Consider the following 142,238-nt stretch of genomic DNA (forward strand, 5'->3'; position numbering starts at 1 on the left):
GTGCTCGGTCTCTAGCAGCAGCAGAGAGTCTTATCAGCTCTTAAAGATCCACTATATCAGCATATTAAAGGGGATGTGAATATTATTCAAGCCAACCCTTGACTAAATCCTTCTTTCAATACGGCACGTATGTTAAGGATAAACTGCATTCAAGCTTATCGCCTTGACAGCAGTGTGTTACAATAGAGAACTTGACAGTAGGGATTTAGTGGGGCATTTACTACGTCTGGACCTTTAGGAAAGTTTTTAGAGGCTTTTATTCAGGTGGTATTTGTTGAAGGAGAGAGATGCCGCGGTAGTTGTTGCAGTCACCCCTGTCACCTTTGTTCTTGTACAGCGTGATGATGTTTGCATCCCTCATGTCTTGAGGTACTCCACCTTCTCTCCAGCAGAGACAGAGGATTTCATGCAGCTCAGTGACGATGATCTCTTTGCAGCATTTTAGGACTTCAGCAGGGATGCTGTCTTTTCCAGGTGCCTTGCCAAAGGCAAGGGAGTCCAGGGCCACGTGAAGTTCTTCTAGGGTTGGTTCACTGTCAAGCTCTTCCAGCACAGGCAGGCACTCAATGTTGTTCAGTGCTTCTTCGGTGACTACATTTTCTCTGGAATATAGCTCAGAGTAGTGCTGCACCCAGCGTTCCATCTGCTGCGCCCGATCCTGGATGACCTCGCCTGTGGCAGACTTCAGAGGGGCAATTTTCTTCTGTGTTGGACCTAGGGCCTGCTTGATACCATCATACATCCCCTTGATGTTGCCCGTGTCAGCTGCTATCTGTATCTCGGAACAGAGCTGGAGCCAGTAGTCGTTAGCACATCTCCTGGCAGTCTGTTGGACTTTGCTGCGAGCAGTTCGGAGGACCTGCAGGTTGCGCTCACTGGGACAGGCCTTGTATGCTGCTTGAGCTCTCCTCTTTTCCTCAATGACTGGTGTCAACTCCTCAGAGTGGGCTTCAAACCAGTCTGCCGCCTTGTTGGTCTTCTTGCCGAATACGGACAAGGCGGTGTTGTAAACGGTATTCTTGAAATGTTCCCATCTGTTGGATGCGTTTGCGTCAGCCGGGCCTGGAAGAGATTCCTCAAGCGCTTGTGCAAATTCCTCCACTTTTCTCTGATCCCGGGTCTTGCTGGTATCAATGCGAGGTCTTCCTTCCTTTTTTGTGTGATATAGTCGCTTTGTTTGCAGTTTCACTCTGCTGCACACCAGGGAGTGGTCAGTGTCGCAGGCAGCACCATGATAACTGCGTGTGATCTTGATGCTGGGAAGGCTGGAGCGTCTGGTGAGGATCAGGTCGAGCTGGTGCCAGTGCTTTGATCTTGGATGTCTCCAAGAGACTCTATGTTGGGGCTTTGTGTTGAAAGCGCATCGTGTTTACAGGCGCATCGGTAAAGCAGCTACCACGTTTTCCAGACTCACAAAGAGAGTCTGGTCCAACAAGAAGCTGACGGAACATACCAAGATCCAGGTCTACAGAGCTTGCGTCCTGAGTACACTTCTGTACTGCAGCGAGTCATGGACTCTTCGCCCACAACAGGAGAGGAAACTGAGCGCTTTCCACATGCGCTGCCTCCGACGCATCCTCGGCATCACCTGGCAGGACAAAGTTCCAAACAACACAGTCCTGGAACGTGCTGGAATCCCTAGCATGTATTCACTGCTGAAACAGAGACGCCTGCGTTGGCTTGGTCATGTCGTGAGAATGGATGATGGCCGGATCCCAAAGGATCTCCTCTATGGAGAACTCGTGCAAGGAAAGCGCCCTACAGGTAGACCACAGCTGCGATACAAGGACATCTGCAAGAGGGATCTGAAGGCCTTAGGGATGGACCTCAACAAGTGGGAAACCCTGGCCTCTGAGCGGCCCGCTTGGAGGCAGGCTGTGCAGCATGGCCTTTCCCAGTTTGAAGAGACACTTGGCCAACAGTCTGAGGCTAAGAGGCAAAGAAGGAAGGCCCATAGCCAGGGAGACAGACCAGGGACAGACTGCACTTGCTCCCGGTGTGGAAGGGATTGTCACTCCCGGATTGGCCTTTTCAGCCACACTAGACGCTGTGCCAGAACCACCTTTCAGAGCGCGATACCAGAGTCTTTCGAGACTGAAGGTTGCCAATATTTGTTGAAATCTAGCCTGAGATGAATTATAAAGGAGCTAATGATGGTTGCTGGAAATGTGGGCAGATATAGATCCCCGAGCAGATGTATACCACGTTTTCTGGATTTAAGTTCATTCTTGATCTGATTAAGGACATAGGTGGCTATTTTTTTTAACTACTCGACCTCATTGGTTGTACTGTTTTTGTTTTTGTTTTTTACAGTCTAGGCTGTAACCCAAGCCCCTGCAGCCCCCCTGAGCTGCGCAATCCTGGGGATCGCGCCACTGCCTGCCTTCCCCCCACCTCCGCAAGAATGTGGCTCCAACTCTCCCTAAGAGTTTGAAAACCGCTGCCCTAAGGCATTGCAATTACATTGCAATTCCTGTTCCAGGAAATGTTGTGGACCATAAAAACATGTGGATCCACTAGACACTCCCCCTGGAAGGAATCTGGGGGAAGCCCTTCACAAGGTCTCTCTCCCCAAGGGCAGCACAGGTGCCCACCGGATCTGAAGCCCCACCTTGGGCCTTCCCAACTGACACGGGACTGCTTTACTCTGCGCCGCCGGCTAAATAACCAGCCCAGAGTTGAGCAGCCCCATTGTGGGGCTTCTGACCTGAAGAAAGGGGGCAAAGGTGCCCTTCCCCGAAGGCAGCATCGGGGGCCGCCCCCCACTGCCCAATGTCCATAGGCTGCAGCGGTAGCTATTTCAGTGCCACTACAGCCTGGGGTGCCAGGCAACTCAGGATTGGGTTGCCATCCCCAGGCATCTGACACAAAGCAGAAGACAGGAAGATCACTGTTTGCTTGCAAATTGGAGCTTGTTTATGTTTTGGGAATAATTAATTTCATTAATTAATTAATTAATTAAATGCCGCCCAATTTATTATTATTTTTAATTCAGAGCAATATAGAATAGTGTCAAAAGGCAGGCTGCATTTTATGAGGGGTTGAACACTATCCTTTTATTTGTACATTTTTTTTTCTTTACTTTTAATTTTTTTTTTCTGTTTCAAATTGTAAAATTAACTTGAACTACTAAAAAGTGTTGAATTGAGTATCTGGAGAACAGGCCTCTTGCACAATGCTGCTTCCTTGCTATGTAGTGTTCCTAGAATAAAAAAAATTCCACCCATCAGCTACCTCAGCAACGCCTACAGGAGCCTACAGTTTGGGGTCACAAACTGCTAAATGGAATGACCAAGTCTCCTGGCAAGCACAGCGCTTCTCTCTTTTTTTGTTTAATTTTTTTTATTATTTTCCAAAATAAAAACTAACAAATATAAACAAACACATAACAAACACAAACTCAATACACAACACAAAGAAGAAGAAAAAAACACAGAGACACACCGTTGGAGGGTGCAAGCAATCATATATCAATATATCTAATCAACCAATACATATCTTCTAGTCTTGTTCCTCTTCTAGATTAACCTCTTAATATCATTTATCTATCATATCATATCCTGTATAATATATCATGTATGCAATATATTCATCTAAATGCCCTGTCTCATACATCTACAACTTCATTTTCAACCAAGCATAAAATAGTCTCCATTGCTCTGTGTAGGTTTGCGCTATTGATCCAAAATCTCTGTAAGCCTATCCATTTCTGCCACATTCATTATTTTCTCTATTAATTCATCTTTCATTGGAATTTTAATATCTTTCCAGTATCTAACATATAAAATCCTTGCAGCAGTTAATATCATAATAACTAAATACACATCATTTTCTTTATCTATAATATCTAAGGTAATATTAAGCAAAATTAACTCTGGTTTCAGCGATATCGTAAATCCAGCGATCTCTTGTATTGGATTCCTTACCATTTTCCAATATACTTGCATTTTTTTACATGTCCACCACATATGATAAAACGTCCCTTCTACACATTTATTGATATGTTCTGATTCATTTTTACCAGTTTTACTGGTGTCATGTACCTTCTATAAAACATTTTATATAAATTTTCTTTAAAATTTGTTGCTCTAGTAAATTTTATATTATATTTCCAAATCTGTTCCCATCATTCTAATATAATATTATGACCTATCCATATTCAACTTTTGCAATTGAAGGAAGACTTTTGTTTTTGAGGTGAATTTAAGCCATTTATGTAGACAGAGTAAATACTCCATCCTCCCTTAACCATCATGTTTCTTTTTACTATTCACCTTCTCTTTTCTTCTTCTTCTTGTTGCTATGGGTGAATGCATCCTTGCCCCTCTAGTTTCTTCCTTCTCTGATTCCTCAGTTGTCTCTGAATCATCTGATTTCTTTTCTTCCAGCTCCATTTCTACACTTTCTAGTTCTTTTCTTCTCAGTTCCACTTCCTCAGTTTCTTCATTTCTCATCTCTTCTTTCATCACTGTACTCAAAAAATTTTCTGCTTTCATTGTTGAATTGATATGATACCTCTGTGACTGGAATTGAAAAAACATACCTTCTGGGAGAAGCCATCTATATGGTATTTGCTTTCCTCTTAATAATAATAATAATAATAATAAATAATAAACTTTATTTTTATCCCGCCCTTCTCCCCAAAGGGACCCAGGCCTTTAATTTAATAATTTTGCTAACTCTTCATATTCTTTTCTCTTCTCTCTCACTCTCCATGGGACAAGTCTCAGAATTTTCACTTTGCTACCCTCCACCATCCATTCCTTTTCCTGTGAGATCTTCAATATTTTATCTCTGTAAAAGGTTCTGATGAATTTCACATGGATTTCTCTCGGTAGTTCATGTTTTCTTAGATAAAAAGTGCTCACTCTTCTTGCTGAATCCAGATCCATGAGTATCTCCTCTGTTGGCGTGTCGATCCACTCTAATATTAAATCACCCATCAGACGTCATGTATCTTCCCCTTTATGTTCTGGTACATTTTGTATTCTCACCACTTGAGCTGCACTCTCCATCTGAATTTCCATTAAAGTTGCCTCTCCATCATATTGGTTCTGTTCTGTCTCCAGTAGTCTAGATTGATCTTTTGTTGTCTTTTCTTCTAATTTTCTAATCTTTTGTGTATTCTCATCTGCTTGGCCTTTAACAGCTTTTAGTTGCACACTGAGATTATTTGGTTATGTAGTTAAAACATCCAGCCTAGCTTGAACCTGCAGAAATTGATTTGTGTGCTGCTGTCCCATCGCCACTAATTTTTCTATATTGTATTGTCTGCTTCCAATCTTTCCCTTTCGGTTCCTCTTGCGTTAGTTTTCCCAAGCTTGACTCCAGCCCCTAACGTTCACTTCTTTTCCTATCATCCTTTTTCTTCCTTCTTATGTCTTCTTTCCTGTAAAACTCAAATATCTGTTATCACATATATCACTATCAGTTACCCTTATATCGCATCACATCATCAAGAAATAAACTGTTCACCCATAAAAACCAACACAAGGAAATTTTAAGTCAAATAAACCTTTGCCTTGCAATATTTTTAATGCCACTAAATGTCCTCAGCGTATCGTCCTCCTTACTTCACTTGTCAAATCCTCTTCTTATCCTTGCAATGTCTTTTTAACTCCACTAGATGTCCCCGATGTTCTATTACATAAGAACATAAGAACAGCCCCACTGGATCAGGCCATAGGCCCATCTAGTCCAGCTTCCTGTATCTCACAGCGGTCCACCAAATGCCCCAGGGAGCACACCAGATAACAAGAGACCTCATCCTGGTGCTCTCCCCTACATCTGGCATTCTGACTTAACCCATTCCTAAAATCAGGAGGTTGCGCATACACATCATGACTTGTACCCCATAATGGATTTTTCCTCCAGAAACTTGTTCAATCCCCTTTTAAAGGCGTCTAGGCTAGATGCCATCACCACATCCTGTGGCAAGGAGTTCCACAGACCTACCACACACTGAGTAAAGAAATATTTTCTTTTGTCTGTCCTAACCCGCCCAACACTCAATTTTAGTGGATGTCCCCTGGTTCTGGTATTATGTGAGAGTGTAAAGAGCATCTCCCTATCCACTCTGTCCATCCCCTGCATAATTTTGTATGTCTCAATCATGTCCCCCCTCAGACGTCTCTTTTCTAGGCTGAAGAGGCCCAAACACCGCAGCCTTTCCTCATAAGGAAGGTGCCCCAGCCCCGTAATCATCTTAGTCGCTCTCTTTTGCACCTTTTCCATTTCCACTATGTCTTTTTTGAGATGCGGCGACCAGAACTGGACACAATACTCCAGGTGTGGCCTTACCATAGATTTGTACAACAGCATTATAATACTAGCCGTTTTGTTCTCAATACCCTTCTTAATGATCCCAAGCATAGAATTGGCCTTCTTCACTGCCGCCGCACATTGGGTCGACACTTTCATCGACCTGTCCACCACCACCCCAAGATCTCTCTCCTGATCTGTCACAGACAGCTCAGAACCCATCAGCCTATATCTAAAGTTTTGATTTTTTGCCTATATCTAAAGTTTTGATATTCTTCTTATTCTATTGTTTTGATTCTATTGCTTAAGTTTGTTGCTATATCAACCACATTCCCTTCCAAGAGATAGTGAGAGGAATTCAAAACAATACACCACTTTTGCAAAACAAAAAAATGCAGATCTCCAGCCCTCTCCACAGGTACTGCAAGATCTCCACAGGAAAACGAAACTGAGCGTTCCAAAGCAGAGTTTATATTCCAAAATGATTAATTTGTAATCCAATGAGTTTTAGATTTGTAAAGTTAGAGTTATGGTCTCATATTTCCATAACAAGCTCAGCAAATCTCCTCCAAAATTTCTTCTCATACAAGCAAACAAGTGAACGGAGAAAGCCTCCCCCCTCTTTCCTCTTCCCAGAGGGGGAAAATCTACCCCTCCTTCTTCTTCCCTTGGGCAAAAGCTTAATCAGGCAGTCAATTAATCAATCAATGCCAGACACACACAGCAAAATAACACTCACTTAGTTCTTCCAACTTCTATCCTTGCCTGGGACCTTCAACTTGGTTTCAAGTTGAATCCTCACCACCACATTGATGTGCGAACCAATGAGCCAAGACATTGATGGCTGGGTTCCCTTGGAGAAAAACAGCCCCTGGCTGGACCCTTCTTCGCCGAAACCATACACCATCTGTAGGATTGAATCTCTCCTGATCACAGATCCTCGGATCTCCTCAGACCTGTGGTTTTTTGGGAGGAAATAGCATGCTTTCCCAAGAGCTTTCAAGAGCTCAGAAAAACAGCCATTCAGTTGCCTCTGGCGCTGCCCCAGGCACAGCGCTTCTCAACAGAGGCGGAAACAGGAAGGATTTGGCCCTCAGGTTTGAAGGACTGCCTATTTCTGGGCAAGGCACAGGAGCAAGGTGGATGAGATTGGCTCTCGAAGAACATTTTGCAGACCTGAAACAGTCATAAAATGCTCAACTCAGTGTGTTTGCAGAGCCACCCGCTGGTTGATTGGGTGCAATTATTTTCAAGGAACTTTTTTCAAAATGGTGGTGATAGATCGGTAGATTAGATTATTTTGTGATAGGCATATGAATGTGTGGACAGTTGCTGCCACTATTACTTATTTTATTTATTTATTTACTTATTTATTCATGTTTATATACCACCCTTCCTCCAAGGAGCTCAGCGTGGTGTACATGGGTTCCTCCCCTCCGTTTGTTCTCACAACCCCTGTGAAGTAGGTGAGGCTGACAGACCGTGACTGGCCCAAGGTCACCCAGGAGGCTTTGTGGCTGAGTGTGGACTTGAACCTGGATCTTTCAGGTCCAATACCAGAACCACACATTTGGACAGAATATGTGAGAAGTTGGAAGTCAGGACAGAAGTGCTAAATCACTGAATTGTATAGCTGCTGGATCACATTATTGAACCAATTGAGATCGTCCTTGCAAATGAACTGAGTTTTGTTTGAAGGGCTTCTTGGATTCTTCTTAATGTACTGCCAGGTTACCAAAGGGCAAGCTGAAATCAGAAGAAAAGCATCTGAACTTGTAATGAGCCGATTACCTTCTTGCACCCCTTTGGTCTTCATCAGTGGCGTAGCTAGAGGGGATTGAAAGCCCTACGTTTTGCAGGGAGCCTCACTGAATCGTGCAAGCAGCTCCTCCGCATCCCTTTGAAGCCTCCTTTTGGGGGGGGGGTGCAAAGCAGAAGCATTCACCTACCTGCCTCCTTGTATTCACCTCCTTTTTTCTCCATCTGCCAGAATGGCTCTGAGGGGGAGGGGCTGTTTGCATGCTATGGTGAGGATCCCTGCAAAATTTAGTGCTTTGCACCCCCTCTAGCCAGGCCACTGATCTTTATGCTCCCCTTCTCCAGTAGCCACGCCCCACCATGTTGTACAGTAGAGCTATGATGTGGATCTATCCCTGTGGGACAAAGTGGTGGGGCAGGACCTGTAACAGGGCCCAACAGAGCGAAAAGGAATTCTGGTGTATCACATTTGGTCTTCAAATTGCTCCTCTCAGCCTAATTCATATGTTCTTGAACACAGGAAGAGCCCTGCTGGATCTGGCCAAAGACTCCTGTTGTCCAGCTTCCTGAATCTCACAGCAGCCCACCAGATGCCTCAGGGAACACACAAGACATCAAGAGACCTGCGTCCTGTTGCCACTCCCTGGCACCTGGCATTCAGAGGTCGCCTGCTTCTAAAACCTGGAGGTGGCACGCGCCCATCGTGGCTTGTAACCTGCAATGAACTTCTCCTCCACAAATCTGTCCAATCCCCCCTTTAAAGGCATCTAGACCAGCTGCCTGTGGCACCACATCCTGTGGTTGATTACACAATTGGGAAAGGAATTTTCTTTTATCTAACTCTCCGGACACTCAGGTTTTAGTGGCTCTCCTGGTGTTGGGTGAGAGGGAAAAGAACATCCCTCTTTCCACTCTGTCCATCTCCTGAATAATTTTATATTGCAGCAGTTCTGTGTTTAAGCAGGTGGGTCTACTGCTGTCACATTTAGCTGAACTTCATCTCAGGCTTATTCCTTTTCCCAGCAGAACCTCCCTTTCTCGATTTACAAGGCCTCATGGCTTCGCTGGATAGAACTATAGCCCTTTCACCTTATGTGATGCTGTCTCTGTTATTCTTACTGCATTCTATAGATTTACGATGCCTGTTAAACTGGGCAGGCCTTGATGAAATATGGTGTTTAAAGGGGGGGGGAACCCCAAAGAGTGAAGGACATTGATTTGGTGGGAGCTCACTTATGCGGTGATCCAGAATTTTCTTTTCACTACAGGTTTTAATTTCTAGTGGCTTCTGCTGTTTTCTTTTGGGGGGGGGGGAGTGCAACTTTAATCAATATGTCAAGGCACAGCGATATCCCCTTGATTCTAACTGAAAGGGGGCTTTTAAATTGTATAGTGACCAATGTTCCATTAAAAGTGTTAAAGACAGTGTTAAAAAAAATTAAAACAAACATAATTTGCTGAAAGGGGGCAGAAAGTAGCATAGAAAGCAAACTCTGTATAGCCCAAGGGTCTCCTCTGCCCTATGCAACATGCCTTCCAACCATACTCAGCACAGTGTCAGAGTACTTCATGTGCATTCTATATGGCATAACATTGACATTGGACAGTGCGGACATAGAGGATCTCCTCTATGGAGAACTCGTGCAAGGAAAGTGCCCTACAGGTAGACCACAGCTGCGATACAAGGACATCTGCAAGAGGGATCTGAAGGCCTTAGGAGTGGACCTCAACAGGTGGGAAGCCCTGGCCTCTGAGCGGCCCGCATGGCCTTTCCCAGTTTGAAGAGACACTTGGCCAACAGTCTGAGGCAAAGAGGCAAAGAAGGAAGGCCCATAGCCAGGGAGACAGGCCAGGGACAGACTGCACTTGCTCCCGGTGTGGAAGGGATTGTCACTCCCGAATCGGCCTTTTCACCCACACTAGATGCTGTTCCAGAACCACCTTTCAGAGCCTGATACCAGAGTCTTTCAAGACTGAAGGTTGCCAACAGGTCTGGACAGTGCGACTGATGGCAGACAGAAGCTCTTTTCCTGAGATGAGTGAATGAAGATGACGCAAAGCCAGCCACCAATGCAGGATGCCCTTATCCAATATACTAAATCAAAGCACCTCTCAAGCCAGCATCTGGTTAACAAGTCGTCCTCAGCAGAACGTCCTCAACACCTGAAGGTGTCAGCTGGACGAAAACTGAGGATTCCTGGCAGCCAAGGTGGATGAAACTGCCAGAAGCACAAAGACATTGGCAGCAACTAATCAAGCATGGCTGTAAGAAGGAGCACCTGTGTGCCAGGAAATGCTTCTGCAAAAACACTCAGCATGAGTGGCCAGGCCTTTGCACCGCACTGGGAATAGTGAATGTAGAACATCATGAGCATCTGTTGTGTATTGGCCAAGAAGAAAAACCAACGAACATGAAATTACAAGAACCTGATGTCCTGATAATTAAATTCTCACATCTTTGTACTTACTGTATCACTGGTGTGTCATATTGAACTGTGATGGCATCTATTTCTCTCACCTTTGAAATATTCATGATGAAAGTTTTTCTCTAATACACTCTCTCTCTCTCTCTCTCTCTCTCTCTCTCTCTCTCTCTCTCTCTCTCTCTCTCTCTCGCCTGGAATTCATAGAAGGGCAGGAGGACAGATTCCAGCACAAAACAAGATGAAACCACCTGTGAATGTTATTTTTAGCATGATTCTATTGAGCTCCATTTCAGCAGTTTTCACACTCCCCACTGCACACCTGAAGTGCTTCAAACTCCCCACTGCACACCTGCAGACCTTTCATGGCACACCAATGTACAAATGGCACACCGGTTGAAAATTGCTGCATTAAGTGCATTAAGGTCACTATGAGCGCTGAGCACCCTGATCTCTTCGAGAAACTCATGAACAGAGAAGTTGCAGACTGAACCTGGGGAGACAAGCAGTCCCTGGGTTTATCTACCATTCCAAATCACATCCTGAGGCCAGCTGAGAATGAGTGGGGCAGAGGTAGGGTCACGCTGGTCACAGCTGATACTTCTGCTGTAAGTCTCATGGCCTGCATGATGCTGGGGGTGGAGAATGTCCTTTCCTCTGCTTCTGATGGAGAGCTGCCTCTGAAAAGCCCAGCATCTGTGGCCACCACCCCTCTTCTGTACTGTGCATGCTGTAATGCCAAGAAATATACCCCACCATATCCATTCTGGTTCCCTGACAGGGAGGGGCTCATATATTGCTGTAATTGGTTACAGCCTGAATAGATGGTGACAGCGTGGGAAGAGTTTTAACGTATACCAAATCAACAGTTAACTCCAGCAGAGAGTAAGTGGGTTGCTCTCAGATGTCTTGCAACAACATGGACGTCCCAAAATAAGTTCTTCTGAGTTTTCAGTCTTGTCAGTGTTTAAACTGCTCAAAAGATCCGGGGGGGGGGGGGACTTTCTCTGGTCAAAAGGGGAATATTCAAAAAGTCAATATTTAAATCAAGGGGCTTAGCTAACAATAAAACCTTTCCTACAGTAACTTTGTGATACATGAAGAACAACCCTCAAAATAAGATATTCCTTAATTTATCTTCAGTTGTCTTTCCCAAGCGGTTAAAACTCCATTAAAAAACAAACGAAAAACTCTTGAGCGCTCTCTTCCCCACATTTCTTAAATTTTTCCTTGCATGTGTGATCATTTTCACGCAAAAACTGCACATAATAAAATCAGATACTTTCCCTCTTGGCTGTTGTAAATATTCTGCTTTAACTTTAGTCTTCTTTCCCCTTAAGATTTGGGTTGCAGAGCTAATCATTTTCGTGTCAGTCCCTTCTGGAGTCCTACTTGTCTCTGCTTTGATGTCAGTTTCAAGCTTTGTGGTTTATTCTTAACTTTGCAAGGAGAGTTTCCCTTCATAAATAAAGTGCAGCATGAAGTCTTTAAAAGCTGTCATTGGCTAATACACTGGGACAAAATGCCTAATTATAGTTTCTCATGGAAAGAAACAAGTACAAACTCAACATGTGTTACTATCTTCTTCTTTTTTTAACCCTTTTTGGGTAGGGAGGAGGCTAACCAAGAACAGATACTTTGAATTGGCCAAAAATCACACAGAGGGCGCAATCCTAACCCCTTATGTCATTGCTTTCCAGCACTGACATAAGGGCAATGCAGCTCAGAGGTAAGGGAACAAACATTCCCTTACTTTGAGGAGGCCTTCTCACCTCAGTTGAGGACACCCAGCTGCAGGACGCAGCACATGTCCCAGTGGCACCGCTATGCCAGGACTGGAAAGCACTGACATAAGGGGTTAGGATTGCGCCCACAGTTTGCTTTGTGTCCCCTCAAGGAATGGAAGGTGGACATTGACCCTGAGACTGGAATACTGCTACTAAGTGGTAAAAGTCTCTAGTTGGCAACCTTCAGTCTCGAAAGACTATGGTATCGCGCTCTGAAAGGTGGTTCTGGAACAGCATCTAGTGTGGCTGAAAAGGCCGATTAGGGAGTGACAATCCCTTCCACACCGGGAGCAAGTGCAGTCTGTCCCTGGTCTGTCTCCCTGGCTATGGGCCTTCCTTCTTTGCCTCTTTGCCTCAGACTGTTGGCCAAGTGTCTCTTTAAACTGGGAAAGGCCATGTTGCACAGCTTGCCTCCAAGCGGGCTGCTCAGAGGCCAGGGTTTCCCACTTGTTGAGGTCCACTCCTAAGGCCTTCAGATCCCTCTTGCAGATGTCCTTGTATCGCAGCTGTGGTCTACCTGTAGGGCGCTTTCCTTGCACGAGTTCTCCATAGAGGAGATCCTTTGGGATCCGGCCATCATCCATTCTCACAACATGACCGAGCCAATGCAGGCGTCTCTGTTTCAGCAGTGCATACATGCTAGGGATTCCAGCACGTTCCAGGACTGTGTTGTTTGGAACTTTGTCCTGCCAGGTGATGCCGAGAATGCGTTGGAGGCAGCGCATGTGGAAAGCATTCAGTTTCCTCTCCTGTTGTGAGCGAAGAGTCCATGACTCGCTTTAGTACAGAAGTGTACTCAGGACGCAAGCTCTGTAGACCTGGATCTTGGTATATTCCGTCAGCTTCTTGTTGGACCAGACTCTCTTTGTGAGTCTGGAAAACGTGGTAGCTGCTTTACCGATGCGCTTGTTTAGCTCAGTATCGAGAGAAAGAGTGTCGGAGATCGTTGAGCCAAGGTACACAAAGTCATGGACAACCTCCAGTTCATGTGCAGAGATTGTAATGCAGGGAGGTGAGTCCACATCCTGAACCATGACCTGTGTTTTCTTCAGGCTGATTGTCAGTCCAAAATCTTGGCAGGCCTTGCTAAAACGATCCATGAACTGCTGGAGATCTTTGGCAGAGTGGGTAGTAATAGCTGCATCGTCGGCAAAGAGGAAGTCACGAAGACATTTCAGCTGGACTTTGGACTTTGCTCTCAGTCTGGAGAGGTTGAAGAGCTTTCCATCTGATCTGGTCCGGAGATAGATGCCTTCTGTTGTAGTTCCAAAGGCCTGCTTCAGCAGGACAGCGAAGAAGATCCCAAACAAGGTTGGTGCAAGAACACAGCCCTGTTTCACTCCGCTTCGGATATCAAAGGGGTCTGATGTGGAGCCATCAAAGACAACAGTGCCCTTCATGTCCTTGTGGAAGGATCTGATGATGCTGAGGAGCCTGGGTGGACATCCAATCTTGGGGAGAATCTTGAAGAGACCATCCCTGCTGACCAGGTCGAAAGCCTTCGTGAGATCTATGAAGGCTATAAAGAGTGGCTGTCGTTGTTCCCTGCATTTCTCCTGCAGTTGTCTAAGGGAGAATACCATATCAGTGGTGGACCTGTTGGCTCGGAATCCACACTGTGATTCTGGATAAACGCTCTCTGCAAGTATCTGGAGCCTCTTTAGTGCAACTCGGGCAAACAACTTTCCTACAACGCTAAGGAGAGAGATGCCACGGTAGTTGTTGCAGTCACCCCTGTCGCCTTTGTTCTTGTACAGCGTGATGATGTTTGCATCCCTCATGTCTTGAGGTACTCCACCTTCTCTCCAGCAGAGACAAAGGATCTCATGCAGCTCAGTGATGATGATCTCTTTGCAGCACTTTAGGACTTCAGCAGGGATGCTGTCTTTTCCAGGTGCCTTGCCAAAGGCAAGGGAGTCCAGGGCCACGTGAAGTTCTTCTAGGGTTGGTTCACTGTCAAGCTCCTCCAGCACAGGCAGGCACTCAATGTTGTTCAGTGCTTCTTCGGTGACTACATTTTCTCTGGAATATAGCTCAGAGTAGTGCTGCACCCAGCGTTCCATCTGCTGCACCCGATCCTGGATGACCTCGCCTGCGGCAGACTTCAGAGGGGCAATTTTCTTCTGTGTTGGACCTAGGGCCTGCTTGATACCGTCATACATCCCCTTGATGTTGCCCGTGTCAGCTGCTATCTGTATCTCGGAACAGAGCTGGAGCCAGTAGTCGTTAGCACATCTCCTGGCAGTCTGCTAGACTTTGCTGCGAGCACCTCGGAGGACCTGCAGGTTTCACTCACTGGGACAGGCCTTGTATGCTGCTTGAGCTCTCCTCTTTTCCTCAATGACTGGTGTCAACTCCTCAGAGTGGGCTTCAAACCAGTCTGCCGTCTTGTTGGTCTTCTTGCCGAATATGGACAAGGCGTTGTTGTAAACGGCATTCTTGAAATGTTCCCATCTGTTGGATGCGTTTGCATCGACTGAGCCTAGAAGAGATTCCTCAAGCGCTCGTGCAAATTCCTCCACTTTTCTCTGATCCCGGGTCTTGCTCATATCAATGTGAGGTCTTCCTTCCTTTTTCGTGTGGTACAGTCGCTTTGTTTGCAGTTTCACTCTGCTGCACACCAGCGAGTGGTCGGTGTCACAGGCAGCACCCTGATAGCTGCGTGTGATCTTGATGCTGGGAAGGCTGGAGCGTCTGGTGAGAATCAGGTCAAGCTGGTGCCAGTGCTTTGATCTTGGGTGTCTCCAAGAGACTCTATGTTGGGGCTTCGTGTTGAAGAACGTGTTGCTGACACAGAGACCGTGATGACAGCAAAACTCTAGCAGGCGTTGGCCATTTTCGTTCATCTTCCCAGTGCCGAACTGACCTAAGCAAGTGGGCCACGAACTGTTATCAGCACCAACTCTAGCATTGAAGTCGCCGAGGATGAACAATGGCTCTTTTACGGGGATCTTCTTGATAGTGGTGGCCAGGTCATCATAAAATTTGTCTTTGGCTTCTGCTGGAGACGACAGAGTCGGTGCATAAGCACTGATGAGAGTGACAGGTCCTGCTGATGACTGGAGCTGCAGGGACAAAATTCTTTCACTTCCCACAGTAGGTGGGATGATGGATTTCAGCAGGGTATTTCTGACCGCGAAGCCAACACCATGTTCCCTGGTTTCGTTTGGTGGTTTTCCCTGCCAGAAAAATGAGAAATTTCACTCCTTGACAGATCCGGAATCTGACAGCCTAGTCTCTTGAAGGGCGAAGATGTCCATCTGCAGTCTGCTCAGCTCCATGTCGATGACAGCTGTTTTGCGTGCATCGTCTATTGCTTGCAGGTCATCAGAGAAGCCAGATGTCATTGTCCTTACGTTCCAGGTGCCCAGCTTTAGGGCAGGAGTTTTCTGTTTTCTATTGCATGGTGCAGAGTTGTGGTAAAAGTTGTGGTAAAAGTGGTGATCATTGAAAAGAAAGCTTATTGGTATCCAGAGTTCTCCTGGGAAGGTTTGGATAGTTTCAAAAAAGATTCCACAGATCAATAGATCACTAGGATCACTCAGTGGGACATCCATGTACAGAGTCAATAAGACTTCCACCTGCCATATGAAGGGGCAAACATACTCTTGCCCTGCTTCTCCACTTTCTGAGCTGACCTATCCAACTTTCCAGCACTGAGGCAGCCATGTCAATGGGGCATGCACTGCATCCTACAGTGGGGGCAAAGTCATGGAGGCCTCCTCAAAGTAAGAGAATGTTTGTTCCCATCCCTTGGAGCTGCAGTACGGCTACATCGGCGCTGAAAAGTTGGATGGGATTGGGCCCTGAACTGCAAATCAGAATGTTCTCAGTTGGGATCTAGTCTGCACTATGAACTCTGCAGGTCAAGTCACTCCCGCTCACCCTCAGTTCCTCAACTGCAATATGAGGGATAATAATATTTACCTTACAGGATTGTTGTTGTAAAGACAATGTCAAGAGAGCACCTGTGACACACTTTGCAGATTCACATAGAACGTGTTCAATATTATGATGGTAAGATAGCAAGGTGCCATGAATTGATTAATTATTAAATCTGGCAAGGTGCACATATACGCATCCAGTGTGTGCTCCTGCTTGTGGCCCCTCAAGGCGGCTGAAGAATTCTGCTACTGTGTCTAAAAAGGGCCATTGCTTAGTGGTATGGCACGTGCTTCACATGATGTATGAACTTCAGGGCCCAGTCCTTGGCATCTGTGATCTGTCAGGGAGGGTGCTGAGTGAAACAGGCAAGTCAGACAGAATTCACCACCTTGCCTGAGTGTTAATCGTCTCATATACTTCTTTGGAACCATGAAAAGATTCTCATATTGCACCTGCTTTCATCATGTACAAGGAAATGCTTTTCTAACGGTCATCAGCTTGTCCCATCTCTTGTGCTGCCAGTAATCTCTCGGCAGACTTCCGGGGTCTGCAGAAATCCCAGCAGCAACTGGGGCTGAAGATTACCTCTGGGGCTTTGCCCTTTTCAGGGTAGGATGCCTCCTGGTTCTGAACATATACAACTTTCTAATGGAACTTTCTCTCCATGCTTTCCCCCCATGATTTCTGCACTTCAGCCAAGGAAATGGGGGTTCCACTTAAGAGACACTTGCTCCCCTCCATGCTTCCAAGTAAGAAGGTTCCCCCAGAATCCATCGCAGTTCCTTTTGTTTTGGAACTCATTGGAAGGTTTCCCAGGGCAACCTTTTATTACAGTATTAATATACTGCCTTTCTCATAAACTCAAGGCAGTTTACGTGGACAGGCTGACCATAAACCCCATTTTTCAAATGGGTTTTTTTTTTACAAGTGTTATTCTATGAGAGAACTTCATAGAACTCTCCATTTCTCTAGATGTGCCCCTTCCTAGTATAGTCGTCCTTCTGACTGCATCTCAGTCTCAATTCAAACTGTAGTTTTGCATGGCTGCTGTATGGTAGGACCCAAACTGAAGCGTCACAAGGATGATGGGCTCTGGGCTATGCTCCTGTATTGGCAACCTTCAGTCTCGAAAGACTATGGTATCGCGCTCTGAAAGGTGGTTCTGGCACAGCGTCTAGTGTGGCTGAAAAGGCCAATCCGGGAGTGACAATCCCTTCCACACCGGGAGCAAGTGCAGTCTGTCCCTGGTCTGTCTCCCTGGCTATGGGCCTTCCTTCTTTGCCTCTTAGCCTCAGACTGTTGGCAAAGTGTCTCTTCAAACTGGGAAAGGCCATGCTGCACAGCCTGCCTCCAAGCGGGCCGCTCAGAGGCCAGGGTTTCCCACTTGTTGAGGTCCATCCCTAAGGCCTTCAGATCCCTCTTGCAGATGTCCTTGTATCGCAGCTGTGCTCAGGCCCCTAGAAACTGTACATGAAATTGTTGGGGGACCCCCCCACACACACACACACACAAAGAAGAAACCCACCTTGTGTCACTTGATTTGAATGCATGGCCCTGTTTTGAACTTCACTAGACTTACTGAAACTCTTTTTCATTTTCTTGGACTTTCTTAGAATGTTCCATTTAAGCAGGAACATCTCACATTCTCTTTGAAATGTCTCTTTTGCTGAAATTCTGTGGCAGGTCTGACTTTAGAATGGATTCGATTACAAATATTTCTATACCCCTTTCAGTCAAAAAAAAAAAAGTTATCAAAGGATTTTAAGTAAGCCAGTGTTTCTCAAGCTTTTAGCACCGGGACCCACTTTTGAATGAGAATCTGTCAGGACCCACCAGAAGTGATGTCAGGACCGGAAGTGACATCATCAAGCAGGAAAAGTTTTAACAGTTCTAGGCTGCAATCCTACTCACACTTACCCAGGAGCAAGTCCCATTTACTATCATTGTTAAAAGCATATACATTGTTGTTGGCACCCTTCAGTCTCGGAAGACTATGGTACTGTGTGCTGAATGGTGATTCTGGAAGAGAGTGCTCTCCAGTGCTCAAAGCCTGGGTAAAGTAGGTTTGGAGGATAGGCTGTTACCCATGCAGCAAATCCCCCCTCTCCACGTTGCTGAAATGGTCCAATGGAAAGGCAGAAGCCAATACGGTTAGTTCCAGCGGCGTCGCAGGAGTTGCCAGAACGTGACTGTGTTCAGCCATGAACTGCCTCCGGGACTCCGGCTCCGGATTTTGCCTCGAGGTTGACTCCTGAAGCCTCTTCCATAACTGGATGTAGCCACAAGGCAGTGGAGGTTTGGGATCAGAGTTTTCCTTCTCTCAGATGAGCTGCCTTCCCAGGCATCTACCCGGTGGTCATATATATATGGCTATATACACACACAAAAGCATATACATAATAGCCTGTTAAAAGTACAGATCTGTAACATTTCCCCAAATGCCGTCACATTCATGGTAGCATCAAGTCTAATATATTAAAAATAAAATATTGAAATGAATGGGAACCCAGCTGAAATTGGCTCATGACCCACCTAGTGGGTCCTGACCCATAGTTTGAGAAACACTGACGCAAGCAAAATAAAGAAGTTGACCAAAGCAATCTGCATATACTGAAAGAAAAGTAGAAATAAATATTTTCTGCCACAAGCTTGCCAAATTGACCTTTAGACCACTAGGTGGCCTCAGTAACATGCCTTTCTTTGTTGTCCCAAGGAAAGACCTTACAGCAGGGCTTTTCAAACTGGGGCTTTGCTACGCCCCAGCCTGCAGGCCCTGGCCCCTGCCGCCTTAAGGGGGTGGGGGCAGCCTGGAGGCAGGGAGGAGGGTACACATACCCAAGTGGATGCAGAGTGATCATGGAGGCACTTTCACTTTCACTTTCACTGCTGCGGGGAGCCCTGCTGCAGGTTGCACCGGGCTCCCCGCACCCCTGGGAGGCTGCAGGGGCTTGGGTATGTGTACCCAAGCCCCTGCAGCCCCCCTGAGCAGCGCGATCCTGGGGATCATGCGGCTGCCTTCCCCAGCCCTTGCTGCCTCCCCCCTCCCGCCCACGCAAGAACTTAGTGGCTCTAGGAGTTCTGGCAGATGCTGCCACTGCTGAACCTGTCCCCTTGCTTGGCCTAAGCCACACTCCTCCTCATCCCCATTGCCTCCTCATTCCACCCGCCTGCCACTCTGTTCTGCTCCCTCACCACCTCCCTCCAACCCCCTACACAGCCTTCCCTGAGGCAGCGGGCATCTGCAGCCTGTCACCACACAGACCCAGCCACTCGCTGCTTTTGGTATTATTGCATTTACAATGGCCAGAAAACACGGCGTGCCGGCAAAACACACATTCCATCAGTGTAACACACAATCTGGTTTGGGCCCCATCCATTATAGTCCCTTAGCACTGATGCAAAGCTGTCTTGAAGCTGCAGAATAAATTGAATTAACTTCTCATAGGAAACTGCAGTAAAGTTCTTAATAGCCAAAAACTTGCAGAAGCAGCATAACATCATCAATAGCTAGCCAAAGAAAAGGATCACAAATGGCACAACCTATGCTTGACTTGCGCCAGCAGAGCACGTTGCAACAGCACACCTTCAGGAAGCACCAGAAAGAAAGGCAGAGGAGTATTTGTATATCTGTAGAATGAGGAGGCCAAGGCTGCAATGAAATAATGTATTTCATATACAAAGGCTTTAGTAGACACACCAGCAACCAGCATTTATTTGCCATGCAGCTTTAGAACTCAATAGCTACATAGACTATTGAGAGCTGAAAACAGTTTATTATGAGCACCTATTGCAAGTTCTCTTCTGTTCTATCCCAATAAGTCAGGCAGGGTAGCTTATATCATTGCCTCTTCTTCATTTCCAATGACTCCTGTGATGTAGGTGAAACTCAAATTGAAGGACAATGACTTGCTCACAGTAAACTGCAAACGCTTGAATGGAAGCTTTGAGTGGAATTTGTTTTGCACCTCAAAATGCTATCTCCACTGGCTCCCCAAAGACCCCGAGCATCAAATTGTTCTCCAGTTCTCATGATGTCAGCCTTAAGCCCCTCCATAGTTACTGTGAATGAAGAAACAAAATGTAGCTTGAGCTCAAACAGAAGAATCCACTAACACAGTAGAGGCTTTTTGAATCCCAGGTTGGTTTAAGCAGATGTAAGAAGCTTACTTGGCTAATTCCCCTCTTCATGAGATGGATCAGTCAAGACCATGTTTTCTTCTCCTTCTAGAGGTGTTAAATTAGCAAAGGAAAGCAGGGAAGATTATGTTACGCTATGATTATGTTATCACCTTCAGCTGCTTTTGTATAGGTAGACCAGCCATTTTCAACTACTGTGCTGGTGTGCCGCGACTGGTCTGCAGGTGTGCCGTGGGAGTTTGGGGGAAGATCATTTATTAGTAGGGTCATTAGGGATGTGAGTCCCCACCAGCAGCATTGTATGCCTTACCAGTTGTCAAAAAACCAATGGTGTGCCTTGACAATTTTAGTACCTTGTTAGTGCGCCGTGAGATGAGAAAGCTTGAAAATCACTGCTGTAGACTATAAAATGTTATGCTGAACCAAATGTGCTGTCTATAAAGTGCCACAGGACTCTTTGTCACTTTTGCTGATACAGATTGATGTGTTGGCATCCTTCAGTCTCGGAAGACTATGGTGTCGCGCTCTGAATGGTGGTTCTGGAACAGTGTCCTCTCCAGTGCGCGAAGCCTGGGTAAAGTAGGTATGTAGGATAGGCTGTTACCCATGCAGCAAATCCCCTCTCTCCACGTCGCTGAAATGGCCAATGGAAAGGCAAAGGCCAATACGGTTGGTTCCAGCAGCATCGCAGGATTTGCCAGAACGTGACTGTGTTCAGCCATGAACTGCCTCAGGGACTCTGGCTCCAGATTCTGCCGCGAGGTTGACTCCTGAAGCCTTTTCCATAGCTGGATGTAGCCACAAGGCAGTGGAGGTTTGGGATCAGAGTTTTCCTTCTCTCAGATGAGCTGCCTTCCCAGGCTATCGAGTCCCATCTACCCGGTGGCTGTTTAGTCGCCTCTTACGACACGTACAGCCAAACTGAGGGCCTATTCTTATCCCCAGCCCCCAGGGGAATAAGAAGAACCATGTTTCAGCCATGAGAACAGCTGTACGGTGGCCCGGTGACGGCGGCAAACCCGTAGTAGTTACTGGCCGCCATCTTGGCGTCCTCACAGGACAGATTGCTACAACTACCCATCTACTTCACTTGTGTCAAATTAACCTTTGTAGAGAACTGTCACAGCTGGCCCAGAGATGAGGAGTGTTTAACCCTTCCAAGCAGTTTTCCCAACAAAACTTCACAGCCACACCCTTGAAACAGCTATCTAGCCATTTGGCACCATCACATTTTTGGGGTTAGACAAGTTGGAAAGGGTTTTCATTGGGAAAGCAGTGCGGAAGTGAAGGAGTTAAGGACTCCTACCTCTGCACCACAATCCAAATTCAAAACAGCAGCCCTGCAAAGCTGCTTCCTTTTGGATCCTAAACTTGCGTGCACCACCCACTGATGGCACATCTCCAGAGCTGTCAACAAAAGACAGTCTGATCACACTCCAGTTGGTGCGCTGCCAGGAAGGCCTGCCTTCCTGCTGCTTCATCGCTTCTCTCACCGCTCACCAGAGCAGGTAAATCAGCAGGGGAGGTGGGGGAGGAAGGGCGGAATGGGAGCAGGAAGAGCTGGCAGTTGAGTGGATCAGGCCTGGAATATGGCATCGTGGCACCAGCACCACCAATATCCTATCCTCCTTCCTGGACCCGATCCCGCACGGGGGGGGGGGTAATGGATGGATTGGACTGGCAGGCTATAATCCTAGAAACACTTTCTTAGGAGTAAGCCTCCCTGAGCTCAATGGGACTTCTAGACATACATAGAATTGCATTGTTAAGCCTACCTCCCTACCACTAAAACTGTTTAATGGAATGTGCACAAAAAAATTTACTCCATAATAAGTCTGGAATTACACAAAATGATTATGTTTATTCTGAATTCAGAGCAATGGCAAACATGAGCATTAACTACCTTCGTACTATAGTGTAGTACCTGTTGTACAAATTTTGAAAGTGGAAACCTCACCTGAACAGGGCAAACACTTCCACACTGATGCTCTCACTCACATTCAAGTTACAGTTTGGAAAATTAAAAATATGCATGTTCTTTGGAGGGCCTGCATTCACATTTTTCTGTGCGAGTCCAAAAAACTGTTATAAAAGAAACTGATTAGAAAAGGGACGGCAGCAAAGCCCACAGGGACTGAGCTCCTGCTTGTGACTGTAGTTAAAGCTAAACTAAAGTATCAGGATCAAGATAATTATTCAGGTTGAGAAACTGCTTGCAGCAGCCTGGATTTTGCAAATGCTTCTCAAGTTACTGAGCTGTGCTGACTGCCAACCACAAATCCAATATTAGGTGCTTAGGCTTGCAAGCACATTTTGAATTGTGTTGCAGCATCATGGCTTACAGATTAAGGCCATATTATTTATTTATTTATACACCCCATCCTTCTATCATCGCTGAGGTTCAAGGCTTACAACAGTTAAAAGAACAATACCACACCAGTGGGGTGGTGGTGGATAGGAATGAAATTTTGTTGTCTTAAGAACATAAGAAGAGTCCTGCTGGATCAGGCAAAAGGCCCATCTAGTCCAGCTTCCTGTATCTCACAGTGGCCCACCAAATGACCAAGGAAGCACACAAGACAACAGACCCCACCTGCATTCTGGTGCCCTCCCCTACATCTGGTAATCAGAGCAGGCTGCCTCTAAAACCAAGAGCTTGCACATACCTACCATGACTTGTAACCGGTCTTATTTTCTCCTCCCATCTCATTCTGGGAGTGTACAGACTTCTAATTAAGTCACACTGGTGTAAGTGGTGACCACTTACTTACCAGTATACTGGAACCATAGGCCTAGTTTATAAGATTATCAAATTCAACCATTTAAAAGCTTTTCTGAAAACCATTGATGCAGGACTGACCGCATCCAAGCCAGCAACCTGTACTCAAGAGGCCTGTACCATTTGCCCTGAAATTTATTTATTTTATTCAATCATATGGCAAAATGCAGCATCATTATATAAAATTCACAATATACAAAATATGCATATAAAATATAAACAACAAGCAATACATTAATTCATGTTCATGCTGGCAACCTTCAGTCTCGAAAGACTCTGGTATCGCGTTCTGGATGGTGGTTTTGGAACAGCGACTAGTGTGGCTGAAAAGGCCGATTCGGGAGTGACAATCCCTTCCACACTGGGAGCAAGTGCAGTCTGTCCCTGGTCTGTCTCCCTGGCTATGGGCCTTCCTTCTTTGCCTCTTTGCCTTAGCCTGTTGGCCAAGTGTCTCTTCAAACTGGGAAAGGCCATGCTGCACAGCCTGCCTCCAAGCGGGCCGCTCAGAGGCCAGGGTTTCCCACCTGTTGAGGTCCACTCCTAAGGCCTTCAGATCCCTCTTGCAGATGTCCTTGTATCGCAGCTGTGGTCTACCTGTAGGGCGCTTTCCTTGCACGAGTTCTCCATAGAGGAGATCCTTTGGGATCCGGCAATCATCCATTCTCACGACATGACCGAGCCAACGCAGGCGTCTCTGTTTCAGCAGTGCATACATGCTAGGGATTCCAGCACGTTCCAGGACTGTGTTGTTTGGAACTTTGTCCTGCCAGGAGATGCCGAGAATGCGTCGGAGGCAGCATAATAATGTACCATGCAAAAATATGCACCAAAATCTAGAAACAATAGAGAAAATGCAAATAACCTTAATTGGACTTGTTCATGTTGTCAAAGTTATTCTGTCTCTCCCCATGCCATCAGCTTATATGAATAGAAGTTTTGATAAACAAGAGCTAATAAGGATTGCTTTTCAGGTTATATTTTCATAAATTACAGGCCCAGTTTCCTTCGTAAGGATGCCTGTGTGACTGTTTTGTAACTGGGGGATTGACATGCACTTTTTGTTTTCTTGCTGTTTTGTTTTTGCTTTAAAACAGATGAAATGCAATGCCTGAAAGTGGATGCAGGTCAACTTCTGGGGCGATAGGTCTCAGCTTTGTGGGTAATGGTGCAGCTTGAGGTGCCATTTTAGATTTCTGTCTAGGGGGAGAAAATTTTCAAAAACCTCTTTTTTTTTTCCCCCAAACAGAAAGGGCAGGGGGGGATAAAATCCAAAGGTCATTAAACTGGAAAAAAGCTATCTATTTTAATGGCATTTCTTGTGATTTTCTTTTATATTTCCTTAGGGTGATAGTAATTTTATCAACATTTTGTGGTTTGAAGCAAACAGATTTGTACTTTGACATGTGTATCCACATCGGCCTAATGCAGTGGTTCCTATACATACCTGCGTCATGACGCCCACACAGCTTCTTCTTCCCAGCTCAGATGGGCACTGTCATTTTGAATCTTGTAGAATCTCATGAAATCCAAGATGGTGGCATCCATATCACACAATATTTGGCCACTGCCATCTTGGATCTTGCAAGATGTCATGAGACCCAAGATGCTGGCACCCAGGGAAATGTATAGGAGAAGCCACAGGGGACATCCAGTGATACCCGTGAGTGTGTCACAATGCCCTAAGGCAAGGGTGACAGACTTAGGGCACCATCCTAACCAGGTCTACTCAGAACCCATTGTGTTCAATGGGACTTATTCCCAGGAAAGTGAGGTTAGGATTGCAGCCTTAGACTGAGAGCTGGAAGTGATGTCATCAAGCAGGAAGTGATGTTGTTAAGCAGACCATGACTAGAAATAAGCACTTTTTTCTCACTTAGGGACTCAGCTGCAATTGACAGAAGAGAAAATATGCACATTTTGATCATATTTTCAGGATATGGGAGAGCCCAATTATCATGTGCACTGCCCTTTAAGCAGTGACACTCAGCCCAGCAGCTGATGGTGGTCCTGGGAGAGCCTGAGAACAGGATAAAGAGCTTCTGAGGGCCACCTCCAGCCAGCGGGCCTTGATGCCCCTGTCCTAAGGTGTCACGATGCACACTTTGGGAGACCCTGGTCTAATGAATGGCTGGGTAGACTTTGTGTACAGAATCAGTGACTGGGCCTGAGATACAGGTGTTCTTGCCCTTGTTAAATGGAACTCCTGGCTGCACTCACATCTGCAATGTAAAATGCATGCATGCTTGTTCACAGACATACATAGACTCATGAAGACTATGAAAACGTAATATGAAAAAGAGTCAAATAAATACAATGAGATGTGACCCAGAACGTGCAACTTGCACATACGTGCATTTGTTAAATATGCCGAGGCAGTGACAAAACCATGGCAATTGTGTAGGCTGGCAATTTTAAACCAGCATGCCATGGTACATTGGCGTGCCGCAAAAGATCCACAGGTGTGCAGGGGGAATTCGGAGCACAGCGATTGAAAAACTGCTGAAAAGCTCTTCCAGGTTTTGGGGCCCTCTTTCTAGGGCAACGTCTGTCATAACAAATTGCCTTTCTCTCTTCCTCTGCCAACATTGCTGTGAACTCACCATGCGGCTTTGGGCAAGCCACATTCTCCCAGGCTCCGATCCTTGGCTGCAATGCTCTTATTAATATTAACATTCATATGTAAGGATCATAAGATTTACTTGCATCAGGTTAAGTCTTGTGAAACACTTATAATGCTCTGAAAGTGCTACACTAATTCTGTGCATTACATCTGAACACAATTGGCCATACTTGAGTAAACATGCATAGGATAGCATTGTTCTGCATTGATAATGGGAAATGTCTCCTCTTGAAGTTCTATCACACAGCTCCTAACCAAGTTTATGCAGAAGCTTAGTTAGTTAGTTAGTTGGCAACCTTCAGTCTTGAAAGACTATGGTATTGCGCTCTGAATGGTGGTTCTGGAACAACGTCTAGTGTGGCTGAAAAGGCCAATTCGGGAGTGACAATCCCTTCCACACCAGGAGCAAGTGCAGTCTCTCCCTGGTCTGTCTCCCTGGCTATGGGCCTTCCTTCATAATAATAATAATAATAATAATAATAATAATAATAATAATAATAATAATAATACTTTATTTTTATCCCGCCCTTCTCCCTAACGGGACCCAGGGCGGCTAACAACATATTAAAAAAACAATAGATTTTAAAAACATTAATACAAGCAGATAAAAACATTTAAAAAACACACTACAGGGCCATAAAAACAGTAGTCAGATTAAAAGAGTAAAAGAGCAGATCACCGAGGAATCAAGCCTGTAAAACTAAAAGATGTATAAAAAAGTTAAGAAGTTCTTCACCTCTTTGCCTCAGTCTGTTGGCCAAGTGTCTCTTCAAACTGGGAAAGGCCATGCTGCACAGCCTGCCTCCAAGCGGGCCGCTCAGAGGCCAGGGTTTCCCACCTGTTGAGGTCCATCCCTAAGGCCTTCAGATCCCTCTTGCAGATGTCCTTGTATCGCAGCTGTGGTCTACCTGTAGGGCGCTTTCCTTGCACGAGTTCTCCATAGAGGAGATCCTTTGGGATCCGGCAATTATCCATTCTCACGACAACGCAGAAATCTCTGTTTCAGCAGTGCATACATGCTAGGGATTCCAGCTCGTTCCAGGACTGTGTTGTTTGGAACTTTGTCCTGCCAGGTGATGCCGAGGATGCGTCCGAAGCAGCGCATGTGGAAAGCGTTCATTTCCTCTCCTGTTGTGAGCGAAGCAGAAGCAAGCCTGAATGAATTGGGGGAGGGGCTTATTATTTATTTATTTAAAGCAGTGCTTCTCAAACCTTTTAGCACTGAGAATCACTTTTTAGAATGACAGTCTGTCTGGGACCCACTGGAAGTGATGTCATTAACTTCAAAATGATGTCATGACCAGAAGTGACATCATCAATTTAGGCTTCAAACCTAAGCCACAATCAGCCAAAGGTCCCGTGACACAGTGCGCTCATGCTGTCATTTGGCATTGCTCAGTATTCAAGCATTCCAGCTGGGAAGTCAAAGCAAAGGCAGACTCAGACCCTCCTCCAACCACACAGCCCCCCCTTTCCAGCACCCCATCTTCTCACCTGTTCAGGGCAAAGCACCAGGCCTCTCTCCCACCAGAGCCTCCCCTGGCCAGCAGCTCCGCACCTTGTATGTTCAGCTCTGTATTTTCAGTGCTGGCTGGGCCAGGTGTTGCTATGCGACCCACCTGGTGGGTCCCGACCCATCATTTGAGAAACACTGATTTAAAGTTTTTCTCTCTTGCCTTTGCCCTCCAACAGGAGGCAGCTTACAGCAAACTCACAATCCTCTGCTTGTCTACTCAGAAGGAGGTCCTATTTTATTTGATGGGGTTTACTCTCAAAGTAATAGGATTCAATAGGATACCCCATAAGTGGATAGGATTTTGTACCCAAGTACCAATCTTATACACGCTTTCCTGGGAGAGCAAGCCCCATGGAACATAATGGGACTTTCTTTTGAGTAGACCTGCTAAGGATCGGGCTGTTACTCTCAGGAAAGAAGTGTCCCTGGCCTTACTGACCATGGAGTGAGCCCCCCCCAGCCACCTCCTGAGCCTTTACTCCCGAGGAGGCGTGCGCTTTCCTCGCCCCGGGTTCGGGGAGCGGGGCGGCGGCGGCGGCTGCGGGGGCGCCTCTTCCCGGCCGTCCTGCGGCGCTGCTGCTGCGCGGAGTCGCCGGGCGGCCTTGGAGAAGGTCCCTGCAGCTCTGCCAGCCCCGAGCCAGGTGACCACCTGCCGCCTCCCGCCTGCAGGGGACCTTCGCCCCGCCCCGCCCCGCGCAGGCTGGGCTGCAGTGGCGTAGCCGGGGGGGACAAAGCACTCAGTTGAGCAGGGAGCCTCACTCAGGCTGGGCTGCAGTGGCGTAGCCAGAGGGGGGCAAAGCACTCAGCGGGGCAGGGAGCCTCACTCAGGCTGGGCTGCAGTGGCGTAGCCAGAGGGGGGGCAAAGCACTCAGCGGGGCAGGGAGCCTCACTCAGGCTGGGAGGCAGTGGCGTAGCTGGAGGGGGCAAAGCAGTCTGGCAGGGAGCCTCCCCCCGCCCAGAATGGCTCCGAGGGGGAGTGGCCGCTTGCACGCCGCGGGGAGGCTCCCTGCCAGCCTGAGTGCCTCGCCCCCCCCCCCGGCCACGCCACCGGCCGGCCTGCCCTTCTGGCTGGCTGGCCGTGCGGGTGCGCGCGGCGGGCGCGCGTCCCGGGCGGCTGCCAACGCCCCCCGCGCTTCCCTCCCCCTGCCCGCCCCCCGCCCAATGGCAGCGCGCCTGGAGGGAGGTGTGTGTCTGCGGGGGCTGCGCCTCGCCCCCGGGTGGCACCTCATTTCCGGTACCTGCCAGCCGGTGGGAGGGCAGGAGGCGAGCCCGGGCGGTCCGCGACGCCTGCTGCGCACAAGCGGAGGGCTCCCTGCCCGGCCAGCCTCCTCTTCCTCCCTCCACCAGGTGCGCGCCCGCCTGTGACCTTCTCCTCCCCTCTGTGGGCCAAGGAACGTGTGTACGCGCCTACCCGTGTCAAGCAGTGGTGCCACGCGGGGCTCTGGGCTGCTTCCCAGGTGGACGTGTCCTGAGCAGGGGAAGCTCGACTGGTGAGTTGCTGCCTGCCTGCCTGCCTGCCTGGGGCTCGCAGGGACGCGCCTTCCATTTCTGCCGCCCAGTTCAGCCTCGCTGGCGTCCAGGTGGGCAGCGGGCGGGTGCCCTGCTCCCGGGGCATTGGGGGTCACAGGGGGACCAGATGGCTTCTTTTTCCAGGACACACCTGCCTTTTCCCCCCTATGCATGTCTACTCAGTAGTAAGTCCTATTATAGTCAGTGGGGCTTCCTCCCAGGAAAGTGTGGATAGGATTGCAACCTTAGAGCACAAGCTTATGTTTGTCTACTCACAAGTAAGTCCCTTATTGTCAGTGGGGCCTACTGCCAGGAAAAGTGTGGATAGAAGTGTAACCTGAGAGCCCCATCCTATGCACTTCTGCTCAGAAGACAGTCACATTATAGTCAGTGGGGCTTCCTCCCAGGAAAGTGTGGATAGGATTGTAAATGTTGTCCTTTTCCCTGAGAGCTGACAGTAGTCAGCCTTCTTATCATTCATAAATTAGATGTAATATAGTTTATATTTAATAATAAGTGATATAGTGTTTAAATCAGCCACATGAAATCCATGTCTGAGTGTTTTTAGCTTTTATTTTGTCATGACCTATATATTTCTTGGCTGTCCTACATTTTGGGGTACCAGGTTCTCTTCTAAGGTTCTGACAGCAACTGTTACCCTGCACGTGCCCAGTCTTGTCTGATCTCAGAAGCTAAGCAGGGTCAGGCCTGGTTAGTACTTGGATGGGAGACCCCTTGGGAATACTGGGTGCTGTAGGCTTATACCATGATCTCGGAAGCTAAGCAGGGTCGGGCCTGGTTAGTACTTGGATGGGAGACCGCCTGAGAATACCGGGTGCTGTAGGCTTCTACCATAGTCTTTCGAGACTGAAGGTTGCTAACCAACCATCTAAGGTTCTGACATCTGGTCACCCTGGTCTTGAGCAGCCAGTGAAAAGGTGAGCTCCAGCCAGAGACGTAGCTGCATCTTTGGGTTGGAGGGGATCTTGGGCCAGCTGAACTCATCCAGGTCAGATCTGTGGCAGAGGCCTGGGCTGCTTGGCTCAGCACAGCTGTGTGGGTGACCTTCCTGCCCACTGCTTATTTTTTCATGGGGGTGGGGTAGGATGTGTGTGTGTGTGAGGGGGGGGTGTGGCTACAGGGAGGGGTTTGGACTAGGTGACCTTGTGGGCCCCTTTCAACCCCCTGGTTCCAAGGGGCACAGTCATGAGGTGTGTGGGCCTCATTTTTCCTTAACCAGGTTCAAATCCTGTGCCTTTTAAGAGCTTGCTTTCAGGATGAAGGTAAACAGGTTCAGAGTCACTCCATCCACAGGGTGAGGTAGCTTCTTTGGTTGAATTGCTGCCTGCAGTAGGAAGCAACAGGAGCCTTGCCAAGAAGAAAAAGAATCAACCCTAACATGTGGGGGTGAGGAGTTTCTGTGTTTTGGTTTAACCCTTTCATCCTCCTTCCCAATTGAAATGAAAAACAAAGGGGTGTGTGCATGTAATTGTATTTTCTCTCTTGTTATCCCTGCCTCACCTTCTCTTAGGTGTCTAATTTTTTTTAAATGCCTGAAGTTCTCTGACGTCTAAATGTTGATTGTAAACTGATTGGAGCCTAACTATCCCTTTTTGCTTGTAACATACTATCTACTCCAACTACACTGTGTAAACAATAGCACCGTAGTTTAGTGGCGGCAATGTTCCAAAGTTATTTTTGCTGAAGGTTACACTGTCTAGATCTCTTAACTCCACTTCATATTTATGTAACTTCTTTATTTTTTTCACAGTCCTTTGGGCTACAGTGAGTAGTTATTCCTCAGCACCTTCTAATGTCTCCCTCCTACTCATCCTCAGCATGATTCAGCAGTGGTAAAAAGGGTGAATTCCACCCTCACCTCATGCTTATGTGGAAGAACTGAGAGGCAGTGTGGTACAGTGGTTAGAGGACTGGATTTTGGTTTGAGAGCTCAGAGTTCAAATCTTGCTTGACCCTGAAGCGCACTGGATCACCTTGGCCCGGCCCAATCTCTCTCTCTCTCTCTCTCTCTCTCTCTCTCTCTCTCTCTCTCTCTCAAGATTATTAGGATGGAGAGGGGTAACACACATTTATGTATGCCCTCTTGAGCTCAATGGTGGAGTAAGAATTGTTGTTAATAGGCTTATAAAATAAGTGGATAGTATTTATTTATCTGACCAGATTAGGTGCAGGCTTATGTCAGAGAATTCCTCATCAAGGAAATAGGGAATTCTGCCTTATTACTCATGGGTCAAAGCTCAGGTGGTGATGAATTTGTTACATATTATAATGCCCTTGGTCATCTTGTTGGATCAATTCCCCCAGAGTTCATAATGAGAGTTTAGTGTGTGAAAAAAAATCACTGATTCTTCACAATTATAAGAAAAATTATAAAAAAAATTATAAGGCAAGAAAAATCACTGGAAAAAAATATGGGATACAGGGATTTAAATTTGCTAGAATGAGCCTGCTTCTGCCAAGACACAGAGGTCAGAGCAAAAGAATAATCTTTACCAGGTGGAAAGGAGTTTGTTGTTGTTTCAAGATTCCAAGTAGCAACTTTTTTCTGTTGTGTATATGAGAGTGATATTTTTAGTTGTTGATGTTGGTGATGCGCACCTGAAGAAGCTGAGTGGCTCTGATTGTTTCTGATTGATGACTGTGGTGGTTTTCTCCTTAATGTGCTAGTTGGTGGCATGAAAGTTGTATCTTTTGGTGTGAATGGCTGGAACTCTCCCATGCCCACAAAGCACAGAGGCCTTGCTGCTGCCAAAACTGGGATTTATTTCAGTGGTTTGACAAGAAAAACATGTTTGTTCTCGCCTGCAGAGCTATCTGATTCTCTCCCCCTGTTCCCCTCCCCAAGCGTTCTTAGGAATATAGTCCTAAAAAGTATCTAGGGGCATTGGAAGGACATGAAAGTAACATGGGTGGGTGTACCTGTATTTTGAAAAGCAATTTATTTTGTTCTTGTGAAACTCCTTGATTGACAGTAGCAGGGTGCTCCTGAAACAATACCTGAGCAACTTGACTATTCAAAAGTGGTACATGTTGCTTTTCTCCCCAATGTTAAGTCTTTGGAAATCTATACGACTTTTGTGACTTATTAGTTGTGTGCTCACCCAGTGCGTACACCTTGCCAATTAAATTGGAATTTAGCATTTAATTGAATTTAGCACTGCCTGGCAAGTTATAACTGCACATTACAGGTATAAATTGATATCTTGCAATGGAAATCTTGGGCCCACAAGAACAAGCAAATTCAGTTTTGCTGTTCAGCTTCCAGTTGCGACAGGATTTTGAGAGGTGGTTCTTTCCTGGAAATGGGCCTAAGCCTTTGATCCTAGCCATATTTAATTAGAAGTTTGCACCTTCAGGGTCAGTGGTGCTTTTTCCCAAATCCTGGGTTGAAATCCCCACTCAGTCCTGTCCTGTGCGGTTAACAGGTTTGTGGTGGAGATAAAAGGGAAAGGAAGAGGGTTTGTTGCTCTGAGCTTTTTGGATGAAGAGTTGGGGTGTAAATTGGTAAAGAATCTGCTTATTGATTTGTACAGGTGGCAGCAGTTCTTAGCTGTTAATACAGTATTTCCTCCCCCCCCCCACTCAGTGGCCTGTTAGAGGTGGGAGAAAACCGTTTTATTTTTTTCATGGATTTTTATGGATGTTTTCCAAAAGTTAGAAGTGCAGAAAGCAGTGCTATGTGTTTTTATTCCAAATTTACACAATAATTATAAATTATAATTGCTTTATAAGTGCACTAGGTTGGTGGTTTAGTGTCGGCAGATACAGTCACAGTCATTACCCCATTAAATAAATAAAAAGGGTTTTGGGGCGGGCAGGTTTGGGGCTTCTTACTTTTTAACAAAAATGAGAAGTGCAGAAAGGGGTGTTGTATGGTTTTTATTTCGTTCTCACTGTCTCCTCCCACTTCTACCTATTATTCAACTCCTAATGGCAAAATGTGTGTTGTAAGTCTGGTATTGACCTTGGTGTGTCTCCTGTTTTCCATGATTCAAGTACAGTGTATACACTTTCTTCCCTGCCCTCCTCCTTCCATATTGGGAACGTGTGTTATAGTTACATGGAAAACATAAGCTTGCCAGGCTACTTGTGCTGTGCAGTGCATCTCATTTATTGAATGAGATGGAGTTGGGGATTTTGCATTGAGGATTTGAAGGAATAGAGTACATCAAGCATTTTTTCTATGCCTATAAACATTAACTGTTGGTGTGTCTCCTGTTTTCCATGATTCAAGTACAGTGTATACACTTTCTTCCCTGCCCTCCTCCTTCCATATTGGGAACGTGTGTTATAGTTACATGGAAAACATAAGCTTGCCAGGCTACTTGTGCTGTGCAGTGCATCTCATTTATTGAATGAGATGGAGTTGGGGATTTTGCATTGAGGATTTGAAGGAATAGAGTACATCAAGCATTTTTTCTATGCCTATAAACATTAACTGTTTGCCATCCTTTCTGTCTGACTGATTTGGGTTTCAGAGTTCTGAATTGGAAAGGTTATGCTTGTGGAGATTTTGTGGATAATGAGTGATTTCATTGTAAAATCAAATGCACAATGTCATAATTTAATGTTTGTTGTGAGCCTGGGCCCATAAATAAGTTTCGTTTTTGCAGTCATGTGTCAATCATTGTCGGCTGTTTGGGGACAAGATTTCATTAGCCCAAAGATTATGCATGTGTTGGGTGTGGGTGTTGGTATAATTTCAGAAACTAAACAGAAAACATGCACCTTATTGATTTTTTTTTCTTAATTCACTGATATTTAAATCCTGTGTGAGAAAGAAATGTTAGTTGCAGGAATTAGTGCAATCTTCGGAAATTTCATATCAAGTAAGCAATTAAAGAAATGGACTGGAAACTTTAGTATGGTCCTGAATTAACTGAAATGCAAATTAGGATCTATTCCTTATAGCTTTGGAACCCTCATATCTTAAACCTGAGTTTCCATTTTGTTTCCTTTTGGGATGGGTGTGTAAGGATGTAGGTTGAGCAAGGTATTTATTTACTTTAATATACTCTCTTAGTGGGCAAGGTCTTGAGATGGGCATTTCCATACATTAAAATGCTCATCTTGGGGGTGTGACTGATACTGCAGAGATCATTATGAGATTGTTCTGTTTAGACATGACGCCCAGCATGCTTAACCACATTTATGAGACACACTTTTTAGACTTGCGGAGTGCTGCTAGTATTTCATAAAGGAGGGTATGAGGTTGAAAGCAGCACAATAGGCCTTCCACCATCATTTACTATTTTCCTCTGTCTAAAATGATTCAGCAGAAATTCCAAGTTTGTATTCTATTTGTCATATCTTCTAGGAAGTTTAGAACAAAATATTGTAATTAAAAGGAAGTGGTATGTTTTTCTAAAATATTTATCCTTTAAGTAGGGCCCTCAGGGTGGCTATCAGTAACTTAAAATTCAAGAACCCAGCAAAATATTGTGAAAAAAGAACCATAAAAGTAGGACAGAGATGTTAAAAATGAGGAAAAGCAGCAGTGCGATAAAACAGTAAAAATAGAAACTGGTGATGATCCTGTTTCCAGTGGTGAAATGACAACTAAAAGCAGTCTGGAAAATGCCATGCAAAAAAAGCATGTCTTTAGTCTCTGCTGATAGGGAGGGTACAGATCTTAACGCAAAAGGGGCAGTTCCAAAGTTGAGGTGCCAAAATGTCCTGCCCCTTATGGCCATCCGCCTGACCTCAAGGGTAGCACATACAGTGGGTCCCCCCCCCCCGACCTTAGAAGGCAAGCTAGTTAATGTAGAAGAAGACTGTCCTTTAGATACCTCAGTCCTAAGCTGTAAAGGGCTTTAAAGGTCAAAAACCAGCAACCTGAATTACACTCAGAAATGAACTAGTGTGGCTCAGCAGAATCAAGCTGCTGAGTCATGACCACCAGATGGGTCACCACGTTCTGTACCAATTACAGCCCCATGTAGAGCTGTGTTATAGTTGAGTCTCAAGGATTTCTTAAGTCTTCTTGGGTTAACTGAAGGAGAGGAGGTTTTTGTCTGCATACTGATGACACTCTGCTCCAGAACTCTGTCGTGTAGGTGTTACGCAGCGGACAGACTAGAATCCTGTGGCATCCTGCAAGTCTAAGACCAGGTTTCACCCAGTATCACTTTCTGGAATCTGTCAGCCAGGAAGAACTAGAACCGCTGCAAAACTGTGTTTCCAAGCCAGCCACTATGGTCGATGGTATTGAAAGTCAACAGGGAAAAATCTAATCCTGGGTGCAGATCATCCATCATGGTTACCACCAAGCTGTTTCCATCATGAAGCATGGTCTGAAGTCCAGACCAGGTACTCTAGGAGTCCAGAAAATTATTTTCATCCAGGACCCTCTGAAGCTGAGACATAACTAGCTGTTCCATCACTTTGCCCAGAAACAGAAGATTTGAGACTGCCTGGAAATTTCCAATACGGTTAATTCCAGGGAAATTTCAGGAGAGGGGAAACTACTGCAAGCCTTAATGCTGCAGACAGAACTCTGTTCATCAACACTAATGAATATCCCTCTCTGTCCATGTGGCCACCCCCGCTCCCCTAGGCAGTTCTAACAAGCCAAGCTGGGCAAGGAGCAAGAGGGCAGGTGGTTGGCCTTGCACCATAGAGGATCCTGTTCATATCCTCAGGACAGGAGGATCCTTTCTGTCCAATCAGAAAAGGATCCCAAGTAACAGGCCCAACAGATGCCTGGGGACTTCAACTGGACCACCCAATGTGGAATCCAAGTTATGGCAGACATGAGTAGTTTTATCTCCAGAAATGCATATCGAATTTGTCAAAGTGAGCAACCAGGTTGCTGGTCCTACTCGCTTGGTCAGCCTGAAGAAGCAAGGTATGGACATCTTGGAACAGCAGCCTAACAGCCACCATCACTGCCACTGAGTGGGCTCCAATATTGGGCTCTCATCTGAGTTCAGTTGGACTCCTTTCAAGTCATCCACCACTATTGCTCAAGGAGTCAGCGTTCTTCAACATTTTTTTTCTCTCAGCACACTGACCTTTGTGATCCTTTCTATGGTTTTTGCCATTTGTGATGTCACTTCCAGCTTCCGAGGGACTCTGCCAGTGTAGGAAGAGGGGCAGACAATTGCCCTAGAAACAGTTACAGAACCCAGAAGGGTTTTCTAGCTATTTTCATCTGCTATGCTCCAAACTATTGCAGCACACCTTCAGACCTTTTGCAACGTAAATCTCTGGCCTTGCTGCTTCCATATATGAAGCTCCCCTGTAAACCAGGGAACCGCTTTGGCTTGGCAAGGAGGCAGAGGCCTTTTGGAAGCAATGTGATCGAGAGTCCCAGTCAGCTCCCTATTCCAGAGGTTGATCAATGCTTCAAATGAGCCCTGGCATTAGAAAATTCCATAGAGCCATTGGGACTCTATCTGGATCCATAAGGGTGAATCATGCAATTTGTCCTCATTAAGCCTAAATCTCACCGGAAAGCAACATTTGCACAGAGCTGTGCTGTCTCTAATAATAGCTAACGCTAGATTCAATTTTGTTTAAAAATAATGTAATTAGTGTGTTGTGGATAAATGAAATTGAAACATTTGGGACACTTGTAAATAAAATGCAATCGTGGAAATGGCATTCATGGATTTGATGCACCATGGGTACGAGGGTGAACCGGTTTGCTCGTCAAACCAGAAGTGGCTTTCTGGGGCCTCCAGCAGGCCTTCTGAAGATTGTGGATACCGAGGCCTCAGAGAGCCATTTCTGGTTTGCTTGTCAAACCAGAAATGGCACACATTTGTGTATCAGCGTATCTGGGAGATCCTGAAATGCATCGCCCTGAATAAAGAGGTTGCACTGTATAGCAGTAAATGGGTGTATTTGCATTAAGTTTTTAAGCAAGCAGACTCCTAAGCTCTGGGGCAAGCAATAGCACAGTAAAAACACAACACAGTAATTAGGTATTTTTTAATATTTGTCTGAGGCTGCATCCTTTTTTTCCTGGCCCTGCTCCTGTGCCTTCAGCAACAGCCTGAACAGTCACAATTAAGTATGTGGTGCTTTCCTCGCCTCTCTGCCTTCCTTCCAAGGAAGGTTTCATTTGCTTTCTCTCATGACCCAAGTACTGTTAAGACGCATAGGAGCAAAGCCAGGGTGTCACACCTTCTGTAAGAAAAAGCTTTCCCAATTTCTTGTGCAAGAGAACTCATGGAGGAAAGAACAGTGAGCCCGTCTCCTGGATGTAAATGCTCATGGTATTTTCATGCATTTAAAATGAGTTGATTTAAAATGACTGGCTTTAACAGTGTTACTGGAAGACTTTATAATGCACTATTTACGTTAAGGGTACTTAAAAGTGCCAGGATCCACTACTCTTCTCTCGTATTCTGTCCACATGTGTGGTTCAGGTGTTGGACTTAGACCTGGGAGAGCCAGGTTCAAATCTCCCCTCAGCCATGAAGTTTCCTGGGTGACCTTGGTGACTCAGTATCACCTGCCTCATAGGGTTGTTGTCAGAACAAAAGGAACCATGTACACCACCCCGAGCTACTTGGAGGAAGGGCAAGATAAAAATGTGAAAAATAAATAGCTAGTTAAATGCTGTATAAAATGTGTAACTACAGTCTGGTGTAAAGAACTTTGAAGTTTGCACTTTGCACTGATATCAGGCACAAAGATGGAGAAAATCTATAAGTAGCCTTCTACAAATGAATAACAATGGGCTTGCTCGTGTACACTGTATCTAGTATCAATCTGCTGTATAGATCAAAATAAAAAGGACAAGTCATTTGCCTACATGAAACTGTCAGCTGCCCAGTGTTGCTCAAATGAGCCATGCTAATCATCATGGTTAAATTTTGGGAAAGGTGCAGCAGACTTCTGAAAGTTCTCAAGTGGGCAGTGCTTGAAAGTTTCCTCTGCAAACTCTGCCATCCTGAGTCTTTTATTTTTATGTACTTATTTTTCAGTGAAAATACCATCAGCTCAGAATTCATGGTGGCTCCAACAGCAGCAGGCGAATGGGCCTCCGCGATGGAAGGAAAACGCATTATGGATCTGCGTGTCTCTTTCAGCGTGGCAGGGGTTTATCGTAAATGGTAAGTAAAACTTTGCCTTTGGTAAATTGAGAGCCAGTTTGGAAAAGTCTTGGAAATGTTTGGGAAGGAAACTTTTTTGGGAGGGATAAAAATCCCGCATGTATGCAACGGAAGTAAACAACAAAACTCATGGCTGCCATTGATCTGTTTGCTCACCAGCCTGAGAGTTTGATTTTTATTTTTTTCTCTCCATACATGGTTAAAGCAGGTAATTGTGGCACATGGAGAATACAGCTGACAGAGCAAAGTTAGGCTTAAATTTTTGACTTTTAAAGTCAACCACAAAGTACAGATCTTAGACTCGGCATCTTGTGTCTGGAGGAAATGTCTGTTCCGGGAACTTGAGACCTTTGTCATGTCATTTTTCCCCACCGAAATGGCAAGTTTGCATACACAGTTGGGATTAAAACTGTGGAAGGACAGATTATTGAAATTATGTGGTTTCATGCCCCCCCCCCACACTTGCTATTTATAATTTAAACCTAGCATTGCGTCGCGTGAAGTTGTACGATTAGGCTTAGAAGCACTAATGTGATGTGCACATCTGATTAGACCCTATGATTTTTAGGATTCATTTTCAGATATTGCCTTTTCCCATGTAAGGGGAAAGTGGTATATTTTTTCTCTCTCTGTTCTTGTAAATTTAACTTGAAAACTTTATTGTGGAATGCACAAGATATCCAGCCTTATAATAGCACGTAAACATCTTTTTTTTTTTTGCACATGGTACATTTATGCTCAATATATTTTTCCACCCCATTTTGTGGTCGGGAAGAAATTTTTCTCCAGTTTTGTTTGGCCCTGAAACCAGTGAGTTTTGCTTTCCCTTGCAGCATAGCATATAGGTTGGCTAGACTAGTACAAGCCAGCCAGTCGCATGTTTCAGGAGACGGGACCTGACTCACTCTTTCTGTAGTGTGCCTTAAGGAAAGCAACAGGGACATTTGGGATCTAGATTGATTTACACCAGTAATTTTCAACAATTTTGTTTTCACACCATACTGTTCTTCACCTCTTGTGATGTCACTTCTGCCTTTCAGGAGATTTTTCTGAGTTCAGTGGTTCTGTTTCTAGGGCAACTGCCTGTAGTAACAAGTTGCAGAACCCTAAATTGTTTTCAGTGATTTTCAACTGTGCTCCAAACTCCTGTTTCACACCTGCGAACCTTCCATGGCACCCCAAAATGCCGCAGCACACCACTTGAAAATTGATCTACACAGTCTGGGAGCAGATGTGTAGATGGATGACATTGGCATGGGAATTGCAATAGATTGCCTACTGGTTCTCTCTAATTCTGATTCTATGCTAGATGGCATAAGAAAATGGGCAGTGCCCATTTCTGGTTATGAGGTATATGTACTTGTGATATTTTGCGTGTCTAAAATTCAGCGATGAATGTAGCTATCTTATAGGATTTGGCCTAAGAGCGAGAGACTGTGCTTTTCTTAACATAGATGAAAGATAGAGCTGTGGGGTGTTCTTCACTGTTGGGAGTGAAGCTTGCGTTCTGAAAAAAAAAAAGATTACCCATATTTTCTTAGATCGATAATTTCTAAATAGCACAGTAGCAACACACTTTTCAGTGGATAGTGCATTGTAAAACAGTTTTCCATGTTGGATTTAATCTTAATATGGTTTGTACTGGTTTGTCTGTCAGCTGTGTTACATGTATCGTTAAGCAAACAAAAAAGCTGGCTATTGAAGACCTAAAACTGGGTTTGTGACAGTCCACTGGATATCCAAGGAGAACCACACTTGGGGAGACAATGTTCAAATGGCCAGTCTCTTCTGAAGGCATCTTCTGTTTCTCTGGAAGTTGCAGTCAGGAGGTTTAGCAGGCAGTAATGCCAGGGAATAGGGGTGGAAGTTAGACCATTCATGTAACTTTTGTAGGTGGGAGTCCTTAATGTATTTTGTGAATTGTTAGATAAAGCAAAGTGAGTGACTATTTTCATTTATTTTTAATGGCAAATGACTTTGAGAGATGTCAAACCGAATTCTGTTATTGGTCATGGATGATTATATTGGCAAATCAGAATGCATCACATGAAACATTTGTGTACTTAAAAATACTTTTTAAATTTCCTACTCTTTTATGATGATCATGCATATTGATTTTTGAGAAATCGTCTGCTTTATGCTCTGACTCAACTTTCTACAATTCAGTTCTTCATATTTTTTTTGTTGCTGTTGTTGAAAATGTCAGTAGAATTGTTTGTTGAAATAAGTACATGAAGTTACTTTGAAGCTACTTTTAACTGCCACCAAATCAAATACTGTGACGTAGTATTAGTATTTGTAAAATACTAGTAAAATACGTAGTACAAATCAACTTTGTAAATAAAGGTGAATGGAGGGAATGGTATTGGTCAGACCTTTACTTCCCTTTTTCTGTTCACTGCAGTGTGCTAGTATCCACCCATTCTACCTAGATAGAGAGAGGAAGGAAGGGAGAGAGGAAGGAAGGAAGAGTTCAGACAATGGAATAATTCATTCTAATAGGCTAGAGCCTACTTTGGCTGAATGAAGTGATCTGAAGGTTATCGGGCACATATTTTAATCGATTTGTGTACTTGTGAACATTGCTCTTTATTTTAAAGCAGTGATTCTCAAATATTTTAGCACTGGTACCCACTTATTATACTGACAATCTATCAGGACCCACTGGGAATGATGTCATTAACCTAGAAGTGATGTCATTGCTGGAAGTGGCATCATCAGGCAGGAATATTTTTAGCAATCCTAGGCTACAGTCCTATCCACAGTTACTCAGGAGTAAACCACATTGACTATCATTGTTCAAAGCATATACATAGTAATCTGTACAGATCTGTAACATTTCCCCAAATGCAGTCACATACCATCGCAGCGTCAAGTCTAATATATAAGAAATAAAAGACTGAAATGAATGGGGACCCAACTGAAAGTGGCTCGCGACCCACCTAGTGGGTCCCAACCCACAGTCTGAGAAAAATTCTCAATCCTTAAAATTTTACAATCCTTTAAAATTTAAAGGATTTCTATACCACTTTACTAAAAACCCAAAGCAGTGTACAATAAGACATAAACACAGAGATCAAAACATAAGGATAAAATATTAAAATAAAAACCATTAAAACAATTAAAAAAATTAACGTGCTGATCAGCTTGTAAAATGTAATCAAAATGTTGTAAAGAAAATAGATGTGCTTATACCCCCAGTTGGAGTTGAATAGAGGTGGCTGCATCCTTCAAGCAGGAAGGACCCATGCAGTTGGTGCAGAAAGTGGAAGGGAGGCAAGTCTGGTGCTGCCTCCCTCCCAAATACTGGTGCTGCTCAAGTAGTTTGTTGTTCCCTCTCCCAGAAAGAGACAACCAGCTCTGTTTGCGGGTTCTGCAATTGCCACAACACTCCACTCTGTTTCTCTGACAGAAACTATAGTGTGGTACTGTGGCAGCTGCAGTGCACGTAGGAGTGCGAGCCACAGCGCTGTTCTTTGCTCTGAGCGTGGTTTCGTGGTGACGTGGTATATAAAGTGAATGCGTAAACAAGGAGAGCTTCTCTCCTGCGCTCTTGTCTGAAATATGTGATTTCCCAATGTGGCTTTTTATTTAACGTTTCATTAACCCTCCAGGGCTGTGAGCGCCTTGGCAGCAAAAGCAGTCAAGACTACCAGTCAAAGGACACGCGCGGCCATTTTATCTCTTTCGCCAAGAAGAAGAGTTTGTTCTCCTCCGCTCTCTTCCAGAAACAGATGTCGATTCCACGATGGCTTTTCAGTTTGTAAATAATTGTGGTCTGTTTGTATTTTGCAATGAATTGCACCGGAGGCTGCAGCTGTGCAGAGTCAGGAAGAGCTGGGAGATGTTTGGAGTGCTGTGGGGGAGGCATTGGCATTCCAAGAGGGCCCGTGAGAACACAGCTGAGAGAGGGTCACGTGAATGATATTGAAGAGCTGCTGTTAGTGGTATTAACCCACGTTGGCAGTTCTGTGTATTGAGGAGGCAGGACAATGCCGAGAGCTGGAAAGACTGGCTACACCACCTGCTTATCTGTTCTCGAGGCCCTGCATTTCTTCCCAGTGTGTGGCTCCATGGCTTACCGGTTAGCTCTGAGCAAGCTGCCAGTCCCCTATAGAGCACACTCCACCATAACGGCTTCATTCTCCACTGCAAGCCTAGATAGTGTTCTCTTCCTGGAGCTTTGCAGAACAGCAAGCAGTAGTCTGTGCCATCAACTGGCATTCAACTAAAAGTGGGCATCCGAATCCACAGGGGATCCATTCCATTCCTGTGGATATCAAAACCTGCAGATAAACGAATCCATGGGTTGCTCCAATATTACTTCTGGATGCAACCAGAGATGTTTTCCAGTCATATCTGGGAAGTGTTCTGAGGCTCACAGAGGCTGTGTGTGACCTCTGAGGCCTCAGAAAGTCTTCCGGACATGACCAGAGAACATCTCTGGTTGCATCCAGGAGCTCAGGTTCAGCCCTTCATCACAGGTTTGGAACCCATGGTGACTTAATCCATGGTTCCAAATCTATAGTTAAGGAGGATGGACCTGTGTGCTGTAGACATGAGGGAGCTGATGTCTTGTTTTGGTGTCTGTTCTGCAGAACATCTTCTCCTAATCAACCTGCAACCCACCTCCTATTTAAGGAAGGTTAGCACGTCTCTGCTATGTATCTTTGCACAGAAACCACGGAGGATCAGCAGTTGCTTACCTGTAATTATAGCTCTTCAAGTGGTCATCAGTGCAGACACAGGTTCCACCTAACTGCTCTGCAGGTCTGGCTCCAACTTTTGGATCTCTTTGGGATCAGTCCTCAAAGGAACTGAGGAATTGGGTGTCCTCCCCTTCCCAGTGCACCACCTGTGCATGGGGTTTCCCCACATGAATGCAAGGACAGAACACTTGAAGCTTTCAAGATTGGCAGAACTCTACCACGTGTGTTGGCATAGATGGCCTCTCCACATTGCAAGGAAGCAACCTGTCCTTATCTTTAAATAGAGAATCTGGGGAAAAGTGATACTTAGCATAGCTTAAGGGTTAAAGCTTAGATTTTTACACAAATACCCTAATGCAGTTTTAAAAATAACAAATATAGCAGAGGTTGGGGGGAAACCCTTGCCTCTTTATTTGATGTCACACAGAATGTTGTACTTGACTCTTTGCTGAAGCTCGTGTTTTTGTCTTGAGGTCAAAAGTCCTAAATGAGAAGTGAATATTTAACTAGTCTTCCAAGGACAGCCGGCAGTCTTTCTTTATTGGAACATGAGATTAGATGAGTAAAATCAACCATTTGGGGAACGAGGACTGCAATCCTGTGCGCACTTGCCCAGGAGTAAATCCCATTCAAGTCAGACCGACTTCTGAATAGTCACATGCGATTGTGCTGTAAAACTCCTTTTTTTCAGGTTGCTTTCTCAAAGCTCCTAGCATGCTTGTACCCCTTTCAGTATCATTTATTACAACTAAAGACCTTTGCATTGCAAGACCGGTGTCAAGCTCCACATGGCATTTAATACTGTGTGGATGTGTGTTTTCAATAGTCATTAACAATCCCACTCTGGATTGATACTGCTTCAGAGGAAGCACTTTCTTACTTCTCCCTGATTTACTGACGAACATCACTTTCCCCCCTGCCTTATAAGAACATAAGAACAGCCCCACTGGATCAGGCCATAGGCCCATCTAGTCCAGCTTCCTGTATCTCACAGCAGCCCACCAAATGCCCCAGGGAGCACACCTGATAACAAGAGACCTCATCCTGGTGTCCTCCCTTGTATCTGGCATTCTGACATAACCCATTTCTGAAATCAGAAGGTTGCACATACACATCATGGCCTGCAACCTGTAATGGATTTTTCCTCCAGAAACTTGTCCAATCCCCTTTTAAAGGCGTCCAGGCCAGACGTTATCACCACATCATGTGGCAAGGAGTTCCACAGACCAACCACATGCTGAGTAAAGAAATATTTTCTTTTGTCTGTTCTAACTCTCCCAACACTCAATTTTAGTGAATGTCCCCTGGTTCTGGTGTTATGTGAGAGTGTAAAGAGCATCTTTCTATCCACTTTGTCCATCCCCTGCATAGTTTTGTATGTCTCAATCATGTCCCCCCTCAGGTGCCTCTTTTCTAGGCTGAAGAGGCCCAAACGCCGTAGCCTTTCCTCATAAGGAAGGTGCCCCAGCCCAGTAATCATCTTAGTTGCTCTCTTTTGCACCTTTTCCATTTCCACTATGTCTTTTTTGAGATGCGGCGACCAGAACTGGATACAATACTCCAGGTGTGGCCTTACCATCGATTTGTACAACAGCATTATAATATTAGGTGTTTTGTTCTCAATACCCTTCCTAATGATCCCAAGCATAGAACTGGCCTTCTTCACTGCCGCCGCACATTGGGTCGACACTTTCATCGACCTGTCCACCACCACCCCAAGATCTCTCTCCTGATCTGTCACAGACAGCTCAGAACCCATCAGCCTATATCTAAAGTTTTGATTTTTTGCCCCAATGTGCATGACTTTACACTTATTGACATTGAAGCGCATCTGCCATTCTGCCAGTCTGGAGAGATCCTTCTGGAGCTCCTCACAATCACTTCTAGCCTTCACCATTCGGAAAAGTTTGGTGTTGTCTGCAAATTTAGCCACCTCACTGCTCACCCCTGTCTCCAGGTCATTTATGAAGAGGTTGAAGAGCACCAGTCCCAGGACAGATCCTTGGGGCACACCGCTTTAACTGCAATTTAAAGTGGATATGTAGGCCATGCCTTTTGAAATATCAGTATTGGGATTAGGGTATGTGTTAAGCTGCAAACTAGACATGACGTTCATGGCATCTTTTGGAACTCTGTTGTGAGTTTAATGTCAAGCAACCCTAGTGACCACTATTTGAATTGGGACTGTGGTGGGGGGGGGGGTTGGAGAGCTTTAATCTGTTGCCCCCACTATGGCAACCCATGACTGCTGTTTGATCTGATGTGGAGGCTTCCATTGATGTCAACAAGAACATCCTCTTCTGAGATAAATAGCTGTGGAAGGCCTTAATCCAGGCCGGGACCCCAGCTGGGTTAAAGGATTAAAGCCCCTTGCCTCAATCCAGGCCAGTTCATACACACCTTGAAGTGCTTATCAAAGGATTTAACTTAAAGCGTCTGGACATGTAAAGTGTGGATACAACAACTGTGTTTTCAAGCACATGCTTTTTTACATGTATCAGGAAGTCAAGTTGGCTGAAGTTCTCTGCTGAGCATACCCAGTGACAAATGGCTTACGAACGAGGCATTTGAGTAACTAATACTGCAATCCTAACCATACTTTCCTGAGAGTAAGCCCCATTGAACAAAATAGGACTTACTCCTGAGTAGACCTGGTTAAGATTGTGCCCTAAAGCTGTTCAAGATATGACAAGATGTAGTGTGCTATCTCTAAAAATGTGTAACTTTATCAAAGATCCAATTGAGGCTTTATGGCAAGGCCATCCTTACCCAAGAGAAGGATGTTCTTAACTGGAAAGGTGGGATAGAAATATTTCTCATTAAATAAAATGAGAGAGCATAGTTGGTGTATTGCTTGAAGGTGCAGAGTCTCTTGGAGCTACAGGTGCCACCTGGGCATCTTTAGACAGTCCAAAAGCATCCCCAAGTGGCCTGGCTGGAATGGCTCAGGCTGGTGGGGGAGCCATACAGCTCCGTTCCCCCCCCTGCCAGGAATGGCTCCAAAGGGAGGGGCTGCTTGCCCACCTCCCTGCCTGGCCGAGTGTTCCGCCCCCTTCCAGCTACGCCACTGCATCTCGGTCAGGTGAACTTCTCCTGATCCAATCCTCTGCTGGATTAAGCTTCTGTTGGTTAGTTTATTGGTCTTTTCCAACCCTTGTGGACGCCACTCGATCAGACTCTAGATCAGGACATCTGTTAAACCTGTTGCATTAGGATGAAACTGAATGTTACAGTTTTTGTTACTTACTTAGCACTTCCATGGCTGGTTTTTACAGTGCCCAGTTTGGGTCCTTGCAGGTTGGGACTGGACAGGAGAAGGCGGCTTTAATTCTATCCTCCTGGAACTAAGGAGAACTTTCTTTGGCACACAGCGGCCATTGGGGAGCAGCAGGATCACTGTCTCTACCTCCCCCACCAGCCTGAGTGTGTGGGGAGTTCAGTCGCGCTTTTATTTTCTCAGAAAACAAAGCAGGGAAGCGTAAGCATTTGCTTCCTGTACAAAGTAGTTCTATCTGAAATGTACTTCGATTAATGTGCACGCCAATCTTAAGCACAAACCCTGCAGTCCTGATCTGAGTTGCATGTCTTTGATTCTGTTGCTTCAGTGAGAATAAGTGCCTGTGATGTCATGGAGCCCTGGCTCTTGCGCAGACAGGAGTCTTGCATTCTCTTCTCAGAACTGTCGAATCGGCCTTTTCAGCCACACTAGACGCTGTTCCAGAAACACCATTCAGAGCGCAATACCATAGTCTTTCGAGACTGAAGGTTGCCAACATGACAACTAGGGTGAAGCCTGAAGGGTGCCAGCCTCGAGCACTATGCCAAAGGGGGGCACATGACTGCCCCCAGGCTCCACTCTAGTTACGGCGGAGGTGCTGGCAACTTCACACCCTTTTCTTCTCCTGTAGATGTTCTGTTACCTCTGCCCCTTATTAGTAGGGATGATTATCTTAATGATAGCCTTGTGATTCAGAGAGCCATGCTTACAGCCAAGTGCTTTTCACTCTCCTGTTAGATCATTTATGATATTTCTAAAGGGACATGTGATGTGCATGTGTGTGAGGGTTGTCTTTTCATCAGAGGGGACTGCTGATCTGGAAATATAAAGTAAAAACAGCCCTGTGAATTAGGGCACATGTAATGCCATTAGATATTTGATTTTCTCTGTAAACCGCTTTGTGAACTTTTTGTTGAAAAGCCGTATATAAATACTGTTGTTGTTGTTGGCATATACATGTCCGTGCCAGAGGTCCAGTATGTTTTATTCAAAATTGCCAGGCTCATATTTTGTACAAACCTGCAGCATCCCTGCACCAGGATGGTGGCTTCTTAATTGTTTTTTAAACATCTACCAAGATTGCCTGCAGCACAAGATTTTGTCAAGTTCTGTGAAGATGGACAAGGCAATAGTAGCATTGAATGGGGTTATGAAAATACCCCTTTAGAATCTAATATAAGGAGCAGCAGCTCATCACAAGAAAATTGTTAACTGAAAAATCACTCTGGGGATGCTTTTTTAAACAGAGGTACTGAACACATCCCAATTGTTTTGCTGTTGGAAATTGTTCCTCTGTACCCTGCAGAATTCCAGGTGTATCTGTACATTTGCCCTGTGAATATTGAATCATAACACTGCACAACGTTGCAGCCTACCTTGGCTGCTTTCCAGTTTGAAAAGAAACAAGGGCCTTATTACAGGCATTTGCAGGTACTCTGGTGGTATTTGGTTCCTGATGTGTGAACTGCCCTGGGCAGAGATACAGATTTGTTTTTCAGCGGAAAAAGCTTTTATCCTCCTAATGAGTTTTGCTGTTATGGTGTCTGCATAGCTAGTTTGTCCACAAAACTTGGACTTTGTGTTGTGTACCCATGGAACTGAGTGGGATTAATCTTTAGCCCCAGCTGGTATAGTTTTCATACTGGGAAAAACCAATAATACAAGGGATTTGTTTTGGTGTCTTTGGTACAGCGAAAGTTTTAACTGTGTGAATCCATAGTTTCCATGCCAATCAATAAAGAAACCATATTAGTTTTGGTGATAAATGCTGCAATGACAACACAATCAATCCTTCTGCCTTTTTGTGAGTATGTGTCTAAATGCTTGTGTTGATGTGATCTGTACACTTTTGTGAGTTGCTGTGAAGTAGTAACTGACATGCTGAGGCTTCAGTCCTATACACCTTCCTGGGGATAAACCCCATTGAAGCCAATTCTGAGTAGGTATCCATAGGATTGTAAATATGAGCTCCTCTGAAAATCTTTGATATTTGTGTATCTTTCTATACAGAGAGATGTTTCTTTCTGAACAGAGGCATGTATATTCATCTTTGTTATGACTCTTTTAATGAGGAAAATTCACAAGCATGGGTGTATTTCACTTTTCTGTCAGAAATGTCCCTGCAACATGGTTTACGGAGTAAATAAAACAGTTTTTAGTGTCCCTTTTGTGCTACAAGGTTTACAAGTGGCTTTAGGAATGTGCTGATGCAATTTTACTATGCAAAACCTACTGTAGGGTAATACAACCTTCTGAAAAGAGTATTTAATGTTCAGATCCTCCCTATGTGTAACTGAGATACTGCATAGTCCTTGCCCTTGCTTCCATTTCTGTCCTTTTACTCTGTCTGCTTTCTAGAGCAAGGGTTGTCAATATTTTCCTTTTCATAGCTCACTGACCTCCACGGTCTTCGTGTCTTGTGATGTCACTTCCGGTTTCCAAGAGACTCTTCTGGGTTCTCTGGCCCTGCTTCTCGGTGGTGGTGTAGCTGGAGGGGGGGTGGAGCAGCCAGTCCAGCGGGGAGGCTCAGTGGGGCGTATGGCTCTGTTTTGCTCCCCCGCCAGGAATGGCTCCAAAGGGAGGGGCCGCTTGCCCACCCCACTGAGCCTCCCCACCGGACTGGCTGTTCCACCCTCCCTCCAGCTACGCCACCGCCTTTCTTAGTTAAATAACAGAAATGAATGAGGGGAAAAAACTTCCCTGTGGAAACTGGAGTAGTAAATTGCACCATATGTCTGACTCCGTAAGTTTTCTGTTCTCAGAGGGGCAAGTCATCGGGGATAAACTCTTTTCAGTGAGCAAGTGCTGCTGGAATATATGCAGACATAAGAAGTCTACTAAAAGATGATTGACAGCACCGACGGAGGAAATAGCATGACTTTTTCCACAAACAAACCCCCAGATTGAAGAGAACATGTGGTTGCAAATTTCATGTGCACAGACACTCATGAATACAATTTGTGGGCGCATTGTGCCAGGGACAAAGAGCACATCTTGGTGCTTTAGTAGTCTGAATGTGCTGGCTGTGATTGAGTGCTGCATGTGGCTTATATCAGGGGTGTCAAACATAAGGCCCGGGGGCCGGATGCAGCATGCGGAAGTTTTTTATCTGGCCCTCAAGCTCTTGACTGCTGAGCAGTGCCGAGGTGTTACATGAAAATTGGTCTCTCCCATATGATCAAGACTTGCATATTTTCTCTTGTGCTATTTGCCACTAATGAGTTCCTAAGTGAGAAGAAGTGCTTATTTTTGACCTGTTTAATGACATCACCTGTTCATGACATGTTTAATGACATCACTTCCAGCCCTAAGCAGGCATGATGAATGCTATTCGGCCCCCTATATGAAATGAGTTTGACACCCCTGGCTTTTATCTTTCAGTAAAGTTGGAATGAAAGATTCAAAGTCTAAGACACAAGTTTGATAAAACAAAACACTTTAATACGGAAAAGAATTAAGCATGATAGCAAGGGCTGTGGCTGCTGAACTTGGGCTCCCCTGAAGCTTGCCCTGGAAAGGGTTGGAGTCTGTATTTAAGGTGCTTGGATTTCATCATGTCAGAAAAGCCTGTGTTGTCCTTGCTAGGAGAGAAGGGGGTAAAATCCGTGAGAACAGACATTAGAGTTATTAAACAGTTGTGAACTTTCTTGGCTCTGGTGCCAGGGAGTAAACAAACCCTTGGAAGGATGTCATGAGAAGCACCTGTGTTATCGGGTATTTTGACTTTTGCAAGGCCAAGATGCTGGTATTGTTAATTAAGAATTGGCTTTAGCTGTGGTGGGGGGAGAGCGTGTTGTGTCAGCCTTCAAGACCCTTCTGTGACTTTAGGCCCTCTGACTTTTGAGAAGGTGAGTGAATGGTAGAAAAAAATCACTCTGGGAGTGTGTGAGTTGCCTCTAACTTGCTGTCAGCCATGCTTAAGGATGATGGTTCAAGCACTCTGTGTATTCTCTGAAGCAGTACTTCTGAAGGTGAGCTTAGCTAGTTTTAGGTAGGAAAAGTAGCTTTGTTTTTCCAGTCTGCCTGATGTATTCCTTAACTGTACTCTAAAATTGGCTGCTATCCTTTTTTCCTTTTAATAAATTTATATTTATTACCTTGTTGCAGTATACGTGCTTTTAGGGGAAATCTTGGTCTAGTCTTAATCCAGACTTGAACCACAGAAGTGCATTTTGGCCAGTGCTGGGGAAGGAGGAGGCTTGGTGACTTGCCCACCCTTGATTAGTAACTGGGAGGCCCAAAGGTCCTTGGCTTCCCCTGGCTCTGGAACTGGTAGAAAGGGGTGGTGGCTGGTTGACACAGCAGGGCTGGCGTTAGCCCCAGAGTGTGATCAACTTCGAGTTAACAGACAGCTGAGGGACACTGCATAGCACAGATGGAAATGGAAGCAGCAATTAGGTTTTTAATTTAGGATATGGCTTGAGTGCTCATATTAGCTGCATGGTTCAGGAGTACATAGACCTTAAAATAATGTTTGGCTGTTCAGAAATCCTTGAATGGGCAGCTGTGCTGAATGTGCATTTAAACAGGTTAAGTATCTTGTGCATTCACTGGATAGAAAATCTGGATATAAGCATTGCTAATTTGTTGCCAACTGATTCAGTTGTGTGCTAGATACAGCAGATCTACTTTTTCACGTTGCCATTGTATACACGTTGTTTACTTCTTGACCATTCAACCAGTCACACCGATGTCATTCCTCTTTCTTCCAAAACATCTTTTTGCTGTTTTCTGCACAGGTATAGGTAAATTATAGAATTTGAGCTTTATGACCTGTGAGAAAAGATACAGTAGTTGCTCAAAAATGTCCAGTCTTAAAAGGAGAGTATAATTACAGTGATATCAATCTTTTGGGAAGGAATTTTTCTCCCTTCTGCACCGTAAGGATGCCATAGTATTTTCAGTAGCAATTTTAAAAATCGAAGCAATGTATTTGCACAGACTTTAAGGCTGAGAAATGCATGAAACTTTTAGAAGTCTGGAAAGAACAGAGTTCTGTGAATTTCAGTGTACAGTATAAAGCTACTGAATACAGAGTCAGAGCATTTTCCTGTCTAAATCAGTGCTGCTCCCTGGATCTTTGGAATGAGAGTGGAAACCAGAGATTAAGTGGAATCTTTCACAGTGTGTTGCCTTCCACTGAGCTATTTCAATCTCTCTCTCAGTACTCAGTACAGTGGACCCTGCATATCAGCAGGGCTTTGGTTCTGCGACCCCGAACAGATTCCACAGTCTGTTCGTTTTCAATTCTACAGGTTTCACACTGACAAAATTGCATAAATGTGTGCAAATTGTATACACTGCCTAAACTTGCATAAATGGGTGGGTGTGAGGCGAGGTATGTGGATTTTTTAAAATACATTTTCAGTCTGTGGTTGATTAAGTCCACAGATGTGGAACCTGTGAATGTGGCGGGCCCACTGTATTAATGGAAGCATAGGCTTCCCAGGGTAAAGGTTTTGAAAGAGCGTGAGTGGACCAAGGTCTTGGATCCTCAGTAACAAAGAGAAAAGTCATGGCTGAATGAGTTGCATAGCAAGGCAAGCTACCGAAGAAGGCAAGATGCTTGCATTAGACGCGATTGGTGCAAAGATTTCCACCAGATACCTTGAGCATTCTGGTAGTATTAATATGGAGAATGGCAACTTCTAATTTTCTCTTTATTTAAGCACCATAAGGCAACTTTCAGTGTTCAATATGGATAGCACAGTTGCATTATATGAATCAAATTCACTTCAGTAGCGTAGCTGGAGGGGGTGCAAAGCACTAAGTTTTACAGAGAGCCTCATTGAGGCGTGCACGCGGCCCCTCCCCTTTGGAGCTATTCAAGGCCGTGAAAGCAAAACGGAGGTGTTGCCTTCCTTTTGCTCTTGTGACCTGGAATGGCTCTGAAGGGGGCACTACATGCACACCAGGTTGAGGCTCCCTGCAAAACTTGGTGCTTTGCACCCTCTCTAGCTATGGCACTAAAATGAATTTGCTTCATGCCGTGGATTCCTAATTTTACATCTTTCCATATACTATGGAGTAGTGATTACAGTTTAGTCTGGTTTCCCCACATGCAAACCAAACAGCATCACCTTGGGTGTGTCACTGTCTCCCTCAGTGCAATCTATGGCAAAGGCTTATTTTGAACCCTTTTTTGTGGGGTTGGGGAATGAAATAACCATAAGTATGCAATGTTGAGCTACTTGAAGCAAGTCCTACCAAGATGATAGGTGGTTTGTTTTTCTTTTGCTTTCAGACATCTAATTAATCCCTAAGTGACCATCCTCTGCCCGGCTGAAATGGCAGACACGGAGAGCCAGCTCTGTTCCCTCATTCACTTGGAGGAAGAGGATCTTGATAGTCCTTTATCTGGAGGGTTTTTGCAAGACATGGAGAGCATAAAGGAACTGTCCCAGTCAATAAGCGGGGATAGCTCAGGAGCGTTCAGCGTCACAGATTTCCAGCTGCTGGGAAGTGGACCTGGATCTGATGGCTCAATCATTACAGGTAGGAATTGTGTATTATGCAGAATGGGTTGGTTTGGATTTCTGTTGACCTCCTGTAACAATCTTTTATGTGGTTTTATATTGGGAGTGGTTAATACAGTTTTGGAGTCCTAATTTGACTCATGGCAAAGACATTGGATGCCTCTGCTGTGTTTCAGCTGGACTTGCACCCTCCGTTCTGCCCTAGGGCTACCCAACACCAACTACCCTGTGAGGGAGAAGGTGCAGCAAAAAGGAGAGGCAGGCAACAACTTCAAAAGCCTGTTCTACTTCAGTGTTGTGTTCTTTTTAATGTTCATGCTGTTAGCCACCTTGAGCATCTTCTAAGCGGGAGAGGGAAAGTGCCAGATATACAGTGGGGCTGCCATATCCGCGGCTCCACATTCTCAGATTTAATCAACCGCAGACTTAAAAATGTATTAAGAAAACAATTCACATATCCTGCTGCAGCTTTGTTCACCTTGCACCCTGCCATTTCACAGAGTTCTATAATTCCTGCAGGTATGGAGGGTCCACTGTACATTTTTAAAGTAGGAATAAAAACAGTTGAAGACTATTGCTTTAGTTTTAAACGGCACACCAGAGAAGAATAGCATTAAGGCCAAAAATCAGCACATCCCCATAATGTATAATGGTTTAAAAACCTGAACTATAAATTAGGGCGCCCCCATATGAATCACATTGCTAGCATGAATTCATCAAGGGACCTTAGACAATCCTCTCTGGATTTCTCAGCTTTAATATGGGGTGATGATACTTCCTTTCCATACAGGTTTATTAAGGTTCTATAATAAGATAATCCATGCATAGTACACTCAAAGCACTTCACAAATGCTTAGTTTTAAATAAAAGTAATTAACATTCAAACATCTTTTTTTTCAACTTTATACTTAAAAGGCTTTGGGAATACAGCTAACGAGCAGAAGCGTTTGCTGATGTTTTCTGTCTTTCAGACTCTCTCTCACCAGCATCAAGTCCATCGTCTGTGAGTCTTGCCACAGTTCCAGGCAGCAAAGATGAACCACCAAACACAGCATTAAACATTGAATGTAGAATATGTGGAGATAAAGCTTCAGGCTACCATTATGGCGTGCATGCTTGCGAAGGCTGTAAGGTACTCTCAAAAATATTCAGTGTCTAAACTATTTAAAGAATAGCAATTAATTGCTTTGTAAAGGAGGGGCTAAATGGGACTTTCTAGAAAAGCAGGGGTGCCCAAACCCCAGCCCTGGGACCACATGCGGCCCTTAAGGCCTCTCAGTGTGGCCCTCAGGGAGCTCCCAGTCTCCAATGAGCCTCTGGCCCTCTGGAGATTTGTTGGAGCCTGAACTGGCCCAACGCAACTGCTCTCAGTGTGAGGGTGACTGTTTGACCTCTCGCGTGAGCTATGGGATGAGGGCTCCCTCCACTGCTTGCTGTTTCACGTCTGTGATGCAGTAGCGGCAGCAAAGGAAAGGCCAGCCTTGCTTGTGCAAGGTCTTTTATAGGCCTTGAGCTATTGCAAGACCTTCATTCATTCATATAAGTTCATCTTTAATATATTCATTCATGTAAACTTATGTAAATTTATTCAAATTTTAAATATAAATTCTTTTTTCCTCAGCCCCCCAACACAGTGTCAGAGAGATGATGTGGCCCTCCTGCCAAAAACTTTGGACGCCCCGTATTAAAGTAACCAATAATAACTTCTGAAGAACAGATGGGTCTTTATCAAGAAAAAGCACCTGTGAAGGCTTGAATTCCAAGCCTGAGCATTTAGAAGCAGGTCCCTAGTTGAGGCCTGGTCAGGCATGTGTCTAGGGCAGCAATTTTTAACCAGTGTGCCCTGAAAGGTCCACAGGTGTGCCGCAGGAGTTTGGAGCACAGCAGTTGAAAGTCGCTGATAAACTCTTCTGGGTTCTGCAGCTCTGTTTCTAGGGCAACTGCCTGTAGTAATGAATTGTCTATCCCTCTTCCTCTGCTGGCATGGACAGCAGAGGACAGCAGCTCTGTTGCCCTAGAAACAGAGCCACAGATTCAGAAGAGTCTTCTGGAAGTGACATCTCAAGAGGTGGAGACCATACAGAAGACCATAGAGGTCAGTGTGCCATGAGAAGAAAAACATCGAAAATTGTTGCACTAGAGTAAGGCATGGTCTAGGTCAGAGCTTTTCAAACTGGGGCGTTGTGACGCCCCAGCCTGTGGGCCCTGGTCTCTGCCGTCTTAAGGGGTGGGGGCAGCCTGGAGGCAGGGAGGAGGACTCCCTGGGGACTGCAGGGGCTTGGGTGCACTTACCCAAGCCTCCTGCAGCCTCCTGGGGGTGTGGGGAGCCCAGTGCGATCTTCAGCAGGGCTCCCTGCAGCAGTGAAAGTGAAAGCAGAACAATTCCACTAAAGTGGAAGTGGAATGCGATTGCTCTGCTTTCACTTTCACTGCTGCGGGAAGCCCTGCTGAAGATCACACCGGGCTCCCTGCACCCCCAGGAGGCTGCAGGAGGCTTGGGTAAGTGCACCCAAGCCCCTGCAGCTCCGTGAGCAGCGCGATCCTGGGGATCGTGTCACTGCCCTCCCGCACCCCCGCAAGCACTTAGTGGCTCAAACGCTCCATCAGAGTTTGAAAACCACTGGTCTAGCTGAATAACTTTGTTCATACTAAATGTGAGCATTTTAATTTTGAGCTCCTAAATTAATGAGTCAAGAAAGAATATTGGCAGCAAAGCTGAGAACTGGTTGATTTGGAAACCAATCTTGTGTGTGTTACTTTTCTTGAAAAGTGGATTGTTTGCAGAATTGTCAAATTGTACAGTGGTTTCAGAGTTTTCATTATGAGCATCTCTCTGTGTGTTCATACTTTGGACATAATGTGTTTGGGTACAGTTGGGGCCTTAGGGTGATTACTGGGTTGGCTCTGGAGGGATCAGGTGACTGACTTCAGCAAGTAGGGGACCAGCAACCATCAGATAGAAAAGGAAAACGGTGTAGGGACACACCTTCAAATGGGTGCAGAGGGAGAGAGAGAGTGAATTACAAAGTTTCATTCAATCCAGTGCAGTCTTCAGGAGCACTGAATTGAACAGTATGAAACAAACATCCAGTTAAACAATAACAAATACAAAAAACATTAATTCCATAAGTGATCATGTGTGAGACAGAATAAAGACTAAATGTACCTAATTTAACACATTCACCTCTTTTAACATCTTTTGACTATTATTCTTTCTACGTGTAGCTGAAGAGACAAGAAAAGGAATAAAATTGTCCACGCTAGTTAAAATGTTAAAGTGTTTAACCCCAGGTGGTACATGCTAATGACTGTGTCCCATCAAACCTGACACAGGGCTTTTTTAGACGAACCATCAGACTAAAACTCGTCTATGACAAATGTGACCGCAACTGCAAGATTCAGAAAAAGAATCGCAACAAGTGCCAGTACTGTCGTTTTCAGAAGTGCCTTTTCGTCGGAATGTCTCATAATGGTAGGTAAGAGTTGCCATAATTTTTGTTTTACCTCAACCTTGATTTAGTTGACCAAGTAACCAGGTTCACCTTGGACAGTTCTTACAGTCAGGTTGGTTGGTTGGCAGCCTTCAGTCTCGAAAGACTGTGGTATAAGCCCACAGCACCCGATATTCCCAAGCGGTCTCCCATCCAAGTACTAACCAGGCCTGACCCTGCTTAGCTTCCGAGATCAGACGAGATCAGGCATGTGCAGGATAACAGTTGCCCACTGAAATGCTGTGGTAAATCTAAAATTCAGAAATCATAAGAGTCCTGCTGGATCAGGCCAAGGGCCCATCTAGTCCAACTTCCTGTATCTCACAGTGTCCCACCAAGTGCCCCAGGGAGCACACAAGACAGTAATGTTCCACCTGTGGAAGGCACCTTCTGCTCTTAGAAGAACCGTGCTCTTATACAAGAGCAATGTATTAGGAAACAGAAGCTAAATCCAAAGAAGTGCTTGCACAAGAGGCATGTATAGCCTCTTGCACAACTGGGGAACATTCAAAATGCCTATAAAAACCCAGCTATTACAACACTATGTGAACTCTTACACAAGCATTTGCAAAATGGGACTAATGTTTTCTGCACCATCTTTTAGGTATAAACCAATATTGGGAGAACTGCAATGGAAGAAGGCAAAGAAATGCAAAAATATTTGCTTTTGTTGAGAAATTCCTGCCTTCTGTGAACAGCACAGTCAAACAGGGAAAGAATCTGCCATTATTTCAGTAGTTTGGGCATAATTACTGTAAAATCTAGAAATGTCAAATGCAGCACTACCATAAAATTAAAGATCAGGGGGTTGGAAAACTTGGCACTGGTGCAGATTCATCAGTGTTTAACTCTCTGGTTCAGTCTGTGTTCAGACATTGGCCATAAAAAGTGGTTCCATAACTGGTTTCCAGCCCAATCCTAACTTGCAGTGGAATGGGCATGCTGGCTGGCCTTCCCTGTATCCATCCTTACCCCGCGTAATGCTGTAGCAGCCCCAGTGGGGCTCCTCGAATATGTGCCACCTAAGGAGGTGGTGCAGATCCAATCAGCCCGGCACTACATCGAGTTGCCCAGGAATGGGGTCAGGATCTGGCTTAAGTGCCAGACCCTGGTCACACCCCTTGCTTGGCCCTGAACCACCCATGGCCCTGCCTGCCACCTGCACTCCTCCCATCCCGTAATGCCCCTGTTCCGCCTCCCCCAGCCCCTGCGCTGGCCTGACTCAGCCAGTGTGAAACTACCTGTGTGCTGGTCTGCGGGGCCCACTTCCCTCACCTGACACTTAACTTTGCATATTATGTTACCACTTTCTCTTTGTGCCACCACACATCTTTCTGCACCCCAGTCTCTTATCCTGTCTTCTTTCTACTGCCCCACATATTTCTCTGCTTCCTACTCTGTTCCTCTTTCCTTCCATTTCTATGGTACTGTTTTTTCCTTTTGTCGTCTTCTCCACTCGCACCTTATCTTTCCTTCTCTCTGAGTTTGGTAGCAACTCATCCAAGTAGCAACTTCACATCCATGAAGAAGTTTTCGATACAAGTAGGTTATGCTGCCTGACTATGAACAGATGAAAAAACTTTGCCATCCCAATATCCACCTCTGAATCAGAGGAGAGGAAGAGAAAAATAGGTGTAGTGATTCCAGAATTCTCTGTCCTCACTACCACTGCTGAAGGCCTTGAGTACCCCTGAAAGTTCTCACGAGGGTGTGGATAGGGGCCACAAACCCATGGATATTTCTGAATTCCCTAGTGCAAAGTGACAAAGGAGGGAGACACAAACTTCCTTTAGAACTTTTATTGTGTTGGTCTGGTCAAGTCCTGAGTGCTGCTGGCTCTGGAATCCTGCTGTACTTGTCGTGTATACGTAAGACTAGGCCCTTAATCGCCAAACACCATTTTTATGTCGTCATTCAACTGCTTTCTGAAGTTTTGTGTTGAAAAGGGATATATAAATATCCTTAATAATAATAATTTGCATCTGTTTCTCTCAGCGATTCGGTTTGGCCGAATGCCAAGATCAGAGAAGGCAAAATTGAAAGCAGAAATACTAACAGATGAACGTTGTGTAGAAAATTCTGCCATTGCGGATCTTAAATCACTTGCCAAGAGAATTTATGAAGCCTATTTGAAAAACTTCAATATGAACAAGATCAAAGCCAGACTGATCCTTGCAGGGAAAACCAGTAACAATCCGGTAAGTATTTTAGCACCTTAGAATTTGAAAGCAAAAGTTACTTATAAAAAGTACAGACAGCAGAGGGATCCCTGGGGTGTGTGCTGCATTTACCTGGGGGAGCTTGGCGTTCCGGAAATTTGGCTGACATAATGACACAATCACGTTGCCTCGACCTTCTGTGCAATCTCATTGTTTTTAATGCAAAAAGCCCACCTCCAGACTTCAGTAATCTTCAGCCACCAGGCCCAGTTGCTTTATGTTCTCACTGATGAGCTGTGAGATGTGATAGCTGGCCAGAGTGCAAGGTGACTGAGCCCAGAGCAGACTGGAAATCACCGAATGGAGGCTTGGGTGGTGTGGTGACACCCAGTGTGGTCCACACTTACTACAAACCCCCTCCTACGATCAAAATTCTAAATATTCTTGACACAGTTAATAGATTATTGGATTCCTGGCTTTAAATGTTGTAACATTAGCCTAGGTTTTGAAGGCAACTCTTGAATTAGGTGCTTCACAATATTAAGCTTTTACAAAACATATTAACAAGTGTTTCTCTTGATAGCCATTTGTTATACATGACATGGACACGTTGTGTATGGCAGAAAAGACACTGGTAGCAAAACTGGTTGCCAATGGAATACAGAACAAGGAGGCAGAGGTCCGCATCTTCCACTGCTGCCAGTGTACCTCAGTCGAGGCTGTAACGGAACTTACTGAGTTTGCCAAATCCGTCCCTGGCTTCTCTAGCCTAGACTTGAATGACCAGGTGACCCTGTTAAAATACGGGGTTTATGAAGCCATTTTTGCCATGTTGGCCTCTGTCATGAACAAAGATGGAATGCTCGTAGCCTACGGGAACGGTTTTATAACTCGAGAGTTCCTCAAAAGTTTAAGGAAGCCATTTTGTGATATCATGGAGCCAAAGTTTGATTTTGCGATGAAATTCAACGCACTGGAGCTGGATGACAGTGACATCTCCCTTTTTGTGGCTGCTATAATTTGTTGTGGAGGTAAGATTTCAGCTTCTGTTCTCGAAACAGTCATACCTACGACCTGTGTCTCTTTTGACCAGATATTATGATGGTGGACTCCTTCCATGTTTAATTTTTGTTTCTTACATTGTGCGAAATGATAGGATTCATGGTCATGATCCTAGTATGAGTGCTGTTCTGTTAGAAGTTTTTTTCAGACAGCTTCTGTCTGCATTAAAAATTGTCTGAATACAGGCCTGCTCCCATATCCGCAGGGATTCCATTTCAGAGTCCCCCATGGTTACATGGGACTGCAAATAAGGGCAAGTGTCTCCCCACCACCCTCTGAGCCTCACCGGAGTCTGCAGACATCATCCTGCGGCCTCTGCTGGGTTCAGGCTGAGCCTGACAGTTAAAAAACCGTGACTTGTAGTTTCTCCGTGAAACCAGAAGTGACATATTTAATGCCTTATAAGGCATTAGGAGGCCTCTGGCCTTGGGAGACACTCACACAGCTGTGGACTCAATCCACGGATATGGGAACCACAGATACGGAGGCCCCCATGTATAGCAATAAATAACGTTAGGGAAAAGAAGCCAGTACTCTCAGAAATTCTATATTTTAGTTAAATCTGTCCAACATTTGTACTACTCTCATGCTCTGTGGCTCAGTGGAAATTTGAAGAAGGATGTTTCTGATCTAACTGGCTATCTCAATTATACCTAGGAAGAAAAGGCATTTCTGTGATGTTATAAGAACATAAGAACAGCCCCACTGGATCATGCCATAGGCCCATCTAGTCCAGCTTCCTGTATCTCACAGCGGCCCACCAAATGCCCCAGGGAGCACACAAGACAGCAAGAGACCTCATCCTGGTGCCCTCCCTTGCATCTGGCATTCTGACACAGCCCATTTCTAAAATCAGGAGGTTGTGCATACACATCATGGCTTGTAACCCGTAATGGATTTTTCCTCCCGAAACTTGTCCAATCCCCTTTTTAAAGGCATTCAGGCCAGATGCCATCTCCACATCCTGTGGCAAGGAGTTCCACAGACCAACCACATGCCGAGTAAAGAAATATTTTTTGCTCATAATATTTTTTTATGTTGACTGGTCACATAATGTAGTGTTTCCTTATAAAAATGTTCTTGGGACTGAATAGGCGAGATATACTTGCCATGGAATTGGTGAGAATAAGTTTTGCTCTCAAGAATGGGATTTTAGGACTGAGTCATTTTCTGTTGGTTGCATTTTTTAAGTAATCAGGCATTCTTAGGGAGCTTCCTTCTAAAACTAGGAGGTTTCAAATACTCACTATGGCTTGTAACCTGTGATGGACTTTTCCTCCATCAGTCTTTCCAGTCCTCTTGCAAAGGCATCTTGGCCAGATGCCATCACCACATGCTGTGGTAAGGTGTTCCACAGATTAATTACACACTAGTTAAAGAAATATTGCCTTTTGTCTTTCAAAGTACATATGCATGGTTACATTCTTAAGCAGGTATTTGAATCTCTCCTGTTGAAATTCATGGGATTTATCTTTGCCTTACTTTTTCTTAAATGTGTTCCCAGCAATTTTTCCAGCCAGCTACCTTTCCATCTGCAAGGGGTTCACAATTAAAGGGGTATTAAGAGGCCAAACTTTGGTTGAATTGTGTCCAGGATTGTTTGAAGTAAAGCAACTGATAGGGAGTTCCCTGAGATTAGATCTCACAGATGTCTCAGCAGTCCATTCTGGCATTTTCATATTGACAATACAAGTCCCTGCAGTCTGCAGTGTACCTTTCCCCAGGCTCTATCTTAATGCAGATATTTTCGCAGATTAAAGGTTGTACAGTAACAACATGTGACATATCTTTTTTTTGTTTGTTTCTGAGAACAGATCGCCCTGGCCTTGTAAACATCGGACACATTGAAAAGATGCAGGAGAGCATCGTACATGTACTCAAACTTCACTTGCAAAACAACCATCCTGACGACATCTTCCTTTTCCCAAAACTTCTACAGAAAATGGCGGACCTCCGGCAGCTTGTCACAGAGCATGCTCAGCTTGTTCAGATAATCAAAAAGACTGAATCGGATGCACACTTACATCCTTTACTACAAGAAATCTACAAGGATATGTATTAACACTGGTTTGGTTTTGTATGATATGCAAAGACAACAGCAATATTAATGAATGGGAGCAAACTTTTGCACAAATTGTTTCTGCTGTGCTTTAATCTCAAAGCATTAGTGAAGATAAAAAGTAACTGGAATACTGCAATTCTTTTGCCGGGGTTATTCTTAAGTACTTAAGAGAAGTGTACAGTGTATATGAATACGGTAATAAGCTGTGATTGACTTGAAATTTGGGCATCAGTGGGAATTGAGTTATGTCACCTCCGAACTTACGAACAAATTTTTTTCTGAATCTCCTGCACTTTTAAGTCTTCATCCCCTTGTCTTTGTTATAATAAGAAAGTTTGGGGCTGGGATCCAAGAACCTTCTTTGGATGCCAGAGAGGGCTCTGCCAGTCTCCAACAGGTGTTCCCTATGCTTCATGGTGATGGCTTGTGAAACTTGAGGGGGGTTGAAGAAACTGTTTGGGATATGGCATGCTAGGGATAGAAAGGTCTACTATTAAAAAAACAAAATGGAAAATAGTCAAATATTCAACTGGCCATAATCTCTTACATGCATCCAAGTAGTTCTTTGAATCCAGGCCCTTAAGTTTATGTTTAAAACAACAACAACCAGTGTGTTTTATATGATTGTTGTCCATAAATTTTTAATTGAGCCCTGTTCCTGCTTAAAGTTGCAATCCAAACAGTGTAATCCTGTGCATATCTACTTAACAGTAAGGTCCATTGAGTTCAATGGGACCTTACTAAGCATCTGTAGGTTTGCAGCCTAAAGATGCTTTCAAGGGCAGCATATCTCAAATTGTGGGTTGGGTCCCACTAGGTGGGTCGTGAGCTAATTTCAGCTGGGTTGCGTAGTACCTAGCTCAGCCACCATTGAAAATACAGAGCTGAAAATGCAGGGTACAGAGTGGCTGAGGAGGGCAGGCTCCCATGGGAGAGAGGCCTGGTGCTTTGCCCTGAATAAGTGAGAAGATGGAAGGTGGGGAGGGCTGTGTGGTTGGAGAATGGCCCAAGTCTGCATTCTGCTTTGACTTCTGGGCTGGAATGTTTGAATTCCAAGCTATGCAAAATAACAGCACAAGCACACTGTGTAATGGGACCTTTGGCTGATCACAGCCTAGGTTTGAAGCCTAAATTGGTGTTGCTTCTGGTCATGACATCACTTCCAGGTTAATGGCATCACTTCTGGTGGATCCCAACAGATTTTCATTTTAAAAAGTGGGTCTCTCTACTAAAAAGTCTGAGAACCACTGTTCTAGGGTGTAAGTTCCACCTTGTCAGATACAGATTTTGAACCCATTTCAGAGCTTGGGCATGCAAGTTTTTTTAGTTGTAGCTGACTGCCCTTACCCCATGCTGTATCAGTAGCTGCTTTTGAAAATCCCTTTTTCAAAATCTGTTTGCCTGCCATGCAGGATAGAACCAGGTGTCTAGATGAACAATATATCCCAAAGATCCCTTTGTACAGAACTTTGTTGCATGGTTCTTGGTGTCCTGACCATTGGTGAATGTCGAATTTCTAAAATTGTTTTCTGAAAGGCTTTGTAGGCACATCTGATTTTTTTTTAACCCCCTATTTAAGAATGTTTCTTCAGTAACAGCCTCATTATACAGAAGCAGTTCAGTGAGGACTGCTTTCATAAGTTTTGCACTCAGATAAGAAAATATTTGGCTTATAGGATTTGGCTTGCATTACAGGGATGTGTGGTGGGTGGGCAGCCAGGTGAGGCAGAGCCTCCCCACCAGAGTCCTTTGAAAAGCTCCGCCCCCATGTGAGGTATGCAGGCACTCACAACCCACATGCTGCACCAATACTAAATAGCTGAAAGTTTCCCTCATGGAAAAATCTGAATAGCAGTTCTTTTCATCACATAAGACACTGTATACCACAACCTGAAGGTGATTTACTAATCATTCCTTCTCCTGGAACCATTAAAACTGTAATTCTTTAAAGGAGCTTTGAATGTCTAACAGAGAACATTCCTAAGATCCTTTGGAGGAAGCTATGACCTTCAAACTGTTATAAAAGCAGATAACATTTATAGTGAAGATATGTCATAGATTATCTCAGGATGCACGTACTTTCCTCGCCTCATTTTTTTTTTAAGGATTACTTCACATATTACGTTTTCAGTGGGTTTGGGATAAAGTCATTGCATATCTTCTAAAACTGTAATATTAAGTGGATGCATGTTGGTTGTGTTGAGTTCTAATCCAATGCTGCGTTGTTGACTACACATATATCTCTCTTATAATGTTGTAGTTTCTAATATTAGTTTTAGAACACTGGTGTCAAACTTATTTTATACAGAGGGCTGAAGTTGGCATTCATGGTGTCTGCTGAGAGTCAGAAGTGACATCATTAAGCAGGAAGTGATGTCATTAAGCAGATGATGGCCAGAAATAAGCACTTTGTTCTCACAAACTTATTAGCTGCAAATGACAGAAGAGAAAATGTGCAAATCTTGTTCATAATTTCAAGATCATGAGAGAGCCCAGTAATCTTTCTGGGAGAGCCCAGTTATAACAGGAGCCTGAGAAATTGCTTCCAGGGGCCACATCCAGCACACACTCCTTATGCTTGTCACCCCTGTTTTAGAAGGTGCACTCTGCAGCCAATGACGCATACCTTCTAAAAATGTGATTCTTGCTTGATCACTAGTATCTGTTTGAGGACTAGGATTCTTTTAATTCTCAGCAATTCTTTAATTTTATAAGATCATAGCTCAAGCTCTTTCAGACTGTAAATCAGTCTCTGCAATTTTGAAGAAAAAAAAAAAATTCCAAAGCTGCTTAATGACTCCATGCTAGTTTCATCTTGCGGTGTCTTCCAATAAAGTGTGGGCACACTTCAAATGAAAAGTGTGCTTTCTATTGCAATACCACTTTATAAATGCCTAAACCTTTTAAATCAGATATTATTTTATAGAATAATACCATATTGCAAAACAAAGATCTTATTTCTCTAGATAACACCGCAGGATTTGATAAGTAAAAAAATGACTTGCGATTCACGTGCTGTCGATCAGGCAAATTGCTTCCTTCAGGAAAACGGCATTCTAAGCAACCATTTTCTGGCAAAATGTTCATGTGCTGTTCAGGCTTGCAGTTTGAGTTGGTGAGTTGTGCTTCATCCATATCATACAGCACTGTTCTTAATGGTGCATATTGATATTGGTTTCTTAGCTGACCAATCACTTTCTCAGCACTTTTCTTTTTTCTGTCTATACTCTTTTCTGCAGTGCCTTTGTTGAATCTAGATTAACCTAGAATGATAGGGGACACAGAGCCCAATCCTATGCATGTCTACTCAGAAGTAAGTCCCATTGGAGTCAATGGGGCTTACTCCCAGGAAAGTGTGGATAGGATTGGGCTGACAGGCAGCCCTCCATACCTGCGAGTTCCATGTCCATGTATTTTACCAACTGCGGATTGTGTAAAAATTGGCATATAAATTGTTTATTATAAATTGTTTATATATGTATATTACTAAGGTATTGTAATGAGGCAATTGGAAGAGTCACTCATTTATACGTGATCAGAGGTTTATGGTAACTGTTTTTAAAAAATTTCAGATTGTGTACTCCTGACTTTCCCTTGCCAGCATATTCACACATAGCAGAACCTCATGCTAGTGCCCTCCCAATTCTCAGTTACAATCACACAAAAACCGCACTTTCCAGCATTCTTAATATCAGGCTGTTTCCTCTCTGCATGAACACTGTGGCACATTATGTTCTGAGCGCATAGTCTTTGCAGGGGAAGCTCACCTCAAGGGACATTAACATCTGTGGATTTTGGTATCCACTCCCCTTGCCTCCAGAGGATGGGGGAGTGTTTCCTGGTATCTGCAGTTTCAGTCACCTGCAGGGAGGGGTTCCGGAGCACTCCTGTACACTAAAAAAAACTCTTGCACTATCATTCAGAATACTCAGGATTGGGGCAGTGATTCAAGAATAATGCTTGCGATTGTTTGCATCATCCAAAATTGAAAACAGCTACCTCAACAAATTATAGCAATAGGAAGCTGCTAATTAGGTCATTCAGTTAGGACATTCAAGAGATAGATAACCTGTATGAAAAGATCAGTGTGGCAAATTTGAGTAACCAGAAAGGACTCTCATATCCACTAGCAAAAGAAGTTCAGAGCAAAAATAAACCGAATGGCTTAGAAAAAACTCTTTTCTGTACTTGCATCCAATATCAATGACTCTGGCTGTGAATTCTGTGAATTCTGTAGCTATGAATTGTATGACTAATTTCCAGGATATGTTTTAACTGGGAAAAAGATTTTTTTTAATATGAAATTGACTTCTTTCAGTGCCCATTCTTGTAAGTGGGAATACCCCAAAGTACTCATTTAAATGTTGTGAGGCATTGCACATTATTCAAATCAGCATCCACATGTGTCAGCTTCCCAGTTTGTGTACCCAGAGGTCTGGCACATGAGTGTGTTCTGACAGTGTACTTAGACTACAATTCTATCCACACTTTCCTGAGGGTAAGCCCCATTGACTGTAATGGGACTTACTTCTGAGTAGACACACATTGGGCTCTTAGTTACTGTATACAAAGCAGGGGGTTTTACAGTCAGTCAACCCTGTTTGTTTTTCTTACCAAAATTATAGATTAAAAGAAAAATGTTTTTGATAACGCAGTTTAGTTTCAGGGACATTTATGCCAGGGGTGTCAAGCTCATTTCATACAGCAGGCCAAATAGCCTTCATAGTGCCTGCTGTGGGCCAAAAGTGATGTCAATAAGCAGGAACTGACACCATTAAGCAAGTGATGACCAGAAATAAGCACCCTTTTCTCATTTAGGAACTCATTAGCTGCAAATGACAGAAGAAAAAATATGCAAATCTTCACCATATTTTCAAGATATGGGAGAGCCTAATTATCAAGTGGGCTACCCTTTCAGGCAGGGCTGAGATTAAAATTCCCTCCTTCTCAATACTGTTTTTCCGATTTAGCTTGCCCCTCTTGTGTCAGCTGCTCAAGAAATTAAAACAAGCGTGCCAGGTACTTGCATCACGTATATGTAGAATGACCCTTGTGTCATAGTTTCCCTGGGCTTCATTGAATGACTTCATTCATTTTGACACACAACACTCTGGGCAGACTTTGCATCATTACGGGGTTAGCCGGGACAAGTTTGTTGTCTGTTGATTTTTGTCCCATGGAAGCCAATGAGAGACATTATGAACTAAACACAGCAATCGATATAGTCCTGTATCTTCCACTACTTTGGATTTCATTTCTTGGGGCAGTGGGCCCTTGTTATCTGCGGTGGGATCTGTTCCTGGACCCTCCACAGATACTGAATCCCACAGTTAATGAAATCCACAGGGGTCACCCCTGCAGCAAACTAGAAGTGCCTTCCAGTTGTGTCTGGCAGCGCATGGCCTCCCCATGCCTCAGAAAGCGTTCCCTGTACCACTAGGAGTGACTTTCAGTGTTACATCCATGAGGTCCTGTAAGGCCCTCCAGCCACAGGCTTGGCATCTGTGAATACTGAAATCCACTGATGTCAAGCCCACAGATAAGGATGGCCCACTGTATTTTCAGAACCTTTAAAAATAGTCATATGCATTTACAATTTACTTTATTACTGTCCTAAGATAGTATCTTAATGTACTTAAAGCCACACTGCTGCTGCAGCATCACAATTTATTCTGCACAATGGAAAAAGGCAATTGGTTGACTTGGTGTGTTTGCAGTTGTGAACCTTATACAGATTATCTCCAAGAGTATAGGCACCTTCACTGATGTAAAATATCAGGGGAGAAATCAGAGTTGTATATTTATACCAGTGGTGTGCTTTTTCAAAATTTGTATTGCATATAACCATGAATGTGCACTGTAGGTACTCCTGCCAGAGTACCCTAATAAAACTGTTTACACTTGTTTATGAACCTGTATTTTATAAACAGGATGATTTGATCTGAGGTTTAATAGGAATAATCTGACCTACCAGTCGACTTCCGTCACCATAAACGTTAAATGTAGGTGTATAATGCACTGAATTTGCACATTATTTGTAATAAAGCTTTTAGAAACATCTATAGGGAGCAATTAATCAATATTACTATGCAGCCCCCCTCACACAGGACTTGTGGGGGATTCCTGTGCCAGCACCATTGAAAGGGTTCGGAGGGTTACCCATTACAATTGTTGGATGGGTTGTTTAATTAAAGATGGCATCTGACTGTATGGACAAACCCACTATATGGACACTTTTTTCCTTGAGTATAAATGTAGCAAGAACTAAAGCCTTATGTACATTCTAATGCATGCATCTAATTTTGTTGAGCTCTGGAAATGATACTCATGTAGAAACACGTTTGTGCACAGTAATTTTAAATATTTGTGAATTGGGTTTTGTATGAAAGTGTCCTAACGTCATGACCTTGGCATCATAAGCAATATCTGTTCTAACTGCAACTACTTCTATCAATATTTGCAGTCTATAGTTATCAACTCATGTCTTTTAATTACAGCCACTTTAAAACTACAGTTTTGAACAGGGTACCTGAATGATATAGCCTATATAGCTTTAATTTTCTGCACTGTTTTGTTTTCCTAGTCTGAGGCAGCAATAAATGAAACCTGTGAACACTGTTGAATTGTACTGTACTGCCACTGTCATATAAGTGCCCTTCCTGTTGCCTTGTTTCTGGGTCTGCTGCGGTCTAGCGCCATCTTTCATTTCTTAAGATGTTCATTGGATTGGGGGGGAGGGAGAAAATTGCACAATGCAAGAGTTAAACTGAAAGAAGTCCCCGAGGATCAAATTTCATGAGCCCATCGAGCACAGTGACCTGAAAGTAATGTGTGTATGAAAATCGGTTTCCTCCAAATGTATCAAGTATCCACAACTGCAGATTCCCATGAGGGTGGGCAGAAACCCTAAAAGGACCATTAAAGAAAGAGGTGCTGCCTAGGAGACACTTGTTCATAGAGATAGACACAACCAAGTGAGTCTGTTCAACCATGAATCCGGCAACCTCTGACCGGCCTCTCGATGGTGACTACTGGGGGAGAAAGAGCTGCCTGCATGAACTGGCTGTAAGAAACATGCACTTACTTAATGGCTTCTCTTCCCTCCAGAACCGGGGAAGCAAGTAGTACTAAAGTTGACCAAGACATGAGCTGGAGGCAGATATCCTATTGTTTTTCTGTCAGTGGTGTAGCTAGAGGGGGTGCAAAGCACTACGTTTTGCAGGTGCTTGAACGCGCTGTGCAAGCAGCCCCTTTCCTTTGGAGCCATTCCCAGCAGTGGGAGCAAAATGGAAGCGAATGCCTGGCTCCAATGGGGAGGGGCCACTGTAATATAACAGCAGGTTCAGGCACCTGCAAAACTTAGTGCTTTAAACCCCCTGTAGCTACGCCACTGACATCTATGCAGTGCATGTCACCTTGGTTGATCTCAGAAGCTTCCAGAGTTGCCTTGTGCACTTGAGTGGAAAAGCTGCTTTTGGCGTTTACATTTTACAGAAAAGCAGGATATTGACGTTCCACAATGATAAATGTTAGCAGATTTGTTTTGGTGCAAGTTTTCCTTCAGCCTGATTTTGTGTCCCTGAAGCAGTAGCGTAGCAAAGCAGAGGACAGCGGGCAGTCTACCCGTTGACATGCCCTGGTGGGGGTGATGAGCATGCCACCAGAGGCCGTGTCGCGTCTGGCAGCGGATGGGCCCTCCCACCCCCTAAGGCGCCAAACAGCCAGAAGTGACCACTCCCAAAGCAATTCAGCAGTGCTTGTGATGATGTTGGTGCATCACTGCCAATAGAGGCACCACACGTTGCTCTGGGTTAAGTATGGAGGTGTCACATAGCACATGGGGTAACACCAGGGCAACGCTACTGCCCTGAAATGTTATTTGTTACCAGGAACAACCTCCATCTGCCAAAACTACTTCAACTACAGAGAGACAGGGGGAGGGTTGAATGCAACTTCCATACTTAATGTGAAGAGGCAAAACTGCTTTTAAGAAAAGGGGAAATGTGCCTCATCATGGAGAAATAGGTTGTTCACAATACTGGAAGAAACTATGCAGGGCCTTAGCTGTAATCTCATAAGCAATAGCAAGGCAACAGTTCACTTTTTCATGATGCAAGGGGCATCTTTGCAGTCTAGCATTTCTGCCAGCAACTGGATTGAGAGTCTTAATTTCAGTCCTGGTTTTTGGCCACCTGAGTTTTTTTTTTTTGTTTGCCAACAGAAAGCTAAATGGCAAGTCAATCTTCAGATAAAGGCTATTAGGATTAAAGCAAGTGAAGCCTTTGGTGTGTGGATGGGCTTGTATTTAAAGTGCTGACAATTGGTATATTAGCTATTTTTATTGCTAGCAGAAGCATTCAAAATACAGACTCAGAACTTTCCCAGAAAGGGAGCCGATGGTAGTCTAGCAGTAAAAACCACCAGGGGTTTGGGCGCACCTTTTTTCCAGCACATGCCTTTGTGGACTTCTGCCCACTTGATCAAATATATGATTTTAAGCTGGAAATCATACAGCAGAACTTTAGAAAGTGTTCCTTAATGTCACCATTGTGCCATATGTATTCAAAAGGAATCTGTAGGTTCCGAAAGTTTACAAAAGGTAAGCACACCTTAGTATTCTACTTTTCACTCTGATTTTTTTAGCATGATAACGTGAATATAAAATAGGCTTCATGCTGGTTTAAATTTGATTTTGCAAATCCTTTCTGATGTTACACGTGGGAGACAATTTATGGGAAAGGCATCGAAAGGTCATTTGCAAACTGTTGAATGAGTTTGAGTTTAGTTTGTCATTCTCTACATTCACATTTTTAGGAAGTGAAAAGAAAAGTTGCCTTTTTACCTTGGAAAAGCTAAGTTTCCACACAAGTGGGAAATGAATACAGCTGTCTGTTTTATTGGGGGAAGGGTAGGAGAGGCTCAACTTAAATTTAGTAACACAGCAGTTACGTGTATCTGTAATCTGGTGTGAAGGTGAAATTACTTTGGTATAAAGCAATTTATAGAAATGCAAAGGCTAAACTTTCTCCTTGCTTGCAAAAGAAAATGTGACAATTACAGAAGTAAGCGGGTCTAACAATCTTTAGACTAAAGATGCCCATTAATTGCTAATGTATTTCTCTAATCCTTAATTTGAGCAGAAAAATCAAAATATTAGAGGATAAAGGACTGAATAATTTTTAGAAAGTATGCAGTGACTTCTGGAATCTTGTTAAAATATCTTGTGTGCTTCACATTCTTTTGTAAAACTGATGAATGTATGTAAAAGGGGTAATTTCACAGTGTGATTTTTGCCTTCATGTTTAAAATAAAGTATTTCTAAAAATTTGATCATGAATTGTAATGAAGTGTGCAACAGCCTATGTCTGGGTAGCTTCTTACAACACAAGGAGAAAGTCATTCATGTTGATGTCAGATTAGTCACTATGCCATATTTGCTACCCTCTGGTGGAAACATTTTAGCACTATAACAATGATTTAGATTCAGTAAGTTCCAACCATCTGGCTTGAATTTGTTAGAGCAGTGCAACTCCCAATGAACTCCCCTTAACATGAAATGTAATACCTGAGCCTTGGAGGGGTCTGTGTGATGTGTGCACAAATTCACAGCTCACCATTCCTGCACACAAAATGTGATGTAATCCATAGCTAGGAGGGATGGCAGGAAGGATTTTGTATTATGTTCACTGTAATCTAAGAGAATTGATTTAAACTGCATGTTTGGGGTTTACCTGATACCTTAAAATACACATCCCCCCCCCCCCAAAAAAAACACTCTGCTGTTGAAGTGGTTACCTGTAGTATTTGAATTTCTGTGTAACTCAGGTTTACATCCCTATGCTATGGCAATGATTTTCAACTGGCAATTTTCAACATTAGTGGGCTGCCAAAGGTCCACAAGTGTTTGGAGAACAGCAATTGAAAATTGCTGCAAACTATTTGGTTCTGTGGCTGTGTTTCTAGGGCAACTGTCTATAGTAACAAACTGTCTGCTGAGCCGGAAGAGGGACAGATTATTCCACCTGTCAAAGGCATATGAGGGCATAATTCCAGGGGAAAACCATAACTGGCTAAAGATTCTTTTAGCTCTGCTCTCCAAGACGATGACAGCAAACCTACTTATAGTCAACCTTTTAGGGCCTCCACCTGGAAGTAGCACTTGGAAGTAAGTCCCACTTAAACTGGGCAATCTTGTGCTTTCACAGTGACGAACACTCTTTTTTTCTTGACAGCTTTTATTTAAATATAAAAAACTTGGCATCTGTAACAATTATGATAGGACATGCTAAATTAGCCACGCTTGAGCATTTTGTTCATACTGGAATCAGTTGTACAGTTTCCAAGACTTTGCAAGAGTCCTAACTGTATAGTGTATAACAAATGTCACTTCTAACTTTGATTTGCTACACCAGTGGTTCCCAAACTGTGCTACAGCAAACTCGTGGTGTTGCAGGGGGGTGGTCCTGGCATCCTCTTCTTCCCAGCTCCCCCAGGTGCTGCCCTCTTGGGTCAAGTAAGATTCTGCAGACTCCAAGAGGGCGGCACCCGGGAGAGCCGGGAAGAAGAGGCCAAAGAAAGGGTGCTATGACTGCAGTACATTTGGGAACTGCTGCTCTACACTACTAAACTGGAAGTAATTATTCCTGGAACAAGAACAGAGAAGTTGATTCTGGTGAGATTTACGTCTGAGTTGGTGTGCACAGAGCTGCACTGCAGGAAAGACCTTTGGTTCATCAAGCCCAGGAGAGCCCATTCTACCCAGCAGATTCACTCAGCATCTCGGACAAAGGTCTTTTCTTGACCCTGTTCCCTAATGATACCAAGGATCAAAGTTCAGGCCCTCTGCATGGAATCAGAGCCTCTCCCGTGACTTAGATTTGGGGCGTTCTGTTTTCAGCAGCTGACAGTATAACATTAACAGAACCTTGTGAAATATCAACTGATATGGAACTCATTCTTATAGACGTTTTAACTATATGTCATGAAATCGGCTGAGAGGCAATAGCCTCATCGGAACACCACAGGATGATAAATGGGATCCACTCTGGTGCCAGCGACACCACTGTATCCTGTTCAATCTGAATGTTACATAGTCCATCAGTCTAGATAGGGAAAACAGGCTTGTCAGATTTGTTTCCAGGCTTTTTACTTAATGTTGCAATTCAGGGTCAAAGTAGATAAGACTATAAACACCTTAGGCCACTTTTTTTAAAATTAGAGAGCACGGGACGCCAAATGAAACAGACCAAAACTATGGTAGGGAAATGGGGAGGGGGCTTTACTACTTTGCTCGGGTGGTTTAGCTGGAGGGGGGCGGAGCACTCAGGTTGGCAGGGAGCCTCAGGCAAGCGGCCCTTCCCTTCGGAGCCATTCCTGGCAGGGGGAGCAAAATGGAGCCATATGCCCCCCCCATGCCAGCTGGACCACTGCTTTGCTCCCATCACAGTTCTGATCCCAATTAGGGGTCTCCTCATGCTGGTTTAATGGGGGGGGGGAAAGTTCCCTCTGAAGCTAATGGAAGCTTTCCTCATTAAAAATGACATGTGTAAAGACCACAACAGGGATTGGAGCCACTGGGGGGGGGGGGAGCAAGGCAGGAAAGCCTCCTTAGCATTGATTTGGGCCACTGAACTAGCCAGTGCATTCACCATTTCCTCAATTAAAAAACAAACACCAAAAAAAGCTACTCACAGAAGCGGAACTTACAGGTTTAGGGTCTTCTCTCACTTGACTCCAACTCCCCCTGCCTGAAATATCCTACATAAATTGCTTTGGAAAAGTTACATTTTAAAAAACCAATTACAAAAACATACTACTGAAATCAGGGTCAAAACAACCTAGTTTTTCTTTGAGTCCTTGGAATCTCCATATTTAGGCAACTGGGATTTAGAATGTCCTTTCTTTTCCAAGTCCTGCCTTAGTTCCAAGGGAAACTCCTTCAGGTTTGCATTCACACAGGGCAGGCAGAATCTTTTGTCGTAGAAAAGACTGCAGTCCTGAAAAAGAACAAAACAGCATTTTGGAATGTGGATTTGAAGCATAAGCACACACATTGCATCCACATCTAAAAAATGTAGGTGTTTTCTTAATAGTATTCTTAATATCATGTATATAATATATCTTTAAGCCATTTCTGCCCAATGTTGCATATATGCAACAGGGATCAAATGCATGCATCTGTGGGCTGGGCAGAAATGGGTTAATAGCCCTGATCCAACTAAAAGACGTGGCCTGGCTGCTTCCAGCAGGACTTATGCATCATGAGGCTTAACCTTCGTGTGCCATGGAAAGCAACAAAACTTGTCATGACAGTGTGCCCTGCTTATCTGCAGACTCAGCCTGTGCAGATCTGAATATCTGCAGATGCTGCTGGAAGGCCTCAGAAACCACCTGGCCTGAACCGGAAGAGTCTTCCAGTCACATTTAGGAGGTCTTCTGAAAGGCACTTCCGGTTTGACGGGATGCGTGCCCCTCCCCATGGATTTCACTGTTTGTGGAATTCAGTATCCACGGGGGGGGGGGGGTCCTGGGACAGACTCCCCATGGATATCAAGGGCCCACTGTATGTATAATTGTCCAGGGAGCAGGCATCCCTCGCTCTCTCTCACACGCACACCTCCTAATCCCTTAAAAACAGCCAAGCATGTTCCACCACAGGGGACTGAGGATGAGAAGGGGGGGGGGGTGAAGGCAGAATTCCCTGACTTCCACTGGGAAGGGCCAGAAATGCTGTTCTTCCCCTCTCCTGCCGCCAATGGAACAAACTGTCCAGTGGACCCTGGATGAGCCCTGTATCTTCCCTGCATGCCACCGCTGCTTCGGTTTTCAGAGGGGCCGAACGGCACACCGGGCTGCTCACTCCCTGTTCTAGAACTCTGAACCTGCTCAGTGATCAAGCCAGCCAGATCCAGCCACCCCTCCGCTTGCTGCTCAAGTGACACCCACTCCTATGGTTTGGACTTCAGGCTGTTTTCTGGTCCTGAAGCATGGCTGAAAAGATTCCAATGACGGTCAAGGCAATGGCCCCAGTTTATTGATCATGTTTTCCCCCTAACTTTCAGTGAAAAGTGGTTCCCAGCAATTAAAAGGCAATCTACTGCAGCTGCTGGGGGAGGGGTTCTCAACTGGGTCCAGGCACATCAGAGGAATGCCTGGCTGCCGTCTCTTCTTCCCCTGACAGCCTTAGAGATGGTAGCTGGAGGAACTGGAGTGGGAACAAGGCAATGGCGGAGCAATTGTCAAGTGAATTTGTTTGACACGCCTTCCTTTAAGAAGCACTTTCTTCCTGTGTGCATGAAATTATCTGTTACACAATATGTTCATGGCTGCCAGGTGTGAAAAAAGATGAGACAAATTCATGGAGGGTGGGTCATGGGTTATCGCCCCTGCTAACTGGAATCCTTGAGTATGCCTCTGCTACCTTCAAGTTGTTTTTTTTTTTCTTCCCCTGTGGACAGATGCATCCAGCCAGAACCAACATCCTACATCTCCCTGCCTCCCTCCAGTTTTTCAAACTGTGTACATCCCACATAGTCAATCTTGAAAATTGCCTGCTGCCACAGCCCAAAGAAGAGAATACATTTTGCAAGACAAAACCAGTTGCCCTTGCATTTGCATAGAGGAAGATCTGTATCTTCAGCTGCAGTGAGAGGATTTCAGAGGGAGCAGCAGGATGGGGAAATGGTTTAGGAGCTGCATTTTGGGACCACACCCTTGACAGGAACATGCATCGTCTGGGGGTTTGGAAGGGAGAACGCATTCATTGCGCAACTTGGGAAAGTCCGTCATCTTCTGTAGCCCATATGGGTTACATTCCTTGCAGCAGCACGAGGGCATATGTTTGCTAAAGGCAGCTTTATATGCATATCTATGCATATCTCTTTTCTAAAGCATGTTACTGAAAGCGTCGTTTTCCTTTCGTCATGATCCTTTTCAATTATAACTGCATCAAACAAATATAAATCTGCACTCGAGTGGAGTTATATGCTTGGTACTCCAGATATGTAGAATGGAATGACTTGAGTTCATCCACTTTAGTTTTCTATCCAAGCATCTAGAGCAGCTATCTTCAACCACTGCACCATGGCACACTGGTCACAGGAATTTGGGGGAACGTCACATATTAACAGGGCCAATGGGGGATGTGAGCCTTGCCCATTGTCAAAAGTCTGATGGTGTGCCTTGACCATTTTAGCGCCTTGTCAGTGTGCCATGAGATGAAAAAGGCTGAAAATTGCTGATATAGAGCAGTGATTTTCAACCTTTTTCCTCTCACAGCACATTGACCTCTATGCTGTTGTTGTTGTTGTTGTTGGTCTTCACTATGGTCTTCACCTCTTGTGACATCACTTCCAGGAGACTCTTCCAGGGTCTGCAGCTCTGCTTAAGAACATCAGTACATAAGAACAGCCCCACTGGATCAGGCCATAGGCCCATCTAATCCAGCTTCCTGTATCTCACAGCGGCCCACCAAATGCCCCAGGGAGCACTGTCAATAGTAACGAAATGTTCCTCTGCCTTTGGAAGAAGAGCGACAATTTGTTACTACAGACAGTTGCCCTAGAAACAGAACTGCAGAACCCAGAAAAGTTTCTCAGCTATTTTCAGCTGCTGTGCTCCAAACTCCCGCAGCGACCTGCAGACAGCAATGTGCTGCTGTGTACACTGGTTGAAAATTTCTGATCTAGAGAGTTACCAGTTGTCCTGATCTTTGCTCAGGTTACTCTCTCACCCTCCTTGATTCCTGTCACTGGGTCACAGCCTGTGAAAGGAACAGCAGAGATATAAATGAACCAGGCATCACATGCTACTCACTGTGCCAACACACACGGGTTTGCAACACATACTACACTTAGATCCAAGAATAAGGAATTTGCCCTTGTCAGAGGTGAATGGATCCTTCATGACGTAGCAGTCTTCCAGGAGGCTAGGAAAGAAAATTCCACATTTTAAAAACAGGCAAACCACAACTCCCCTTTGTGGTCATTCTTTCCTGTGTCAGAGCCAATGGATCAGGCAGGCAATTAATATTTAACCGGGACTACATTTTGAACACAGGGAAAGGCTGAAGGACCCACAAAATGGCTCCACCCACTGACTCATTTCCACATGACCATAAGACCCTTTATCTCCCTCCTCTTCAATTCAAATAGCAACAGAGGCTTTGGCAGAGGACTGTCCTATGGAAGAAGGAACAAATTTGCTCTCAGCTACCTCAGAGAGTAGAACTAGATCCAAAGGGTACCAACTACAAGAGAGCGTTACTGCAGATGGACACCAGGAAGAAATTCCTGATGGTCAGGGCAATTCGGCAGTGGAACAGTTTGCCAAGAGAGGTGGTGGGTTTTCCCTCACTGGAGATATTTAAGCAGTGATTCAACAGGCACCAGCTGGAAATACTCTAGGAGAATTTCCTGCTATAGGCAGGGGGTTGGACTAGATGATCTCGTGGGCAGCTCCCATGATTCTATGATTCCCTTTTTTGCACCTAGCCACTCTCACCAATACAGAGGCAAAGAGTTCTTGAGCCTCCTCATCCAGTGTGAACTGCAACTGTGGCTTTGTTAGAGTCATTCCTCAAATACTCTTCAGCTATTGATTCCCATGCATGAGTTTTTCAACAATTTTCAACTGCAGTGCTCCAAAGTCCTGTAGCACATGTACGAAATTTTTACAGCACTCCAATGTGCCATGGCACATGAGCTGAAAATCGCTGCCTTAGATTTAAACAAACTTACTAGGTCAACAAAACCCTACAACTTTCCAAACTTCCACTCCCCCCCCCCCCCCGCAACTGTTGTTCTGTGACCTTTCCAGAATGAACCTGATGTTTCTCAAGGACAATTCTCATATTCCCTAAAACAAATCAGAACAACCTGCTCCCTGATCTGACTTTCCTTTGGCAGCCACCAGATGCTGAATGATCCCAGGGACCAAAATAGACTCACTCTTTCAGCTGTGACTGAGAGTCACTGATTTAAAACAGTGATAGGTCACCATGGGGTTAAGGAAACCTTTTGGTTTGCGGCCAACAGGAATTAAACAAAAATGATTCCCCCCCCCCCCATGGATGAAAAGCAGATCCCATTAATATCCAGCTCCCCCAGGAAAATGCCAACAACCAATGATATCCTAGCAGCAAATGCCATTTTTGCAAGACAGCCCTGCATCAGTTATGTATTGGCAACCTTCAGTCTCGAAGGACTATGGTATCGCGCTCTGAAAGGTGGTTCTGGAACAGCGTCTAGTGTGGCTGAAAAGGCCAATCCGAGAGTGACAATCCCTTCCACACCGGGAGCAAGTGCAGTCTGTCCCTGGCCTGTCTCCCTGGCTATGGGCCTTCCTTCTTTGCCTCTTAGCCTCAGACTGTTGGCAAAGTGTCTCTTCAAACTGGGAAAGGCTATGCTGCACAGCCTGCCTCCAAGCGGACCGCTCAGAGGCCAGGGTTTCCCACTTGTTGAGGTCCATCCTTAAGGCCTTCAGATCCCTCTTGCAGATGTCCTTGTATCGCAGCTGTGGTCTACCTGTAGGGCGCTTTCCTTGCATGAGTTTTCCGTAGAGGAGATCCTTTGGGATCCGCCCATCATCCATTCTCACGACATGATCGAGCCAACGCAGGCGTCTCTGTTTCAGCAGTGCATACATACTAGGGATTCCAGCACGTTCCAGGACTGTGGTGTTAGGAACTTTGTCCTGCCAGGTGATGCCGAGAATACGTCGGAGGCAGCGCATGTGGAAAGTGTTCAGTTTCCTCTCCTGTTGTGAGCGGAGAGTCCATGACTCGCTGCAGTACAGAAGTATACTCAGGACGCAAGCTCTGTAGACGTGGATCTTGGTATGTTCCGTCAGCTTCTTGTTGGACCAGACTCTCTTTGTGAGTCTGGAAAACATGGTAGCTGCTTTACCGATGCGCTTGTTTAGCTCAGTATCGAGAGAAAGAGTGTCGGAGATCATTGAGCCAAGGTACACAAAGTCATGGACAACCTCCAGTTCATGCGCAGATATTGTAATGCAGGGAGGTGAGTCCACATCCTGAACCATGACCTGTGTTTTCTTTAGGCTGATCGTCAGTCCAAAATCTTGGCAGGCCTTACTAAAACGATCCATGAGCTGCTGGAGATCTTTGGCAGAGTGGGTAGTGACAGCTGCATCGTCAGCAAAGAGGAAGTCACGAAGACATTTCAGCTGGACTTTGGACTTTGCTCTCAGTCTGCAGAGGTTGAAGAGCTTTCTGTCTGATCTGGTCCGGAGATAGATGCCTTCTGTTGCAGTTCCAAAGGCCTGCTTCAGCAGGACAGCAAAGAAAATCCCAAACAAGGTTGGTGCAAGAACACAGCCCTGCTTCATGCCACTTCAGATGTCAAAGGGGTCTGATGTGGAGCCATCCAAGACAACAGTGCCCTTCATGTCATAAGAACATAAGAACAGCCCCACTGGATCAGGCCATAGGCCCATCTAGTCCAGCTTCCTGTATCTCACAGCAGCCCACCAAATGCCCCGGGGAGCACACCAGATAACAAGAGACCTCATCCTGGTGCCCTCCCCCACATCTGGCATTCTGACTTAACCCATTTCTAAAATCAGGAGGTTGCGCATACACATCATGGCTTGTACCCCATAATGGATTTTTCCTCCAGAAACTCGTCCAATCCCCTTTTAAAGGCGTCTAGGCTAGACGCCAGCACCACATCCTGTGGCAAGGAGTTCCACAGACCGACCACACGCTGAGTAAAGAAATATTTTCTTTTGTCTGTCCTAACCCGCCCAATACTCAATTTTAGTGGATGTCCCCTGGTTCTGGTATTATGTGAGAGTGTAAAGAGCATCTCCCTATCCACTCTGTCCATTCCCTGCATAATTTTGTATGTCTCAATCATGTCCCCCCTCAAGCGTCTCTTTTCTAGGCTGAAGAGGCCCAAACGCCGTAGCCTTTCCTCATAAGGAAGGTGCCCCAGCCCCGTAATCATCTTAGTCGCTCTCTTTTGCACCTTTTCCATTTCCACTATGTCTTTTTTGAGATGCGGCGACCAGAACTGGACACAATACTCCAGGTGTGGCCTTACCATCGATTTGTACAATGGCATTATAATACTAGCCGTTTTGTTCTCAATACCCTTCCTAATGATCCCAAGCATAGAATTGGCCTTCTTCACTGCCGCCGCACATTGGGTCGACACTTTCATCGACCTGTCCACCACCACCCCAAGATCTCTCTCCTGATCTGTCACAGACAGCTCAGAACCCATTAGCCTATATCTAAAGTTTTGATTTTTTGCCCCAATGTGCATGACTTTACACTTACTGACATTGAAGCACATCTGCCATTTTGCTGCCCATTCTGCCAGTCTGGAGAGATCCTTCTGGAGCTCCTCACAATCACTTCTGGTCTTTACCACTCGGAAAAGTTTGGTGACGTCTGCAAACTTAGCCACTTCACTGCTCAACCCTGTCTCCAGGTCATTTATGAAGAGGTTGAAAAGCACCGGTCCCAGGACAGATCCTTGGGGCACACCGCTTTTCACCTCTCTCCATTGTGAAAATTGCCCATTGACACCCACTCTCTGCTTCCTGGCCTCCAGCCAGTTCTCAATCCACAAGAGGACCTGTCCTCTAATTCCCTGATTGTGGAGTTTTTTCAGTAGCCTTTGGTGAGGGACCGTGTCAAACGCCTTCTGAAAGTCCAGATATATAATGTCCACGGGTTCTCCCGCATCCACATGCCTGTTGACCTTTTCAAAGAATTCTATAAGGTTCGTGAGGCAAGACTTACCCTTACAGAAGCCATGCTGACTCTCCCTCAGCAAGGCCTGTTCGTCTATGTGTTTTGAGATCCTATCTTTGATGAGGCATTCCACCATCTTACCCGGTATGGATGTTAGGCTGACCGGCCTATAGTTTCCCGGGTCCCCCCCTTTCCCTTTTTAAAAATAGGCGTGACATTTGCTATCCTCCAATCTTCTGGCACCGTGGCCGTTTTGAGGGACAAGTTGTCCTTGTGGAAGGATCTGATGATGCTGAGGAGCCTGGGTGGACATCCGATCTTGGGGAGAATCTTGAAGAGGCCGTCCCTGCTGACGAGGTCAAAAGCCTTCGTGAGATCTATGAAGGCTATAAAGAGTGGCTGTCATTGTTCTCTGCATTTCTCCTGCAGTTGTCTAAGGGAGAATACCATATCAGTGGTGGACCTGCTGGCTCGGAATCCGCACTGTGATTCTGGATAAACGCTCTCTGCAAGTACCTGGAGCCTCTTTAGTGCAACTCGGGCAAACAACTTTCCTACAACGCTAAGGAGAGAGATGCCACGGTAGCTGTTGCAGTCAACCCTGTCACCTTTGTTCTTGTACAGCGTGATGATGTTTACATCCCTCATGTCTTGAGGTACTCCACCTTCTCTCCAGCAGAGACAGAGGATTTCATGCAGCTCAGTAGCGATGATCTCTTTGCAGCACTTTAGGACTTCAGCAGGGATGCTGTCTTTTCCAGGTGCCTTGCCAAAGGCAAGGGAGTCCAGGGCCACGTGAAGTTCTTCTAGGGTTGGTTCACTGTCAAACTCTTCCAGCACAGGCAGGCACTCAATGTTGTTCAGTGCTTCTTTGGTGACTACATTTTCCCTGGAATATGGCTCAGAATAGTGCTACACCCAGCGTTCCATTTGCTGCGCCCGATCCTGGATGACCTCGCCTGTGGCAGACTTCAGAGGGGCAATTTTCTTCTGTGTTGGACCTAGGGCCTGCTTGATACCATCATACATCCCCTTGATGTTGCCTGTGTCAGCTGCTACCTGTATCTGGGAGCAGAGCTGAAGCCAGTAGTCGTTAGCACATCTCCTGGCAGTCTGCTGGACTTTGCTGAGAGCAGCTTGGAGGACCTGCAGGTTGCGCTCACTGGGACAGGCCTTGTGTGCTGCTTGAGCTCTCCTCTTTTCCTCAATGACTGGTGTCAACTCCTCAGAGTGGGCTTCAAACCAGTCTGCCGTCTTGTTGGTCTTCTTGCCAAATATGGACAAGGCGGTGTTGTAAACGGCATTCTTGAAATGTTCCCATCTGTTGGATGCGTTTGCATCGACCGGGCCTGGAAGAGATTCCTCAAGCGCTCGTGCAAATTCCTCCACTTTTCTCTGATCCTGGGTCTTGCTGGTATCAATGCGAGGTCTTCCTTCCTTCCTTTTTCGTATGATACAGTCGCTTTGTTAGCAGTTTCACTCTGCTGCACACCAGGGAGTGGTCAGTGTCACAGGCAGCACTCTGATAGCTGCGTGTGATCTTGGTGCTGGGAAGGCTGGAGCGTCTGGTGAGAATCAGGTCAAGCTGCTGCCAGTGCTTTGATCTTGGGTGTCTCCAAGAGACTCTATGTTGGGGCTTCGTGTTGAAGAACGTATTGCTGACACAGAGACCATGATGACAGCAAAACTCTAGCAGGCGTAGGCCATTCTCGTTCATCTTCCCAATGCCGAACTGACCTAAGCAAGTGGGCCACGAACTGTGATCAGCACCAACTCTAGCATTGAAATCGCCGAGGATGAACAATGGCTCTCTCACGGGGATCTTCTTGATAGTGGTGGCCAGGTCATCATAGAATTTGTCTTTGGCTTCTGCTGGAGACGACAAAGTCGGTGCATAAGCACTGATGAGAGTGATAGGTCCTGCTGATGACTGAAGCTGCAGGGACAAAATTCTTTCACTACCCACAGTAGGTGGGATGATGGACTTCAGCAGGGAATTTCTGACTGCAAAGCCAACACCATGTTCCCTGGTTTCGTTTGGTGGTTTTCCCTGCCAGAAAAATGAGAAATTTCTCTCCTTGACAGATCCGGAATCTGGAAGCCTCGTCTCTTGAAGGGCGACGATGTCCATCTGCAGTCTGCTCAGTATTCTAAGGGGTGATTCTGTGAAATTCAAAGATACTTACGAAACCGAGTAGACGTTGGCAGGTTCCCGCCCATAATAGCTGTACGGGGCAGATAATCCGCACAGCTCACATTCAAATGTGCCTTCAGGTGGCGGCTCTTTGACAAGCGCCATATGGAAACACGGCTGATATGGACATGAACTGGTCCGTGATACTGTGAGAACTTGTGAATGGGGGCGCTCCGCTGATCTTCGACACGGCTCTGATGTCCAGAGTGGTCTTGTGTGCCTGCTGAAAATGGAATGCTAAATTCAGCATCAAAAATTCTCTGCCCTTAGGAAAGTATCATATAAGAACATAAGAACAGCCCCACTGGATCAGGCCATAGGCCCATCTAGTCCAGCTTCCTGTATCTCACAGCGGCCCACCAAATGCCCCAGGGAGCACACCAGATAACAAGAGACCTGCAAGGCCTCCTGGGAATTGTAGTTTAAGAACATAAGAACAGCCCCAGTGGATCAGGCCATAGGCCCATCTAGTCCAGCTTCTTGTATCTCACAGCGGCCCACCAAATGCCCCAGGAGCACACCTGATAACAGGAGACCCTGTTATTTGCAGGAGAAAGAGTCTGGAACAGTCCCTCCTCAAAGTGAGAGCTTTGCTTAATACAGGGAGAGCAATGAAATGAAAATAATGACATTATTATTAAATTATTTCATAAGCAATGAAGAGAGACAAAACAGCAGCACCAGCTGGACCAAATCTGGCTCCAAGTGAAATTCTTACATCTGCCATTTTCAGCGTTTTTCATGTCAAGGCACACTGACCTCTCTGTGGTCTTTGCCTCTTGTGACGTCACTTCCAGCTTCCAGGAAACTCTTCTGGGTTCTGCGGCTCTGCTTGTAGGGCAACTCTTTGTAGGAACAAATGATGTTACTATAGTGATGCCATTACTATAGTACTGTAGAGTACTGTACAGAGAAAGAGGGACAGATAATTTGTTAATACAGACAGTTACGCTAGAAACAGAGCCACAGAACCTGGAAGAACCTTCCAGAAGCCAGGAGTGACATCACAAGAGGTAAAGACTATAGAGAAGGTCAAAGAGGTCAGTTTGCCATGAGATTAAAAAAAAGTTTGATAATTGCTGCTCTACTGCAATCACTTTAGGATGCCTCTGTGTAATTTTCCAGCTTAAAGGCACCTTGGAAGTATTCTCAACCCCCCCTTCCCCCCATCACTACTGCAGGACAGATTAAGGATAATGAGAATTAGAGAGGGAGAACAATGTCTTCCTACCCACTCTCTCCTTACCATTCATAATTTTAGGAATCTCCATCACACAGCTTGCTCAGCATCTTTTTCATAAACTACAAAGTTTACAAACGTGTCCCCTTTTCTCACACAGGATACACTCCAATCCCTTGATCATTTTCATTTCACTTTTCTGTACTCTCCAAGTGCCACCAGATCCTTTTTGTGATGGGCAAACAGAATGGTGTGCATCATTTCAAACATGGCAGCAGAACTGATTTCATACGAAGGCATCATTACAATATTGGCAGTTTTAGTTTCAAACCCTTTCCAAAGGCAGTTTGGCCCTCTGTATACCAAAACCCGTGGGTAACTGAATCCATGGATGGGGGCCATCAGAAGATGATGGACGTGATCCCAAATCTGTGAATAAGGAGCGCCCACCTGAAATTCCAAACATAGAGCTGACTTTTTCTAGTGCTTCTACATGGAGTCAATGCTTTCGGTGAGCACTTCTCCCCCTTCTGGATCAATCATGACCTGTCCAGACCACTCCAGCAGATATTTAGAGATGTTTTCTACTACTGTGCACATCACTGCAGTAACACAGAATCTCATGTGCTGGTGTGCTCTGATTCACCCAGTTTCAAGATCTTCTTACAGCCTGGTTGAGTTTTCATTATCCTGAACAAACAGGTAAGAGACTTTGACAAAAGCTTTTCAGAAGTCCAAATATACATTGGGGTGATTTGGTAAACATTGTATGTGTTTGCTGACCCTCTCAGAGGATTCATAAAGGTCAGTGAGGCCTTCACTATAACTGTTTTAAGATACCTACAATCAGGTACCATACCTAGAATGTGCATCTTGGTCAATTTCCCCCATGTTTATTTAGCTAGTCAATGGGAGGATCATAGAAATCATTTATCCCATTTTCTGCACTGATGGAATAGGAATGAATCATCACATGGCTCCTCCCACACCGCAAGAAATTACTCAGGCACTACTCTGAGTCCTGCAGTAACAGCGTACATACTGCAAGGTATTAGGTATGCACACCTAAAAATATTAACACACAATGGTGATTTTTTTTTAGATGCAAATTTTTAGCTTGTGATTAGCATTGTCCCTTTGGGGACAATAAACCATTTATTGATTTATGTATCAATGCAAACCACTTTGTGAACTGTTGAAAAGCAGTCTATAAATATTCTTAGTCATTAAAATTGTGACAAGCAGCTGGTTTTGCAAATGTGCTGATCAGCTGCAGTGCCCGGCTGAAAATTCTTTCTGTGGTACCAGCAAACCCAGGTTCACCTCAGCATAATGTGTGAAGCAGCCCATTCTAGAACATCTGAGATTTCTGAATATATGCAAAGTCATTTTTTGAGGCCAATTTGGTTTTGAATTAGACAGCCACCCTGCTTCAAGATGGGGGGGGGGGAGAAATCTGAGCTCCACATTATCTAAATCAGTGTTTCTCAAGGTTTGTACCACTTCACATGGTCCCCCTATCCAAAGTACCACCAAAGTATTTGGCAATGACATCATCACCAGTCACTTCTGGGTTGGAAGGCCAGATGCAAAGCAACAAATAAAAGTATGAGGCTTGGGGTGGACAGGAGAGCTTTTCTGAGCATGGAAAAGCATGCTTTGGAGCTCTGCCCACCTCCTATTGCTGTTCGTTGTGTCATGTTCCTGGTCTTGCTGCTGGGCAGCAGGGTTCCTGTGAGTACCAGCGGACACTACCTCAAGTACTACTGGTGGTACCCGTAATACTGGTTGAGAAACACTGACCTAAATTGATTCAGGAGAAATGGAGCGATTTTTTTTTCATGTACTTCCAAAAGTACTCAATTCAATTGCTAGTGTCGGGGGGGGGGGGTGGGGAACGGAACCAACCGATCAAAAAACCTTGGCTAGTTTTAATGTACCACCAATGCATTTTTAAAACAAAAATTCAACAGTCCCCTACTTTACACTGAAAAAAGAGGGTTTCACAACACCCAGGCAGCAAGACTGAGCAGCTTCTGTAGAGGTGTAGTGAAAAATGAGCACTTGCTCCCGAGTAAACACAGTCAAGATCCAAGGATGTGGGGAGGCAGGTGAGGCAGAGCCTCCCCACTGGAGTCCTTAGAAAAGTGCCACCTGTGTGAGGCACCTAAGCACCCACAACCCATGCGCAGCATGGGTGCCTCACATTGGCAGTGCCTTTCGAAGAACTCCGGAGGGGAGGGGAGGGGAGGGGAGGGGAGGCTCTGCCCCACCTGCCCCCCCTCCCTGCCCAGATCCAGCTGCAGGACGCCCTCAACTGGCACGTGTCACTTGCAGGGCGTCTCCTTCCAGGGCAACGTACCTGCGCTGCTGCAGCGAGCCTGAAATGCCTTTTGCAGGGCTGGACCCTGGACACGCGCACTTCCTTCTGCAGGGGTTCTCACGTGACGGTGACGTTTGCAAAGACGTCCACGAGTCCTTTCCCCTCTTAAAGGAGCGGTGGAGAAATTCTGCTTGTTGGAGCAAAGGCTCGTGTCGGGGAAGAGGCTGTGCTTTGATGGGCACGTCTGAATGCGCTGACACGCCAAGGGTGCAATCGAATGCGCGCTGGTTGTGGAGCAAGTGGCGTGGAAATCAGCAGGCTTTGCTCCCGTGCGTGGGACTGAACTCAACATGCAGGCTTGGAAATAAAGCTCAGTGGGATGAATGGGGCTGGTTTCCAGTGGCATAGCTAGAGGGGGTGCAAAGCACTGACTTTTGCACGGTGATGCCTCCGCTTTGTTCCCCCTACCTGGAATGGCCACCTGGAAAGGAGTGGGGGAGTCGCTGCTTGCACGCCACAGTGATACGCCATGCAAAACTCAGTGCTTTGCACCCCCTCTCGCTATGCCATTGGAAACAAGCCCCATAAGAAGAGCCCCGCTGGATCAGGCCAAAGGCCCACCTAGTCCAGCTTCCTGTACCTCACAGTGGCCCACCAAATGCCCCAGGGAGCACACAAGACAACAGGCACAACCTGCAGCCTGGTGCCCTCCCCTGCATCTGGCAATCAGAGGCAGCCTACTTCCAAAATCAGGAGCTTGCACAAACCTACCATGGCTTGTAACCCGTGATGGACTTTTCCTCCAGAAACTTGTCTAATCCTGTCTTAAAGGCATCTAGGTGAGATGCCATCACCACTTCCTGTGGCAGGGAGTTCCACAGACTAATTACTCTCTGGGTAAAGCGTGCTGTGCTACTGACTTGAGGACAATGTTTTATACCTGAAACTGTTCCAATGGCACGCTTTTATTCATCCTTTTAATGCTTTTCATTTTTATGCTTTTCTGAATGCTTTTGTTATTGATCTGTGGAACTCCTCGCCACAGGACATGGTGATAGCATCTGGCACAGGTGCCTTCAAAAAGGGGATTGGACAGATTGATGGAGGAAAACCATATATAGTACCATGATGGGAAAATGCGATCTGGTTTTTGAAGTAGGCTGTCTCTGAATGTCAGGTGTAAGGGAAGGCACCAGGATGCAGAGCTCTTGTGGTCTTGTGTGCTCCCTGAGGCATCTGGTGGGCTGCTGTGAGATACAGGAAGCTGGGACTAGATGGATCCTTGGCCTGATCCAGCAGGAGGCTTCTTATGATGATTTGTAACACATAACCTCCCTTTACTGTCATGATGATGTTAAGAGTGGAGATGAAAGAAGCTGTAGACATTAATTCTTTGTCCAGACTGGCTATATCAGGGGATCTCAAACTACCCCCCCCCCCCCACTGCAACCCAGAAGTGACTTTCTGGCTGCTTCTGGAGGTTTGAGGAGGCCAGGTGCAACCTCCAATTGTGTCCAGAGGGCTCCAATTTGGAGCCAACTGGACACAAGGGCAGATGGGAGGGCCCAACTCAGAACCCACCATACATCAGGTCATGACCCACCAAGTGGAACATAAGAACATAAGAACCGCCCCACTGGATCAGGCCATAGGCCCATCTAGTCCAGCTTCCTGTATCTCACAACGGCCCACCAAATGCCCCAGGGAGCACACCAGATAACAAGAGACCTCATCCTGGTGCCCTCCCTTGCATTGGCATTCTGACATAGCCCATTTCTAAAATCAGGAGGTTGCACATACACATCATGGCTTGTACCCTGTAATGGATTTTTCCTCCAGAAACTTGTCCAATCCCCTTTCAAAGGCGTCCAGGCTAGACGCCAGCACCACATCCTGTGGCAAGGAGTTCCACAGACCAACCACACGCTGAGTAAAGAAATATTTTCTTTTGTCTGTTCTAACTCTCCCAGCACTCAATTTTAGTGGATGTCCCCTGGTTCTGGTATTATGTGAGAGTGTAAAGAGCATCTCCCTATCCACTCTGTCCATCCCCTGCATAATTTTGTATGTCTCAATCATGTCCCCCCTCAGGCGTCTCTTTTCTAGGCTGAAGAGGCCCAAACGCCGTAGCCTTTCCTCATAAGGAAGGTGCCCCAGCCCCGTAATCATCTTAGTCGCTCTCTTTTGCACCTTCTCCATTTCTACTATGTCTTTTTTGAGATGCGGCGAATTCTGGACTAAATGACCCACAAATCCTGAACTATATGAACCATTGCAGTGAATTCAGTATAATTGTTTGTAATAACACATAGCAAATAAACCAACTGATGTCAATAGAGGCCATGAAAAATGGCTTTATTGATTCATATGCTGGACAGTCGCTTAATTCTTACTACTTTTTTCTAGTTACTTTTATTTGCTGTTTTTGTTCTTTACTCCTCCCAGCTGACGTTGTTGTATATAAGGCCCCGCTATGAATCAAATGACAAGATAAACCATTTTCCGGCCATTTATTTTTCTGGCCTTGAGCCCCAGGTGGTATGGGTTTCTCCTCTTAGGATGCCCAAAGAGAACTCTGTTGAAAAGTTCCGCATCGTGTGATGGTGTTGGTTTCCTCCAGGTGATAAAAAACCATATTCTGCGGATCTTATGAACCAAAAAACTGACCACTTCCGCTTCCTCAGAAGGCTCTTCATAGACAGGTTGCTTCATGTCCTCGTAGGCAGACATGATCACAGCTTGAAATAGATTGATCAAAACACAGATCATGACCATCATAAATGTTGCCAGATAGAGACCTCCCAGCACTCTGTTGGAGGTAAAGGCTGTGTCTTTGAAAGCTGAAACACAATATGAGAAGACTGTCTGAGCAGAATGGGTCATGGTGTTGTAGTTCCATTCATGCTGGCCAAAGACTAAGTAGCCAAACGCCATATACACAAAAAAGTACACTGCGACCACCAGAGCCATGGAACAGATGCCGGGAAGAGCGGCGTAGATCGATCGCTGAGCCAGGCGGACGTCATAAAAAAACCGAGAATACCGGAGAGTTTTTAAGACAATCAGGAAAGCCAAAAAAGCCAGAGTGATTTGCAATGTCTGATCAACTTGACACACTTTGTGGAATGGAATGAACTCATGTGGATGGCGTAAATAGAACCGTACGAGGCCAGAAGCCAGTTTGAATTTCAGGGCCAGCTGCAGAAGGAAAAACACACACACAGCTTTGATTCCAAAGTTAATCAAGTTCGAAACCTCTTTGATGTATTGCAGCCGTTGCTGATGAACCACAAAAATTTCATCAATGACGTAAAAGACGAGGATATAAGCAACCGCAACGTAAACAAATTTTTGGGTCTTGCTTAGCTGCTTGAAAAGGGGGAGCTTGTACGAGTGGATTGACAGGCTTGTGTTTATGGAGCCCAAATAGGAAGTCTCAAATACAATGGAGATGCTGCAGAATAAATCTACGTCTGGATTAAAAGAAGTCAGTTCCACGATTAGTACCCAGGTGTTCTCATCCAGCCAATTGCTCCCCTCTAAACTTTCAATTCTGTTCAGTGAAACAGGCAGATCGTCTTCTGGATAAAAATTAAAAGTGTATCCTCCTGCCCCATAGGTGTTCAGTTCTCCATATGAATCATACGTCCATTGATCAGTGTCTGGTTGATAAATGAAGCCTGAAAAATTGCCAAAATGTTTGGAAACTGATTTATTGGCTGGGTGTTTCCAAGACCCAAAATAGTCTCTTTTCTCTTCTGGATCATGGCCATATCTATGAAGACAATGGCTTTTGCTAATTACAAACTTGTTTACAAAACTGTGGGGATAGAAGCATTCTTTTGTCACATTTTTGGCCCTTATCTGCCGCATTCTAGGCAGCCCGAGAATTTTGGACCACGTATCTGAGAGATAGGTCGGATGGTAGTCGTTGTGGATCACGGGCAGGAAGACATTGCTCAGCCACATGTAAACATGCTCTATTTTGCCGACATCCCAGAGCCCTGGGGATAATTTGTTATAAATATTTTGATTGTAGTAAAAACTGTTGGTGTTTTCAATGGAGTAGGCAATGTTTAAAATAAGGATTAGGAAGACAAAGTGGCACAAGAGATCCTTTATGAAGACAAAGGCGTTGTGTTTCACCCTCAGTCTTTTCTTAAAAATGGTGAGTTCGTCCTCTTCCAAGGGCTGGTAGTTCTTGGTGCTTCTCATTCTGACCAGTTCATAGTGCAGCTCCCGCATCTCGTCGGCATCCATTGTTACATCATCCAGTTTAATCTCCAAGTAGGCCTGTTTGTTTGACCACGGGATGTCTTCACAGTATTTGGGATACAGGGTCTTCAGGGTGGAAAAAAAGGCGATGTTGAGGGTCTCGAGCAAAAACACATTCCCACACAGTGCGACAGTGGAGGCTGTGAGCCATTCCAGGGATGTTTTGTAGTCATAGGACAAACCGTAGAAGATGATAAAAAAGGACGCGACTGTCGAAATGACCAAGACCAACATCCACGAAACGTACACATGCCACCCAGAAGCTCTTGCTGGCGAGCTTGTGCAAAAAAGCATGATGGGTATGTCTAGTGGTTTGACCTGAGGATTAGAATCCTTTTCCACGTTATTATTACTTAACTTGAGGCTGGTTTTAGTATCTTGTCCCATGTCCTCTTCGGCTGCAATTCTGTTGGCAGCACCCTCAGAAATGGTGCAGTTCATCCAAGCTGGCATTGCTTGGGTCCATCTTCTCTTGTCCAGTGGTTTCAGTTTGCTCAGCACTGAGCTATCCCCTGGGTCTTTTGAAGCCGTCTCCGCAACGTACCATTTCTGTAGGCGCTCCTTCCAATTCCGGAGATTTCCGGACATGAAAGCAGAACATTCTTTTGGCTGAGTCGCGTTATGTGGGGAAGGCGCCTTCTGGGAATATTTGAACAAAGCGGTTACGATCATTTGCAGAGGGATGGCGATGAAAGCACTTTGAATGCCGATGATGACGGGTCTCAGATAGGGCAGATGTTGCTCTTTTTCAGCGTTGAAGAACATAATGTTGAAAAGCAGGATGCTCAGTAAGATTGCTAAGCAACAGGATAGTCTTTGGAGCCTGTTCAAAGCTCCTGTGCAGACAGGGGCCAAGACGGAGAGCCACAAGTGACTCTGGGTCAAGTCACTGGCAAAACTAATCAAGAAGAAATTCATTTTGCTTAAAGGTTTCTCTGGCTGAGTAACAAAAAAAGTCCTCTCTATTCGGCCATCCCCCTTTTCCAGAGCAAGCCATTTTTGGCAGATAAACATCCAAGACTGTTTTGTGTAGATGTTTTCCACTTTAACTCTACTCAAGAACCACTTAGGGGAAAGTCCGCCATTATTGTGCCAAACCCGAAACGAATAGACGTCTCCTAGATTGTTCTTGCTTGTCAGGAGAAACGTATCGATGGCCCCTCGACCAAATGTGGCGTATTTGGTGTGTCTTAAGCAGTGCATGTCACTGATGCTACGTCGGCCTATGAGTTGAATGAAAATGTCAGCGGTGGTTCCTGATCCCAAACGACTCCCTGTGTATATTGTGACCAGGTAGCACACTTTGTCAAAGGGGTCGTTGTCTGGCAAGACTATCACGTCATCTCTGCTTTCCAGGTCAGCCCTATCTTTTCTGATTGTCCACATAGCCAGGAAAATGTATGCTACCAAAATGGAAATAAGTGTCAGTGTGGTCACTGGGTTTTTGTAGGTTTGTGTTAACACAACCCCTTCCCTAGGTACTGCTCTGACGTACATGGTTCTTTTGCCAGCCAAAAACCTGACATAATCCTCGGAGGCTGTCTTCGGTGGAGGGTTTGCAGATCTTGAAAAGCGCTTTTTGCCAGTGCAGAAACAGTGTAACTTTTGCCAACTGGTCTGAGGGCCAGATGTGCAGAGATCTTCTTTCCAGTGGCTTTCAACTTCATCTAGGTATAAGCAGTCCGCCGTAAAAAGCACAATCCTAATGAGCTGAGTGGTTTCAGCTCTTACAAAAAGGTTTGCGCATAAAACAATGGAGATGTTCTGTTTTTCCACCCTGTTGCCTTGGAATATAGATTTGAGCAATGTCTGGGACAGGCAAAATATATAAGGAGCCTGAGGTGCGCAGTCTTTGTCACGGGAGTTATTTTTCCCTGACATGGCAGGCTTGTTAAATGAAACATGAAAAGACGCTATAGGAGGAGGGCTGACCTTGAGGCCGAGATGTATGAATATCTGGAAAGTGAGTTTCAGCTTTGTCACAATCTGGATGAAAATGTCTTTGGCGTTCCTGTGCACTTCAAAACTAAATCTTCCAACTATTTCTGGGAGCTTTTCAGCAGGTTGTATCCTCCACTCAAACGTGGGTAGGTCCTCACTTTTTCTAGTCATAATCATTTCGACCCTGTCAGGCATTAGGCCAACACTGTCACCATTAGATTTGATTCCTGCCATCTTGAATCCTGTCACCGATGTGCCAATATCATCTGAATAGGGCAACCATGGGAAAGGATTCTGGACAAACTCATAAAGGACTGTGGAGATCTCAGCATCCACTGGTAACCCTTCTTCATCCTCCTGATTCACATGCGGATAAAAGAAGTTCTTGCAATCTTTTCTCTTTAAGAAAACATCAGAAACATCTAATTTTTTATCTTTCCGTAATGTGATAGTCCAACCTTTGGCTTCCAAAATAGTTTCATTTTCTCCTGGGACTTTATGTCGCAAGATGAGGTCTGCCAAAATCTCAGTGACGGAGATGGTGTCTTTAACTCCATTTATGTGTATATTTCTATGGTCTAGCAGAGAAGCTCTCAGGACATTGGACAATCCTGCAAGAATACTGGTGCCAAGAACCTCTATTTCCTTGGACCCTCGGTCTTTGTTGCTGTACTTGTTCAGGTTTTCAATCACTTCTTTGAGTTTTCTGGCTGCAAGGAGCTGTGATGTCCTGCTTAGCTCTGTGATTTCCTGTGTAATTTGAGAAATACTTGAAATAATTTGGTGTGCTTCCAATATGTCTGTTGTAGGTATTCTTGCTAAGCTATTTAGCAGGATGTCCCGCAGATCAGTCTTAGAGGAATGAAATCTTGGCAAAGGGTCAATATCATTTAAAGTAGAGGCCACCATGTAGACAAAATGGCATGCACTAAAATAGTCCTCATTTTCAAGGAAAGATGTTACTGGAGCTTTTGGCCCACTGGTTAAGCCATGTAACTCATTTAGAACAACACTTACTTGCTTGTCTTTTACAGGACCAAATACAGATGCCTGTAAAGTTACCAAAGTATGTGCTCCGAGTGCATCATATACTTCAACATGTACTGGCAATGCATATTGTTTAGAGGATATACCAACTGGCAAAAAAGATGGTGGGGTTTTTGATTGATAACCAAAATATACAGTTGTCCCCAAAGCACTTAGCTCCACAGAAGACTTTGTAGTTGTCTTCAGTGTATCTGATGCTGCTTTGACTTTATATGTAAGAGGCAAATGTTCATCTTTAAATCCACTGCAGTTGACAACAAATTTTGTGAGGAAGGCTACACCTGTGGTAGGGTTAAGAACACACTTTCCAACCAGTGGTGGAGAATTTACGAAGAATAAATAACTATAGACTGATGGCAGGTCTCCCCATGCGCTCACATTTAAAACAAGCATATAAGATTTTCCTGTCCTATTTACAAAACTCAAAGGATTCATACATAGATAGGAGTTAAATCGCCCAGTTGTGGTTTTGGACTCCCAATCAAAATTTATTTCAGTGGAGCCTGTTGAGAAAAGAGACCAATAATAGACTGGTCTACTAGATTCTCTGCAATTTAAGCATTTGCCGGAGAGACAAAACCTTTCAGTTGGTATTATTTGCATACCACAGTTTTCAATACATGTGATATTCAGTATTGGTAGAGAACCAGGAAGAACATGTACGACTTGTTCAGCTTGAGCAATTTGACTCTCCTTTTGAACTATCAGGCGAAAATAATAAACAGCATTACCCTGAAGTGTTTCTGCTTGCACCCTTTGAACTGGATCAGAGGGTTTTGTCCATTTCAGATCTACTTGATCTGGGCAACAATTTCCCTTTCTACTTAGTGTCATAGAGACATAGTCTGTTTCCTTTTGGGTGCAGTACCAAGTAAATGTGAGTCCTTCAACGGGCAGGGCCGCATCAAGATCAGAGTAAACAGATCCATCCAGAGTCCATTCATTAGAAAAACCAACTGTCCGGAAATTGCCTCCAGCAATGACGGCTACAAGCCCTCTTGACCCAATCCTGACAAGCACTGAGTCAGAGCCTTCCACGCTCTCCAAGCTATACATGGTGACTAGTTTCATTGTAAAATTAAAGAGATACAAGCCATCATTTAAGCTAGAACTAGGAATTTCTAGTGTGATGAGATTTCTAATTCTAATGCTAGGTGGGTTAAGAGGTTTTGACCAGTCTGGGGTACTTTTCACATCTGGGATTTTATAGATTTTCCAGGTGATGTCTTTTTGTTTAGGACCAGGGCAATTCACCTGCGTGTTTGCAGATAGCACAAATGTTGCCCTTGGACTGTAATGTAAGACACCTTCAGAAGAATCAGGTGTCTGGATTTTAACTCTCTTAATGAGACAAATCCTTTGAAGGCAATTCACTGTGGAGCCAATGACCTTTGAAGCATAACTGTTGACTGTCGCATTTAAAAGAGCGTGTGCACGTCCAGCTCTCGTGCAGCGCACTTTTGCTACAAAGCCTGTGTACAGGGCAGGATCGAAAGGCAAAATTGAGCCTGGAATAAAATGTGCAGCATTCCCGACCTGATCCTTGCAAGTATAATTATTACTCCAGAGAAGGTTTTCTTTCCTTGAATCAAAAAGTTGCAAGCTGAAGGTCCATTCATGCTGCAGCAGTGGGTGTTGCAGAGGAATAAACCACACAATATACGCTGAATCTCGTAAGAAAGAGGGACCACTGTTGAAAAGGTGAACTTCGATATCTTTCTCTGAAGAAGGCATTAGAAGGGCTCCTTTCCGGTTAAGGTATAGATGTACGTGAAACCTGCACCAGCGCAAGTGTACCAGTTCAATGGTGATCAGGTAAAAGAGACTCTGCTGCTGGTAGAAAATGTAGTGCATGCTGGAGCCATTGCCGTTGGTAGCATCTCCTTCTTGGGTAGAGTAGTAGAATCCCTGTGCGTGATTGAAAAGGTAAGTCCCAGTCTTGATTTTCTGGATGTTCAGCGTGATGTAAGCCGGGGGTTCACTCTTCAGTGATAGTTTTAAGGTGGCATTGGAGTAATGTATTTCCCCACTCAGCTTCCCAGTCCAAGCCTTGTCAGTACGAAAGCAGATCTTGGCCACTGCCTTCTTTCTTGAAAGTTGTGGAATTTGGACCACAGAGTAATTGTTCTGCAGGGCATAGGGATTGTAGAAGGTAGACCAGACCCCTCTGCCCTCAACGTCTGCCATTCTGTAGATCATTTTTTGGGGACGGATAGACAGGAGGCTCCAGGAGAGGCTGATGGTTCTAAAAAGGGTGTTGACCAGTTTGGAATGGGTACTGAACATGTGTAGCAGGGTGGGCTCCACCTGCAGATCTCTACCAAGCCTGACCCAAGGCCCTTTCTTAATGCTGAGGGAAGCAAGGTACAGCCCTTGGTGGGTATAATGCATGGTCAGTTGATATTTGAAGTAGGAGGTGCACATGTGGTGTGGTCCACCATTATGGTAGTGAGTGGATAGTGGAGAATCTGGATGGTATCTGGTGGGAAGAAGTGCCACGGGGCTACTTCCTTGGCTGCTGTAGTGGTCGCACCAGGATAAAAAGCTGAAGTGGGCACACCAGCCCAGCTGAATTGGCTGCCATTCATGGACTGGAAATGTCTGTGGCCAAAGCAGGAAAAAGTGGACATCCTGGCCAAATACCTCAATGCTCAAGTTATGGTGAAGGCTTTCAGGCACCCTATGGGAAGGTGATACACATTGAATAGTGAGATGATTAGTGTTCCAAGGTGAAGGTAGAGCCCCTCTGGCAGAGTTAGAACCCAACGCCATCCGACTGGACTGGAGAATTGTGCTGTGCACTAAGATGGAGTTCCTGTACCAGCGGCAGCATGGAGAAGGTGGCCACTTTGTCTGTTTCCTCTTTGCAACCAGTCCAGAAACTCTCAAAGAGCGCAGCTCAGTATCTCTGCCCCACAGACATGTGGTCTGGAGTCTGTCCTCTCGTTGCTGGTTTTGTAGGCCAGAGCAAGGGACTCGTGGTGGTGGTGGAAACCAAGGGGGTGTGGCTACTGCCTCTTGGAAACAGAACCAGCAAAGGAGGGTGGAAAACAAGAGGAAGTGCATCATCAGGGCAAGCCAAGGAGTTGGATCGGCAGCCACCATCGTATCCCAATATCTCCAACTGTCATAGAATGGATGAGTGAGCAAATTCTAGAATTCTGCAGGTCACTGGGCATCCAGGTCCATGTACGGCTGACTTATCAAGGAGCTACATTTCCTGTCTTTGGTCATGCCTCTCCTTTTCCCTCGTTACAGTGTAATCTGCTTAAAACATACTCCTTTTGTATCAATGTCATATAAAACTATTTTCTTTGTGTGAAAAAGCTGAAAATTTACCGTATTTTTCGCTCCATAAGACGCACCTGACCATAAGACGCACCTAGTTTTTAGAGGAGGAAAACTTACTTTTAAAGTAAGCCTGCCCTCCCCCTGTGGCGCCTGCGCAAATGAGGACCTTGCCCCCGGTGCAGACATTGCCCCCTTTGTTCTCCGCCTGCCCTCCCCCTGTGGCGCCTGTGCAAATGAGGACCTTGCCCCCGGTGCGGACATTGCCCCCAGTATTCGCTCCATAAGACGCACACACTTCCCCCCCCCACTTTTGGGGGGGGGAAGTGTGTCTTATGGAGCGAAAAATATGGTATATGTAGCCATATCGCCACATTTTCTTAGAGTGGAAAAATTGTTCCTAGCCAGTAGAATCAAAAATGTAGGAACAAAAGAAGCTGCAAAATTCTGGGTCACTCTGTTGGCCCACCTGGCCTGGTCCTTAGAGCGGCTCTCCAAGGTCTCAAACACAAAGATTTCCTGACCTACCTGAGCTACTTGAAATCCTGTTGGCTGGGGATGAAAAGGGCTGAATCCGACACCGTGCATGTGCTCGGCTACTGTGATAAGATGCCTGTCCCCAGATATAGTAGAAAAGGTTGCATTTTATTCCTGGCGGCTAATAGAAAACATCACAAATTCTTAGCTATATATGTCATGTAGTAGTTTTAAGTTTGATGTTTGTAACGTAAACAACACTGGATCAGTGGCATAGCTAGAGGGGGGTGCAAAGCACTTAGTTTTACAGGGCACCTCACTGTGCTGTGCAAGCAGCCCCTCGCCTCGGAACCATTCCAAGTGCTGGGAGCAAAATGGAGGTGTATGCCCAGAATGACTCCAAAGGGGCTGCTTTGTATGCCCAGAATGCTTTGGAGTCATTCTGGGCATACACCTCCATTTTGCTCCCAGCACTTGGAATGGTTCCGAGGGGCTGCTTGCACAGCACAGTGAGGTGCCCTGTAAAACTAAGTGCTTTGCACCCCCTCTAGCTATGCTACTGCACTGGATCGTGATGGACATGTCATCGCCTTTAGTTTGTACAAATAAAAAAATTGTTTTTATTTGTACAAACCATTTGGACTTGTTTGAAAGTTCACATTTATTTGATTTTATTCTCCAGTATTGTCAGTTGTGAATGCTGTTGGCTTTGCGGTTTCAAAATACAACCACCTCTAAGGGACAAGAATTGAATTAGCCATGTCACACTATAATACTATGGCCTTCAAAGTTGTTAGAATTGAGGCATACTCTAGTTACAGGACCTTAGCATCCTGGATGACTTTGATAATCACTGTGAAAACCTAGAGACTTAACTAACAATTTTTTTCACAGATTTTTCACAGAATTTAATTTAATTTCTTAATTAAATTCTTCCAAAAATGGACAGCAATGCCATAAACATTTGGGGGGTGGTAATTAAATAAAACAGTAAATCATAACATCAGTCACAGGATAAAGAAAGCTGTAACATTTATTCAAAAGAAGAAAAAACACATTTGAAATATAATTGCTCTTAACACTGAAAGGATGCTTAGTTTTGGATTCATTAAAAAAACTCATTTTAACTTCACAGTGGCTCAAATAAGCAAATACTAAGTGCAATAACAACCGAGGTTTCAGAAAAAGGTACAAATTAACTGCTTGGACAAATATCTCTGAACACATCAGCAAGTATCTAGAGGTTAGTGTGAAAAGACATCTGAATTCTGCAAAAAAAATAAAAAAAATCCTTGTTTGGGCGGATGATAAAGAAGAGATTTTTACAAGTGAGATAAGCAGGCAGAGAATTACAAAGAATTTTTGTAAACTTGACTCCAGTAGAGGTTCAACATTGAACACATTTTTTTTCCTATTTCATTTTCATCAAAACCTTTCTGCATGTTATCACATACCATGTACTGGATTGATTCCTGTCTGCTCTTAAGGTTAAATTGGGACAATAAGTGTCCAATGACTGTATCCAATAAGCGTTTAACATACTAATTATCTTGTGACAATTATATTGTGACCCCTCCAGCAGCTAAGTCTCAAATGAACATGGCAGCTTCCTAGTTGTGAGCTGCAAAATGTCTTGTGCTCGCACATATTTCTTCACTGCCTCTAAAGGTGCATCCTGTTGCCTTTTCCAGTTCAGACTGTTCTCTTCTTAAAGTAGGGATCGGTCAATTTTAAGAATGGACTCTTAAGAGTCCATTTTAAGACAATTTTAAGAATGGACACTTCATTTGTGGCCTCCTGCATCAAGGTTTGCCTAACTGGTGAAAATCAGTTCAGCCACAATTCATGAATACAGACATGTGGGATTCAAGGGATTACTGAAGCCCTTCCCAGCGGTGGCATAGCTGGAGGGGGACGGAGCACTCAGCCTGGTAAAGAGATGGGTGAGCAGCCCTTCCCTTCGGAGCCATTCCCAGCCAGGCGGGGCAAAACGGAGCCATAAGTCTCCGTTTTGCTCTTCCAGCCAGGAATGGCTCCAAAGGGAGGGGCCACTCACCCACCTCCCTGCCAGGTTGAGTGCTCCGTCCCCCCTCCAGCTACGCCACCGCTTCCCAGTGGTTTTCACCAAACCAAGGTAAGTGTGTTGGTGATTATCTCAAATCGTGAGGGGAATCAGTCAAGGAAACGCATGCATTTCTGAGATGCCTGGGAATATTCCCCATTAGTCCTGATGATGACTTGGATCCTAACTTATGCCTGGATTTGCATGGGGGCTCCTTCCATGAACAGTTGTGTTTGCTGAAGAGGTCCTTCCAGGAGCAGAAGGGGTTTGTACAGGAATGCAGTGCCCCCTCCCTCTATTCATAGAATGAGCCTCTGTGACTATAAGCATAATCGGGGTCCATGCCAACTGCTGGTGAAAAATATCACAGAAATCAAGTAATTCCTTCTCAGTGTCTTCTCAAACTCAGACAAGATTTTTGTCACTTATCTGCGGGCTTTCAAAATGATTTCTATTAATTTTTCTATATATATTTTCCAGATCGTTTTTCCGAGTAGGTTTGCCATATAATACAGTGTTGAAAATGTCTGTTTCTGTTTTGGGCTCAGTACCATAGAGGGCAGAAAACAGCATTCTATAGATCTTTTGGATCACTAAGTACATTGTCTCTGCTTCGTGGGAATGTTCCTTACTGCCAAGTTCCTTCATTTCTGTATAGGCAGAAATGAAGATTACATGAGACAAATTGACAACAACACAAACCATCACCAACATAAATGCCGCTAGAAAGAAACCTGCCAAGGTTTTAGCAGATGCAAATTCTGTGTGCCTAAATGCCATTGTACAATAGGATAGTATCGTTGTGAAGGAATAAACCATTTTTCTGTAATTCCATTCATGCTGACCAAATACTAGGTATCCAAAGGACACAAATGCAAAAAAAAATATGCCCCCTGCTATAGACAGGTTCAGCAATGTAGGAAGAGCTGCAAAAAGGGTTTTCTGAGCCAGGCGCACGTCATACATGAATCTGAAATAGCGATAGGTTTTCAAAATGAGGAAAAAAACCAAAAACCCGATTGTGTTTTTGACAAACCGATCAAGGTTGGAGGCTTTATGGAAGGGAGTGAATTCTTCTGAATGATGCAAATAAAACTGAAGAATCTTAACAGCAATCAAAAATTTGGCTATGTGTAGCAAAATAACTGACACACAGATTGTCTTTAGTCCAAAATTGATTAAGTTGGCAGCCGCCTTGAAATAATTTGTCCTTTCTTGATGCAGAACCCAACATTCGTCCACAATATAAATGATAAGCATAACTATGATAACCACAAACACAAAAAATTGCATCTTGGTTTGCTGACTAAAGATGGGAAGCTTATAAGAATGAACAGACAAGCTTCTGTTAAGAAAGCCTAAATAAGAAAACTCAAAGATGACTGAGATACTACAAAACAAATCTGCATCGGGATTGAAAGCAGTCAGCTCCAAAATCACTGCCCAGGAATGGTCATCAAGCCACTGGTTTGTCTCCAAATCAGCCAACCTCTCTGTGGAATTCACTTGTGGTTCTTTTGGGAAAAAATAAAAACTGTATCCTCTGGCCGGATAGCTGTACAATTCTCCGTGGGAGTCATAGTCCCAGTCCTTAGCGCTTTGTTCATATGTGAAGCCTAAAAAACCATTGTAAGTCCTGGAAACTGGATGATTAGCTGGCATGGTCCATGACCCAAGATAGTCAGCTTGGTCTTCTGGGTCAATTCCATATAGGTGATGACAGTGAGTTTTATTTGCAACTGGCCTTATTAGGTAGAGTGTCTGGAAACAGTCCTTTTTCATATCCTTCGCTCTTATTTGCCTCATTCTGGGCAATCCAAGAATTTTAGACCAGGTCTCTGAAATATAGGTTGGTTGATAGTCATTGTGTATCAACGGCAAGAAGACATCTCTCATCCATGTATAGATATCCTCGGTCTTATCAACTTTAGACAAACCGAATGAGAATTTGCTGCGTATATGTTGATTGTAATAAAAGCTACTGGTTGTTTCGGAAGAATCGGACCAAATTAAAATTAAGGATAAGAAAACAAAGTGACAGACCAGGTCTTTTGTGAACATATAAGCTTGAAACTTCACCCTGTGTATCTTTCTCATGATGGCGACCTCATCTTTGCCTAGTGGCTGGTATCGCTTGGAAGCTCTAACTCGAACAAGTTCGTTATGCAACTGCACCATCTCATCAGCAGTCATCGTTCTACCACTTGGTTTCTTACCTTTGTAGCTTGACCATTGAATACTTCCAGAGTCCTTGGTAAAAATGCTGCCAAAGGCTGACAACCAAACTGTCTTTAAGGTTTGCTGGACAAATATGTGTTGGAAAGCTGAGACTATACAGGCAATTAACCACTCTAAGGACATTCCATAGGTGTAGGACAGACCATAAAATATGGTGATAAATGATGATGTCACAGATAGGACAAAGACGAAAACCCAAGCTACATATCTGCACCACCAACACAGCCGCACTCTCCGTGTTTTCACATAAAATGGTTCTTTTTCTGCAGCATTTTTCTGACTGGAATTGGTAGCTGCTGGTGGGAGCGCCTGCAATTTCACTTTGGAAGGTGAGACGTCTCCTGGATCACCCTCATTACCAAGTCTGTCCGATGGCAAAGTGGAGTCTTCTTCTGGTTGAGCTGTATTATATTGTGACGGCTTTTCTTTGGAATACTTGAACAAGGAGATCACAATCAATTGCAGGGGGACGGAAAAGAAAGTGCTTTCGAGTCCATATATCACAGTCTGCCGATAGTGTAATACTGCTGAATTTTCCGTCGTCGTAAATATTATGAGCAGAGTGTTGATCATCAGAAGGCTCAACAGAATTGTAAAGCAACAGGAGACCCTTTGGAATGTGCTGAAAGAGTTATCCTTCTCACGGGCAAAGAGAGACAGCCACAGGTGATTTTTGAACAAGTCATTGGCCACAGTTATCAGGAAGTAATCGATTCTCCTTAAAGGTGCAGCTGGATCTGTAGCAGTAAATGTCCTTTCTATTTGGCCATCACCCTGGCCAAGGGCCAACCATTTCCTGCACATGAACAGCCACGACTGTTGTGTGGCCAAGTTTTGTACTTTGACTCGACTTAAGTACCAGGACGAAAAATAGCCAGAATTATTATGCCAGACATGTAGAGAAAAAATGTCTCCTAAATCTTCCTTAGTGGTTAAGAGAAAGGTGTGAACAGACCCCCGCTGCAGGATCTTTGGGAACCGGGGATGCTTCAGTTGGTGTACATCACTGACCCCTGCTTGTCCAATTAGCCGAATGAAGACATCAGCTGCAGTGCCTGCACCACAGCAATTTCCTGTGTATATGGTGACCAGGTACCCAACCTTGTGAAAGGGATCATTATCTGGCAGGTCTATGATGGGGTCCCTGATTACAACCTTTCTATCTTTCCTTATGGCCCAGACAGCCAAGACAATAAAGTTTATAAAAATGGTAAGCACTGTCCACAGTGGTATAAGATTTCGGCCAGTCTTTACTAAAAGCTCCACTTTCAAATCCACAGGACTGGGGAATAAACGGATTTTGCTCGCCATAAATCGGATGCCAGGCCTGGAGAGCCCTGTTGATTGGGGATCAGCTGTTCTTTTACTATGCTTGTTTGGTGTACAGACACAATGTATCTTGGAATAACTGGTCTGAGGGCCGAGACGGCATGTTCCTTCTTTCCACTGGTGTTGAACTCCATCCAGTTGTAGGCAGTATGCTGCAAAAACAGCGATGCGAACCACAGTAGTGGTCTGGTCGCTCACAATAGGGTGCGTTTGTAGGACAATAGTGACGTTCCATTTGTCTGCTTGTTTGTAAGCTTGGGTTGGAGACCAAAGGAATGACTGAGGAAGACAAATAATATAAGGAGCTTTAACTGCACAGTCAGTGATCTTAGAACCCACTTCCTTCAGTGCTGGAGGACTGTCATGTGAAGCAATGTAGAGAGCTACAGGAGGGTGGCTAATATTGAGATATACAAATACATGGAAAGTAACCTTTATTTTAGAGATAATCTGGATAAGAACATCTCTGGAGCTTCTCTTTACCTCGAAACTAAACCCGCCAGTTGTTTTAGGGAGTTTTTTGTCTGGTCCAATAGTCAAGGCAAAGCTAGCGGCGTCCCCATCAGTTCTAGCCATGACCATTTCAACGACATCAGGCACGATCCTGATTGTGTCGCCATTAGATCTGGTGCCCGTCATTTGGAAACCAGTCACCATTGTGCCGATGTCTGCTGCATGAAGCAACCAAGGAAAGGGATTTTGGTCAAATTCATAAAGAACCGTGGAAACCACAGCATCTACTGGTAATTCAGCAGGGTCACCTTGCTTTAGTTTGGGATAAAAACAGTTCTTACAATGACTTCTCTCAGAGAAAGTTCCAGAAATGTCCCAATTCTCATCTTTCCATAAGTGAATGATCCAGTCTTTGGTCTTCATAGTTGTTTCCTGTTCCCCGGGGACTTTACCTTGTAAGACTAGGTCTGCCAACTTCTCCATCACCGAGATGGTTTCTTTAACAGTGTCAATATTGACTTTCCTCTGGTTCAGCAGAGATGCTCTCAGCACATTGGACAGTCCAATAAATATCCCTTGGCCAAGGATCTCTGTTTCCTTAGAACCTAAATCTTTGTCCCGATGCCTTCTTAGAGCATCGCTTACTTCTTCTAATTTTCTGACTGCAAGCAGTTGCGCTTCCTGGTTCACTTCAGTGATTTCCTGCGTGATCTGACAAATACTCAAGATCACTTGGTTTATTTCTTGTACCTGTGCTGAAGGTATCCCTGTAGCCATATTAAGCAGGACTTGTCGCAAATTTGCTTTGGAGCCCTGATTGGTTGGTGAGGTCTCTATATTATTTAACGCAGATGCCACCATGTATACAAAATAACCAAGGTTAAAGTAATCCTTAGTTAAAAGCAAAACTGTCATAGGTGACCTTGGTCCATTGACTAAACCATGGAGTTCACCATGAACGTCTGTTGATTTACTTTTCATTTGATAATGCACAGTTGCCTGTAAAGTTAGTTGAGAACATGCTCCAACAGCATCACACACTTGAATATATATGATCAAGGCAGAGTCCTGGGATGGAGTACCACCTGGGAGAAAAGACTGAGGAGTTCTACGCTCATGACCAGCATAGACTATTATTCCCAAAGGGCTATTCTCCAGTGAAGATATGGTACTAATTTTCATCTGGTCTGCTGCTGCTATAACTTTATATGTAAGAGGTTCATTCTTGTCTTCAAACCCACTGCACTCAATAATGAATTTTGTTAGAAATGCCACACCTACCTTTGGATTAAGGACACATGTCCCTATCTGAGGTGGATTATGAACATTAAAAAAATGCTCATAGGCAGCTGACTGTCCTTCCTTTGTGATTACTTTCAGTCTAAGAACGTATGACTGATCTGTCATGGATGAAAATGCAAAAGCATTTATACGTAGATATGAATTGGACCTGCCAGTTGTAGTTTTTGAAGACCAATCAAAACTTACTTCGGTTGAATGTGCTGAGAGAAGTGACCAGTAATAGAGAGGCTTCCTAGTTCTGCAGTTTAAGCATTTACCAGAGAGACAAAATCTTTCATTTGGAATTACCGACCTACCACAATTTTCAATACATGTGACATTCAAAACAGGTGCAGAATCAGGTTGTATATATATGACTTGTTCAGCCTGAGCTGTTCTGTAATGATTTTGAACCACCAGGCGAAAATAATACACAGTATTGCCCTGAAGCGTTTTGGGTTGTATCATTTGAATTGGATCGGAGGAGGCTGTCCATTTCAGATCAACTTGATTAGGGCAACATCTCCCCTGTTCACTTAGTGTCATGGTTACATAATCCATTTTTTGCTTGGTGCAGTACCAGGTAAAAGTGAATCCTTCAGCAGGCTGGACTGCCCCAGCCTTAAAGGAACCAGTTCCATCTAGTGTCCATTGATCAGAAAATCCAATTTCCCGGGAAGGGCCTCCAGAAATGACAGCAACCAGGTTATCTGATCCAATCTCAACAAACACTGAATCAGACCTTGCCATGCTGTCCCTTTTATCCATTGGGATTAATTTCACTGTAAAATTAAAGAGATATAAGCCATCATTTAAGCTGGAACCAGGAACATCCAGTGTGGTGACATTTGTCCTTCCAACACCAGGTGGTTGAATCGGTTTCGACCAGTCTGGTGTAGTTGTTATATTTGGGACTTTATAGATGTTCCAAATGACATCTGTTTGTTTGGGACCTGGGCAGTTGATCCATGTATCTGCTACCAGAGAAAATTCTGTCCCGTGAGCATAGTGCAAGACATGTTTCGAAGGGTCAGTTCTCTGGATGCGAACCCCTGCCACAGAACAGGGTTTTTCCAGGCAAGCCACTCTGGATTCTATGACCTTTGAAGCATACACGTTAATAGAGGTTTTTAACATAACGGAAATGACTCCACTGCTAGTACATTTCACGCGTGCTACAAAGCCAGTGTAAACAGCTGGGTTGAAAGGCAAAACAGAGTCAGGAATGAATTGTGCTGCATTTCTGACGTGATCTGTGTAGGCATACGTATAATTCTGAATGGGATGCTGGTTCTTTGAATGAAAAAGTTGCAAGCTGAAGGCCCACTCGCACTGCAGCAGAGGGTGCTGTGCAGGAATAAACCACACGACGTAGACCAAACTCTCGTCAGGAGAATGCCCGTTGAAAACATGCACTTCGATGCCTTTCTCTCCCAGAGCCTTGAACAGAGCCTCTCTGCGGTTCAGGTACATGTGCAGGCTGAATTTGTACCACTGCTGCTGCGCAAATTCCACGACAATCAGGTAAGAGAGGCTCTGGTGCTGATAAAAGATATAGTGGGAACTGGAGCCCTCCCCAGTGGTGTTGGTAGCACTGCTTTCTTGGGAGGAATAGTACAGTCCCAATGCATGGTTGAAAATATAAGTGCCCACCTTGATTTTCTGAGGATTGAGTGTCAGCTGAATTGGGCTTGTACTGTTTGCAGTGAAAACCAAAGTCCCATTAGAGAAATCGAGTTTCCCTGTCAGTCCTCCAAACGTTATCTCATTGGTACGGAAGTAGATGTTGGCCAATACCTTCTCCTCAGAATGACGTGATTTGGGACCAGCACAGAAATTGCTCTGCAGAGAAAAAGGGTTGTAACTGTAGGAGTGAGACCACCCTCCCACACCAGCCCTGTCCACAAGTTTATAAGCCACTATTCCTTGACTGAGCTGCAGAAGACGCCACGAAAGGCTGAGAGCTCTGTGCGGATGGCTCAGCAATTTGGAATGTCCACTGAAAACATGTAGCAAGGCAGGCTCCACCATTAAGTCCATGCTAAGGCTGATCGGAGGTTCATGTTCAACACTGAGTGAAGCGGTATAAAATCCGCGACGGGGGTAGCACACAGTCAATTGATAGCTATAATAGGATGCACATATCTGGTGCAACTCAGCCTTAGGATAGACAGTGAATGGAGGTGGCTCACTATGCTGGTTGCTGGGAATGAGGAGGTCTGCAGGATGCCCCCCTTGACTTCTGAAGTGGTACTTCCATATGGAACTCTTAAGTCGGGCACACCAACCCAGTGGCACCCTCTGCCACTCAAAAATTGGAAGTGTGCGTGGCCGGAGCAGGAAAAGGCGGACATCTTGTCCAGCCATCTCAATGCTCAGGTTGTGGTGAAGGCACAAGGGTGGTGTGCACAAAGCTGATACGCATTGTATGGTGATCTGACTGCGGGCCCATGGTGGGTGGGTGACTTCCCCGGTAAGGCCTGGGCGCAGCGCCAGCTGACCAGACCAGCTTCTTGTATTGTTCAACAAGATGGAATCTCGATACCAACGACAGATTGGAGGAGGTTGTAAGCCTGCCCTTTCCTTCTCTGAATCCGCTCCTGGCCCCCTTGAGTATCTCATCTCAATAGCCCCATCCCACAGACACGATATCCGGAGTTTGTGATCCTGTCGTTGATAAACGCGTGTTGGGGGCTTTGAGCAAGTGATGGACACTGGTGGGGGCAGAAGGGGTGTTGCTGTCAGGAACTGGGAACAACATCTGCCATAGAAAAGGAAGAGGAGGGAGAGGCACCGCATTGTTGGCGCAACAAAGAAACATAGGGCAGTAGCGATAGCTGTCTCCTGGCAACAAGAGGGGGGCACAACAATAGAATCTGAATGGATTCTAGATTCTTACTGCTGTTGCCTTGGAAAACCAGGTTCCGTTTGGCTGGCAATATCTGTTGTCCTTCCTTGCTGGATGGGTTCTGAACTCTGTTCATAGTTCTTGCAAATCCCATTATCTAAGATTCTTATAGAGCCATGTTTGGCCATATTACCAAGCTGCATTCATTCCCTTTTATTATTAGCACATTCATTTTGGAAATACAAAGGTGGTGGAAATTTGGAGCTTGTATGAGAATTATGACGGATAATATTTCACTTAGAACACTGGTCTGCTTACATACACTTTCATGAACTGAGCTCCTTAAGGATGCTTTATCTGTTTTCATGGTTAAACTGATGCCTGAGGGTCAACTTTATACACCAAGCAGCATATAAAGCTTTCTCTAGACTTCCACGTCAGCAAGTGGGGTTGTTCATGATGGGCAGCCCAATCCTAATTAAATTCCACTGCAGTGTTGAGGTGAGGATTCCGCTGACTCCCTTGGGGGATTTTTGGCCACTGGTGGCTTCTTCATGGGAAGGGATTATTAAGTCCCTTGCCCCAGGGTAATCCCCAGCAGCCCCCATGAGTCAACTCAGAGCCAGCCAGCAGTTGCTCCTATCAACTGAGGCCCCAGTTCCCCCTGGGCCGCCTGAAATGGCGCCTGAGTTCACACAAGAACCAAGTAGCCCTGGAAGTGAGTGGCGTAGCTAAAGGGGGTGCAAAGCACTAAGTTCTGCAGGAAGCTTCACTGTGGTGTGGGCAGGATCATAAGAACATAAGAACATAAGAACTGCCCCACTGGATCAGGCCATAGGCCCATCTAGTCCAGCTTCCTGTATCTCACAGCGGCCCACCAAATGCCCCAGGGAGCACACCAGATAACAAGAGACCTCATCCTGGTGCCCTCCTTGCATCTGGCATTCTGACATGGCCCATTTCTAAAATCAGGAGGCTGCACATACACATCACGGCTTGTAACCCGTAATGGATTTTTCCTCCAGAAACTTGTCCAATCCCCTTTTAAAGGTGTCCAGGCCAGATGCCGTCACCACATCCTGTGGCAAGGAGTTCCACAGACCAACCACACGCTGAGTAAAGAAATATTTTCTTTTGTCTGTTCTAACTCTCCCAACACTCAATTTTAGTGGATGTCCCCTGGTTCTGGTATTATGTGAGAGTGTAAAGAGCATCTCCCTATCCACTCTGTCCATCCCCTGCATAATTTTGTATGTCTCAATCATGTCCCCCCTCAGGCGTCTCTTTTCTAGGCTGAAGAGGCCCAAACGCCATAGCATTTCCTCATAAGGAAGGTGCCCCAGCCCTGTAATCATCTTAGTCGCTCTCTTTTGCACCTTTTCCATTTCCACTATGTCTTTTTTGAGATGCGGCAACCAGAACTGGACACAATACTCCAGGTGTGGCCTTACCATCGATTTGTACAACGGCATTATAATATTAGCCGTTTTGTTCTCAATACCCTTCCTAATGATCCCAAGCATAGAATTGGCCTTCTTCACTGCTGTTGCACATTGAGTCCACACTTTCATCGACTTGTCCACCACCACCCCAGGATCTCTCTCCTGATCTGTCACAGACAGCTCAGAACCCATCAGCCTATATCTAAAGGTTCTGATCAGTGTTAGGTCCCCAGTCTCATACTCTGATTGATTGATTGATTGATTGATTGATTGATTGATTGATTGATTGATTGATTGATTGATTGATTGATTGATTGATTGATTGATTGGTTGATTGATTGATTGATTGATTGATTGATTTTTGGGTAGTCACTGGCCCTTTAATTAGTGCCAATTTAAAACTCCAAAGATAATAAGCTGATGGCCCAATCCTAACAGGGCCATATGCTGGTGGAAATAGTGCTGTATCGGTTTTCCAGCAGCATAAGTTCTTTAACGGCTGTCACAAAGCGCAGCGCACCAAAAAAGCGGCAAGTGGCCAGTCCATGCACCAGTGGGTGGAGAAAGAGCCTCAGAGCCGGTAAATCAGTGTGGGGTGGGAAGAAGACGTGGCTGGAATAGGGAGGGAATAGGAAGGAGAATGCAGTGGAAAGAAGGTCTCATCAAGGTCAGTATCCTATCCCCTTTTCTGGCCTTCTTCCACCTCCCTGGCTCCACTTGGTCTTGTGCCAGCTATATTGCTGGCACAGGTCCAAGTAGACCCAGTGCAGCAACGAGGGCTTCTCCGGGGCAAGGGAACAAATGTTTCCTTACCCTGAGGAGACTTTGCACTCAAAACCCCCCCACGGGATGCAGCGTAATCCCGTTGGCGTGGCTACATCACCCATGGGGAGTTAATAGGACTGGCATGAGAGAGGAATCAGAGGCATTTCAGAGGTGGAAAAACTTATGAAGGAGAATGGAAAGCCACTGAGATCTTGCTAGCAAATTTAGAGACATTCTATGTGGATCAGCTTGGGAAAGAAACAGTACATAATTTATTCAGATTTTCCCAGCATCTTCCTCAAATAACCAGATATGTCTCCTTCTTCTCCCCGTCGATTTGCCTGGTTCGCAGTCCTTGCTGTTGATCTTCAGTTGTCACCGGCTTCCCAAATATTACATTGGTGAATGGGTGTTGGTCAGTTGTGGCTGATGGGTGACGGGTCATCAAAAACCAAGTACTTTGGATCTTCAGAACAACAAAGTTTATTGCTTCTGCTTCATCAGAGTGTTGTTCATAAACTGGCTGCTTCATCCGCGTGTAAGTCCAGATCAGTTCGGCTCGCCATAAGTTGGCGAAAAGAACAGCCAGTGAAAAAAATAATGTAACTCGAAAAAACATCTCTAACCACAAATTGGATGGAAGTCCAGCCTGCCTACTTGGAGCAAAGCAGTAAGAAACTACGGACTGGAAAGCATGAAGGTAAGTATTATAATCCCAGTTATACTGGCCAAATATTAGATGTCCAAACAACATGTATATAGAAAAGAACAGAACCGCAGTCATAGACAAGTAAACAAATGTAGGAAGAGCTGCGGCCAGAGTCCTCTCTGCCAGACGCACTTTGTACAGAAATCTGAAATAGCGATAGGGTTTCAAGACCAGCAAAAAAGCCAGAAGGCCCGCAACGACCCTGTAGAGCTGGTCAATTTGAGAAACGACATGGAAGGGAACAAATTCTTCGGGATTAACCAGGTGGGAGTTCAACAAAGTTCCAGCCAGTTTGAATTTCAGCGCAATCAACAAAATGAACATAAAGCTCATTGACTTGATTGCAAGATTTTGTACATTTGTTGCAGTTTGTAGATAACTGAGTCTTTCTTGCTGCAGCAGCAGAAATTCATCAGCAAGATAAAAGACAAGAATGTATGTTAAAACTCCGTGCGCAAACATCTGAGAGATGGTCTGATAAGTCCAAATGGAAAGCTTATAAGAGTGGACTGACAAACTTGTGTTGACAATGCCCATGTCGGAGAGCTCAAATATGACGGTGACACTGCAGTACAGGTCTACATCTGCATTAAAAGTGGTCAGCTCAAAAATCACGGCCCAGGTCTTATCGTCAAGCCACTTGTTCCTTTGCAGATCTTCCAGTCTCTTGGTTGTATTTGGTCGTTGTTCGTGAGGAAAAAAATAAAAACTATACCCACCAGTCCCATATGTGTTTAAAACACCATAAGATGTATATTCCCACTGATCAACAGACTGGTAAGTGAACCCTTTATAACTGCTGGAGTGATTGGAAGTCGATTCAGTGGTTGGGGCTGTCCATGACCCAAGATAGTCTGTTTGATCTTCTGGATCAACGTCATGTTGATATCGGCAGTGGGTTTTACTGATCATAAGATTGTTAAAGTAGTTGCGGGGAGAGAAACATGTCTTTGTGATATTCTTAGCTCTTTTTTGTCTCATTCTAGGTGAACCAAGGATTTTGGACCAGGTATCTGAAAGATAGGTAGGGTAATAGTCATTGTGTATCAGTGGCACAAAAACATCATTCATCCACATGTAAATGTGCTCCAGTTTATTCACGTTGGACAGACCAGGAGAGAATTTCTTGTAAATAATTTGATTGTAGTAAAAAGCAGTGGTGGTTTCTGTTTCATAAGTAAGGGAAAAAACACAGCTTGAGAAGACTATATGACACACAATATCCTTTACAAAAACAAAAGCTAAGTGTTGTGCCTTCACTCTTTTCCTCAAGACAATGACTTCGTCCTCCTTCATGGGCTGGTATTCCCTTGTGCGTCTACGTCTGGCAAGCTCACGATGTACTTGTCTCGGGTCTTCATCATCCATGCTTACACGTACTAGTTGCATCTCTTGATATTGTTCTGTAGTTATCCAAGGGATTTTCTCCAGGTATTTGAGATTAATGGTACTCATCGCTGAAAAGAGAACCATCTTCAGGGTCTGTAACAAAAATACACTTTCACAGAATGATGTCAAGGATGCTATAAACCACTCTATCGATGTTGTATAGCCATAGGTCAAGCCATATAATATGATAACAATTGAAGCAAGTCCAGATACGGTAAAGACTAAAAACCAGGCAACATATCGAAACCACCACGGAAATTCTGGTGTTTGCAGAAAGAACATGAGCACTTTGTTCAGTAGTTTGTTGTCTTCATCTGTGTCTTTGTCTGGCAGATCCTCGGTTTTTTCTTCTGAAGTTTGAGGACCTCCCGAATTGTTTTCTTTCGCAGGGGTTTCAGACAAAAAGGAAACATTGGTTTGTGGCTTGGTCACACCGGGCTTATTTGGTTTAGGCTTCTCCTTGGAATATTTAAAGAACCAAGTTATACACACTTGCAAGGGGATGATGACCAAAGCACTCACAACCCCAATGTAGATGGACTGCATATACCGCATCTGTGCCGGGCCAATCACCTCTTTGTTACTGAAGAACATAATGTTAAGCAGCAGAGTGCAGAGCAAGATTGTTAAGCAACAGGACAGTCGCTGGACCCGAGTGAAAGTACCAGTGACAACCTGAGCAAAGATGGAGAGCCACTCGTGATTCTCTTCCAAGTCTTTGGCAAGTTTTATCATAAAGTAATCTGCTTTATTTAAGGGGCTATCTTGGATGCTCGGTTCAAATGTCCTTTCTATTTTGCAGTCTCCCCTGCCAAGCCCGAACCAACTTCTGCATATAAACAACCAGGATTTTTTAGTGTGAGCATTGTATACTTTGACTCGGCTCAAGTACCAGTCCGGAGAAGAGCCACCATTATTGTGCCAGACATGAATGGAAACAATGTCCCCGATGTCAGTCATGGTCGTGAGGAGAAATGTATCGACAGCTGTACGAAAAAAGCTTGGGAACTGTGGGTGTTTCAAGTGATGTACATCGCTTGCTCCGTCTTTGCCGGTTAGTTCGATATAAACGTCCGCTGTGGTCCCTGATCCCAACCGACTCCCTGTGTATATGGTTACCAGGTAGCGCACACTGTGGTAAGGGTCATTGTCTGGCAAGACAAGGATTTTATTTGTTCTTCTCTGATCCGATTTATCTTTGTTCATGGTCCAGATAACACAGAAGATGTAGCCCGTGAAAATGAAAAAGACCGTAAACAGTGGCACCGGATTCGTGTCAAATTCTGCTAATAGGATCTTGGTCGTGTCCAGAGGATTGGGGTATAAAATAATTTTGCCAGCCACAAATTGGACACCAGAGCTGGAGATCCTGGTGGACTGAGGGCTGGTTGCTCTGACGCTACGCTCTCTTGTTTTGCAAATGCAATGAATCTTAGACCAGCTGGTCAGAGGGCCAAGACTGCATGTTCCTTCTTTCCATTGGTTCTGAACTTCATCCAGCTCCAGGCAGTTTGCTGTGAACAGAGCAATGCGAACTCTCTTCAGGGTCTGACTTCTCACAATTGGGTGTGCATGTAAGACAATGGAGATGTTCCATTTGTCTTCTTGGCTGCCTGGAGACCACAGCAGAGACTGAGGAAGACAAAGGATATAAGGAGCCTTAAATGCACAGTCGGTGATGTTAGAATCCACTTCACTTGGTACTGGCGATTTGTCAAAGGAAGCAGTATAAGCAGCAATGGGAGGACTACTGACATTCAGCCCCAAGTGGACAGAAACACTGAAAGTAACTTTCGTATCGCATAAAATCTGAACCAGAATGTCTTTGGAGCTTCTGTTTATTTCAAAACTAAAGCCCCCAGTTGTTTGAGAAGAGGTCTTGTTCACTCCTAGGGTCAGACCAAAGGTGGCAGAGTCCTTATCCTTTCTATCCATGATCATTTCTACTACTTCAGGGGTGATCCCTATGGTGTCGCCATTCGCCTTTGCGCCGACCATTTTGAATCCAGTCACTGCGGTGCGAATGTCTGTTGCATCTGTCAGCCAAGGGAAGGGATTCTTATCAAACTCCTGCAGAACTGTGGAAACCACCGCATCAGCTAGTAAGTCCCTGTTGTCTTCCTGCTTCAGTTTGGCACGAAAACAGTTCTTGCACTTTTGTCTCTTAAAAAAGGATCCAGAGACTTCCCACTTCTCATTCTTCCATAAGTGAACGGTCCAGCCTTCAGCCTCCATACTTGTTTCATATTCCCCAGGGACTTTACTCAGTAAGACAAGATCTGCTAATGCCTCTGTCACAGATATGATTTCCTTAACTACGGCTACACTGACGCTCCCATTGTTCAGCAGTGAGGCTCTCAACACATTGGACAGCCCAGTCAGAATACCACTGCCAAGTATCTCGGTGTCCTTAGAACCTAAATCTTTGCTCCTGTGCACTTTTAGGGCTCCACTCGCTTCTTTTAGTTTCTTGACTGCAAGTAGTTGGGCATCACTATTAATTGCATTTGCTTGCTGTGTTATTTGACAAATACTGGAGACAACCTGGCTTATTAGCTCTGCTGCAGTCATAGGAATCTCTACAGACAAATTCAGGAGGATTCTCCGCAAATCAGTCACGGCCCTATGAATGGTTGGCGAAGTCTCAATATTATTTAACATGGAGGCCGCCATATGTACAAAATAGCCTAAATTCAAGTAATCTTTAGTTGTAAGGAAAATGGACAGAGGGGCATTTGGACCATCAATTAAGCCGCGTAGTTCACGGAGAATAATGTGTACCGGTTTGCTAGGAGGATGCACGGTTGCCTGTAAAATTACTTGAGAAAATACTCCATTGACATCATGCACCTGAACATATATTACCAATGCATAGTTTTCTAAAGGTGTACCGACAGGAAGAAATGACGGAGGAGTTTTGTGAGAATGACCAACATACACTATTGTTCCAAATGTATTTTTTTGTACAGATGATATTTTCGCCATTTTCATTGGGTTTGAATGTGCTATGACCTTATACGTAAGAGGTCCGTTTTTGTCTTCAAATCCACTACAGTGAATAATGAACTTTGTGTGGAATGCTGTGCCTGCCCTCGGATAAATTATACACTTTCCAATCTGAGGTGGAGTATGAACATAAAATGAATATTTATACATACTTGGTTGTTTTCCTTGTGTGCTCACTTTCAGGCTGAGAGTATAGAATGTGTCTGGTTTATAGTCAAAAGCCAATGGATTTATATGCACAGATGGACTAGATCTCCCAGTTGTAGTTTTGGAAGCCCAATCAAAATATATTTCGTTGGAATGCGTGGAAAGAAGTGTCCAAAGGTAGGCTGTTCGACGAGCTTTCTCACAATTTAGGCATTTTCCAGATAAAATCAATCTCTCTGTTGCTTTGACAGCTTTTCCGCAATTTTCAAAGCAGGTAACATTCAGCGCTGGAGCAGAACCAGGAACGACATGAACTGTTTGGTATGTATGTGCGGTTTTAGCCTCCTTTTGAATAATCAGAACCATGTAATATTTTGTGTTTTCTTGAAGTGTGTTGGGCTCCACAATTTGCACAGGATGATTGGAAACTGACCAGTGAACACTTGTTTGAGCCGGATGGCACTGTGCGTCAGAACTCATGCGCATGGTGATATAGTCCATTTCCCGCTTGCTGCAATACCAATTAAACTGGATTCCTTCATGGGGATTGGCTGAATCTGGATCGAAGGATGCAGATCCATCCAAAGTCCAACGGTCAGAAACACCAACTGTCCGGAAATAACCTCCAGCTATGTTGGCTACCAAGTCACCTTCTTGAATCTGGAGAAATACTGAATCGGACTCCCTGATCTTTATGTTGTATGCAGGTAGGTGGACTGTCATAGTCATATTAATGAGATATAAGCCAGCAACTAAGAAATATGCAGGTATATGAAACGTGACGTCACCTTGTCTTATCTTACCAGATGTCTTAAGAGCATTGGACCAGTCTGGAGGGTTCCATAAAGTCTGAAGCTTATAGATATTCCAGAATATTTCTGTATTTGAGTGTGTTTGACACACAGCCTTTGTGGTTGCTTGCAAGCTAATTTTGGACTTTCTCGTACGATGCATGACGGGGTTGGAAGGGTTCGGCTTCTGAATTATGGCTGTTACTTCATGACAGTAACTTTTCTGACACACCATTGCGGGTTCCATAATCTTTGATGTGTAAGTATTAACCGTGGCTTTCAAAACAGCCTGGGCAATTCCAGTTTTCCTGCAATTCACTTGGGCTGCAAATCCTGTATACAGAGACGGTTTGAAAGGCAACACAGAACGGGGAAGAAAATGGGAAGCGTTATGAACATGATCCTTGTGAGTGTAATTATTACTCCAGAGAAGCTGTTCTTTCCTTGAATCAAAGAGTTGCAAGCTGAAGGCCCACTCGCACTGCAGCAGAGGGTGCTGTGCAGGAATAAACCACACGACGTAGACCAAACTCTCGTCAGGAGAATGCCCGTTGAAAACATGCACTTCGATGCCTTTCTCTCCCAGAGCCTTGAACAGAGCCTCTCTGCGGTTCAGGTACATGTGGAGGCTGAATCTGTACCACTGCTGCTGCACAAATTCCACGATGATCAGGTAAGAGAGGCTCTGCTGCTGATAAAAGATATAGTGGGAACTGGAGCCCTCCCCAGTGGTGTTGGCAGCACTGCTTTCTTGGGAGGAATAGTACAGTCCCAATGCATGGCTGAAAATATAAGTGCCCACCTTGATTTTCTGAGGATTGAGTGTCAGGTGAATTGGGCTTGTGCTGTTTGCAGTGAAAACCAAAGTCCCATTAGAGAAATCGAGTTTCCCTGTCAGTCCTCCAGACGTTATCTCATCGGTACGGAAGTAGATGTTGGCCAGCAGCTTCTCCCTAGGATTTTGTGGTTTGGGTGCAGCACAGAAATCCCTTTGCAGAGCAAAAGGATTATAACTGGAGGACTGGTACCATTCCTCCACGTCCCGCACACCCATCAGTGTGTAAGCCGTTATTCCGGAACCGAGAGGTCGGAGCATCCAGGAAAGACTCAGGGTCCTATGCGGGAGGCTGAGCAAGTTGGACGATGCACTGAACACATGAAGCAAAGCAGACTGCACATGCAAGTCCAGACTGTGGTTGAGCTGAGGCCCGTTCTCAGTTCGAAGTGAAGCAGTATAGAATCCCCGGTGAGGGTAGCGCACGGTTGTGTAGTAGCTGTAATAGGATGCACAAACTTGGCGTAATTCTGCCCGCGGATAAGCAGAGGGTGTGGGTGGCTCGCTGTGGTGGTCGCTGGGAATGAGAAGTTCCACAGGACGCCCTCCTGGACTCTTGAAGCGGTAGCTCCACATGGAACTTTTCAGGCGTGCGCACCATCCCAGCTCCACTGGTTGCCATTCCAGGATAGGGAGTGTGTGTGGTGAGAGGAGGAAAAGGTGCACATCCTGTCCAGACATTTCAATGCTCAAATTCTTATGCACACACGCTGGCACATGGGACGAGGCAGAAACACACTGCACTGTGATCTGAGTAAAGTTCAAAAGTGCACGGCGGCCTCCACCAGTCTGGCCACCCATCACCAACTCCCCTGACCAGCGGTTCGTATCGCTGACCAAGACAGAGTCTCGGTACCAACGACAGAGAGGAGCAGGTGGCAAACCTGCCTCTTCTCTTTCTGTCTCCAGAGTCAGTCCTGGGGCTCGTGAATATTTCAGGTGGATGTCCCCATCCCAGAAGCACGAGACGTGGAGTTCGTTGTCTTGCATCTGATGGACACGATGCTGTGGATTGGAGCAGGTGACCAGCAGTGGTGGTGGCAGGAAGCAAAGGGGCACAACAGTTGTGAACTGAGAAGAGAACCAGGAGAGGAAGAGGAGGAGCACAGGGCAATGCATCTTGGGCGGGAGAAAGAATCCTGGCTGGACTGGATGTCGCAGCTTCAACCTCACTAACCATCCTAGATACAGTGATTGTTTCAATTCTAGAATCTTTTTACTGTTGCCCCAAGCAACTAGGAACCACATTCAATTTGGGAAACAGCATATCCAAATGTTCCTTGATCTTGCTGGATCACTGGCTCTTCTCAACATTTAAACACAACCCGATTGCTCTGGATATACTGTGCAAAAATAAATAAATACAGTAGGCCCTCCATATCCCCCCATATCCATGATACGTTCCAAGACCTACCACAGATACCCAAAACTGCAGGTAGTAACAATTCCTATTGACAGTATTTGCAGCTTCCAGGCTTTAAGACCTAGAAACGGCCTGCCTGAGTGATGGGCTGGTTGGCTGCTTCTATGTTGGCAGTCCCCAGAGTGTCTCCAGGTGGGAGCTGCCAGGTGAGGCAGTGCAAGAGCTGGAGAGGGTAGTGTCATGGCTGAGCATAGTATCAATGCACTGAGTGTGGTGATCAAGGTGAGAGAGCCTGAGGTCACATATGGTATGTTTCAAAGGGGAATGTTTCAAAGGCAGGCAAAGGAGAAGAAAGGAAGGAGGAAATTGGGGGGGGACGGGGACGGGACCGCATCAACATTCTCAACAACTTTCTGGAATTGTGCTCTTCCTCCCTTGAGATGGCCAATTCATTGCTTGCACAATTGTATTAGATGCTAGCAGCTTCACAGACCCACACACCCGCACTCCTTCTCCTGTGGGGGCTCCCCTTTGATTTTTGACCAGCAATGTGCCATGAGAGGTCTGCAGTGTGCCAAGGGAGTTTGGAGCACAGCGATTGAAAATTGCTCAAAAACTCTTCCAGATTCTGCGGCCATTTCTAGGACAACTGTCTGTAGTAAAGAATTGTCTGTTTCTTGGAGCCAGCGGAAGAAGAGGGACAGACAATTCATTACTACAGACAATTGTCCTAGAAACAGAGCTGCGGAACCCTGATGGGTTTCCTGGAAGTTGGAAGTGATGTCACAAGAAGTGAAGACCATCGAGAAGACCATACAGGTCATTGTGCCATGAGAAGAAAATTGTTGCATTGACTTCATCAGCCTTAGGTTTTTTAAGTTCAAATACCTACCTGCTTGGATGTGCATTAATGAAAGGCTCATTCATTCCTTGTGGAGTGCAGGATCTGGGCCCGCCACCTACTCGTGGACAGTCTCAGTAGTTAAGGATGGGCAAAAGTACTCAGCAATTCACATTCAGGGTGTTTTTGGCTTTAACTGAGAGGTTTTCAATCAGTGTGCAGCAAATGTCTGCAGGTGTGCTTTGGGAGTTGGAGGTCATTTATTAGTAGGGCCATTGGGGGATGTGAGCCCCTGTCAACAGCATGGTGTGCCTTACCAATAGCCAAAATGCTGCTGCCTTGCCGCAGTCCATTAACCTCATGGGGCGCATGGGGTTTAGGGTGAAAACCGACAAGTGGATCAACAACTCTGCACAAGGCAACAGAAAAATGAAAACTCCTGCCCTAAAGCTGGGCACCTGGAATGTTAGGACAAAGGAAAGCCCACAGCCAGGGAGACACACCACGGACAGACTACTATGTTTGCTCCCAGTGTGGAAGGGACTGTCACTCCCGAATTGGCCTCTTCAGCCACACTGGACGCTGTGCCAGAACCACCATTCAGAGCCGATACCAGAGTCTTCCGAGACTGAAGGATGCCAATGCTGTTATGCAAGGGGTCTTTGGGGGAATTAAAGGGGTATATATGGGGTATAAGGAAGGGGTCTGTAGGGGGTATTAAGGGGTTTTTAGTGGTATGAAGTAGTCCTTAGGGGACATAAGGGGGTATTAATAGATCTTTATGGGGGTTCTTAGGGAGTAATAAGGGGTATTAGGATGTCCTTAGGGCATATTAGGAGGTCCTTCTGTGGTATAAAGGGGTCATTAGGGGTAGTAGGTCTGGTCTAGAGGGTAGAGCCTCTGTCTGCCTGAAGATAACATCCACAAGGTCGCCAGTTCGAGGCCACCGGCACCGTGCGACCTTGGAGCAGCTGACAAGCTGAAGCCGAGCAATTCCATCTGCTCTGAGCGTGGGAGGATGGAGGCCAGAATGTGAAGCCAGATCGGAATGAAACACCTGAATGTAGTCGTTCTTGAAAGAAAGAACCTTCTTTGAAATTGTAAAAATCCCTATTTAATAAGGGATTTAATAAAGCCTGCCTATGTAAACCGCCTTGAATAAAGTTTTGAATAAAGACCAAGAAAGGCGGTATATAAATACCTGTTATTATTATTGTTATTATTAGTAATTTGTCCTTAGGGGTATAAAAGAGGTCTGTAAGGTGTTATAAGAGGTTCAAAGGGGGGTATGAAATCGGCTTTAGGGGGTATGAAGTGGTTCTTAGAGGGTATGAAGGGAGCATGAAAGGGTCCATAGGTTTCTGATGGGGTCTTAAGGGGTCCTTAAGGGTCTTAAGTGGAATTTGGGGTGCTTGGGGGTGTTAAAGGTTGCATAGGGGTGCAAAAGGGGGTGCAGTTCTAGTCAGAAGCAGGTCCCATTTACTTCATTGGGACTTTCTCCCAGTCCCAGGTGAGTGTGCAGAGGCGGGCAGCAGGCGCAGTTTTGCTCTGCGTTGATGCTGTGCCCCCCCGACCCGCGCACAGGGACAGGACTGCTCAGCCAAGACAAGCTCGCTTGCGCGCACAGCAGTCGGACCCGAGACGGCCACCAGGTGGCGCCTGCAGCTCTCGGCTGCTGCCGGGCCGGCAGGGGCGTCTCCGTTGGCAGCCGGGCTGGGGCTCTGCCAGCGAGCGAAGCCCGCAGAAGGCGGCCCGGGCAGGAGAGAGAGGATGGCACCCTGGAGGGACTGTCAGGTGAGGGCGGGCAAGGGCTGGGGGCTCGCCCTGGGAAGCAGCTGCGTCCGCCCCTTGGGTGCACCTCCAGCAGTGCCAGCGCGGGGGGGCTCTGCAGGGGGTCGGGAATGCCAAGGGGGGCTCTGCAGGGGGGCTGTGCAAGCGCCTCCCCCGTTCCCCGGCTCACCTCTGTGCAGCCACGCGTCCCAAGATCACCTCTGCAGTCCCTTCAAGGTGGGTTACCACCAGGTGGTGGGGCAAAAAGGGGGGGGCACTCTGCTCATGCTCAGAGGTTTAGTCTTTGGAGCAGTCAAAGCAGAGAGCCCTTTTCAACCAGCAGATTTGTGTTTGGTGCAGCAATAAAGAGAGAGCTGCAGTCCTATCCACCCTTACCTGGGAGTAAGCCATGCAGACTGTAATGGAAATTGCTTCTGAGTAGACATGCATAGGATTGGGCTGTCAGTGGTGCTTACTCAGAAGTTGCTCCCCCTGCTTCCCAGTAAGTCTCCCTAACCTGATCATTAGATGCCCCCCCCCCAACACACACACACACAGCCAACTTTGGAAGTTGGTTTATTTTATTTTTTTCATATTTTATACCTCCCTTTCTCCAAGGAGCTCAGGACTGTGTATATGGTTCCTCCACCCCCCTTTTGTCCTCACAACAACCCTGCAAGGTAGGGCAGGCAGGGAGAGAGAGAGAGAGAGAGAGACTGGCCTAAAGTCAGTGGGGATTTGAACCTGGATCTTTCAGGTTTAAGTCCAACCCAGGACCACTACACTGTCCTGGTTCTTTGGATGATGGACTGTCCTCACCACACTATTTGGAGCACATGTGGTAGTCGGAGATAAATGCATGGTCCTCCTGACCTGCACATGATAAAATGGGTTGCTTTATCTCTGCCTTTGCTGAGAATTTCTGTCTCCTGCGCTCAGCCCCTGTGGCTGCTTTGAAGATCAAGAAAAGAGTGTTGATGATTTTCTCCTCCGTCTAAATTTCCTTCCAGCAGCTGCTTTTAGCTGTGTGGGGATGGAGGTAGAAATCCCAAATCAGCTGGGGGTGTGTGTGTTTCAGGTGTCGGTTACAATTAAACATCCCGTCTCTTGGGTGCCATTCTCCAGATCTTCAAAGCAGCCACGCTTTGGAACAGCTGATTCATCAAAACTTACCCAGGAAGCATTCATGAGATTCTAATCATGGATTCCTTGCATAATGTGTGGCTGAGCCAAGACTTCTGCACGCAGGGGCTTAAGATGGAAGCAGGAGGGGTGACACAAGCATGGCAAAATTAGTTCCATCTTAGGAGAAATGTGCAAGCTCAAGCATGGCTGGAAAGGTGGACAAAGTTGAGAACCAACTGCAAAGAAGCAAGCGAGGGTCTGTGCAAAGGTTTCTGCCTGAAACATGATAGCATTCCTTACACGCTTTTGCATTCTGGATTGTAGCTTGTAAAATGGCTCCCAAAATCTGTGGCTCATCAGGAAGTACTGGAAGTCCCATTGGACTTCACGGGGTGTATTTCTGAGTAAACATGCCTGGGATTGTTCTGATTGGGAATCAGCCGGTTAAAATGTCACTTTGGGCTGTTGACGTACTGTAAGGCTATCTGAAAAATGTGCTTTTGCTTTAGCAGAAACATAAATATGCAACAAGTCTGATATCTTGCAGAAATGGACATACTGACTGATAATATTCATAAGAGAAAGTTAGACTGCTGTGTGAAATTTAGCTGCTAAATGGCTGTCTTGTATAATCGACTGGAATGCCTAGTGCAACTGTATGTGGTTGGATAGAAATGTGCTTTTGTAAATACTTCCCTTTTAAATAATAATAATTTTAAATTAAAATTTTGTCATGCAAAGGTGAAACAAACATTGGCCAAAATGCATATCTGTGCTATAAATTGCTCTTGTCCGTTTTCTCTTCTCCAGTAGTGGCCAAAATTGTGGAAATTTTCTGAAAATTTCATATCGCACAATTTTGCAGGCTTGTAGGAGCTAAATGCAAATGTTTATATATCAATTGAAAGAGAATTTAATGCTGAATTCAGTACAAAAAAACCAGAATTCAAATATCTGCAGTACAAAAATGTTGTGCTGCAAATACAACCATGACAAATCTACTTTGAGTGTTTAGTAAGTAGCCTGTATTATTTAAAACAGCAGCACAGAGACATCTCATTGAGCCAACAAGTGTTTGAAGCTCCACCTTTGGTATTATGTGGTGCCAGGAAGCAATTATGACCTTAATTAACTGCCTTTTATTTAATGGACACTGACAGCAACTGTTACCCTGCACATGCCTGATCTCGTCTGATCTCGGAAGCTAAGCAGGCTCAGGCCTGGTTAGTACTTGGATGGGAGACCGCCTGGGAATACCGGGTGCTGTAGGCTTATACCATGATCTCGGAAGCTAAGCAGGGTCAGGCCTGGTTAGTACTTGGATGGGAGACCGCCTGGGAATACCGGGTGCTGTAGGCTTATACCATGATCTCGGAAGCTAAGCAGGGTCAGGCCTGGTTAGTACTTGGATGGGAGACCGCCTGGGAATACCGGGTGCTGTAGGCTTATACCATAGTCTTTCGAGACTGAAGGTTGCCAACCATCATCCTAATGGACACTTCATTTGCACAAGGTTTTTCAAACTCTGCCACAAATTTTCTATTAGGTTGAGGTCAGGGTTGTTTCCTGGTCAGGTCAACAGTGGAATGCCCTTTACTGTGAACCACTGCTTGCATACAGTGAGTCCCCTTTATCCACGGATTCAGAATCCATGGATTTGACCAACCGTGGGTTCTGAATCCACAGCTGGTAGACCCACAGAGGGCCTCCAGATGTGACCAAATGTGCCTTCTGGTCGCTTCTGGAGGTGTCCTGAGGAATGAGGAGGCCGTGTGCCGCTTCCTCGCTCCTCAGAAGGCCTCTTAGAGCCTTTGATTTGCCAAGAAACCGGAGGTGCCTCTTAGAGGCCTTCTGAGCCCAATGGAAGCAGCCCATGACCTCCTGCACCTCAGAAGGTATCTTAGAGGCACTTCTGGTTTCCTCCACAGCTTCTTCATGCCTCAGAAAATCTCGTATAAACCTCTTGTGAAAATAAGTTATTTTCTGATAAAACTGATAAAGTTTGAGAAAGTTTTAACTTAAGTGTTTATGTTTTAACTTTTCCCTACATTTCTGCTTTTGTGAAAATAAAACTGTTTAAATGTGTTTTTCTTCTGTGGCCTTGAAGTTTCCATCTCTTGGGAGTGTTATATCTCTAGATCAGAGAGCAAATCAACAATGTTGTATTTACTTATTTTGCAGGCATGGCAGGATGCCGGACTTGTCCTTTCAACCACAAGCAACGAGGCCTGCAAAATGTTCGATGCCACCCTTACTCAGGTTGGAAGATGGACAGGAGACTAATAGAAATTAAAACAAGCCATTAGAATTAATGTTTTTGTTGCCTAATTGCTTGAATGTTCAGTGCAGTTCCCCCTCCCACATACTGTTGTTTTTTGGGGTGGGGTTGGGAGGTAACATAAGAATTTCTTGAGGGTTAGACTTGCTAGATTGTTGCAGCAAACAGTTTTGTTGCACTTTAAAAACTGACAGATATATTGTGGCATAACTTTTATAGAAGTGTTTGTGTTTTTATTCACACCTGCAAAATCTGAAAGCATCAATATCAGGTTTACTGTCAGGTTTACACTGTAACCTTCAATGCAAAAACAGCAAATAATTGAATTATTCAATTATATCACAAATTCTACATAACAAACACCTCTACATAAGTTATGCTGCAATATATCTGTCAGTTTTTAAAGTGCAACAAAACTCTGTTAAATTTTGCATTTTGCCATTTCAGAACAATAATGCTGTTTTCAAATACTTCTAGGCATTCAGTCAACTCTGGTTGTTTTACCAACCATAAGAACCGATTAGTCCAGTGTTTCTCAACCAGTGATACGGGCTCCACTAGTGATGCTTGAGGTGGTATCTGGTGGTACTTGCAGGAGAACTCGCAGGATTCCTGGACACCATGAACTTGCTTCAAGATGTTATCCGTCATGAGTCATGTAGGCTATCCTGTATCCACTTTCCTGGGAGTAAGCCCCATTGAACATAGTTGAACTCATTTCTGAGTAAACATTTACAGGATTATGCTGTTATGCAATCTGGAATCTTTAAAGATCATGTTTGTAGAAATACTTCCATGAGTAGGTCTTTAAAGTGAAAAAAGTCTGACTTTTAATCACAGTAGTTAGGTGGGTAGTAGTTAGAGCAGTGGTTCTCAAACTTTGAGGGACCTTTACTCCCTCAGTAAGTTCTTACAGGGGAGGGACTAGGACAGCAACGCGAAAGGGGTCTGTTTGTGACTTACTTTATGAAGACAGGGCTGCAGCAGTCTGCAGGAGGTGGGGGAGCCTTGCACAGCGCTCCCCGAGGCTTGGAACATTCAGAGAAAGCAGGCGCAAAGCAGCTCCGGAGTGCTGCGCAGGGCTCCCCCACTTTCTGCAGCCTGCTGCAGCCCTGTCTTCATAAAGTCACAAGCACCCCCCTTGCACCCCCATATGGGCACGATCCTGGGAATCGCTTCCCTGCCTCTCCCCTTCTCCCGCTCCTTAAAGGGACGGGGGAACCTCTACACGAACTGGTGAGTCGCGACTTACCAGTTTGAGAAACACTGAGTTAGAGAAATACTGTTTTTGTTTGAGAGCTGTTAGTTATCTGAAATGACTTTGTCAATGCGGCCCAAAGGGTGGTGTAATCAGACTAATTGGTTTTTGTGTTTGGTGAAACAACCAGAATTGACTAATAATTCAGAAAGTATCAATGGAAGTAAGGAAGTGACCAAGTGAATGTTGCCCTTGGATAGCAAGCTGAAGATCTATTTATTGCCTGTGCTCTCTGCTGAGTGTAAGTTTCATAATTCAGAAGGTGAAGAACAACAGAACTTCTATTCCTAACAAGCTTCTTTTTTTAAATATTGTGATAGTATGCAACTTGGACAAATGATAAAAGTCTCGGAGGCATTGAAGGAACTCTCGCAAAAATGAAAGCTGCTGATCCTAATTTTAGTAAGTAATGCAAGAGTTGTACAGTCATCAATTATATCTGTTCTTCACATTTTACATTGCAAGGAGAAGAGACTATACAACCATGTTACTTGAAATCGATATAGAGCTTGCCACAGAAAGAAAAGATGAAAGAGGACAGTGGAAACTAGTCCCTTTAGGATCCATCAATGTTCACAATAATGGTTTGCAAACTTTGTGTTAAAACAGGGCTCTTTCTCAGTCTGGATGTTTTATTTTTTTAATGTGTGTAGTTCAGAGAGATACTGAACTACATAATAATAATAATAATAATAATAATACTTCTGAAGTAAGCCATGGCTATACTGACTATGATCAGTATAGAAGAGAACTTGAAAATTGCTTGTATGAGTTTTTGTTAGCATCCTGGGATTCCTAGATATCCTTTTTGAGAAAAGTATTTTTGCCATCTCATCTTCATTATCTGTGCCAACTTGATGACTCCAAAAAGGTGAACATTGTTTTATGGTTTGTATTGTTAGCCTTTCATTGTTGAATGATGATAAAGAGATGGAAAAATGAAAATCTGGAAAAAGAAAGTGAATTGATCTTCAGCTTCAATGAGTTCCAAATTCTATATTTTACCTCCCATTCTTTGTAATTACTATGTACATTTTTCTGCTCTTTTGTGGTCACATAGTGGGGAGAGTGGCCAATTAACCTGGTGTTTGTGGCTGTCCTGTCCTGCTCAACATTTTACTAGCATATTAGCTTCTGTTTTTGTTATAAAGGTTCACTTCATGCTGAAATGTATGATGCAAAGTATTTGTGATAAGATCCTCAGTGTGAAACTGACTTCCTAGGCTCAGCCTAGAATTTTATGCGTAAAGACCTACCTATAATTTTGTCTAATCTCTTTTTACGTTTGACTTTGTCTGCAGTCATGGGACATGTGATTGACAGTGGTTTGGCTCTGGTTGGCACTGGCTCTTCAGTGCGGCTAGACAAGAAACTAGATAGTGCCATAAGGACAATGGTGGCCCTTTCACAGTCTCAGTCGGTGACTGAGCGGGAGAAGTTGCACGTGTCTGCATTGGAGCTCTTTGCTAGCGGGTAAGCCATTGGTTTGTAGGGGGTCAAGATGGACGGCTCTGTGGCCCTTTTCAAGTAAAGTCTAGTTCTCTAGAAACATGTATCCAAACAGCATTATGGGCTGAAGCATAATGATTTTTAGCTTAATGGTTGGGTGTTTTTTTAAAGAAATGTAGTATTCTGAAGAGCCTCACTTGGTTTTCATTGTTTGATTGAAATTCACCCGCTGTGTAACCAGGGCTTTTTTTCTAATGGAACGCGGGGGGACGGAGTTCCGGCACCTTTTTCCAGGGGCCCCTCCCCTTTGGAGGCATTCCAAGAGGCGGGGAGCAAAATAGAGGCATTAGCTGGGTGGGTGCTGGGGGGTGCAGGGTGGGCGGGCGCCTGACCCCTGCCTGACAGCACAACGACCCCCTCCTGCCCCCATCTCCAAGCTCTCGCCTGAGTCCAGCTCGCCTCCCCTCCCCCCACGCTCTGCTTCCCTGAGGCTGCCATCCTATCCACAGTAAGCTCCATTCACTAAAGTGGACTTCTGAGTAGACATGCATAGGATTGGGCTCTTAGGCTGCAATCCTAGGCACTTTCCTGGGAGTAAGCTCCATTGACTAGAACAAGACTTACTTCAGAGTAGACATACCTAGGATTGGGCTCTTAATCCTGGCAGAGATATATATCTGCACCTGTTTTCACATGCTAAGGGCAGGTGAAAAGGGATTCTACATGTGTACAACGTGCTGTCCAGCCTTGCCAGAGATCCTCCTCGTCCTTCCCCCACAAGCATGCCCTCCGCCAGCCAGCGTTTGCAGCTCCTCTCCAGCAATGCACAGCAGCTGCTCAGGGCAGCAGAGGACATACAATTGCATGCCAAGCGCCTTCCCAAAGACACAGAGTATTCTGATACCTGAATTAAACCATATTTAATTGCTTGTTTGCAAATGTAGCTGTTTCTATGTGCACCTAAGGACCCCTCATGTAAGAATTCCTTTTTTGTTCTTACTCCCACATTTGCTTAGAGTAATTTTACTACATGGAACTCATGTAAGCCATTTTTCAGAATCCATTCACTGCTTCCTCTCCTCAAAGTAGTGCCACACTACATACTACACGCTACAAGTGCACCTGTACAGTATTTTTCCCCATGTGTAGAAAAAATAGCTAGGGGGAAAGGGGATGTGGAGATTGACAGCCCAATCCTATGCATGTCTACTCAGAAGTAAGTTCATCTTTAGGGGGAAGCACATAAAAAATATTTTATTTCTCCAATCAATCAATCAATCAATCAATCAATCAATCAATCAATCAATCAATCAATAAAAGATTAACAAGTTGTGAGTTCCTGCACCTTTTTATTTACAAAAAAAGCACTGTGTTTAACTAATGGGGTAGCTCTCCCTGTCTCAGTTGTTTCAGTTTCTAAATGGATTTAAAAGTACCAGCATCAGTTTTACAGAATCTAGAGGCCGCAGTGGTTCTCTTTGGGTCCTTCTATTTGTATCTGTTTTATGTTTGTGAAAGATACATAGCAGAGCACATACATTGTATGTAGAAGGTCCCAAACTCACAACCCAATCCTAGCCTTCCCCCCACCCCCCACTGGTGTGGCTGTGCTAAAAAAAGACATTTAAATCCCCTTACGCCTGTGTAAGCCTTCTGCTCTGCAATGAGTTTCCTTGGACCTGTGCTAGTGACTTCACTAGCGCAAATCCAAGGGGAGAAAGAGGGCGGGGAGGCAGCTGCTGGAGAGGATAAGATCTGGCACACATCATCACCTCCAGATCTACTCCCTTGGGAGCCTCCCTGCCCAGTTTTGCCCCTCCTTGTTCCCATCCTGCCCTCCTCCCACCTCCTCCCACCTCTCCAGCTGGCTTACCTCTGGGGGTGGGGTGGGTGAGAGAGCCAATGATGTGTGCAGGAAGGCTCCAGCCTTCCCATAGCATTCTGGCATCATGCTACTCGGGGTGCTGCGAGAAAGGACTTTCCAGCTCGCTTGCAGCAGTCACTGCCAGCGGAACACACGTGCCACTGGTAGTTGGGCCCAACAGGATTGGGCCATCCATCTGTAGCATCTTCAGGTAAGACAGAAAAATTTGTACCTGAAGCTCTGGAGACCTGCTGCCAGTCAGTGTTGACAGTACTGAGTTAGATGCACCAATGCTCTGACTGCTCTGGTATAAGGTGGTTTTGTCTGTTCCCACCATGTTCTTCACGACATATGACCCCACAAGGCAAAAGACCAGCAGCCTATGTCCAGCAGCTCACCAGCAGTTCAATAAACCCTCCTGGTTTTGCTGCTTGACTGGGAATGGAAGAAAAGTTGCCAAGTATTTGGCAGCCTGCTCTACTTGGCTAGTAGGCTGTGTTTGGTGTAGTGCAGTGGTTCTCAAACAGTGGGTCCAGACCCCCTTGGTGGGTTGTGACCCAATTTTTGGTGGGTCCCTCAGAGCCTCCAAAGAAAACACAAGTGATGGAAAGATCAGATAACTGATTGCCTCAAGCCCTGAGGCTATTCAAAATTCAGGTAGCTGCTAAGTGCCCCGCAAAGAGCTGAGCTCCTGAAGTTTGCAAACTTGTATAAACAAAGGGGGACAAATAAAGTCCGTCAAAGACAGGTGGTGGGGACAGGGGAAGGCTGGGTCACATATCTAAACCTCTCAAGCCTTGAGGTTGTTCATTAGGGCTGCCTCGTTATGTGAAATGGATCAAGTTTTTTTGCAAATAAATGAAATATTACTTGTAAACATAAAAATATTTCTTTTAAAATCATCATTTTTTTTAAAGTCTCATAAAGCTAGGTGGGTCATGACTGACTGTCATTTTAAAAAGTGGGTTCCAGTGCTAAAATGTTTGAGAACCTCTGATGTAGTGGAGTACAAGCTCGTTCTTTTGAAATATATATAGCAGTGGTTCTCAGACGTTTAGCACTGGGGCCCACTTTTTAGAATGAGAATCTGTCGGGACCCGCTGGAAGTGATGTCATGACCGGAAGTGACATCATCAAGCAGGAATATTTTTAACAATCCTCAGCTGCAATCCTACCTACACTTATCCAGGAGTAAGTGCCATTGACTATCATTGTTAAAGGAATAGATATATTAGCTTGTTAAAAATACAGGTCTGTAACATTTCTCCAAATCCAGTCACATACCAGGGCAGCATCAAGTCTAATCTATTAAAAATGAAATATTGAAATGAATGGGGACCCACCTGAAATTGGCTTGCGACCCACTAGTGGGTCCCAACCCACAGTTTGAGAAACACTGATGTATAACATTATGAACAAGGCTTGCAAACAAGTCCATACTAGTCTATACATATAAAAATAGTCTTCTACATGCACATTCTGCATTAATCATTGCTGTGTAAAAGGAAAATAGCAACACCAAAAAAACTTATCTTCCTATTTATGTGAAGAAAATTTTTACCTGTTAAAGGTGTCCTAGCAAGTGGCTATTAACAAGCCTTCTGTGTGCCTGACCTTTTGAATTTCTTCCCCATAGGCAGCTCCCTAGAGCTTGTGACACTTGGGAACAAATTCTACAGAACCACCCAACTGACTTGCTAGCAATCAAATTGGCCCACGATACTTATTTTTACTTGGGGCAGCAGACTCAAATGAGAGACTCCATTGCCCGAGTCTATAGTCACTGGACCCCAGATGTTCCTCTTAGTAGGTAAGTACGTTTGTCCCTGCTGTTACGTGCATGTCTCTCTGATTCCAGGGAAGACTCAAAATCAAGACTACTGGATAAGAAGTGTTGGCTCAGTAGTTTTCAGCCAGGGTGCCATGGCATTTTGGTCTGCCACGAATAGGTCAGCAGGTGTGCTGCGGGAGTTCAGAGCACAGCGGTTGAAAATTGCTGAAAAACCCACCCAAGTTCTGCTGCTCTATTTCTAGGGCAACTGTCTAGGGCAAAATCCTTATTTGTCTGTCTCTCTTCCTCTGTTACCTCCACAGACAACCACTGTGTTCAAACTCCCATGGCACACGTATAGCCCTTTCGCAGCACGCTGGTTGCTGGCCCTTGACATTATGATATGAACCTAGGCAAATTCCTCAGTTTACCTCCTGTTGAGTCTGATTCGTCTTCTCAGCTAAGGTCCTTTTCAAAAACTGTTTCAAATGTAGCTCTGATGTAGGTGAAGTCCCACAGCTCTGTGCCCCCTGGACTATGCCCCTGATAATGTTGTTTATGAGACCTGAGGTTGAGAGAATAAAGGACTTCTTTCAGAGGCCAGCCAATGAATCTGTGACTGTCAAGATTTCCCAACTTGCACCTCATATTCTTAGCCATTAGGTGCTATTTGCTCTCACGTATGACAAGATGGTACTGATTTACTACACAGACTTAATTTACTACTTGCTAATTTCTAGCAAGAACTGACCACAACTTCGAAGTTCTTATAAAGTTTATAAAGTATAACAGTCTCATTTGGAACATTAATTAATGTCCTTGATTCTGAAAGTCTTTCACCTTTTTTTGGATAGCTATTTGAAAGGCATGTATGCCTTCGGCCTGCTGGAAACCAATTTATATGATCGTGCTGAGAAACTTGCCTACGAGGTAAAAGAAGAAGAAAAAAGGAAAAGCCAGACTTTGATAAGCAATACGGGGCTTTAATTTTGGAAGGAAGCTCTAAGTGAGAAGGTGGTAAATTGGGCTGTGGATGTAGTTTCTGAATCATTAAAAGAAGATTCTTTACCAACATCATTAAAATGTTCAGGCTGTTAATACTGTTGGGACCTGGTGGGTGCAAAGGGCCCTCATGTCTTCTGTTCATTCCCCCAAGCCGTATTATTTTCTTGGTCTCTGCTCCTTAATTGGGCATCCAACCTGTCTTTCCTATAGATATTGACAAACCAATGTCTACCGATATCCAGGAAGCTCTGAAGTAGAATATGGAATGGATTTGTTCTGTGTTGCTGGGGAGCAGTGATTTTCAACTGGTGTGCCATGAAAGATCCACAGGTGTGCTACAGGAGTTTGGAGCACAGCAGCTGAAAACCACTGAAAAACTCTTCCAGTCCTAGGCTCTTTTTCTAGAGCACCTGTCTGTAAGTAAGGAATTATCTGCTGCAGAGCTGGTGGAGTAAGGCAATCTGTTACTACAGACAGTTGCTCTAAAAACAGAGCTGCAGAACCCAGAATGGTCTCCCAGAAGTGACATCACAAGAGGCAAAGACCATAGAGAAGATCATAGAGCTCAGTGTGCTATGAGAAATAAACAAAAAACACTGAAAATCGCTGCCCTAGTGAGTACACTTTCCACCCACCCACCTCTCACTCTTGTATTAGGCTTTGGCTATCAACCAGACGGATGCGTGGTCTGTCCATTCCATAGCTCATATCAATGAAATGAGAGGAGACCTGAAGAGCGGGCTGGAATTTATGAAGCAAACCGAGAACAACTGGAAGGTAAGCCTCCTATGATCTTGCATTCTGAAATGACTGCCTGCACTTTCACCCGCTGGAAGCCCCTCGTCTTCATTCCTCCTTCCACCTTTCTGCAACAGATATTCTCTGTAGCAGCGAGGGACCTAGTGGAGTGTTCCATCCTCAGATGGGTATGTTCACTCATTGAAAGAATTATTTTTTAAACCCCCCAGAAGAGCTCTGTGAAAATGGAATACTGAGGCAGAGAACAGTCAAGGCGCAAAAAGTTAGGATGTTGCCTGGAAAAATAAATAATGAACCCAGAGGGATTAGGGAAGAGAAGAAATTGGCCTCCTGAAGCCTTATGGTAAATATTCTGGGACGATGCATACTGCAGGATTAAAAGCCCCCCTGCATTATATAGTGAAGTTTCGGCTGTTCTATTTGAGAGAGCTTTGGGGACAGCTGGCTGATGTGCTGGGTCTTGTGTGTATGACTACTGATTATGTGTTTACTTTTTGGGGCTGTTCTTGCTATTGTTGGGAACTGGGTACTGTGTTAACCTTGGTTTTTATTACATTCTTATTGTATGCTGTCGTGGGATATAAATCTGAAAAAAATGAAGTAATGAGGTAAACCTCCTGTTTTGAGAGCCAATGTAATGCAATGGCTAAAATGTTAACTATAAGCTAGAAAGCGCTGGGCTCAGGTTTTGCCACAAGGATGGACTCACTGAGTAAGCTATGATGACATCTGCTTTCTCATTGGTAATGGGCATATAGTATTGGCCTCCCTGCAGGGCTCTTGCAAAGACTGATTGTGCAAGTTATGCAAAATGTCATTGTTGAGATGAGAAGCTACACTGGTAGTCGCATTTTTAAAAATGGTCTAGATTTAAGGACCAAATCCTATCCAATTTTCCAATTCCAATGCGGCCGTGCCAATAAGGATGGGGTTGGGGTGCAGTCATGCAGGTTGCCCTCACTTTGTGGTTGCAGGCAGCTGCACCAGTGCTGGAAAGTTGGATAGAATTGGGCACTTTGTCCCTGGGCAGCTGTTTTGCCAAATCCCCAGTCCAAGCTTCACCTAGAAAGCCTATGCCCACTTTAAGTTAATTAGCTATACTGTGTTCTCCACCAATGGCCCTAGTTCTGCACTACTGGACCCCACCACCAGGGTAGCTCGCCTGTTCAACCTGCAGAGGTCTTCTTTCCTCCCCTCTCCTGCTAGCAGCTTCTCCAGCCACCACAGCAACACCTTGGACCTCAGCAGGTCCTGGGCATGGCAGTCACACACCAATCTCAGTGTCTCCAGCAGTCTCTGTTCCAGCAATCCTCAGAGGTCCATTTGCCCATCTGTCCATTAGTCAGTCAACAGGTCCAGTAGTCCATTAGTTCCACAGTCATTAATCCATCAGTTTAACTATTGCGCGCTCTCTCTCTCTTGCCTTCCATCGCCAAGCTTTCCTCCTTCTACTCCCTTTTCCTTTCTGCAGGTGCTGCTTTTATCCCTGAGTGCTCTGTTGCCTTCAAGTGGCTGCAGCTGTGGGGCACACTCACTGCAGTCTAAGGCCCTGGGGTTAACCCTATGCTTGCCTGCCAGAGCAAGGGGCCAATGAACACCACACCCGATCTCCTCAAGGGATTTTGCACATATCCATTACAGCAGCCAGTTAGGAGTCCCTCATACAGAGTTCTCGAGTGTCATTCAAGGCTTTTAGCTTATTGCAGCCTAAGTTGTACAAAGTTGTGATTCTTGGCTTATTGTAATTTTTTTCTTTCTAGGATGGCGATATGCTTGCTTGCCATAACTACTGGCACTGGGCATTATATTTTATTGAAAAGGTATGTGGACAGTTCAACCGTTGTATCTAAATCTCCTAGGAAATCTTTGCTGGATGGTTCATCTACCACCATCCTCTCACCATACAAGTATTCTTCCACTTAGGGCGCAGTCCTAACTAACTTTTCAGCACTGACACAGCTGTGCCAATGGGGTGTGCACTGCATCCTACTGTGGGGAGGCAGTCAAGGAAGCCTCCTCAAGATAAGGGCGTGTTTGTTATCTTTCCTTGGGACGGCATTGTGGCTAGGTCAATGCTGGAAAGTTGGTTAGGATTGTGCCCTTAATTCGATTCTCCCTGATTTGCCCAATAGCCTTGTTTCTCACGCTGATATGAAACAAGTTGTACTATCAAGTGCGCTAGCCCTTCTCTTCACATAGTATTTCATGCTTCAGAACAAGGTCACTGCTTCTTTTTTGCCTGGAGAGGAAAAAACTGTTGCCCTCTGATCTGGAAAGAATCTGTTGTGCAGGAATGTGAAGAATTAGGGCCCAATCCTATCCAATTTTCCAGCACTGGTGCAGCTGCAATGCAGCCACGAGGTAAGGGAAAAAGACGTTCCCATACCTTGAGGAGGTCTCTGTGACCCCCCACCCCCGCAGGATGTAGTGCATGATCTATTGGTACAGCTGCACTGGCCCTGGAAAATTGGATAGGATTGGGCCCTTCCTCTTCACAGGAGCAGAATCTGATATTGTGACCCATGCCACCACTTCTGTGGTTCTTCTCTTGAGTGTACTCAAGGGCTCAGGGTGTCATATGCACCCCGATGTCCTAAAAAGAACAACTTGGTGGGTTTCTTTGAGCATAACACTACCATGGGACAGATAAGTTGTTACAAAGGACAGTTGCCCTAGAAATTGAACCGTAGAAACTGCCCTAGAAACTGAACCACAGAACCAGGAAGAGTTGCCTGGAAGTGACATCTCAAGTGGCAAAGACCATAGAGATCTGTGTGCCCTGAGAAGAAAAATGTTGAATATTCCTATATTATTTGCTGGTTTCAGGGCAAGCTAGGATTTTGCTTCCAACTCATTGTAGAAGAGCAGTACTTCAGGAGTGTTAAAGAGCTCTATCATGAACAAAACAAACCCTGCTTGAATAGATGATTCTTTAAATTTTAGCCAGCAGAGCTGACATTATGTGAGTACTTTCCTTCGCAGCAGATTAAGGGCACAATCCTAACCAACCTTCCAGCACTGACCTAAGGACAATGCAGCTCTGAGATAAGGGAACAAACATTCCCTTACCATGAGGAGGCCTCCATGACTGCCCCCCCAACTGCAGGATGCAGCACATGCCCCACTGGCATGGAAATTTGGTTACAATTTGGGCCTAAGTTACATTAGAACAGGATTCAGCCTCTGACCTGTGTGAGTGGTGTCAAGCATGCTATAAGATTGTGGAAGTGGGGCATGTGTGCTGCAACACTTAACAGCTGTTTCCTGAAGATTCCTGTTATGGGTGGTGACTTCTGCAGTCAAACTGCAGGGGGCAACCCAAATAGGACAAGGTCATCTCTTACCAATATGCTTTCACAAAAGCAATTGTTCGGTGTGCTGACAGTGTGGTGGAAGGGTTGGGCCATGTTGCTCTTTGGACTTTTGTGTACAATCTAATTTCACTATAGAGGTCCTTCATGGCAGTTGCAAAGTTCACAATGTGATGGGTTGGAGGTAATATTTTAATGCAGAAAGGATTTCTCACTCTTGGTACAGTCATTATGTTTACATTCTGTTACTTTTTTGTGTTCAGGGATGTGTACAGTATATGTATGGATTTATGTTTTTAACCTTTTATCTTGCTTTCGGAATAAGAAAATTTGGTTGATAAAGTTCATGCTTTAAAAAAAAAAATCAACCTTGTCCTAAATCAATCCTCTGCTGTAGGAGTTTATTGTTTCCAAATCTCCAAATAAAAATGAAGTGCTCTTTGCTTTGCAGGGTGACTATGAGGCTGCTCTGACCATTTATGACACTCATGTAAGTGTGAGCCACTTCCTTACCTGCAACTGAAATGTTTTCAGTGCTTCTCTTTGTATTGTGCATGGCTGTTTTTTCCCTCCGCTTCATACTGAAATAACTAGACTTGTGACCAAAAAAACTGAATTTTGTGACCTGTATAAACTATGCACCTTGCACAAGTTGGTGTAATGTTTTTTTTATCTTGCATAATTTTATTTTTGCAATTTTTTACTATTTTGTACAAAGTTTGCTGGAAATGGGGAGGAACGGAGAGCTGTGGGGGGGCAGACGCTGAGAAACCCACTTCCTTTTTTTGTTGGCTTCTATACTTATTTTGCTCTCATCAGCCAAAGTCTTAGAGGACCTGCAGGAGGGAATTTATTAAGGCGGCAATAGCAGGACATGTACAGAGTAAGGTGGGAATTTTGCATTGAAAAGGCCTGCAACATCTGCAGCAGGCCAGATGTGAATCCAAGAGGTAGTATTTAGGGTGGGGGCAGCATGTAATTTTATGCACAGTGACACTTTGCCTTTTCCAGTGAGTGGCTCCTGCCTGCTTTCTGTTACTCAAAATCTGCACAATTTGTGCTTGCCTTTAGCTCATTCACCAAAAGTGACATAATATATGGAGATTTGAGGATCCAGCATGGTTTGTAACAGAATTTGGGCTTACTTTGTGCAGAATTTATTTAAATGCTTTAACACAGAATTCAGTCCTATTTGAGCCCCCCCCCCCCAACCTGGAAGATTAAAGTGCTCGGGGTTGGGGTGTGGTTAGTCTACATATAGCAATCTTGAGTATACTTTAACCAGTGTCTCCCAAACTCCTGATAGGTGAGGCACCCCCATTAAAGTTTTCAAGCACATGAAGCTGTTATAACGGGAGGGGGAGGGGGGAGTTTTCAGTGGACCTGTGGAATCTGCAGGTTCAACATTCATGGATTGACTCACCACAGATACCAGGTTCCACATTTAAAGCACTTCCAAAACAAAGTGCAAAAATTGGGGCATCTAACATTTTCATGAGCAAACTGTGCTGTTTCCCAGTATATGAAGCTGTTTTTAGTGCTGAAAAACCCAGATCACACTGAGGTTTATTTGTTTATTTAGGTTCCTTTCTTCTCCCAGGTTTGCTCCAGAATGTATTGTGATGCATTCTGAGGTAAGCCTGAGAAAAGACCGGAACCTTTGTATGCATGACCTGGAAGTGAGGTTTTCAGGGCTAAAAACAGCTTGACGTGCTGGAACTCAGCATGATTTGGTTGCAAAATGGTAAGAATCCTGATTTTGGCACTTTTTAAAAACGTGCTTTAGGTGTAGACCCCCCCATAGCCACAGATCCTGGTATCAGGGGGAGGGGGTTCTGAAATGGATACCATGGTTCAGCCTATATATGAGTAGGTTGTGTTGCTCTGCTCTGCTTACTAACCACTCCAACAACTCTTTGGTTTTAAATTCAAGAGAGCAAAGGTTAGCCACAGTGGTACTGTATAAAGTTCAAGAAACTTGTCTCATAAAAAAAATCTAAGCAGGCTATTGTTCTTTTAGAATTGTGCTTCTCCTTTTTATAGATCGCTCCCAGGTACCAGCTGAATGGGTCCATGCTGGACGTGGTGGATACTTGCTCCATGCTTTATCGACTGCAGTTGGAAGGTAAAGGATGTTTGTGGAACTTCACAGAAGACTTCAGTAGAAGGCCCCTGTTTCATTTGTCTCTGACCTCTCTGTAACCTTCCCTTTCCTTGACAGAATTAAGCAGAAGAAAGAGGAAGAAAGGGGCAGCTTTGTTGTGGTGTAGCCCTGCACAGCAACCCCCACAATTTGCTTGGCTGCTAAACCTTCCCTCTTTATTCACCCTCCCACCCTCACCTTTGCTGTGCTGGGTGACCTCTGTGCCCACTGGACTAGGTTAAGGGCACCCTCTAGTGTGAGAGTGATCAGTACAGAAATCATAACCTTTAAATATTATGTTTTTACTTTTTAAAAAACATGTATTCCTTTTTCTTTTTTTTTTAAAGAGCACTTTCTGATTCATATCTATTCATTTATTTTAGACATGGACACCCCTACTGTCAGAAAAATAACGCCCAAGCTGGTTTATGACGGGGGAGGGAGGACCCCTTATAACTAAACAGCAATGAAACAGTAAAACAGCAGTTTAAAAAAAAAACATAGGCAGCAATATAACCAGTTAACTGCACTGCTGATGTTTGCTGAAATAAAATTGTCTTTATTGCCCTGGAGGCAGAAAGAAAACCGACAAGGACAGGGCAAGGTATAATAGGGATAGAGGTGAGGGGACAATCCTGGGGTAAGCAGGTAGGGACAGGGGTGACCCACGGGCAAGAGAGAAAATTTACATAGTGCACATGGTTCAGCATGGCAGGTGGGCAGCACCAGACCTTGGTCTCAGGCCAAGCTGGATCTGCCCCATCAATGATCAGTGTTCTGGGCTAGCTGAAGGCTCCCAGCAGTGTTCCAAGGCAACCCCATGGCAGTGGTCCAGTTGTCACCACAGGATGCAACATGGCAGCCAGAACCAGGAATGTGCATGGTTGGTGCTCTAGTTGCACTTGGACAGAGACAGCCCTGACCATAGGTGAGATCTGGCACCTAGGCTCAAAACCAGGTGCCAAAGCACTGCCCAAGCTAGGAGCCTGGGCTTTCAATGTGGGTACAGCCCCTGCTTCCCCACCCAGAACTGATTGTGCTCCTGTTCCCGAAGTGGAAGCTTGACTGTCAGGGAGTGACTCAAGTCCTGCCTGGATTAAAACGTGAACAGATTTGCAGCCTGATGTTATTACTGGCAACCTTCAGTCTCGAAAGACTATGGTATCGCGCTCTGAAAGGTGGTTCTGGCACAGCGTCTAGTGTGGCTGAAAAGGCCGATTCAGGAGTGACAATCCCTTCTGGAGTGACACTGGGAGCAAGTGCAGTCTGTCCCTGGTCTGTCTCCCTGGCTATGGGCCTTCCTTCTTTGCCTCAGTCTGTTGGCAAAGTGTCTCTTCAAAATGGGAAAGGCCATGCTGCACAGCCTGCCTCCAAGCGGGCCGCTCAGAGGCCAGGGTTTCCCACTTCCCATGCAGCCTGATGTGATGCACATTTTTCTGTAAGTCAGCCTGCACCCTAGTGGCTGTGCATAGCATTGCAGCCTAAAGAAGTCTATAGTTTTTCTCACTTTGAAATCTGGGTTGGGTCTTTTCAATATGTGTAACTAATTCCTAGGTGTGAAGGTGGGCGACAGGTGGAAGGGCATCAACCAGCTGGCCAAGAAGCACGCTAAAGACCACACCCTGATTTTCAACGATGCCCACATTCTGATGGCCTCGTTGGGGGCCCAGGACCACCAGACCACACAGGAACTCTTGAAAACGCTCCAGGAACTCTGTTCTTCGTAAGCATAAAACTGTTTTAGGCGTGAACAGCTTCTCCAGCTCCAGGTGGTGGGGCTGACACCTTTGCACTATTATCAGCATGACTGCTGGTGCAAGAGAGTTTCTCAGAGCACTGAGTGGCTTCCAAAAGCAAGGAAAGTTTCCGAATCTGCATAAGACTGAGAGGAAAGCTGTTGCAAGTGGTGTGGGGGAAGAGCACGAGGCACTGTTAAGAGCCTTAGTTCTAATTCCAGCCCTGTCTTACTATTCTTGATAAGTTATTCTCTCCCCCCCCCCCCCCAAAAAAAAAGCTTATTTATTTTAGTGTTTGCAGTGGTGCAATGATAGACTTTAAAGTGCAGGAGCCTGGCATTCCTCCCCACACCAAGTCATGCTCAGATAAATCCTCCAGACACACTAACTTTAAATGACTTCCCGAGACTGTTTTCTTCTCCTGTTGCTTATTTCCACATTGAAACTAACTGTACTTCATTTAAAGATCTTCTAGCTCATTTCATCCTGCTCTCAAAATGCGCATGGGAGGGCTCCAGGACCAGGTTGTGTTTTGTTGTCTTGTGTACTCCCTGCGGCATTTGGTGGGCCACTGTGAGATACAGGAAGCTGGACTTGATGGGTCTTTGACCTGATCCAGCGGGGCTCTTCTTGTGTTCTTATGTTCATGGTTGTCATCCAAGTTTCCCCCATAGCTGCCTTGATCATGGTCCCATGGGTGCCACCAGACACATCAAGTACCACCAGTGGTGCAAATACAACTGGTTGAGAAATGCTGTCTTAGAATAATTATATCTCAATAGCTTTCATTAAATGGATACAAGTCCTGTTTATTTATACCACCTTTCCTCCAATGAGCTCAAGGTGGTGTACATAGTTCCTCCCCTCTTTTTGTCCTTGTCATCCCTGTGAGGTAGGTGAGGCTGAAAGATAGTGACTGGCTGAAGGTGACCCAGGAAGCTTCACGGCCGAGTGGGGCTTGCAAAACAGCAAGAAATTATTGGTTTATTAATCTTATTAATCTCATATTGTATTATCACTTCCCCTTTCCCTTTTCTAGGGCACCTGGTGAAGACCATGAACTAAACTTGGCTCCAAAACTGGGGTTGCCTCTTTTGCAGGCATTTGTAGAGTTTGGGAATAACAATTACGACAAGGCAGTGGAATTATTGTACCCCATTCGGTACCAGCTGGTTGAGATTGGAGGAAGCAATGCTCAGGTCAATATTTTTTTTGTTCAATGAATGTGTTGTTGGTTTTGTCTGGTCCTGCAGCAGTGTCTCAGGGGAGGCTGACATAAATACAGGGAAGGATGGAAATTGAGCTGGCAGGAGGAACTGGTGTCATCAGGACTGGGTGAGGGCACAGTAAAGTTGTAGCTTTGAGTTTGAAAAAACAAATTTAAATAAGAAGCGTTGAATTGGGTACACCAGTGATTTTTTCCAACCACTGTGCTGCAGCGCACTGGTGTGTCACAGGAGTTTGGAACACAATGATTGAAAATTGCTGAAAATCTGTCCCAGGTTCTGCAGCTCTGTTCCTAGGACAACTGTAGTAATGAATTGTCTGTCCTTCTTCCTCCATGGGCTCTTCCAGACCATTACTAGACAGTTGCCTTAGAAGCAGAGCGGCAGAACCCAGAGGAGTCTCTAGGAAGTAGACCATTGATTTTTGCTTGGTTACCCAATGTAACTGCTTCAAAAAAAGCCACAGCTGTGCCTCTTTTGGGTTCTTGATTGGTCTTCTTGGCTGCCACTCATGCATCTGCTGACTTCAGAAGTGACAGGTGAAGACCATAGTGGTCAGTGTGCCATGAGAAGATCACTGCATTTATACTATACCTTTTAACAGAGGTTCATAGATAAGCAGTCTCTCATCTCCAAGAAATGTCATCTTGTCCCGCTTCTATGTGGTCAGTAGCAATAGGCAGTCCATTAAGGGTTATGAAATCAGAAGCAAGCAATCTGGTGTTGATTGTTTTCAGTTATGGCGGAATTGGTTCTTTTTCTGACTTAGTAACTCGAAACATGCTTGTGCTTGGAATTTGCACTTCCACAACTGTTTAAAGACATTCATAGAAACAAATGAATGTCATGGGCTATGTCAGAATGCCAGATGCAAGGGAGGGCGCCAGGATGCAGGTCTCTTGTTATCTGATGTGCTCCCTGGGGCATTTGGTGGGGCCGCTGTGAGATACAGGAAGCTGGACTAGATGGGCCTATGGCCTGATCCTGTGGGGCTGTACTTATGTTCTTAACTACAACTGTGGTTTGCCCCATAACGTAATATAGTAGCACATCTTTCCTTCAGGGAAGCTGAAATAGCGAATGACCAACTTTTCCTTCCCTTTCCATTACCAAACAATTAACTTGTGTTGTGTCTTTTAAACTTTTCCCAGAGAGATGTTTTTGCCCAGTTTCTGATTCATGCTGCTTTAAACTGCAAATCAAAAGCAAACCAAAAACTTGCAAGGTGAGTTATTACTTTTTGAATACAAAATTATGAATGAATGTATTTGCTCAAAAACCAAGGTGATATGTAACAATCTGTCTGTGGAGGAAAACAAGGACAGATATCTGGTCAGCCTGGGATGGGGGTGTGAGACTTCTCATTGCACACTGTCTGGCCCACAGGTGTACCTATTTGGCCCTTGTTGCATATATGCAACTGTGGGCAGCGACGGGTTAAGGACATTTTCATATTCTGCTCGTCTTCCTTTCTCTTAGATGCCTCCTAATAGAACGTGATGAACTGAAACCGAATTCACCACTGACAGAGCGACTGATCCGGAAAGCTACAGCCATTCATGCAGTGGGATGACTCTTAAGAATCTGACAGCTCAGAGCTTCTGATCAACATTATTAATCGCCTGCTTTCTATTCTGTCAACAAGGAAATTGCATTGTGGGCTCACACCCTTGCATAAATCATAAATAGCAAAGGTGTTTGGGAATGTGCTGTTAGAGGGGTTCATCTTCACTCCTCGACTTTCTGAAATGTTTCTTAATCTTGTGCGCCTCTGATCAGTTTGCTTATGTGTCTGCGGAGATGCTCTTTTCACATACATATAGAAGCAAAAGCAAGTGGGGTATGAGTTGATTGCAAGAGAATCTTCCTCTAGCCAGCAAGATATTTGCTATTCTGGAAATGGCAGTGATGATTATTTATAATTAAGAGGAAGAGGAATAATATAATTAAGAGGAACAGAATCAGGCAACAGAATCCAGACAAGATGGTTATACGTAGAGCATAGTAAGAATATACGGGTTTGGTTCCATTGCACAAGCACTGTTAAAATGGTGAACAAGGGCCTGTCATAATTTGGAAATTATAACTATGTTGCAGCCCATGATTGGGGGATACAGATCTGTTGTATCTGTCCAAAAACAGATCTTAAATTCAGGGTGGTTGTGCACATTTTATATTACAAATGGTGATGTCATGAAAGGTACACTTGAGAATATATTTTCTAGATTACTTTTGAAATATGTGTTGCTTTTCTTGCAAATGTTTCACAGATTCTTCTAAACAGTCTCAAAGAGAAATAGTTGACTAACAGCCCAAGCCAAAGCCTGTCTACCCAGAAGTAAGTCCCATTGAGTTCAGTGGGATCCCCTTACTGCAGGAGCAGGTGATATCTGCTGTGCTATGAAGGGCGTAACAGGGAAGAGCTAGTGCCAAATGGCAGTTGTTGCTGCAAATTCTCATCAGTGGCGATCAGAGGCAGGGGGTTGCTCTAGGCTCCTCCCCCTCCCACCAACCCTTTTTCTCTGGGCCAAAATGGTAACCACTGCTAACAGGTGACCTTAAGTCACCTAGGTTCAGTGAGGTCACTGTCCCATCCAGTGT

The 142,238-nt window shown here is 44.9% G+C and overlaps 6 protein-coding genes and 2 pseudogenes across 9 annotated transcripts; 3 read left to right on the top strand and 5 right to left on the bottom strand.

The window, feature by feature from the left end:
- Positions 1-28,393: 28,393 nt before the first annotated feature.
- PPARA (peroxisome proliferator activated receptor alpha) lies at positions 28,394-70,325 on the top strand. Of its 2 annotated transcripts, XM_066631585.1 has the most exons (8): positions 28,394-28,656; positions 37,633-37,761; positions 51,992-52,242; positions 53,195-53,355; positions 55,557-55,695; positions 57,710-57,912; positions 58,457-58,904; positions 60,750-70,325. In XM_066631585.1, the coding sequence occupies exons 3-8, from the start codon at positions 52,035-52,037 to the stop codon at positions 60,995-60,997; spliced, it is 1,407 nt and encodes a 468-aa protein (XP_066487682.1). In that variant the 5' UTR covers positions 28,394-28,656; positions 37,633-37,761; positions 51,992-52,034; the 3' UTR covers positions 60,998-70,325. The 2 variants fall into 2 exon arrangements, with proteins under 2 accessions (XP_066487682.1, XP_066487683.1); XM_066631586.1 differs by lacking the exons at positions 28,394-28,656; positions 37,633-37,761; positions 51,992-52,242 and having other exon boundaries at positions 53,273-53,355; positions 55,557-55,699.
- LOC136656237 (5S ribosomal RNA) lies at positions 55,831-55,951 on the bottom strand (annotated as a pseudogene).
- An 889-nt stretch (positions 70,326-71,214) lies between the features above and the next one.
- On the bottom strand, positions 71,215-85,523 carry CDPF1 (cysteine rich DPF motif domain containing 1). 3 transcript variants are annotated; one of them, XM_066632871.1, is made up of 5 exons: positions 85,455-85,523; positions 82,672-82,757; positions 81,905-82,135; positions 75,812-75,923; positions 71,215-72,993 (listed from the first exon to the last, which is right to left on the bottom strand). In XM_066632871.1, the coding sequence occupies exons 3-5, from the start codon at positions 82,015-82,017 to the stop codon at positions 72,835-72,837; spliced, it is 384 nt and encodes a 127-aa protein (XP_066488968.1). In that variant the 5' UTR covers positions 82,018-82,135; positions 82,672-82,757; positions 85,455-85,523; the 3' UTR covers positions 71,215-72,834. The 3 variants fall into 3 exon arrangements, with proteins under 3 accessions (XP_066488968.1, XP_066488969.1, XP_066488970.1); XM_066632872.1 differs by lacking the exon at positions 82,672-82,757 and having other exon boundaries at positions 85,455-85,516; XM_066632873.1 differs by lacking the exons at positions 82,672-82,757; positions 85,455-85,523 and adding an exon at positions 83,543-83,700.
- A 2,370-nt stretch (positions 85,524-87,893) lies between these two features.
- PKDREJ (polycystin family receptor for egg jelly) lies at positions 87,894-95,069 on the bottom strand. Its single transcript, XM_066632949.1, has 2 exons — positions 93,260-95,069; positions 87,894-92,776 (listed from the first exon to the last, which is right to left on the bottom strand). Exons 1-2 carry the CDS (start codon positions 95,067-95,069, stop codon positions 87,894-87,896), a joined length of 6,693 nt encoding a protein of 2,230 aa, XP_066489046.1.
- Positions 95,070-98,910: 3,841 nt separating this feature from the next.
- LOC136656109 (polycystin family receptor for egg jelly-like) lies at positions 98,911-106,605 on the bottom strand. The gene has a single exon (XM_066632950.1). The coding sequence runs from the start codon at positions 106,603-106,605 to the stop codon at positions 98,911-98,913; it is 7,695 nt and encodes a 2,564-aa protein (XP_066489047.1).
- A 2,554-nt stretch (positions 106,606-109,159) lies between these two features.
- Positions 109,160-116,857, bottom strand: LOC136655309 (polycystin family receptor for egg jelly-like). The gene has a single exon (XM_066631640.1). It carries the CDS (start codon positions 116,855-116,857, stop codon positions 109,160-109,162), a length of 7,698 nt encoding a protein of 2,565 aa, XP_066487737.1.
- Positions 116,858-119,633: 2,776 nt separating this feature from the next.
- On the top strand, positions 119,634-141,875 carry TTC38 (tetratricopeptide repeat domain 38). Its single transcript, XM_066632178.1, has 14 exons — positions 119,634-119,736; positions 123,019-123,096; positions 124,694-124,775; positions 125,675-125,846; positions 129,323-129,496; positions 130,312-130,387; positions 131,120-131,239; positions 132,982-133,041; positions 134,984-135,022; positions 136,576-136,657; positions 138,230-138,398; positions 139,451-139,610; positions 140,789-140,862; positions 141,117-141,875. Exons 1-14 carry the CDS (start codon positions 119,713-119,715, stop codon positions 141,208-141,210), a joined length of 1,404 nt encoding a protein of 467 aa, XP_066488275.1. The 5' UTR covers positions 119,634-119,712; the 3' UTR covers positions 141,211-141,875.
- Positions 121,990-122,109, top strand: LOC136656388 (5S ribosomal RNA; annotated as a pseudogene).
- Positions 141,876-142,238: the final 363 nt, after the last annotated feature.

Source organism: Tiliqua scincoides, chromosome 6, assembly GCF_035046505.1.
Source record: "Tiliqua scincoides isolate rTilSci1 chromosome 6, rTilSci1.hap2, whole genome shotgun sequence".
Lineage (NCBI taxonomy): Eukaryota > Metazoa > Chordata > Lepidosauria > Squamata > Scincidae > Tiliqua > Tiliqua scincoides.

Excerpts from the sequence above, each read along its gene's own strand:
- CDPF1 (XM_066632871.1), bottom strand. The coding sequence starts at position 82,017 with ATGGCGCTTGTCAAAGAGCCGCCACCTGAAGGCACATTTGAATGTGAG. Across the intron at positions 75,924-81,904 it reads GCCAACGTCTACTCGGTTTC|CCTCCTGGAAGACTGCTACG; the intron begins GTAAGTATCTTT and ends TTTCTTTCCTAG. Across the intron at positions 72,994-75,811 it reads AACCCGTGTGTGTTGGCACA|GACTGCAGTCTTTTCTACGA; the intron begins GTGAGTAGCATG and ends GTTCTTTTTCAG.
- LOC136656109 (XM_066632950.1), bottom strand. The coding sequence starts at position 106,605 with ATGCGGTGCCTCTCCCTCCTCTTCCTTTTCTATGGCAGATGTTGTTCC.
- PKDREJ (XM_066632949.1), bottom strand. The coding sequence starts at position 95,069 with ATGCATTATACCCACCAAGGGCTGTACCTTGCTTCCCTCAGCATTAAG. Across the intron at positions 92,777-93,259 it reads GCAAATAATACCAACTGAAA|TTTTGCCAGTTGGTATATCC; the intron begins GGTTTTGTCTCT and ends CCCCACCATCTT.
- LOC136655309 (XM_066631640.1), bottom strand. The coding sequence starts at position 116,857 with ATGCATTGCCCTGTGCTCCTCCTCTTCCTCTCCTGGTTCTCTTCTCAG.
- PPARA (XM_066631585.1), top strand. The coding sequence starts at position 52,035 with ATGGCAGACACGGAGAGCCAGCTCTGTTCCCTCATTCACTTGGAGGAA. Across the intron at positions 52,243-53,194 it reads TGATGGCTCAATCATTACAG|ACTCTCTCTCACCAGCATCA; the intron begins GTAGGAATTGTG and ends TCTGTCTTTCAG. Across the intron at positions 55,696-57,709 it reads CGTCGGAATGTCTCATAATG|CGATTCGGTTTGGCCGAATG; the intron begins GTAGGTAAGAGT and ends TGTTTCTCTCAG.
- TTC38 (XM_066632178.1), top strand. The coding sequence starts at position 119,713 with ATGGCACCCTGGAGGGACTGTCAG. Across the intron at positions 125,847-129,322 it reads TTGGAGCTCTTTGCTAGCGG|GCAGCTCCCTAGAGCTTGTG; the intron begins GTAAGCCATTGG and ends TCTTCCCCATAG. Across the intron at positions 136,658-138,229 it reads TTATCGACTGCAGTTGGAAG|GTGTGAAGGTGGGCGACAGG; the intron begins GTAAAGGATGTT and ends ACTAATTCCTAG.